This window comes from Vicia villosa, linkage group LG4, assembly GCF_029867415.1.
Source record: "Vicia villosa cultivar HV-30 ecotype Madison, WI linkage group LG4, Vvil1.0, whole genome shotgun sequence".
NCBI lineage: Eukaryota > Viridiplantae > Streptophyta > Magnoliopsida > Fabales > Fabaceae > Vicia > Vicia villosa.
In genome coordinates, this window is record NC_081183.1 from 11339575 (window position 1) to 11483699 (window position 144125).

A 144125-nucleotide genomic window follows, 5' to 3' on the forward strand; every position below is an offset into this window, starting at 1 on the left:
TAAAAGGCACTCGAAGACCCAGGATCGAGAGGATGCATTAATATAAAGGAATGACACAATCACCATACTCGCTACATATCTTTTCATTTCCTCTAGTGGTCAAGATACCCCAATCTGAAGATGGACAACCTCAAGATAGGCTCTATCAAACTTATCTTCTTTGGTAAAGACAAAATAGGTTGAAGAGTAAATAATGTCCACCCATGAAGATCGAGCATTCTTTTGTGATTTTTTACTCATGGTGGGTACTATATTTTTTCTCAAACACATGAAAGCAAAATATCAAAAAGAGAGAAGATAACAACAAAATGGAGAAATAACTTGAAGAAATGTGAATTTGACTCTTTAAGAATTATAGTCTAGCATGCAAAGAAGATAGACTCTACGGAGCTGCAAAGAATTGTAGTCTAGCATGCATATGCAATGGCTTAGCGGACAACTATTTTGGACCGATCACATTGGTCCTCGGCCGACCACACTAAAGGAGCTGCAATACTTCCATAACTTTCTCTTTGCGCAAGAACTACTCTATGGATAAGTACTTGAGGTCCAAACTCCAGATACATCCACGCTCTCCGCGATTCACGCTTACAAATAACATGTTATTATTTCCTCTCTATTATATATAAAGAGCGCGCCAATTCAGGTACTCAATTTCAAATTCAATTTCTATTCACTCCTCTTCCTCACATACTGACTTGAGCGTTGAAGTACTAACCTTACAGATAAACTCTCTCTCTGTCGCATCAGAAGCTCAGATCCACTATTATCACTGATCTTCTCTTCATTTATGGTTCTACAACGAAACAACTATGTAGATCATAATTTATATCATCATATTTTAGATAAATTTAAAGATGTTTTTAATATGGTACCACACTCCAATATTTAAATTAATATTTTAAAAATTAAAATAAACTCGTCTGAACACTAAATTGACTAATTTATTGATTTAATTTTAATTACATTTTATCTTAATTGAATGGAGTTCAACTACATTTAGTTAATCAGTTTTTATTTCTTATATTTATTTTAACCTTCTAATACTTTTCACAATTTTATTTAATATTTATTTGTCAATAATCTTGTTAAACTGTGGATGAGTTGATTAAACATACCAAATTATTAATCATTAACCAAAACAGGGCCACCACTAATGTTTGGGTATGTTCTAAGCACTCATTTTAACTTTTTTCTAAGCCCTCATTTTAACTTTTTTCTAATGATTTTTGTAAGCACTCATTTTTCTAAGCACTCATTTCTACTTAAGCTTAGTGTTAATGGTTGAAATTTTTCTAAGCACTCATTTTAACTTTTTTTTTTTAATGATTTTTGTCTTTTTTTCTTCTATTATCCATCTAAATTTTCCTAATATTACTAGCTTTTTATAAGTATTCTTTTAATCACTTTTAGTGGTTTCTAAACTTGTGAGATGTGACCAAATAGGTTCATGAATTTGTTGGATGTTGATAAAATTGATTTGAAAATACTAACAAATTGACAAAAACGTCTCTAAAGTTATAAATTATTAGTCATTTTAGTTCATATGTCACCTTCTGCTAGTAAAGCTTTCAGATTATTTCCTAAAAGTAATCCTAATTTTATGGCAAAAGTTTTTACAATATGCAATCATTCTTATTACAATATTTATCCTTCTTTCTTTTTTCTACATAGACAAATCATTTAAGTTTATTTATCCTCATTGCTTTTATAGAATATACCTCAACACTTCAGTCTTAAAATCCATCTAACATTATTATCTTGTTACACTTTATTTGTTTTCGTATTGATTCTTTACAGCCGAAATATTTTGTTTCGTACAACAAGTTTGTTTTACAATTGTTTGATACAAAAACTCCTTCACTTTAAGCGGTATCTTGTGTCACATTAAACATCTAAGGAACTTAACTATTTCAACTACTCGATTTGAATTCAATAATTGACATATTATTCTATTTCTCTATCGTTATATATTATGAACTTAAAATATTTAGTTAGATTAAGTAAATTGTAGTAATATGATATGATCTCTGACGTTAACATCTAAATTAAAAATATTTTATATTTGGTGAACTTACTCATATATTCTGATTTATTTCATTTTAAATATAGATTTCACCAAAGTTGTTAATCGTGGACGTTATGGCTGTTATCCCGGACGCTCTGGCCGAGACAGCAACCCACCGCACGAGAACAAGAGTGTGGTTGCGCCATCTAAATTGCGGTCACTTTTCCCGCTATACCTGGCCACTAGTCGCGGGTCAATCTTGAACTGAGCGGTTTTTGAATTTTATTTTTTTCTTCTTCTGTGCATTAACGATTTTGATAAGAAAGAGAAGAAGATATATAGTAACACAATTTTTGAAAAAGAAAGAAGACAAAGAGGTAGAGGATAAAAGCTAGTAAAACTGTAACGATTTTTTTCTTCTGTGCATTAACGATTTTGAAAGGCAAAAAATAATTAATTTATTCACAACAACTACGTACAGCTGTAAAAAAAGTTGAATATGCACTTTAATAGAAGGAATATTGGTAAAATGTATCCTTCTAATAAATTATCTAGTGAATAGGCACAACAGCTACGTCTAACCAGGCCCGGCCCTGTGCCTGTGCAGCCTGTGCCACAGCACAGAGCCTCACAACTCTAAGGGCCTCACCATTTTAAATACTAGCCTTAAAGTATTGCTTATGCAGATAATACATGCATATATCGTTTGACACAGTGATAGTCCAACAACAAGTATCTAATAAGCATTACGTTTATTCTTAATTGATTTTCCTTTTGTAAGACATCCTTCTCATAAAATATTACCACTTTAATCAATTGTAAAGATAAATATTACATTGATACGTGCTTCAAGTCAAATATACATAATTATAAAAATATTATTTTTTAATGTATTATTGTTTTTTTTATAGAATAACATAGTAAATTAGTTTATTTTTAATTAAATAGTTATGATTAAATTGATAATAAATTAAAAATTAAATTATTAAATACTTGTTTTGGTCTAATTTAATATAGTGTTTATTCTATTTTATATTTTTTCTTACTAATTAAATCTTTTTCATAGCTCCTAATAAAATCTTTAAGTATATTTCCATGTCTTTCTTATTAATTTATAATATTTCATGCATAGCTCCTCCTAAAATCTTTATGTATTTTCTTAAGAAAAACAATAATATATATTTTGTATAAAAAAAGTTATATTTCAAATTGTACATACAGTATATTTAAGTTGGTTTAGCATGTTGTATCTAAACTTTAATGATTTTATTAATGTAAAAATATTTTTAAAATTTGAATTTGTAAATGTTTAAATTTTTTGTATAAATTTGAATTGAAACATAATTACAATGATTTAAATTTGTAAATGATCTAGAAAAAAACTCTATAACTAGAAAAATTATACGGAAAAAAAAAACGTAACTCATATAAAATATGAATTAAATTTTACAAAAATTTTTTTAAATAAATTTTTTTAACTTTTAATTTTATTTACAATTAAATATATAATAATTTTATTATTAAGGGCCTATTTTAAAAATTAGAACCGGGTCTCTAAATTGATTGGACCGGCCCTGCGTCTAACTGCATACATATTGAATATTGTCACGTAACATACAATTGTAAAAACAAAATTAATAATAAAAATAATAATAATAACATATATCACTTTAATTTGTTATTATTTTATTAATTAGATTTTTATAAAATGTTTTATGGAGTTGTGTAATTTGTATAGATTATTCATATATTTAGTTAAAAAATAGTTAATTTTAAAAAATCAACAAAAAATATCCTGTCACCCGCTATTCCGTTATTCCATTTTTGGGTTGACCGCCCGCTCTGCTATTCGGGATTAATAACTCCAAATTTCACTCCATTCTCACATGATTTTTGTTGATGGACTTAAAGGCTTTAGTAGCCCTACCCTTAGGAAGGGTCCAATGTCCATTTTATTAGGGAAGTCGTTAGGTCTCAATTCTTGAGAAATAAGACCACAAAAGGAAAGTCTTCATAGAAACAAATCTAAAAGTGGATAGATTTGGAACCAATCAAGGGTATGGCAGGTCACCGTTACCCTTCAAGCTAACAATCCTAACAACTCATGTAATACTCCTTTGTAGCTGTTTTGGATTTTGCTTTTCAATAATATTCTTTCCATTTAATTATACAATACCTTTTTATCTACTCATTATTCTTCATTATAATTGTTTTTTATCCAAGATTAAGTGTATCTCAAAGTTATAAGTTAAGGACTAATTATTATCCAAATTTCTATTAGGCAAATCAATTTACTATTCAGATTTTGAATTGACTATAAAGGGTCCATCTCTCTTTTCCACTTACATATTTTGATGAGTTTCAAAATGAATTGAAATTTTATAAATATTACCTACCGTTATTAATCTAAGATGATAGAGAAAAAATAGACTGATATTGGATCACAGATAAATATATAAAGAAATGCTTTTTAATCAATATTTAAAAATTGATTCGACCATCTATCAAAAAAGTCACACAGTCAACAATTTGGTGTTCGAACCAAAGAATTAGGGGTTAAACTACATGAATAACTCAAACAAAATCCAATGACTCGATTTTAGTTACATTGTATGACTTGGTTAATGTCCAAGATAGGATAGTGGCGAGATATTATGATAAGAAGTTAGATCAAGATAAGATATGATAGTAATATGATATACATACATTAATTATGTTTGATGCGTACATAAAAAGATGATATAATTATGTTACATGTTTAATATACACTTACTAATGACTTTTAGGTCAATATATTTGGGGTTCAATAATATTTTTATATTTGAGCCTTTCTTTATGAATAATACAGAGAGACACACTTTATATACATTAAAAATTTAAGGTAATAAGTGTGTGGATTTTCTCACTTATAAATGCTAAAGTTTCCATTTTTCTAATCAATGTGAGACTTTTCCGCATTTGTTTCTCAACATTTTCACTTACACTTGTTATTCTCAACACACATCCTCAAGTGTGAGTCTATCCACAATGCTCCCCTCAAGCGTAAGCTCTTTCATCCACATACACTTGTGTTAGAACAAGAATTGTTCTGATCAATATTCTTAGTTTTGATGATAACATTATATATGAATTTTGTATAAGACAATGTGGTACTCTAATCCTATGCACTTTCCATTTCAGGAAATATATAAAGAGTATGCACAATTCAGCGCAAGAAGCACTGACTCAAAAGGTTCAAGTATGCAACATCAGAACATGCTCTCGCAAGACATCAGAAGATGGTCAAGCAGAATCAGAACATGGTCTATGAAGCATCAGAAGAACTTGAGTTCAGAAGCAGAAGCACTGAAGTTCTTATGGTATCACGCTAGAAGCACTTCAAAGTCAGAAGACAAGAAGATGCTTTGCACCAAGCTGAATGACTCTGATATTCAAATGTTGTATCTACAAAGATCAGATCAGAAACAAGTACAAGATGACAGGCTACGCTGACTGACAAAAGGAACGTTAGAAGCTATTAAAGGCAAAGTCAGTTAAAACAGGAAAAGCAAAGCTCGAGGTAGTTGACAAAAGAGTGAAACATTAAATGCAATGCTGTACGGATCACGCAGCGCATTAAATGCTCCCAACGGTCATCTTCTCATAACGCCTATAAATAGAAGTTCTGATGAGAAGCTGAATACATAACTCTTGCGCAAAAATACAAAAATGCTGTCAAATTCAAAAGCTCTCAAACTTCATCTTCAACCTCACTTCATTTGTAATATCTTAGTGAGATTTAAGCTTATAACTTAAGAGAAATATCACAGTTGTGATTATAGCTTATTAAGAAGCATTTCAATACTCTTGTAAGAATTTGTTTTACATTAATTTGTAAAAGGTTCCTAGAGTGATCAGGTTGTGATCAGAATACTCTAGAAGACTTAGAGGGTATCTAAGTGGAAAACCATTGTAATCAAGGTTGATTAGTGGATTAAATCCTCAGGTGAGGTAAATCACTCTAAGGGGGTGGACTGGAGTAGTTTCGTTAACAACGAACAAGGATAAAAATCATTGTGCAATTGTTTTTATCTTAAGAATTTTTAAAGTCACACTTATTCAAACTCCCCCCCCCCCCCATTTCTAAGTGTTTTTCTATCCTTCAACTTGTACCTCAATTGAGACTTTTTTAAAGGGACACCTCCTACCATCCATCATGTGGGAATTACTTTCGATACAGGTGAAACTGATCTTTCACTCGAACCAACAACTCATGCGACCACTATTGAGTCAATATATTCGAGGGTTCAACATGAGGGGGAATTTTTATGAGCAACATAACTTGTGAGAGACACACCACATACTCACTCAAAATCTTAAGGTAATAGGTGTGTGAGTTCTTTTACTTACAAATACTCAATTTTCCATTTTTCTAATTAATGTGGGACAAAAATTAAAGTAATTAAATAAAACTTAATATATTAAAGTGTAATGACGAACAATCTACACACATCTGTTGATTATCGGGTATTTCATATACATACAATATTGACATGGCAGCACCCAAGAGATTGAAGGTAATTTGCCCTATGACATATTATATGACGAAGAGACGTCTATGACGAGTTACCTTACCTTGATCAACATTGATTTTTCCTCCGGCCTAAACATGGTTTTTATAGGATGATGTATCTCTTTACCTGAACTTGTTTGTCCAAAAAAACAACTAGTAAATCTTAAAAAGCTCAAAGATAGTCTTGTCCCTTACCATACAAATCAAATAGATTCTATAAATATTAAATCGAGTTAAATGAGATAAATCGATGAGTCGGTCTCTAAATATTTTTAAAAAAACCTTAAAAAATTTAAAATGGCTTAAACTAACTTAACTTTTCGTGTTTATTAATTTTTTTTCATATTTCTTTTAAAATAGATACAAAAGAAATTTTGATTGGTGAGATTTTTATTTTCTACTAATTTTTTAATTAAAATTTTTCAAATCCATTTTTTATAAATCCCTTTGATTTCCAAACTCCAATTCATCGATTTTTTATTTTGATTTGGCCAACTCACACCGATTAACCTTCTGGTTCCCAATTTGACTAGTTCAACTAGTCGGCCCAAATCAAACCCGTTTTAAAACACTACTTTCAACTAGTCATGGCAAATAAATCTGGCCTCGTCCAGATCCGTCCACCATAGCTCCAAATTTAATAGAGAAAATATGATTTAATTAGGGGTGGGTGCGGGAATAACTCGATTTTAATTAGGGGGCGAGAGATGCTAGTACCGACCCTGTGCCCATCCCATCCCTCCTCCACCTATTAAATTTAATTTATTACCCTTATTTTTAATAATTCTATTACTCATTTATACTTTTTTAATGTTAAAATATCATGTTTATATGAATTAGTATTTATTTTTAAAAAATATAAATAAAATAAAAATAATCAAACATTATGATTATTTTTAAAATAATTAATTATTTAATTTAATAATTAAGTTTTATTGCTATTGAAAAAATATGTATTTTAAAAAAATTACAATCTATGCAGATGCAGGTAGAGCGAAAAAAATCCGTTTCTCTTTGGAGGCAGGGGTAGGAGACCAATTATTGACTCCGCTTGAGTTTTGAGGCAGGGCGGGTTGACTCTGAGAGACTGAGCAGATTTCACGGAGAAAATATGATTTAATTACAGACGGGTGCAGGAATAACCTGATTTTTAATTAGGGGGCGAGAGATGCTAGTACCGACCTCGTGCCCATCCCACCCCTCCTCCACCTATTAAATTTAATTTATCATCCTTATTTTTAATTATTCTATTACTCACTTATACTTTCTTAATGTTAAAATATCATGTTTATAAGAATTAGTATTTATTTTTATTGCTATCGGAAAAAATATGTATTTTAAAAAAATTACAATTTATGCAGGTGGGAGCAAAACCAAAAAAATCCGTTTCTCATTGGAAGCGGGGGCAAGGGACCAATTATTGACTCCGCTTGAGTTTGGAGGCGGGGCGGGTTGACTCTCACTAAGCGGAGTTGATAATGTTTAAATCCGCCTCCGCCACATTACCATACCTACTTTTAAAAGAGAGCTCTTTGTAGCAAATTTCACAAATACATTTAATTGCAATTTGATTTTATTATTAATTATTTGATATATGTGACTCAATTTCTGCTGATATTAAAAAGTATACACTTTTTCTCCTTCATGATAGTAAACAAATCAAAACATAATAAAGTAAAAATCAATAAAGAATAGCCTAAACCAGTATTACAATTAAAAATTGAAGGGAAATTCAAAAATGGTATTGTCAAATTGATACAACAATTTTGGTCCTCAATCAAAGACCATGTCTGCTGTTATCATTCATTTCAACTTCATGCTCATAGACATGTCTTGCTCATCGTGGTGGAGATTGCATGCATGGCTGCTATAAACATTTATCAATAATTAATCAAATCATCATCATTAAGCTTTCTACATTATTGCACATTTTGAATTCAATTTACAAATTTGAAACACATCTTGATGAGAATTCTTATATGATTGTTTTGTTGTTTCTATTTGTTTAGGACATGTTTGAATAGACTTATATGAGCTTATATGCTAAGATAAGCACTTGTGAGATTCTTTTACATGTTTATAACTTTATGATATTTTCTGAAAAATACTTATAATTTATATGAACATAATTTAACTTTTTATTATAGAACATAAGCACTTATCATAACTGATTATGCTACAAGCTACAAATTAATTTGTTTGTCCAAACAAGGCCTTATTTTCCTCCAAGTAGCTACTTCTTAGGAAAGAGAGAAAGAGACACAAACCTGAGAATTCTTGTTTCTAAAAATCATCTTCTATGCAACAACTTGATGTTTGAACTTATTTTCCAAGGCTTTCGATTTTTGATAACGATAATATAGAAACTGCATCAAAATCTAGAGTTCAAGTTAAGGTCAACATATTTCCTTGAGCACCTTTGATGTATAACATGTATTACTATTTATTTTGTAGTCAAAATGTTTCGTACGTGCGCAGAAACAAAAGTTTCTACTGCGAATGCACGAGTATCTTACTAGTAAATATGTAAAAAAAGGATACAAATGAATCAAGAAGAGAACATCCTCCAGATTCTACAAGCCATGGTAGATTCGGACCGATTTTTGACCATTCCAAGCTTCTAACTAGTATGCTGCATAAAAGCAAAATTTCATGTTTTCTCAATAATATTTTGACACATAGTTTCACACCATGTTTTTGTATTTTCAAATGTAAAAGTCCACATATTAGGACATAGTCTATGTTTGGCAACTCGGTGGGCCACCGCAGCCGCTCGTTTAAGACCTTTTTCACTGTGATTTTGAAAAGCTGGTATGTGTAGCTTCTGTTCTACCGTGATTTTCTAGTTTTCCAAACACACATAAAATGATAATAAAAAGTGGATACATACCTTGCTATATAAGTTGTATTCCCAATTAAAGCAAAAAGAAACAATAGAGGATTCACTCCCTACATGTTAACAAAAATGATTTTGATATTTAGTAATCATAACTCAAAAAAAATCTTGTTTGATGATAAATAAGAAGAAAAAAAGAATCATAAGTTTCAATGGTTGAAAATCCTCACCTCAAAGCTACCTCTTCTGAACTGCAAAATTGATGAAAATCATAGTCAAGTCAATATGAAGTTATGAATACAAATTTCAACAACATAATTTTCTAATATAGGTTATGTGAGACTCAAGAATGTATCATAAAAATTTCTTACATTTAAACAAATTTGAGGAAGTCTTCCCCCCATATATATAACAGCCATTCCCCAACCAAGGTAAGTTCCAATGCCATGGTGCATTTCCGCGCCATAACTTGACAGCCGATCGCCACTAGCCTGAAAATCAAGAAATAATAACGGCACGATGGTTAAACTTTACTTTCTGACGTGCCAACCCGCCTTTGTTCTTTTAATAGGTTATGTAAGACTGATCAAAACGGGTTGGACCGTTGGATTTTCATCTCGTCCTGCCAAAAGGACAGGCTACACGGGCCAATTCGACAGAACCAACCCTTTTTGCCATATTAGTGAGTAGAAAAGTTGTGACTTGTATTACAATACCTGCAAAAGCTTTCTCCCGACATGAATCACAAACTCGTTTCTTGGTTTTGAGACCTCGGAAAGATTTATAGTATCTTGAGAATGAAGTAGATTTAAGGCAACTAGAAAAGTTAATGTTGTCACCTGAAAAACAAGGTAAAGGTGATTAGATTTCAATGCTAGAAGTCTCACTAAGGCAGATCAGCTGGTAACTGCGCAGAGCCGTGGATTGGAATCCACAACATCTCACTTATTCATCTTTAAGAGGCGAAATTCCGGCCATTAGGCTATTAGACAAAAAATTCAATGCTAGAAGTTTCATTGTTGTAGAAAGAGTAGTGGCAATAGAAAAGTTTACCAAACATAGAGTATTCTTGATCTTCAAAGATGGAGCGGATTGCGTCAAGACAGATGAAACGAGTAAAGGCTCTTCGATAGGGTCTAAAGAAGAAGATGTAATTCTTTCTGCTAATTCTGATTTTTGAGTATAACTCTTTGATAGATATCTTGCTGACCTAATGGATTCAAAAGAAAAGAGTTGTAAGAATTTTTCAATGCTTCGAAAAACAAATCAAGTCAACTTTAGTTCTGCGATAGGCTTTTTAGTACAATGTTTTATCAAATAGTGGTAAATAATAGTGGCGCTATAGCGAGCGCTGTAGCATGGTAGAATTCGAATAAACCACTATTTTCTGAGATCCGCATTTGATAACATTGGATCTAACCCTAGTTGAACCGTATGAAAAATTAATATAAATAGTACAAAAACTAAGAACCGGTTGAATCGATTGAGGCTAACAGAACATGTAACATAAATTTGAACGAAAAAGATTACTTACTGGTAGTATGATTGTCCTCCAACATGGCTTTTTTGAGCAAGTGCTGGAAAAGAAATTGGTGAACTCATACCAAAGACTCTTCTTTGTTCAACTTCATTGCCATTTTCAGCTCCACCATTGCCTAGTCCATCATCTTTTGATGTTTCAATCTGATCATGGTCATAATGTTAGAAGTTAGAACACATCAGCAGTGTCAATTGCATACGGAAAATAAAACGTATCGCAAAACAATAGAGATATGCTCAAATTCCGCGTTATGTCATAGGCTATAGCGTTGTATAGACACTATTTAACAATATTGCATATCTTGTGATATCTTCTACAACTTTCTATCTTGAAATAGCTATAATCAGAGCAGCCTTAAATTTTTGGAGACTCTGTGTAAGTTAACTACGATTCAACCGTGACAAAACAACGGAGGACTCTATTTAGTTAAGGTTTAAGCGTGGAAAATCTATTATGAAACTTTATTTAACTAAAATTTAGCTGTGAAAATTTTGAGACGGCCCAGATTATATCCATCACCAAAGAATATGTCGAAAAAATTGCATGTGACATGAAATATAGACGAGATTTTACCTTGAATTGTTTCTTGTACTTAAGTCGGGGATATATGTGTCTATAGTAAATTGCTTGTGAACAAAGTATAAGTGTGATCATGGTATAGAACTGCATATCATTAAAAAAGGGAAAATGTCAATAACACGGTAGAAGTTAATGAAAAGATTTACAAGGTCTCAACCTATGAAAGCCCTGACACACACAGACACAGATACTAAATGAGACACTGACACGTCAACACTGATAATTGAATGTAATCATATGTGTCAGTGTCATGTCTTTGACACAGATACTAAATGAGACACTAACACATCGACGCTGATAATTAAATGTAATCATATGTGTCAGTGTCATGTCTAGTATCTATGTTTGTGCCGGCTTTTAGGTCAATCTTCGGCTAGAGTCTTACCACTGCAGTATATACTTGAGTCGGTAGCTGCATAAACACAAAATTTAGTCATTCAACTTAGCATAATCTTATGATTAACTCAAATTTCACAAATTCTAAAGGCCTGTTTGGATAAACGTCTTATTTGCAGCTTATCCCACAAGTGCTTAACAAAATAAGCGCTTATGAATAATGTTGCATAAACTATTCTTATAACACAGGTTAAAAACACTCACAGTTGCAGGTTCAAGTAAGCATCCAAACACATTAAACAGATCTCTGCAAAGTAAAAAAAAAATTGCATCAACATAGTTAAAAAATTCCATGCAATCATAACAAAATCACTTAAAAAAAAGCGCTTAATTTACCCGATTATCCATGTCAACATGAAAGTAGCAGAAAGACCATGAGCAGATTTTTCATTGTAATTAGTGATTAACTGAGGTATCTCAGCAATCATCCAAACAATGACACTAATTACACCTAATGTAACAGAAGCTGTTTCTCTCTGATTTCTCATAAACATTTGAAACAACTTCAAACAATGATGATTTCCAAGACACAGTGAAGTTGAAATAGCAATCATTTTCATTGTGTCAGATAATTAGTATCTGCAAAATCAGTTTCAGAATCTGTTATGAAAATGGCTTAAAGTACTAGAATAGCAAAGAATGTGTGATTCTTGAAACATTGCATAAAAAGACAAAAACATTATAAAAAGGAAAACTAGTATATCCTAATTTCAATAATGCTGAAAAGTAACATTATAATAACAAAGGGAATATTGAGTTTGAGTTTACCAACTTCACTTTTCATAAAGTTTGTACATAAAAATAAGTTTATGTTTATCTTCTTTCAATATAGTATCGATTGATATTTGTATCAAAAGTCTTTTTGACAAAGTTCGGTTTTAGATATTTTGATAAAATTATATTAAATGTTTGACTCACCAATTATACAGGTAACTTGATTGGTGAATCGAGAGACGTTTATCCCTCGAGTCACCAATACTTGATTAATGAGTAGACGAAAGATGTCTGACCTCTCGAGTCACCAATACTTGATTAATGAGGAGACAGATGCAATGCAAAAAGAATACTAGTTCAGTTTAGGGTTTAGGTGTTACAGGGAAGAGAAAAAGAAGAAAAAAAAATGAGAAATATATTTGACAAGAAAGAGGGAGAAAAATATTCACATTGAATATATAAAAATAACAAACTATAATGTGAATTGATTCCACGGCTTTAATTTCGCATGAAAGTTAGCATTTTTTGTTTATGTAACAAACTTAAATTCCATATATACATGAAGTGGTGTAAGTGTAACCAAAATAAAAGAATAAAAAAAATTAGAATTTTTTTTATCTATATAAGTTGTATTTGTTTATAAAAATGGAACATTTTAAAATTATTTTTATCAATAAAACTTGATGTATTTAGTAAAAATTGTATATGGGATACATCACTTATAAATGGTAACTAAATATTAAATATTAATTTTTATAAATATTCCACCATCACATAAAAACTTTATATAAGTTATGAAAATCATCTATATCATCATTTATCGATGCATATTTTAAAAAAAATTGTTATAGAAATTAGTTTATCAAAAATATATTTTTCTTAACTATTCGGACAGCTAATTATATTATAAGAGAAAGAAATGAATTTAAGTTTTTCAATTTGAATATTTAATAGAAGGATTTCTTTTTTACACCCAATAATAGGGGAATTTCTAAAAATATGTTATATGTTATTAATAAATATCGAATTTTGAAGAAAAAACTTTATATTAAATGGCACCTAAAATATGCCGTTTGCTTTAACTTTAAAAAAGTAATTTTTTTTATATTTCAAAACAATTTTTAAAAAAGATTTCTTTAAAATAGTAAAAGTTATTTTAAATTCAGTTTTCTAAAATTAAAAGATTAATTTTGATATCCAGTAAAACAAATTTAAAATCATATAATTTTCTAAAATAATTATTTAGAATTTTAAATTTAAGCAAACTTAGATTTTCTAAAATTAAATGATTTTTAAAATTTTAATTTCTAGTAAAATGGTGAAATACCTGAAAAAATATTTTATAAAAAACTTATTTAAACTAATTTTTTATTAAAAGATTCTTTTAATAATTTTTTTATAGATGTTTTAAACAAAATATATAATATTATAAAAACATTTTTTTTAAAAAGACACAATATCTCTTCTAGCTTAAACACAAATCTTAGATTTTGATTCAGCTGGTCCTCCCACTAATCTTCAACAAAACTTTCTTTCATTGCAACAATACTTCAGTCAAACCTCAATAATTAAAATTTTGAATTTTACCTAAAAAAGAATTAGAACTTATAACATATTCAAAAATAATTTTTAAATTTTTTTTTTTTGAAATTATATCTATCTCTTACAATTTTTTTAAAAAAATATAGTACAACAACAACCGAGCTTTATCTTACTGAGTCGAGTCGATTATATGGATCAAATTCTTCCATAATGTTCTATCTAATATCATAGTTCTATCCAATTCATTAATTTAGAGATTTTTTTTTAATCGGGTCTCTTAGAGTTTTTGTATGTATTACCTCTATTTATTTATCTTCTCTTCATCTGATATACTTTTTTTACAACCTAGACTAGAATAACTTTGATTGGTTCTTAGAAAAAACGGATTCATAGCTCAAACATCCCAAGAACATTGTAAGAGGTAAAAGCATAAATCGGGCGAGTGTAACATAATGGGTCATGATATCGCCCGGCCTGATCCATCTCGCTTAAGACATGGGCACCCTACCTAAATTGATATTATTGAGTTACCATTGTATTAATATGTGTCAAGCTATGTTTTCTTAAAAGAGTTTGTATTGTCACTACTTTGAGGAAGAAATCACTTCTCCTATTAATAGAGAAGAACTAAGCCTTCAAATTCGCACCTTCTAGCCAAGAGTTGAGATAGAATTGATTCTTCATCCACAACTTGGTTCATGAGTTAAGTCTATAAATATCCTGACACTTAGGATTAGGAAGGACCATTCACTATATATATATATATATATATATATATATATATATATATATATATATTCAGTAACCCTAAAAACCCTTTTGCAATCCTCACGCGAGCATGCATCATCACATTGTATTAATCGCAAGTATATTTGGCGCCCATTGTGGGGCCTCGATAATACTGACATGGCCACATCTTCACTCAATATTCGACTGTCTTAACTTAATAACCTTTACTATGGTGAGACGAGTCACCACCGTCATTGGTAGTGCCAGGGGTAACGACAATGAGGTCAGTGCGAAGATGTGAACCACTATGGAGGAATTACGTTATTTTAACCAAACCTTGCAAGACAACATCTTAACCTTTTCGCAACGGCGTCAGGACGATAGCCCGCAAAAACACAATGAGGTCCCCTCTCCGACAAAATTCGAGGCACTCTAGTTCAACAAAACTTCAAACTCCCATCACAAGTGAAGTTTGATGGAAAAGCGACTCCCTTAAACATATTGCCAACACTAACACTTATATGGCGTTAATTGGTGTGTGGCTCCTTAAAATGAAGGTTCTTGTCCATTACTTTAAATGAGACATATCTGAAGTGGAACATATATGTGGTGGAACATGAGCCTTTCTTGCCTTTTGGTGACCACTTATTAAGACGTCTCGAGGAAACTGATCCATAATTTTACCACAAGTAAACACCAAAAAATTTCAACAACCAACATATTCAATGTCCGTCGGGGGAACTTTGAGTCCTTGAGGGAGGATCTCTCCTATTGCAATGAGGCAACCAAAAAGGTGATACCTCCAAACATGGAATGTTTGTGGGAGGGGTCAAAAATGATTTAATGGTCAGACACTTCAACGAGTCTCTTGCTAGTCGAAGTCTGAATGACTTGTTGTAGGAATTCTCGAATACTTTTCATATATATTTAAAATCACCAAGAAATGGCTCAATAAAGCATTCTCTCCATTTCAGCATCGCCTCAGTTATGGCATGGAGTTCTTTAATGTACACCGATACATCCTGCATCTTTGGCCTCAATTTCTTGCTGAAAAAGGAAATGAGGTGACCATCTTGCATAAGTACTACACCAATTTCGCAATTCAAAGCATCGGTCTCAATAATATCTTTGTCAAAATCTGGAAGTTTCAACACTGGTGCTTCCATAAAAGCTTGTTTCAATGTAATGAATTTTGAACTAACGATCACTCTACAGTTGTATCTTGTATGTGTGTGTTCCAGAGATCTTTATCACTTCATTTGCTTATTAGAACAAAAACTATATATTATAAACTAGCGATTGAAATAATTTATAACTATGAAATGAAAAAAATCTTTAACAAATTATTCTAATTCAGATTATGAAGGTTAATTTGAAAGGAAAAATAATAAAGTATAAATAACTTGAATTAGCTTATTAAAATAAGGTACCAAATAGAGCCATAAAAATTCTCTTATCAAATAAAGCCATAAAAAATATTTTAAAATTGTTTATATATAAAAATATTCATTTTTATTCATTTTTTTGTAAAATTAATAGAATAATTAAAAACAATTTAGAAAAAATATTCATAATTCAATTACACTGAAAAATTTGATGTATCGACACAAAGAATAATAAACACTAAAATAACTTCTTATGCTATAGAACATCAATTTAACTTGATAAAAAAGACAAGTAAAGACAATAAAGACGATAATTAATTTACCCGGTTCAAGTAAACGATCTACAGTATGAGAGAGAATAACTCTTCAATTAACTATACATCCAAAATTATTATAAAAGATTACAAATGAGTTACAAGGAAATAGTTACCCAAATTTTTAAGAACAAACCATATTTTTCTAGAAGTGTTTCTCAATCCCTTTCTAGAAGTGTAATCTTTCTACTTGGGTTCCCTTGGTCACCAGGTGTGTGACTATTTTATCACCGTGGTGATTGGAAGTAAGATGGCGATTTCTCAGGTCTAGATGTCGACTTCTAGGCAGAAGTAGCGCTGGGTAGTGATTAGGCGATAAGTTGTAAACCAAGGGTGTTTAGCTTTGAACAAATACTGTTGATAGTGAACTTCCTTCCTGACTTGTTAGCCTCCAAATTAGGTGTTGTTTGCGTTGAATTGAGTTAATAATTCATTGTGTTATTTATTATTCTTGTCATTTATTTTCGGTTTTGATATGTGTGTTATAAGTCAGCAGATGTTATAACATCTATTTTGATATTGTGTGTTGTTATGACATCTATCTTGACATCTGTTATAACTTATAAGTGCCAGAATTTCAGGGATGATCGGATGTACATCAGCTTTATCCTCTAATAATCAAATGCAAGGTGTTCACTTTGTTTTAGGTTGATTATTTGTCTTTCGTTTAAAATTTATTAACCAAAACTTAGATGAAAATAGTGAATGGATGTACACTCATCTTATCCCAAAATGCTCAGACGGAAGTTGTACATCTTTTTTAAGGTCGGGTATTTGTCATCCACAAAAACAATTTCAACTAATCAAACCTATTTTTCCACCTCAGCGTGACAAAATCTTTTTCATATACGAATTATGTTTTATCCATTTTGATGCGAAGCACGAACTAACGCTCCATTCCTTCCATGTGTGAGTAGCAAACAACGTTGTCTGCTCGAATGCGCTTAAAAGTAATCTGTGAAAATATGGATCATGCTTTACCCATTCCAACGCGATGGACACACAATGTTTCCTACTCCCATGTTTGGGTAGCAAGCAATATTTTACCGCTTGAATGCAACCTAAACATCTTTCGCTAGAATCGATCAACAAACAAATATTTGCTACCTAAAACTACATAGCTTTGAGTTCTTCATCGCACCTGGAGATACATATGAGTAAAATTTGCAATCTTGTCAAACACCATAATAAAAAATTTAAAAAATCTATTTGTTCTCACTCGAAACTAAGTAGCTTTCAATTCCCCATCGCATCTGGGGATACGTAGGAGCGAGAATCAACATCTCGTTAAACACCCTAATAAAAATCTTAAATTTCTTCCTTTATTTCTTTTTTTGTAAATACAACATAATAATTCAAAGAAACCAAAAAATAACTTACATTAACACTCTTATTCACAAAGTTCACTAAACGGTATCCGTTTAGTACAACAGATGTGTGGGGTACTAATATATTTCCCGCGCATAACCGATTCTCGAATCTAAATTTGTTTGTGATGCGATTCTAATTGATTTCGAGCGTTCATACTCTCGAATTTTTTTGCACTGCGACCCTGACTGTCTAACAAAACATAAAATTGATAATTATGTATCGATGGTTTGTAAACCATCTTATTTCTCTAAATAATGTTAGTAAAACTTTTTATTTTATAAATAGTTTTCTGTTTTTATTGTTTTCCTTTTCCTATAAAAAAAAAAGTATTACATTTCCCTAGTTATAGACTCTACATTTCGTCTTTTTTTTTCTACACTAAATTCTACTATGTTGACAAAGAAAAAGCTATATTCTTTTATTAATGTTTCAAGAATTTTACTTAGCTTATAAAAAAATAAATAATAAATTTAAGGAAATAGATAAGGGTACCATATGTTTGGGAATATTCGTGAGTTTTCAGAAGCTAGTTGGCTCCAAATCGATTTTTGATATGATAATATATGTACGATTGATAGTGAAAATAGTAGAACCATTAGTTAATATGTAAAGCATATGCCATTGGCAATGGTGGAAGTTTGGGTTTGTGAAAACCAGACATGGTCATGAGACATATATATGTCATCACCAACTTTACTGTCCCCTCTAATATAAAAGAAGAATAAATTAACTACATGAAAGGAGCACCAATGCTAAAATAGAAAACAAAAATCACATGTTCAATATAAACTTTATTTTATTCTATTTTGATGAGAGAAGAAAAAAAAAGTTAAAAGATGAAAGACTTGTGATTTTAAAATTTTTGATATTGTAGTTTGATAGACCTCAAAATAATAATGACAAAATTTGAATCGAAAAATGCTCTTCTCGAATTCTCTGATTTTAATTCAGATGCATCAATGCAAAAATAAACTTTAGGGTTTCTGACGCGTCTCAAATGAATTTGAGTTCTCTGGAATATAGAATGCATTTGGATTTTGAAATTTGAATGCGTTAGGATTTTAAAATTCAAATTCATTCGTACTTTATACCTCGGACAGAGTTATATGTGCATTTCGGATGAACTTGAACTCTTTGATTGTAATATGTAGTGCGACGTGATTTTAGAATTCAGACTCGATTTAAATTTTTCATTAAGGCTATGTTTGGATTGATGGAATATAATGGAGTGGAGCGGAATGGAAAAGGTGGAAGGGAGTGGAGCGGAGCGGAACGGAACATAGATTTCATTCTATTGTTTGTGTATTTTTTATAATTTGATGGAATGGAACAAAATGGGTGTAGTTACCGTGCATAGATAAAAATCTATGCACCATGCATAGATTATTATGGACCCTTGGATCAAATTCTAGACATCAATTGTTATTACTCAATACTCAATACTGGATTAAAAACATGATTCAATGACTTATGTAGGCTTATGCATGGTGCATAAGTAAATCCTTATGCATATTAGCCAAAACCGGATGAAATGCATTCCATCATGTTCCGCTCCATTCCATCCTTCTTTTACAAATCCAAACAATGAAATTTAATATTATTACATTTCATTCCGCTCCGTTCCGTCACATTCCATCAATCCAAACATAATTTAAGTGTGCACCAAATAGAATTTCAATAAAGTAAGTGAGAGCATTCTGCCGTATACATAAGGGAACAAATTTGAGTATAGATTCTCCTAAGTACTTATAAGTCCTAACAATATATTCTTGTGATTCCAAAATCTACTTCTTTTTTTTTTAATTAATTAGTAATACAATTACACACAAGCATATAAGATAATTGATTATTGGTTATATCTACAACAATAGGTGCGGCATCTATCTGGTTGGAGATTACATTTTAATTTAACTTTAAGGATAAAGTCTTGAAAGTACAATGTTGTTTGAGATATCATATAAATAGGGATATTGAGACAAGCATTCCTTGTATTCCCAACAAAATGTATAACATGTTAGGGTGGAGACCTGGGAAAACAAAAACTCCTAGTACTTTGTCTGTAAGTCTCACTTCCTTTATTAATTCATATTTTAATGCACTTAGTATGTATTTTTTTATTTAATTTATGAGTTTAATGATAATGCACTGTCAGAATTATTACACATTTATCTAATTAGAATATTTCAAAGTACCAAATTATATAAGTGTTTTAAAATTTACAGTCTGATTTGACAGGATACATAGTTTTCATTGGTTGACAGTGTAAAAATAAGTGCACCATCTCTTCTCTGTTAATTTATGACTATATGATATTCATTTTGATTTAAACATCAACTTAAAATCAAATGTGGCTTCATATAACTTTATTTTTTTTTCTATGTTGGTGTAGATTGTGGAACTTAAGGTGCATATGGATTGCCAAGGATGTGAAGAAAGAATAACAAGGGCCATCTCTAAATTAAATGGCAAGAAACCATTTCCCTCATCATATTATTTTTTAGTAAATAAACTAAACCAAATCGAAACTGAAAAATGAAAATTAGTAAAAACAATTTAAAATATTTTACTAAAAAATTCAAAAAAAAAAAAAAAAAAAACAATAATGTTCAATTCTTTCTTAAACATATGATTTGGTTCGAAAAAAACTGTCTTCTAACAGTTTGGTACGGTTTAGAATTCTGGACTAATATACTAAACCAACAATTTCAGACAAGTTTGACCTTTTAATACGATGCAGTTTAGTTTTCGGACTGATCTATCATAAACCCTGACATATTTTATAATTAATATATTAGTTGATGTATTTATACAACTTTGTGGCATCAAAAGAACATTGAAAACTATGCATGCAGGTGTTGATAGTTTGGAGATAGATATGGAAAACCAGAAGGTAACAGTAACAGGATACATAGACAAAAGTAAGGTACTGAAAACTGTGAGAAGAACAGGAAGAAAAGCTGAATATTGGCCATTTCCTTATGACAGTGAATATTATCCATATGCTTCACAATATTTGGATGAATCTACATTCACATCTTCTTACAACTATTACAGACATGGTTTCAATGAAACTGTTCATGGATATTTTCCTGATCAGGTTTACTCAACTGTTCCTGATGAAACTGTTTTTCTCTTCAGTGATGATAATGTTCATGCACCCTGCGCCATCATGTAATGTAATGTATATCGAAATATTATAATAATAATTTCAATTTTGATATAAAAAAATTGATAGTAATCAAATCAAAATCGATATATAACATGATTTGAAATTTGAATCCATATATACATATTTTTTGGGGGACCAGACCAATACGCAACCTATGACTCTGCCTCGTTAAAAACCTTACCAAGGAAAACCCATCGGGATAAAACCTTGATGAAGGGAAAAAGAGTGCAGAGATAAATATCTAAATCAACAAAACCTATACAAAGGTATAATGAAGTGAACGATTTCTCCACTTGTTATGACGAGTCCAAAGAGTATCGTGAGGTTGCTTGGAAGCCAAGGAAACGAGCTGTGAAATAGTTTCTAACCATAGATGATGTCGAGCTTTATCAAAAGCAATTTCAATGGCCGAAATAGTTGGAAGTTGTTTCAATTTGCATCGCCAAAAGGAGAAGTGATTTGTAATATTATATTATATCAACCGGTGCTGCCGGATAAATCACCAGAGAGTGCACTTCCATATGAAACTGATCCGGTCTGTGATGTACTGTTTGCTCGAGCTTTCTGGAACTGTCTTATACGAAAAGCGTCACGAGGAGGTGGTTGGCTTTGAACAGATGTAGTATCATCATCTTCTTGTCCTAAACATTATAATAACAAGTGTCAATCAAGTTAAAATTTGAAATTGCTTAGAGTGCTTATATAAATAAGCCAAAAAATGGATTATTTTATAAATGTAAACGTGAAGTATCGTCGAAATGGATTATGCACATACTGTCTAATTCTTTTCTTTTCCCATAATGCTTTCGACCGATTGGTTTATGCGACAAACCACTCTGAACAGGGTGAGACTTGCTTGAACCGGAAAGTTCACTTGTAGCAGGAGCAGGACCCCCGGTTTTACCACTTTGTCCGATTGGAAGGTCGTTCTGCAAACAAATCGATAGCACGATATCCACATTTGGAGTTGGACCTGCATATTTCAAAACACAGTTATCGACAACATTTAGATATATATACTTCAAACATAGAAGAGTATCTATACGTGTCTGATACATATCCGATACTGATACTTCTCGATACGTATCCAAAAAGTATCTGATAATAATTTCAGTTATTTTAAAAAATACTTTCGTCGATACTTCTCAGATACATCTTTGATAAATATTGCATATAAAATTGCGAAAAGAATGTATTGTGTGATTGATGTGAAATCGAAGTTAACAGAAATATTGAAAGTTACCGTCGACTGTGGGTAGGTTTGCTAAAAATGCAACCAAAGCAGGCGGCGTAGCTTTAAGAATTTCATCGAATGCATTTGTGCTAGCACCTGTACTCGGATTCTGCTTTGGATCGTATATCAACATCTTCGAAGTATCGGGATAGACAACCTTTGACGATGTATTCGAAATGTTTGCAATAGATCCCTTATCTGCATTAATAGTATATTATCATTAACCGCATCATGAGAAATATTGAGAAACCGAATGTGAGAATGAGTATAATACCTGTAAGAGTCGAGCCATTCAGAACAATAGACTTCTCGTCTTTCTTATTGAGATTTTTGGCAAGCCACTAAAAAAGTCGAAATTAAAATGAATTACTATATACGACACAAATATAACAGAAAAATTCGTGAAAGACGGGAAAATTCTACCTCTTGTCTGGATAAATGGTCAAGATCATTAGAAGAGCACGGCCATAGATCCATGAAACTATAACGTGATACAACATCTTGCAGAGAACTCTCTGATGCTGTCGTTGCATCTTCGCCAAACGCTTCTTTTCTTCTTTGCTCAACCTACATATGATACAACGATATAAATAAATTATCAAAACACGTTACAGTTGAGTTACGTGAAGTTTATTCAACCGGCATAAGCATCGGTTTAATCGAATCTATAGAGTGCTCTACCTTGAGCATGCTGGAAAGATCACCGTAAGTTTGCTCAAATTGAACGAACCTTTTCCAAACCTGCAAGCGAGATTAGTTACGAGCAAATTCAACGTAAAAATACAACTACTAAATATTATTCTCGAACTGAATATACCTCAACCGATTTCTCTGGAGGAAGTGAACTCAATGCCCTCTCAAATAAAGCACGTATATTTTGGTCATCATTCAAACGTGTCAAGAAATCGGCGTATCTTAAACATCAAGTTAAAAACAACAATCAGTATAAGATTTAAAAACGAATACTATATTTTGGAGAAGTTAAAAATGACAAGATTAATCACAGATGGGAGAAAGTAGAACTCACTCGAGAATATAGACCGGCTCATGCATAAAGCGTTTTAATCCGGCTTCAAAGACGTTATGAGCCATCTACAAGAATAATCCGAATTAATTTTCTAGAAGTTAAAAAGTACAAGGCTCCAAGGATAGAACGGGTAAGAAAGGTAAGACCTTAGGATCCTTGTCAAGACAGAAAGCCACGGACGCATAAGCAACGTAAACATGATATGAACAAGTCGGGGATTTGCGAGCATCCAGAAAGTATTTCCTTGCAGCTTCAACACCTTCAGTTCTTCTTAGAAAACGAATGAACTGTAGCATGAAACCGATATCATGAAAATATATTAAAAAAATTATTACAACAAACTGCGTAAATTACTTAACATTCTCAATAAACTAGACTAGGAACTTGAACTGGAAAAACATTCAAATTTCTGATCATGACATATGACTCATTAACTGATTTTCAAAAAAATCGCATATTAAACAAAACAAATATCGCATACTTGAATATGTGCAAGTGCCGTTGCATTTTCACCATCTCCCAAAAGGTTTTCGTGTATTTTCTTTGCAGCCTGAAATAAAACAATACATTAAAAATCCCACAATTCTCAATAACCGTAATCACTATTGTTTCCGTCACATTTGTCCAACCAGTAATAATACCTGGATTGCTCCACGGGATTCTTCTAGCTCTGCGTAAGCATATCGTAGCATTTCCGAATCTGTTCACAAATGAAAAGACAAAAAGAGGAATTGAGAGTCGAGAAACTGTTGTGGATGAAAACGATAAGCAGACAATATTAAAAAATCTGAAAATTAAGCGGAATTAACAAAAGAAAAGTGCCACGAACCAGGAAGAGCCTTCAGAGATCTTTGAAACACTTTAATTGCAGCATCTATCGAGCCACATTTAGCGTGCCATGTAGCATAGTCGTACCATATATCAGGATAATGGTACATATACATCAGACACTGAATACCGGTAAAATACAGTGAGACATTCCATAGATAATATAGTAAATAAATGCCGCCAAAGTAAAACACTGGGAAGCGGTGTTTTACTTTTAAGTTTAAAGGGATAAAAAGAGAGAAAAATATATTTCCTAGTACCTGCTCGTAAGTAAATACAATTCGTTTGTTGGAGGAAGCGGCGTCTATTCTTTGTGGATTTCCTCTGACACGAATAACGGTTTGATACAAAATGTTAACAAACATCATCAAATAAATCAATGAGATGAAAGTAATTAGATTCATCAAGCAATCACTTCAAGACGATACGTTTGTTAGAATTAGCACGGCTTAAATGGATGCATGATTCTTACTTTTCAAAAGATAGAAGTCTTTTCCATGCCATCCACTGCATTTCTTCCTGTCAGAAGCAACAAACACATAAAAAAAATCATAACGATGTAAGAGATATAAAAACTACTAATCCGTTCAATTTTTTTCGTCGAACATCTTAAGCTTTTAGAATATTTGGTTCATAATACGATATTAGACTAGAGCATCTTTGTAAAAAACATTTTCAAACAGAAATTTACCTTTGAGGATCCAGTGGGTGGTACGGCAAGCATATTCCAATCAATTTCATCAAAATACTTTTTCCGTTCCCGGTAAACTGCCCTCGCACTATTATACCTTGGTTGAAACTCGGATATCAGTCCTTTAGCCTGCAAAACACCTTATCATCAGAATGTACGCCTTTTGATTTTGAATTATAATTTTCTTATATAAAAAAAAACATAATCGTGAATTCATATAAATAAATCGAGCATGAAATATAGACCGGTATATTACCAACTGACGACTGACAGAATTTTCAAAATTTTCATAGTCTTTCCAAAGTTGTTCAATTTGATGAGTCGGATTAATAATAGCCCTCTGATAGACTCTTCGAATAACAGTCATCCGATGTGTTTCTTCTTGTGGGTGCACAGACTGCAATTGAATTTGACCCCAAAAAAAGTTTAAAAGTGATACCAAATTATGCACCGAAAATTGCGACGGGAAAAAAAACACAAGATTAACTAACCGGCAATGATCTTAGAAAGGATATGTATTCCATCCATACAGGGCCAGATGATATGTCTGCTCCTGTTAGCACATCATTAGAAAGATGTATCAATATAGAATATAAATACATATATAGATACATGCATACAAACACAATTTTCCGTCTTTTTGTCACTTTTCTCGATGAGTCTCCAATAAATATTCCTCTCACTAGAGCTTATATCATAATTTTTTCTCATATGACCGAACCGAACCACCTTAGGTGAATTTTCATCATCATCATCTTCCTAAATAGTTGCTACAATAGTCGAAATAAAACCGAAATACAAAACTAACGGGACAAGGAGAAGCAACTTACCGACATAGTTGAGCATAAAGTCAAAAGCTTTTTTAGTCTCTTCTTGACCTTCTGTCCCCTTCTTGTCATTAACCTTTCTAATGAAACGAATGTAACATCGCCTGTACGCAAGGATAAGAAACAAGGTAAAATCAAGTAACAACACAAGGGTTACCGGGAATACGAAAGAAACAACAAAAGTACGATAATTTCGGATAAGAATAAGCAAATGACATACCAGAGAGGAACTTGAAGACAGTTCAACAAACATCGACTAAAAATCTGTTTGATAGCGTCATCATTATTTACAGCCATGTGTGCCTCCACATACTGCTTCCAAAACTTGGCCTGCACACAAATCAAAATAAGCATCATCAAAAACTAGTCCTCCTTTAATAGTAGAAATTTTCAAAACACTCAAAGAGAACAATTACAGCTGTTGGAAATAACTGCAGAAGCTGCTCGTATATAGGCGTGGCTTCCGCAATAGGCAAACCCTAAACAACAACACAGAAACAACATCATCAACAAAAAGTTGGAAACAAACGAAAACAGAAGCTGCTCATATACACTAGTAGATAAAAATGCAATCTTTACTATAAACAAAACCTAAACAACATGAATAAACAATAAGAAAACATAAGGTAAAAGAATTGCAAGAGAAAAACAAGAAAAGATTAAAACCTGAGCTTGGTTTGCCAAAGTTTCAGCGGATTCAATGCTGTATTTATCAGTGAGTGTGGTTTTTTCCTGAAAAACAAAAAGCATTGTTAATTTGAGAAATGAAACACAACAAGTAAAGACGAAGAAGATGAGAAATGAATACCATTGTTGAATTGAGTTGATTGATTTGAAGAAGGAAATAGAGATTTGAGAAGTAGCATGAAAGTAGAGAGTTTGTGATTCGATTTTGGATTCAAGATTCTTAAATACTAAGGTTGTTATAATCCCTAGTTTTAAGGTTTTTTTATTTGATTGAAGATTTGATTTTATTTGATTCTTACTTGTTTTAAGGTTTTTTATTTCAACAAACTATCATTGAATTTTTTTTAATCTATTCAATAAATAATTTTTTTGGGTATTTATATTATTTAACTAATTTTTATTTTTACTTTTTATTGAATTTTAAAATTTACTTTAACATCATTTTTTACAAAAAAAAAAGTTAATTATAATAATTTTTTGTTTATTATGCACATCTTTTATAAAGATAATATTTTTATCTAAAGTATGTATTTTAATAAAGTACTCATATCTTACTCTCGTTTTGCTCATCAAATATTTCATTTATTTAGTTTTATTGATTCATATTTTAATGAGTAGTAAAATGTTTATTTTATTTTAACATAAATATATTTGTTTTTTAATTTACAAAAATTATGTCCAAGTGTCACTTCCAAATTATTAGATTTTATCTAATCATAAAAATCTCAACAGACAATACAGATACACTGAAACTTTTATATTTGACTCAAATTTTTAATTAGAAAACCTTATCTCTAAATCCTAATTTTTAAAAAGGCTTAAATATTTTTTTTAACAATAGTTTCCGATTTAAACTCTAACTAAAATTAAAATGATTATTTAACTATAGAAAAATGAAGTATGGTGGGCTGAACATATAATTGATTTACAAGTTTGTAATAACATTGTCATGATGAAGTTGCTGTGCAACATAAACAGGAAGAAGGATAATCTTTGTAGGTGGAGGAGAAAATTCAACACTCCTGGATCTTTAAAGGTATTTTGAGGCAAAGAGAAGAAGCTATTGGTATGCAGGGTTGGAACACTATGCTGAAGTTTAAAACTAGGCTAGTGTACAAACAATTGAGGTTCAGGTGCCTTGGTATAGACTGTTTTGTGGCAACAGTGCTAGACCTAGAGCTCTCATCATTCTTTGGCAAGCATGTCATGGAAAATGGCAACCTGAAGTAAATTGTACCGTTTTGGCATTGTGGGATTCCATACTTGCTGTTTTTGTTTGCAGGAGGAGACTCAGGATCACCTTCTCTTTGAGTGTGGTGAGATAAGTCGAATTTGGAAACAGGTATTGCAATGGATTGGTATCAGTTATGAACCAAAAATGTGGGCTGAGGAGATACAGTGGTTGATCCATAATTGTAAAGGAAAGTCTATTAGAGCTAGCATTCTGAAGATGGCTCTTGCAGAATCGGTTTATGGGATTTGGAAATATAGAAATGCTGTTAGTTTTGGAAATATGATTGATAAAAATAGAATTGTATTGGATATTATTGATATGGTAGTGTATAGGGGTTGGGCCAAGGTGAATCTTAGATCTCACTTGGCTTCTTTGATGCTATAGTTGTTTTAGCCTAGCTGAACCCTTTGTAGTCGCTTTGAATTAATCGATTTTTTGAATTAATATATAAGTAATTTGATTTTAAAAAATGAAGTTGTAATAATCAATTACACATATTGGCCGAAAAGAAAGTGAGATTATTATTGTTTGAAATTAACATTGCACAAAAATTAGATTCGATTACATTTAACTTGTAGTTATAGAATCATTTAACATGTCTTTTTATAAATTGAATATCTTTTTTGTGCGATTTTAGAGACTAACCGGATCATAATACAATAAGCCGCAAAACACTCTTTCTCGAAAAATTTAATTTACTTTAACATTTATTTTCTATTTTTTATGTTTAGAATTAACTTTTTTATTTAATATATTAGATTAATTGATATGTGGCAGAAATATCTAAAAAAAAGGAAAGTATAGAAATTTTTTTTAACCTTTGTGCTATGGTCATAAGTAGGAGTTGGATAAACTTACCAAATCTAGTCAAATTGATTCAAGCCATTTTAATAAAATACGTTTGAACAAATAAGTGGGTCAATATGGTTTTCAAAAACTAAACAATTTAAAATAAAATTGAATTTCAGATAAATTAACCTAACTTATAAAACTTAATCACCCCATTCAATCCATATATTTGACTAGGTCTCTTGATAAATTGATTTATGAACTAATATTTATATTTTTATCATTGGAATTTGGTTGAAAAAATTAATGTCGAAGCCAAGACTTCTTTTTGAATCGAAGATTAGACAATTTTAGGCTCTTAAATATTTTTTATTTTGAGTATCATGATTTTAAATTATTTAGGATGTTGCACTTTGGTAGAAGTGTTACATTGGACAATATATGGCATAAACACGTGCTTATAAATGGAGGCAATCTTCACCATACTAACCGATTTTATAGGATTGAGTTAGCCCCAACCACATTACTTAACACACTTAATTATTTTGATGTTAATACTACTAAGAACTTATGAGTAATTTATAAAATTTTAGGTATTATCGTAATACAATTTAAAATTATACATATATTTTTATTTAAAATTTATAGTGTATTTAGACATTTGATGATATTGATAATAAAAGAATAGCGCTAACCAGATTAAATTATTTTTTAACGAAAAAAATTGCTTGAAATATTTTTTGACATAGAAGCATTTAGCCTATATGCACATCATGACATAAGACTGGGTTTTAAAATTTGAAGTAGAGAAGGAACAAACATTCAGACAATGAAATACAAAGTAGGATTGTAATCAATTTACATATTGAATTTCTGTTACATGTACAACAAGTATATATGTTCTGCATTGGACTCAAACTCTCTACAGTAGAAAAAGCACATAATCTTGCCGTTAATAACTCTTGACTAATGCATCACAATCAAATGATTCTTATTCCAACTTCGACAAATCTGACTTAAGATACAACTTACAATATCAGCCATCAGATTTTCATCAAACCTCCTAACTCTGCGACCACGTGACTGCAGAGAATCCAGTATCCCGCACGTTGAATACATACATACTAACATTGCAAATCGCAGCACACCTATGAATACAGTATACACTTGCAATCGATCACCAAAAATGAAAGCTTACATCATTCATTATTTATTAAACGTGAAGAAGCATTTGAGTGGCAAGTGAAGTCGAGAGCAGAGAATTAAATCAAGGACGTTCATTCGTGTTATTTTCTTTATACGTTTTTGCTTTGTCAATGGTGTTCATGGCTTCTTCAAAAGATTTCTGAGTGCAAAATAATTTTACAAAAGTGCAAAGGAACAGGTCAGTTTTGTTGCACATAAAGTTAACAAACGAAGCTTAAATCACACAAAAAATTCAAAGAATAAATGAGTAAACACTTTTTATACACAAAAAGACAAGATGTCAATATAGTAATTGAAATCAATACTGAAAGATGCATGATCATCTGCTGTCATGCTATCAGTGGCATACAAATTAGCAGCACGTACAAAATCTGCTACAAAAATGCTATTGAGCCGCTATAAGCGATATTTTGCAGTTAGTTTAAATTCCACCATGTTATAACGCTATAGCGCTGCTAAAGCTGTTATTTAACAACACTAATACTACCCGCAAACAAAAGGATGGTCATAGTAAAGGTGGACTATGACCTCGGAAACATTATCAGCCTGTAAAATTTTCCATTTTTATTTTTTGGGTTAATGCAAGGTTTACACTTTACAGACATATCAGAGTGGGTTTCTTTCTATTAGGCAGTAAATGTTCATATAATAGGTTGGTTGCATTGCAGCCTTGCAGGAATGCTAGCTTGGAAGGAAATGCTAAGTTTGTTTCCAACTTCATTTCCTATCTTTTAAGGCAGTAAAATTTCACTCGACTTACAAAAATTAAATCACTGAGAACGAACAAAAGGTCATTCATATGAACCAACTAGCTTTCAAAACTGATATGGAGATGAAGATTAAAAAAGGAATCATTATGCTGGTAAGTGGTATTCGGAGAATACAAAACACAATACTAATAAAAAAGAGAGAGAAAACCAAAAGCTTACCCCAGAATTTTGCATTTTCCATAAGGATTCTCCACTTGTATCAACAACAATCATCACACCTAATATAGCCCTGGACAAGAATCTTCCATCAGATTATCAGATTTTTTTTTTTTTTAAAAAAATCAGCAGCTAAATACTTGATAGTTATTTGTAGATACAGACTAATGATCCGAGTATCAATAATTTAAGGAGTTCGTCAAAGCCAGTGATGGGTATGATAAATGTGAAACTTGAGTTCAATGTGCCTTTTACCTTCTTTCTTTTCTTGAACAAAAATAAGTTACACTGTTGCAAGGTGTTTTGAAGCGTAACATAAACAACATCATTACGAGACTCTCTATCATGATTGGCTAGTTTTCAAGAATTACATGTTCTGAATATGATAGAATGGAACACAATCTTTATGGTTTTGTCTTCAGTTAAAAGACGATTTAGAGATTGAGAGTGAGTGTTTATAAACTACTCTTAGTCTAGATTAGTCGTGAGCGACTCTAGATTCTCAAGAAAATGTGAGAATATACCGGAATAGTAGCCCCCAATGGAGGCTGATGAGCCAAGAGCTTGTGCGCGCCCTTTTGCATGAATCTGTGAAGCACAAACTCCGACACAGACACTCCGACTCCTAGATGTTGTGTTTGTGCTTCGTAGGTATGGATAACCAACACTCCTAAAACTCAGTATGACATTTTAAAACTTTTAACCGTTTTTGGATCTTTCATAATCCCTCACAATTTTGTCCTTAATGATTGTTTCTAAACGACCTCAAACTCATTCTCAAACAATGTCAGATTTTTGGTTAACCCAAGCAAAAATCCAAAATTCAAACTCCAACAATCACAATCAACAGAAAAACAACAAGAAAAAAAAAAACAAACTTGACACTTACGCTGCAAATCCAAGATTGAGAAGAGAAGACCTCGCCGTCAAAATCCTAATAGCAAGCTCAAACTTAGATGCAAAACCACCACCCCCATTAAACCCAGACCCACTTTTATACTCATAGCTCTTCCCACTTCTACCATATCCATAACCATACTGAGAATAATAATAATTGCTATTACCACCACCATAACCACTTCTTCCACCGGCACCGGAACGCCACCGGTAATTATACTCAGCTCGTTTCCGATCATCCATGAGAATCTCATACGCTTCAGAAACCTGTTTGAATCGAACAGTTGCGTTCTCTTTCACAGCTTTCGGTGATTGAGAATGCTTATCGGGATGAAATTGAAACGCGAGTTTTTTGAATGCTGATTTGATTTCTTCCTTGGATGCTGTTTTGTGTAAACCTAGAACCTTGTAATGATCCATTTATGGAGTGTGGTTATGGAGATTGGATTGGATTTGGGAATGGGGTTTTGGTTTTAGGGTTTGGTGATGTTTGATTTTTTTTCGAGTGAATTTTCGCAGGAAAGTGTGGAAATGGAAGGGAATGTTGTTTGCGTCGGAAGAAGGAAAGAGGGTTTTCATGGCGCGCAGTCGTGGAAGTTTTGTGACCGCTTCTCTTTGTGACAGTTTTTTAGAGGGAAATTTCATGAAACTCTTGAGAAATTAGGGACCAATGTGCAAATTTAAAAAGTATGGAAATCAAATTTGGGGAAAATATTGTGTGGGTTAACTTCGTGAAATATAAAATTGAGAGATCATAATTGTGATTATGAAAAAATAGTGAGATGAATTGAAAAATATAACTAAGAGTGAGTTTGTTTTCAAGGATTAAAAAGGCAATCTCAAAAATATTAGATTTTTTCTTTACCCACCTCCTTATGGGGTCACCCTCAGCGAAAAACCCATTTTACCCCGCTTCGGAAATGCATTTCTGAAATATTTTTTTTTTCTAAATTTTTCCAGACTTCGGAACTGCATTTTCGAAAAAATCCCAAAAATTGGGATTTTGATTAATTCGGAGATGAAAAAATTTAAATAACAATGTTTATAAAAAAAATTACATAAAAAACAAGGTTTTCAGAAAATTTACCAAAATGTCTAGGTTTTGCGGGACCCCCTAGAATATGCGCCAAACCATTTGGCGCATTAATATAAAATTTTCTGAATTAGCCAATTCATTTGGCGTATATGTGTTGTGAAAAGTAAAAAAAAAAAAAAAATCCACATTTGCGCCAAACCGTATGGCGCATACTCCTAATTTTTGTACTAATGCGCCAATTCATTTGGCGTATACTCCAGGGGGTCTTCAAAACCTAGACACTTTGATAAATTTTTTGAAAAACTTGTTTTTTTGGTAATTTTTTTTTTAAACCTTAAAACAAAAAAAATCTAAAAATTCCAAAAATTAATTTTAGGATATGAATTAATTTATATATTATAAATTTGATATAATTTATGATTAATAAATAATAATAATTATATATTTTGATATAATTTATTAGTTATGAATAATAATTATTATATATTTTTATTCTGATTCATATTTTAAAATTTAAAATCATTTTAATTAAAAAATTAAAATAATTTCACTTACAAAATGAGTTATAATTTTTTATTTATATATTTATAATAATCATTATGTATTTACAAAAAAAATTAAAAAAATGAGTGTTTTAATTTATATATTTATATAATAATTATAATAATTATTATATATTTATAAAAATTATTATATATTTATATATTTATATAATAATTATTATATATTAATTATAAATATATTTATATATTTATATAATAATTATAAAAATTAAAAAAATGAGTGTTTTAATTTATAATAATTATTATATATTTATATATTAATTATTATATATTTATATATTATATATTTATATATTTCACTTACAAAATTAATAATTATTATTATATATTAATATATTTCTATTCTGATTCATAATTAAAAAGGAGATAATTTTTTATTTAGTTTAAAAAAATTAAAAAAAGATTTTGTCTTAATTTTATTTAATGAATAAATTTTATATTTAATTCTATATAATTCAAAATTTACTTATGGAATTAAAATGTTTTTGATTTATATAAGTTAGTAAAATAATTTTTAACTTTCAAATAGTTTTGGATGTTTTGATTCACCTTGATTTTATTGATTCACCTTAATTTTATTGATTCACCTTGATTTTATACCTATTAATTGTATTGATTCACCTTGATTTTAATTTTTTTAATAATTATTAATTATTTCGGAAGTGTATATCCGAAACATTCCAAGACCAATTTGGTCTTGGAATATTTCGGAAGTTCATTTCCGAATTCCTCCAAGGGAAGGGGGGTGCGTTCGGAGATGAACTTCCGAAACACCACATTTTCTGAAAATGTAACTTTATTTCGGAGATGCATCTCCGAAATCAATATTTTATATTAAAAAAAACACGTTTTCGGAAGTTCATTTCCGAAAACATCTTTTTTAACAAAAAAAAAAAAGTACCTTTTCGGAAATGAACTTCCGAAACAAGGGGTAGTGTGGTAAATTCACCGGAGGTGGGCAAGAAGGTTAGGAGGTGGGTGAAGAAATTTTCAAATATTAACATCAATATCAACAATAAAACACACATGTGTTTTGTTGAGAGAATTAAAATTTCATTTTAGAAGAGATCAAGAAATAAAAACAATTTTTAAAATATATATACACATTTATCTCACTAAGCTATCTGGATTAAGTTTTGTCATAATTCTTTTCAGAAACATATTACTATCTAATTCAATCTTAAGATTTCTTAATAATTTTACTTATAATTTTTTAAGTCCTCGTTTATCTCTAATTATTTGATTTCTCTTAATATGATCTATCCTCGTCACAGAATTTACGTGCGTTTTATTTATATGCTCAAACTACTTAATGATATTTTTCATCATATTTTCTAATGCAAGTGTTATTTCGATAATCTCAATAATATTGTCATTTCTAATTTTATTATGTCTAATTTTACCAAATTCAACACAACATTCTCTTTTCTGCTATATTTATTTTATTCTCGTATTGATTTTTAAATGCGCACAATATCACATGACTTAACACCTTCAACTTGAGAGTAACTTTGTGTAACATAAAACCCTTGAACTTGAACCATGTCTTAACACCTTCAACTTGAAAGTAACTTTGTGTGGCATAAAACCCCTGAACTTGAATTCGATGATTTACATATCCTTTTTTTCTCTATAATTTTGTATTATAGACACAATACTTAAACCGCCTCACATTTTCTAAATTAGAATCGATTATAACTCCGTAATTGATTCTACACAGACCTAATCAATTTTTAAATCAAAATTTGTTCAATTCATTTTTAAGAATGATTTTACCTCCAAGCTACTTTTAATTAAAATCAATTATACATAATCAAATTATCTTAAAATCAATTTTAATAATTTTAGTCTATGCACAAGTTCACGCTAAGTTTGACCAAAAGATACTAAAAGCAAAACAAATACTATATTCATTTTCTCATGTAACTTAGAAGTTAGGTGAGGAAATGTTGAGTCCGCAGTCACATAAATTTGATCAATTATGAGAGGCTTATGTACTTGAACAATTAGATTGGGCTACATTTTAGGGTACAATTCTCCCTGGATTACAAGAATATAATTTCTCAAATCAATATTTCACACAAACCTTTTCCTAAGTAACTACCCCATGGGGTAAGGTTCTATACATGATTTATCAAGAAATCACAAAATTTTAACACCACAGTATAACACAACACAACCTATACTATACAACAACACAATGGATTTCTATTTTGCTTACTCTTGTCATTCATTATGGCTTAATTTCAAATTATCTTCTTGACTCTGCTCAATTTGCTGAATTCTTTCTTCTAAAACAAGTCGACCAACTTTTGGATACTTTTCCATGAATTTATACTCCCAATCCTCTAAAATTGTGAGCTCTGATTCATCCAAACCTTCAAGATTTCCATTAATATCTCGAGGTTTAAACGACAATAGAGCAAGCGCTCGGCTACATTCTCTTCCAGCAAACATCGTATAAGATCCTCCCGGCCCATAAAAATTCCTGCATATACATAAACTTTTTACAGAAATCAATTTTTTACCTCAAAACCGGCTTTTGAGTTTAAACGTGATTTTTACTCGAAATTATACAAAATCAGTTATGTCATAATCAATTTTCTAAAATTAATTATACATCAACATACACAAAATTAAAAATAAAAAATGAAATTACCTTCCATCGGAGACATCATAGATCTGTCCTCTAACAGAAATCAAAATCGGTTGACTTTTATCCGATCCATTATACAACCGCAACTCCGTTTCAGTAATTTCGCCAACCTGAACCGGTTCTCTCCGCGGCTCAGCTACTTCAAACAGAGAACCGGACCGAGCCGAAACGACCGGTGGTTTGTTGAAATCTTGAGGGGAAACGAACATGGAAGTAACGGTTCGGTAGACGAAGAAGGTTAGGAATGAGATGGTGAAGAAAGCGGTTGGAGAAAGACCGGTGTAGAAGGATATTTGGTTTGTTATGGTTGTGTAGAATTCCATTTTTTGAATGGTTGTGAAGAAAATTGAGAAATTGAAGTGTTGAAAAGAGAAAGAAGAGAAGAGAAGGTAGGTGAGAGAGTAGTGGAGGCTACCAAAGCCAAATAGTTAACTCAGTTTTTGTTTTATACCACTTGAGATAATTTTATAAAAGAAAAAATATATATATAACGTGAGTGTAAAATATTTTTATACCGTCAATTAATAAGAAATATATATCAGAATAAATTTTATTTTTAATTTTAAAAATTTAAAATTATATAAAAAGTTAAAATATTTTGATTGGTTGTAGGTGTAAAACTGTTTTATAAACTCATTTATAAATATTTCTTTTAGTCATTAATTGATATGCTTCGAAGTGAAAAAAATTATATGATCCGGATATACAATTATATAAGTGATATTTTAAATAATTAAAAACATAAAATATTTATAAAAATTAAATTGTTACAATGTTGTAACAATTTGAAAAAAAAGCAGATCTTATCTTTCATGTAGGTTAAACCAATTGAAACTTTACAAAAGAATGAGAGATTTGAAAGAAAGAAATAATGATTTCACTTTTGGGTTTAAGTTTCCTTCTTTGGTAGAGAAAGACTTAAATAAAAATAATTTATTTGTCTCACTTAAGTGGAGAGAAATAATTTATGGTTGAAGGAGATAGTGAGAAAATAAGAATTCAAAAGAGATAAAATATGAGAGAAACCTATTTCTATTTTTTTGCAACCAACCTTACTAAATTGACAATCTCGGATTCGTTAATCGTCGGATCAATCTCAAATTTGGAGTGCAAGTTCACAACACATGTATCTAATTTTTGACCGTTCAAAACTTCAAAACAAGATCTAAACTGAGAAATATTTGCGTCGCACTAAAGTTGCAAATTTGAGTAATTTTCCAGCTTCTTGATTCTTATTTGTAAGCTAGTTTGCTTTGTGATTTGTGATTGTTAGAAGAAGTTTGTGAACCATTTAAGACTTTCTTGTACCCTTGTTTGATTATAGTAGAGCTATTTATTTGGTTTGGACTACTTGTGGTTTCTACTCTCGTATTGATGAGTTTTCTACTTTAAAATATCGATGTTCTTTTGTGCCTTTATTTGTTCGATTTGATGTTATATATTTGTCGTTGATCCTAATAAGTTCTTACAAGTTTGGAAAATCCATATCTATTGCATATTGGTTTGTTATTGTGTGTTGATTTCCCATCAGAGTGAAATCAGAGCTATTAGTTAAGGGTTATTTTACTTGTTTGAATAATGGAGTCAGATACAAATATAAAGATGGTATTGTTGAATGGTTCTAATTACCAATTATGGAAGGGTAAGATTAAAGAATTACTATTTGAGAAGAAATTGTATTTACCAATTTTTAGTTCCGCAAAGACGGATTTTGTGACAGGTGAAAAATGGGAGTTTAGACATCAACAAGTATGTGGTTTTATACGATAATATGTAGAAAATAATGTTTATAATCATTTGTTAATGAGGCACATGCAAAAACTTTGTGGGAGAAGATAGAGTCTCTACATGCCTCTAAATCAGGGAATATAAATTGTTCTTGTTAAATAGCTTCATAAGTTTGAAGTATAAGGAGATGACTTCTATTTCAGATCATTTGAGTGAATTTTAAGGGGTCCTTGATTAGATGTCTGGAATGAGTATCAAATTCGATGATGAACTTTTTAGACTATTTATATTGTTATCTTTACCACAATCTTGAGAGACCTTTTGGGTTTCTATCACAAGTTACGCTCTTTGAGGTGTTGTTTCTTTGGAAACGACTAACGGTTGTATTCTTAATGAGGAGACGAGAAGGAAGACACGAGATTCTTCATCTCAATCTGAGGTACTTGCCACTGAAAATAGAGGGAGAAGTCAGGAAAAGGAACCAAAGGGTGGTAAATAGAATAGAAGAAGCGAGTTGAAGCCTCGATACAAGAATATGAAGTGTCATTATTGTCATTAAACAGGACACGTGGAGAAGTATTGTTATCAGTGGAAAATGGATGACAAAGGCAAGAAAGGCAAGTCTAAACAAAGAGATCGCGAAGATCACAATGATTATCGTGTTACTACTGCTACGAGTGATAATCTTATTATTTTTAGTGATCATGAGTCTGTAAAGAGGAAGACAGACGAGAAGGTGAAATATGTTCGTTATGATAATGGAGGTGAGTATTATGGATTAATTTATGCCTATTGCAAGCAGCATGGTATTGCACATGAAAATATTCCTCCTAAAACTTCTCAATTGAATGGTTTAGCATAAATGATGAATTGAACACTGGTTTAATATCCAATGACAATTAAAGTTGTAGTTTTCATTTTTATTAATTGTTCTGGACTGGGCCAAGGCTAGGCCCAACACCGCTTTCGGCCCAATAAGCCTCAGAGGCCCATGTATAGTTCATGGCCTTCCGACACGCCTTGCTCGGCACCAACACCGCGCTCGGCGTTCATTCTCCCCCGGACATCATCCTTGCCGAGGACCCTGCTCCGCGCAGGGCTCCTTCATATCCAATCCTCCGAATAACTCGGATCCCACGTGGCTCCTAAAAGACCGCGTCTTCCCTTGGACTTCGGAGCGGTTAACCAGGACAGAGGGCATACACGCACCTCCGATATTTCCGCTCAGGAAACCTGGCAGTCTCCTAGTTGGGCTTGGGAATCCAACCCAATAGCGAGATCATGGCCCAGCGCTGGGGGCTATATATACCCTCTTCAACTAGAGGGTCAGGTATTCAATTCTTACTCACTTTTAGCTAGTACTTGCGCTCCTCTGCTCGTCAACTTACTTTGGCATTGGAGTACCTTGCAGGTACACCCCCCCTCCTCCTCCTTCCTAGAAGATCCAGTCCGAGCAGCCTACGACGATTCTTCTGATCAGGTACGATCAGTGGCGCCGTCTGTGGGAAACTTGCTTCCCCATCTTTAAAGAACAAAGATCAAAGCTAACCATCACCAATCGTCATGGCTGACAACAACAACATCCCAAGCTCTGACCCTTTCCTCCTTCAAGAACTGATCGAGGAATCCTCCCGCGAGCTAGCTAATCATCGTCGGGGGAGTCGTCGGCGACAAAGGTCCGGGCATGAAACCCAGGACACCCAGCTGCTGCAGGTCCTACAACAGGTCCAGAATGTTGACCATGTTCCTCCAGAAGGGCACGTTCAGAACGGCGAACCGATCCGAACGACCAACGTGCCGGAACATGCCCAGAATGTGAATGAAACCGACCCTCGCGACGGGCAACATGCTTCCTCATTCACCCACACCTCCGAGAGGCAGAGAGCCCGTCATGGAGAAGAAGAGGAGCCGCTCAACATTCCCGAAGGCACTGACCCCATTACCGTCCGCTTGCTCAAGGAAATACAACTGACCAACAGCCTCCTCAGAATTCAGGATGACCGAATTCACGAGCTGGAAAGACAGCGGCGACGTCGCCCTTCCCCACGGAGGCGCTACAGGTCACGCTCCTATTCCTCCTCGCGCTCACCGCCGAGAAGATACCGTCGGCGTTCCCCGTCCTCTTCAAGGTCTCCCCCGAGAAGACATCGCCGCCGGAGGACTCGTTCCCGTTCTCCACACAGAAAGAACAGGAAGAACCAGAAACCTGAAACCGCTGAACAAAGAAGCCCCTCCCCCGAACAGGGCCGTCGGGGTCCCTCCAAAGCAACGACGGGTAACAACCAAGAAGATCCCCGACGAAACAGGCACTACGATTCACCAGGGCCGAGCGACGAGGAGGACTTCCGCAGCCCCTTGTCCGCTAGTATACGGAGAGCCCGCCTCCCTCGGGGGATGGAAAAACCGCCAGCATTGGACCAATACGACGGAACCACTGACCCCGACGACCATATCCGGAGTATCGAAGCGGTCATGGACTATCACGTCGTCAGAGGCTCGATCAAGTGCCGCATTTTCCCGACCACCCTCAGGAAGGGAGCGATGAATTGGTACAGGAACCTCCCTTCGAACTCCATCCATTCTTGGACCGAGCTCAAAGAACTCTTCTTGAGCCACTTCACAGCCTCCCGACGGCAACCGAAATCGGAAGCCAATCTCGAGGCCGTAGTCCAAGGACCCAACGAGCCTCTCCGAGATTACCTTGAAAGATTCAACAAGGAGGCCGTCCAAGTGCAGACAAAAGACTACATGAAGAGGTACATCTTGGAACGAGGACTTCTCCCCGGCAGTGACTTCAAGAAAGCTATTAAGATCGAGAAGGTAAACTCGATGAATGACCTCCTCAGCAAAGCAAAGGTATTCATCGATTTTGAGGAAGGCGAGGCAGCCGCAATCAGAGCCCCGAGGGGCAGTGGCGCCGCTCGCAGCTCAAACCTCGAAGACTCGGGGTCGCGCCGAGGACAAGACAAAAGAAGGGACGACCGGGCCCGAGATGTCAAAGAACGGCGAGGACCAGCAGGGCGTTTCAACGACTACACTCCTTTGAACACCTCCCGGGAGAAAATCCTGTCCGACTGCCAGAACGCCGAGTTCAAGAAATCCAACATCAGGCCCCCGAAGTCAAATCCTACAAGACCGGGGACGGACAAGTCCAAATACTGCAAGTACCACAAGAGTCACGGGCATATGACCGACGAATGCGTACATCTCAAAGATGCCATAGAGACCCTGATCAAAGAGGGCCACCTGGCAAAATACACCAAGAAGGGAGAACCCTCCAGAAGAGACATCCCTCGAAACTCTGACGAGGGGAACTCACCAGACAGCAGACCGCTCCAAGTCGCGCTGTCCGTAACCCGACCGGAAGACTTCATCCCTTCAGTCGGCGTGACGACCGCCCTCAGCACCTGGGAACATTTCCCCACCGCAATGGTCATCTCCAACGGCGGCGACCCCGGCTCTCTCACCGTCAGTTCGGTCAAGAGAAAGTTCGACGAGCTACTCAGCGCCAATGCAGATCTCGGCCCTACTCTTCGGAAATTCCGAGGAAAGTCAGAGCCAATCACTTTCTATCTCGAAGAACTGCCCGGCGGAGCTCCAAATGCCACCATTCCCCTTCTCGTCCGAGCCAGAATGGCAAACTTCGATGTGCGACGGGTCCTGGTAGATGAAGGCAGTTCAGTCGACATTATGTACTCCCACCTCTTCCAAACACTGCAGCTGGACGACTCGCACCTCACTCCCTATGTGGGTTCCGACCTCCAAGGTTTTAACGGAGCCACCACCAAACCATGGGGCTACGTCGAGCTGATTGTCACCTTCGGGGAAGGGGAAGCGTCCAGACAAGTCAAAACCAGGTTTCTGGTAATCGACTGCAAAACATTGTACAACTGCATCATCGGACGCCCAACACTGGCCGAGCTAACTGCCGTGCCCTCCACAGTCCATCTGAAGATGAAGTTCTACACGAGGACAGGGAAAGTGGCCACCATCAACGCCGACATTGAAGCTGCGAGAAGGATCTTCGATGCATCCGTCAAAGGACTAGAGCTGATCGCTCCTCCGACCAGCTCCAACAAGAAACCAAGAGCCGAAGATAAGCGTCCTCGGGAAGATCAGGTTCCAACGGCCAACGTCAGCTCAGTCGACCTCGATGCAAGGTTCACACAAGAAGAACTGAAGACCGGGGAGGAAACACAATCGAATCCCGTCCGACCTGTTCCCGACGGAGACTTCGAGCTGATCCCCCTGGGAGACAACCCCAACAGAGCAGTGAAGATCGGCAAGGGTATCCCTGACCTGCCGAGGAAGCAACTCATAGCCTGCCTTCGAGCCAATGCCGACCTGTTCGCCTGGAGCGCCGCAGAGATGCCCGGACTCGACCCTGAGGTCGCCTGTCACCACCTCTCCATCAATCCAACCGCCAAGGCCGTAGTACAACGTAGGCGTCGGCAGTCTCCCGAGAAAGCAGAGGCTGCCGAGAAAGCTGTAAAAGACCTCCTAGAGGCAAGTTTTATTTCCGAGGCCAAGTACTCAACTTGGCTCTCAAATGTTGTACTTGTTAAAAAATCTAATGGAAAATGGAGAATGTGTGTTGATTATACTGATGTTAACCGGGCATGTCCAAAAGACGCCTACCCTTTACCTAATATTGATAGACTGGTCGACAACTCGGCCGGCTATAAACTGTTGTCCTTCATGGACGCTTATTCTGGTTACAACCAGATTCCCATGGCGAAATGCGACAAGCAATGCACGGCTTTCATGACCGAATCGGGCAATTATTACTACAACGTAATGCCCTTCGGACTCAAAAACGCCGGGGCAACCTACCAGCGGATGATGAACAAGGTCTTCCGAGGGGAAATCGGCGACACACTCGAGGTGTATATGGACGACATGATCGTCAAATCTCGAGAAGACTCCGACCACACACTACATCTCGAGCGGGTCTTCAAGCAGGCCAGGTCCTGCAGGATGCGCTTCAATCCGGAGAAGTGTACCTTCGGAGTACGGGCAGGCAAATTCCTCGGTTTCTACTTAACAGAACGAGGAATAGAAGCCAACCCTGATAAGTGCCGAGCATTCTCAGACCTCCCTACCCCCACCAATAAAAAATCCATCCAAGTACTAAACGGAATGCTCACAGCATTGTCCCGCTTCGTCGCGAAATCCGCCCAGCATGCACTTCCATTCTTTAAGCTTCTTCGGAAAGAAGCAGCTTTCGAGTGGTCCGAGGAATGCGAACAAGCATTATCCCACCTCAAACAAGTGCTCTCCAAACCCCCGGTGCTATCCCGACCAGACAGCAACGAGGTTCTCTATCTCTACTTGGCCGTCTCTGGCGAGGCAGCCAGCGCGGCCCTGATCCGAGAAACGGAAGACGGGCAGAAGCCAGTGTACTTCACTAGCAAAGCCTTACAAGGACCCGAGGTCCGCTATCAACAGATAGAAAAAATCGCGCTGGCCCTAATAACGGCCGCCAGAAGACTGAGGTACTACTTCCTTGCCCACACTATCGTCGTCCGGACAGACCAACCGATCAAACAGCTTCTCAGCCGACCAGACATGGCCGGAAGGATGCTGAAATGGTCCCTCGAACTGTCCGAGTTCGACATACAATACGAGGGCAGGAAAGCGCTAAAAGCCCAAGCACTCGCCGATTTCGTGGCCGAGATGACGACGATCTCCAACTCCCTAACACCCACCGTGAATAAGTGGACCATCTACGTAGACGGTGCCTCAAGCCACGCGGGCAGCGGAGCTGGGATCATCTTGGAGAACGACGAGGGACTCGTCATCGAAGTATCCTTAGTCCTCTCCTTCGCCACATCGAACAACCAGGCCGAGTACGAAGCCCTCCTAGCGGGCCTACGCCTTGCAGAGGACGTAGGCGCTCGGGAAGTCATGATTTATACCGATTCACAACTGGTCGCGTCGCAAGTTAGCGGCGATTACCAGGCCAAAAACGACACACTAGCCGAGTATCTGTCGCTCGTCAAAGAAAAGATGAAAGGGTTCGCGAAGGCAGACGTCGCACACATCCCTCGGGAACACAACTCGAGGGCCGACCTCTTATCCAAGCTCGCAAGCACGAGAAAGAAGGGAGGGAACAAGTCGGTGATACAGGAAGTCTTGTCCGATCCAAGCGTAGCCAAAAACGCGCCGGCCATACAAGTGTTTGCCATCGGAGACGACCATTGCTGGATGACTCCGGTATACAAATACCTCATGAACGACGAACTCCCCGATGATCCGAAGGAAGCTTCAGCTATTAAAAGGAGAGCCTGCTCGTACACAGTCATTGAAAATAAACTCTATCGGCGCGGCTTCTCCATTCCCCTTCTCAAATGCATCGACGACTCGCAGGCAATGGAAGTACTGCAGGAGATCCACGAAGGGATTAACGGCCAGCATCTCGGCGGCCGGTCGCTGGCAAGGAAAGCCCTCAGAGCCGGCTACTATTGGCCGACCATGCAGCAGGACGCCAAAGAGCACGTTCAAAAATGCGACAAATGTCAGCGGCATGCCGACATGCACCTAGCTCCCCCCACCGAGCTCAAATCCCTCTCCTCTCCTTGGCCTTTTTCCACCTGGGGAATGGACCTCCTCGGCCCTTTCCCGGTCGGCTCGTACCAGAATAAATATCTCGTGGTCGCCGTCGATTACTTCACGAAATGGATAGAAGCCGAGGCGCTTGCCAAGATCACATCTCAAAACGTGCTCCGTTTCTACAAACGAAACATACTTGCCCGGTTCGGGGTCCCTCAGGCCATAATCACCGACAATGGCACCCAGTTCACTGACAAAAAATTCCAAGAGTTTGTGGCCAAGCTTGGCACGAAGCAACACTTCACCTCAGTCGAGCACCCTCAGACGAACGGGCAGGCCGAGGCGGCCAACCGAGTCATCCTCCGAGGATTAAAGAGAAGACTCGGCGAAGCCAAAAAAGCCTGGGTCGAGGAACTACATAGTGTACTCTGGGCGTACAGGACGACGCCTCATTCGAGCACAGGCGAAACTCCTTTCCGACTAACTTACGGCACCGAAGCCGTAATTCCCGTAGAAATCCGAGAGCCTTCTCGGCGCACCGAATTCCCCCTCGAGGAAGAACTTAACGACGAGGCCATGAGGGAAGAACTCGATATGGTAGAAGAGATTCGAGCAGGGTCAGCCCTCCGAGAAGCTAAACTAAAACAGCAAATAGCTCTTCGCCATAACGCCAAAGTTATAAAGCGCGAATTTGAAATCGGCGCCCTAGTACTTCGCAGAAACATGAAAGACTCGCGCGAAGGCAAGCTAGCCCCAAACTGGGAAGGCCCGTACCGAGTTTATGACAAAACCGAGAACGGCGCCTACTACCTCGAGAATCTTCTCGGTGAAAAACTTGCTCGACCCTGGAATGCTGAAAAACTCAGACGTTATTACAGTTAAACATAAGCTAAAACGCCCGGCCCCCGACCAAACTCAGGTAACGGACGGGCACGGAGCCACGTCGTCGGTACGGACGTGAGTGTTCCACGACAGCAACGATCGGTTCCTCTCGTCGGATAGACGGACCGACCCCTCGGCGGATTCTACACCTAGACCCCCCGTGGAAGTACCTGCATGGCAGAACCCCAGCTCGCGATGGGATCGTTCACGCCGCGAACGCTTGGCCGCAACCGCGGTCTCGCGCTCGCTAAAAGCGCATACCTGCTCTGCGCACCCGGCCCGTACTCAACACGCCCGGGCAATCAATCTAGGTCGAGCATAGCCCACAAAACCAATAATATCACAAGTATACTGGTGACTCTCCGGCACGTCCGAGCATAAGTCATCGGTCACCTAGAACAACCGCAAAATACTTTAAGTTCAGAGGAAATACCTCGTCATACAAGCACGGCAGGAATGTTATCGAAAAGAACAAACATACAGTGATAACGCCGAAAGTAAAAATAAACAGTTATAAGCAAGAAGAATTGTAAGACATTAAAATTGCCGACCAACTTGGCCGGCGATGTCAAAGGTTACAATCATTACCGGGCACGCAGGCCCCAAAAATTATCCGGGCATAGCCCAACAAAAAGAATGGCACGCAGGCCGAGAAAAACGGACACGCAGGCCCGGAACTACACTTTCTACTCTTCACTCCCCGGGGACTCAGGCACCAACACGCCATCTACGATCCTCGAAGAGAGCCCGACATTATCCTCCTTCAAACCAGGGTTCAGAAGCCTCAGCTGGTTAAGAGCACGCTCGAAACCGACGTCGGCCATGTCGGCCAGGCTTATCTTCAGGCTTTCTATCTTCTCCGCAAACTCAGCCCTGGACTTCAGAGCTGCCACATCCGGCGACTCGTCAGCCGAGGGAGCCCATTCGAGTCGAAGGTCAGCCAGCTTCTTCTTCTCAGCCGCGACCTCCGCATCTTTCTGCTTCAGGGCCGCATCGACCTTCTTCCTCAACTCCTTGCGCTCGACCTCCATGGTCTTCACCTTGTCCTCGGCCACCTTCTTAGCCGCCTCGGCCTCCTTCAGGGCCTCGGTCGAGCCCGAACCTCCACTAGCCAACACTTGGGCCATCTCCAAGACCCTCACCACGGCGGCACTGTCGCACGCCAACTGTTTCTGAAGAGACGGGGGATCCATATCACTGATCCGACGAGCTTCATCCGGTGAGGTAGCCAAGGGGAACTTCTCAAAATAGCCTCCATCCTTGTAGCAAGAAGGCAACACGAAGGCGCGCCCGGGACCCAGGTTCGACTGATCCGGACGTCCCCCCTCGGAAGCACGAGGTCTCTTGGGTAACCTCTCGTCGACATGAATCTTGTGAGGGGAGCCTGCCGAGCCTGAGTTCTCTCCAGCTCCGGTACCCTGGTTCCTCTTCTTCTGATTCTTCCTCGCATCCAATGCTTGTTTCAGGATATTATCCTCCTTCTCCGGCATAGCCTCTGCAAAGAAAAAATAAACGAGTTAGCAAAATACCGGACAGAGATCACAAAGCAAGGGGAATAGACACAACCTAACAACGCCCAGGTCTCCTCGGGAGTCCGACAAGCTAGCAAAGCCTTGGTATTAATAGGCCGCTGCTCCGTGATCGGCACCCCGTCCTCGTTCAGTATGGGATCTCCATTCCTCGTCACCCAACGAGACAGGGTAAAGCTATCTACATATTTGCAGAGGACCGAGTACGACTCCCGGTCTTGCTCATCCAAGTCATCGTCCTCCCAAGCGTAGTATTTCGGAGGAGACGCAAAATGACCCTTCCACCAGAAAAACGGAAACGTCGTGCAGAACTCCTTTACTTCCTGCCCATGTTCATCCCTTACTATCTCCCCCTCGGCATCCCGCTCGGCCACCATATCCGACACCGAAGAATAGGCCGTTGGACTTAGGGGGCGGACAACGAAGTATCGATCCTTAAAACCCTTCACGGAGTCAGTATACATTCCGAAGAGTTTACGCTCGGCGTTCCTGAACGAAACCCAGCTATACCGCCCGTTTGACGCCTGCCGTTGAACACGAAAACACCTTCCGAACAACGCAGACGTCGCACCTATACCCAAATAATCACAAACAATCTCGAATGCCCGCATAAAGGCAAAGGCATTCGGATGAATTTGGGACGGTGCCAGAGATAGAAACGCCATGACCGAAACCTGAAAATCAGAGAAGGGTAACCGGAAGCCGAGCTCCCTAAACACGTAATCGTACATCGCAAATCCGTCCCCGGCAAACCGAGAACATATGCGTTCCTCTGGAGACGGGCAACCTATTTGATAATTGGGCGGATCACCTTCCCCCAGGACCTCAATTTCTGTAAACGCCCCATCCAGAGACGCGGTATACCGAGAAACAACAGACAGAGCCTCCTCGGCTATCCAATCGGGCGCAACGGTATGTTCATAACTGAATAACGGCATAGGGGAAACCCCTCCCTCGGCATTCGAACCAGGGGATCCCGTGTGAACGCCTTCGGCCGAGGGAGTGCCCTCTTCCTCAATAATTTCGACGTCGGAACTAGTTGCCGTCGAGCTGTCGGAATCACTGGTCGTCGAGTCGGTGTCCGAGCCAGTTCTTGAGGAAGCGCTCGAATCTGATTCACCTGCACGCAGAAGGGAGAAGTGAATTCGATAGTCTATCAAATCCACCCTTCCACCGCAAGACAAGCGAAAGGGTAGAGCAGGAGCAGCGGAGCCCCCGGCCAAACCCCATCGAGGAACAACGCTCGTCAGCCGAGGACTCACAGATGACACGACAATCGGAAAGCTTATCTTAACGCCAACGTACTACGGCCTGCCAACCCACACCGACCCCGGGCATCGCTTGGATAACCCGGGGAGGATGACGATGGCGAAGACCTCGAAAGCGAAACACAAGTTCTATGAAAAATAGTAAAGCAACGACAGGCTAAACGAACTTACTTGCAGACATGATGTAGATGGCCGGGGAGAATCCTTCGCTAAGCAACGATCTTGATATGACGAACGAGCTGAGAAATTATGCCTCCCGAGGAACCCTTGATCGAAGCCGAGCAGATAAATAGAGAAAGGAAAATTCCCTTATGAGAGAATTCGCCCCCTTTTATAGGGAAAAAGGCTCGGAAGGCGAAGCGTCACCTCTCCTGACAGGCGCTGCCTCCTAGACCCTAGGCCATCAATGCCTATGCCACGTCAGCGCGTGGTTCCCACGCGCGACGTTTCGCCCACCACTGGACTCTCCTCCGAGCGCGTATATGTAACGAGGACCGATCCACCGAGCAACCACGAGAAATGAGGGTCCGAGCGTAGAAGCAAAGTCACAGTTTCTTAACCGGAAAACTCCGACTTGGGGGGCTCCTGTTCTGGACTGGGCCAAGGCTAGGCCCAACACCGCTTTCGGCCCAATAAGCCTCAGAGGCCCATGTATAGTTCATGGCCTTCCGACACGCCTTGCTCGGCACCAACACCGCGCTCGGCGTTCATTCTCCCCCGGACATCATCCTTGCCGAGGACCCTGCTCCGCGCAGGGCTCCTTCATATCCAATCCTCCGAATAACTCGGATCCCACGTGGCTCCTAAAAGACCGCGTCTTCCCTTGGACTTCGGAGCGGTTAACCAGGACAGAGGGCATACACGCACCTCCGATATTTCCGCTCAGGAAACCTGGCAGTCTCCTAGTTGGGCTTGGGAATCCAACCCAATAGCGAGATCATGGCCCAGCGCTGGGGGCTATATATACCCTCTTCAACTAGAGGGTCAGGTATTCAATTCTTACTCACTTTTAGCTAGTACTTGCGCTCCTCTGCTCGTCAACTTACTTTGGCATTGGAGTACCTTGCAGGTACACCCCCCCTCCTCCTCCTTCCTAGAAGATCCAGTCCGAGCAGCCTACGACGATTCTTCTGATCAGGTACGATCATTAATATTATTGCAATTAAATTAATGTTCACAAAAAGAGCCAAATAAAAGACGATGACGTTACGTTAGTTTGAACTCGTTATATAATTGGAGAACAATTATAAATATAAAATATCCATTAAATTATAGCATAAAAATCAATTACATTTGCCACACTTATTTTAAAAACTGCATAACAACAACTAAAAATTAACAATAATATTCACGTTCTTTTGTCCTACAAAACATGTCATTAATTATATATATTTTTTGGTTATAAAAAATTTATGTTAGTTCTAGTATGAGAGCTCACCAAAATCAATTACCTACCAAAGATTTTAGTGGGAGAAGATGAAAAAATATTTTTGAAAAAGTTATAATTTATATTATAACAAGATATTTTGGAGTTATTACTATTTGTCCTAGTAAAAATCTTGACTCTTTTCTCTTTTTTGGTAAAAATATTTTTTCTCATTTTCAACTTAAAATAAACAAAAACACTCTAAAATATTGGGGATCATTTCTATTTTTCGTTCATGAGGGCGTTTTAGACCAATATTTGATTGACATGGATCTTTCATATGAATGGGTAGTGTTTCTTCCAAATGGAGATAAAAGTATGTGCAGTCAATATGGCGAACACACCATCCCAATTCATTAGTGCTTATTCTTTCTTATAGGCTTCTGCATACTTTTTAGTGAGTTTGAAGTTAGTGTTACGAGCCACTTACTAATTACTCATTTGCAGTTACATCTGGCTAGTTGGTGTTTGTCAATGTTTTCCAACATCAATGCTGAGTACAAAGGGAGTAAGCCGATAGTGACACTATTCCTCCACCTCTCTGAGACTCAAAACAGTTAAAACTATGCACACGATCCATACTTGTTTTCTTTGAGACAAAACACTAGATTCTTCGAGACCTATTCTAATAGTGTGAAAATTTTTAAGTATCATTTCATTTTTGTTACCCCTCTCATGGAAAGAGCACATGCAAAAATTTGCAAATTAGAACCTCATCCTCCACCTGTGTGCACATATTTATCCAGTTATTAATGGAGTTAGAGTCACTTCTTAACGAGGGCAAGATCATATGTCCATAAAGGGGAGTACCTGTTAGAAAATATGGTATGATAATCCTGGATATCTTCAAGAATCGTGTTTGTTCACTTTCCGAACAAAGTATTTCGACCCTATTCTTGTCTGGGTTCACGAAATCTTTGCGGGGATAATTCTTGAAGAACAATCTGTTTCTGACAATAGAAAACAGATCAGAATGTAGAGAGGAAGTATGTTTTTCGTATTCGAAACCGAGGCCAAATGACTCCTTATATAGGAGATCAACAATAGAAACCGAAATGACACACCTGTTCGGTAGAAACAGTTATGTCGGTTGGGAAACGACACACCTGTTCAGTAAAACGGTTATGTCGGTTGGGAAAGGGTGCAAGCCAGGGGGGCTGTCCCTTGGACCCCGGGAGGGCGCTGCCCCGCACCCCGCCAGGGGCTCCGCCCCTTGGACCCCGACGGGGCGCTGCCCCGCACCCCGCCAGGGGCTCCGCCCCTTGGAACCCCGTTTCTATTATTCGTATTCAATTGCACGTTTGGCTCTACGAGCGTGCACTCCGCACTACCCTAACTCGTTTCAAGCTTAACGCATAATTGCATCGGCCTACAGTAAATCACATTACTACCATAATACATTGATGATACTAAAATCACCAACAGTACCTGTGTCAAGAAGAGTTATACTTAAAAAACCACATAATGGCAAAGAAGACTTCCATCATTTTGCATAGAATTAGACCAAATATTATGTTGATTGAAGTTCATTGTCAAATGAATATATGCTCGAGAAAAAAAAATTAGATAAAATAAATAGTCGGCTAGATGAGATTTGAATGAATAAATGTGATGAGCCGAGTGACTTATTTATTCCATCACAATTAAAGTTGTAGTTTTCATTTTTATTAACATTATTGCAATTCAATTAATGTTCACAAAAAGACTCAAATAAAAGACGAGAACGACAACTTAGTTTGATCTCGTTATATGATTGGAGAACGATTATAAATATGAAATATCCATTAAATTATAGCATAAAAATCCATTATATTTTGCCACGATTATTTTAAAAACTACGTATCAACTAGGGGTGTTCAAAACCAAACTAGCCCAATAGAAAATCGCAAAACCAAACCAAACCAAACCGAAACCGCAAAAAATTGCATTTGGTTTAGATGTGTTTGAGCAATTTATTAACAAACCGCGCGGTTCGGTTGGGTTTACGGTTTGAATTTTACAAACCGAACCAAACCGCATTATGTTACAACTCCTAAACATCACTTGACCTATATCTAACCCAAACTCAAACCTATTATGCCTTAACCTTACGATTACAAATGATTTTCTCTTCCTACACTTAAGGTTTTAGTTTAAGTATACACTAATCTCTCATAACGGTATTGCATATTCATCTCATCTTCTTTTCCATGTACATATCACCTATTCTTTTCTAGTCTTTCATCACTTACGCTCTTTTTTTTTTATCTTATTATTTTTATTCTATTGTTCTCTCTTCCAATTACGTTTTTAATGTTCGCTTTCTCATATAATCTCTCATATCTTCTGCTATTTCTTTTTCATCTTCTCTAATCTTTCATTTTTTTATTTATTTCATTGTAATGTTTTTAATATTGTTTTATACTATTTTATGTTTTTTATTCCACTTTTATATAATCATATTTTTGTATATTAAATGAAAAGTTGTTATCTAAATATGATGAATTTTATTGTTAATTGATAACGCATAAATACAAATTTATGTTGTCATATATATATATATATATATATATATATATATATATATATATATATATGACTCAATAAATTTTTGTAAAAAAATCGAACCGATCGAACCAACCCAAACCGCATTAATTTGGTCTGGTTTGATTTTATTTCTAAAAGCCAACCGAACCAAACCGAATCGCAAACTTTTTTCTCTTGCGATTCGAATGATTTTTTACATCAAAATCGCCTAAACCGCACCGCAAACATCCCTAATTTCAGCAACTTCAAATTAACATTAATATTGAGACTCTATTGTCCTACCAAAGATGTCATTAATCATTTTTTTTTGTTTATTAAAAATTTATATTAGTGGTATGACTATGATGAGAGCTCACCAAAATCAATTACCTACCAAAGATTTTAGTGGGAGAAGATGAAAAATATTTTTGAAAAAGTTATATTCTTAAGATATATTTACATGTGACAAGATATTTTTGGAGTTATTACTTGTCCTAGTAAAAATCTTGACCCTTTTTCTCTTATTTGGTAAAAATATATATTTTCTCATTTTCAACCTAAAGTAAACAAAAACACCCTAAAATATTTCCTCCCCCATTTGAAACACACAAAAACACAAACATCACATTCATTTACACTATCTTTTCTTCCTTGTTCCACTTCCGCAGCAACGAACTAAACGACGTCGTCAAGACAATCTCACACAATCTTCGTAAGTCCCCTTCTAGATCTAAACCCTACATCACTTCCTCACAGCTTTTTCACTTTTCACTTTTCAATTTTCAATTCCAAACTCAATTTCACTTCCATGTCAATTTTCTCACCGTTTTGATAGTTTTTTTCCCCAATGAGCTCAAGAACTGTGTGAATAATGTTTATTTTAATGTTCTTAGTGTGAAATCTGAAATTTGAGGCTATAGAAACTCCATGGTTGCATAAAGATGTGTAAAGATCATTTGATTTTGTAGTTATAACCTTATAGGTTAGTGAAAATCAATGTAAAAGTATATGCACACACAAACACTCTAATTATATATGTAATCATTTTAAGTTTGGAATTAGTAAAAAAAACGATATAGTATTGTGCATCGTCTGCGCTATACCGCTATTATGCGTTGGAATTTAGGGTAGCTGATACGAAAGTCGATACAATATGTCAAGTCTGCTATTTGTAGTATATTGGCGCGTTTTTGATACAATATGTTAAGTCTGCTATTTGCTTAAGTATGCTATTTGCAGTGCATTGGCGCGTTTTTGATACAATATGTTAAGTTTGCTATTTGCAGTAAATTGATGCGTTTTTGAAACAATAGGTCGACTCTTCTATTTGCAATATATTGGAGTGTTTTTGATATAATATGTTAAGCCTGCTATTTGCAGTATATTGGCGCATTTTTGATAAAATACGTCAACTCTGCTATTTGCAGTGTTTTGGCGCGTTTTTGATACAATTTGTCAATTCTGCTATTTGCGTTATATTGGCACGTTTTTGAAACAATATGTTAAGTCTGCTATTTGTAGTATATTGGCGCGTTTTTGATACAATATGTCAACTCTGCTATTTGCAGTATATTGGCGCGTTTTTGAAACAATACGTCGACTCTGCTATTTGCAATATATTGACGTGTTTTTGATATAATATGTTTAGTCTGCTATTTGCAGTAAATTGGCGCGTTTAAATTGAAAAATTACTGCAAAATATGAAATGGTGAATCAGTTAGTCGTATTATATATAATACCTAGACCAATAAAACTTCAGTACTTGTAACTAGATAAAGACGCAACTCATCGCCTCACGTAAAGAAGAGAAGGTAACCGCTATGTTCTTCACTTCGTTCCTTTATCTCCTTTTCATTCAATGTATGCGACTATGTTTATTAGCTGTTTGAAATATTGAGATTTTGAATTTTTTGTCAGTTTTTATGTCCGCTATTTTTAAAATTTTTTGTTTGTGTAACTTTTATTTGTGTGCAACATGCTTTATTTTATATTTTAACCGTGCCGCGGCTTCCACTATTTACCTGCTACACCATTCTCTATTTCTCATATTGGATTTCTGAACATATGCTATTTTCCGCGATTTGCTATTAATAACACTAACTTTTTGAGTCTTAACTCTTAATCCTCCGGTTTCATGGAGAAATGTGCCCTAGTCATTTGGAATTCTGCTGGGAGGCCTGGCCAAGGAATTTTCCAGTCCGAGTTTGAACTCGGGTTCTTATGATTTTGAAGCTCAAGTCTGCAGTACTTACTCCCTCATGCGAAAGCCTCTCTTAATTTTACTGTTTTTTTGCTGTTGAATCTGACTCCTATAAAGAGTGCAACTAACTCTAGAATGTGAAGCGCATAATGTAAACAATTGGTGCCTGAATAAACAATTTATACTACTCAGACATGCATATCAAACATATTATGAGTTTATTGAATTACCAAACTTTGATTTTCTTACTAACATGGTAGTTAAAATCTTGATTTGAATCGTAAAATTCCACGATTTTGCTATCATGCTTGCCCTCAGCTATTAAGAGTATATGCATAATCGTATTTTGATGGAATCAGGTGGAATATACCCTGTTAATCGATGAATCGTATAATCTTATGATCTTTGAAACGTGTACGCGATTATGCTTTTGAGTAAATTTAAATTTATATAAGTATTTGAAATGTGATTTAAGGTTTTAATTATCTTATATGTGAGCTATGCTTATCAATTTAAATTTACAAAAGTATTTCAAGTGACTTAAGGTTTTCTTTGTCTTACTAATGCTATTTTATATTAATATCTATGAATTTATATCCATATACGAGTTTTAGATTTTTTTTTTAATGTTAGTAAGCATTGTGATTCCACAATTTACGATTTTACCTTGCTCATTAATAATCAAGATTTTTATGTATTTACTCTACTCATTTATTATGTATTTTATTGTATTTATTTTAAAAGCTATGATTACTAAATTTTTGACGACTCTTTTCTGGTACAGTATTTATCAAGATACCATAGCAACTCCCTTTTTAAGATGATTCCATACATATATGATTGGTATTAAAATGAATACACTGATTTTACGGTTTGCACCGCTTTTTTGATTTTTATTCTTTCGTCGGCGAATACTCAAATGTAATCTATGAAGCATTCACAAGTCACAGCATAACCTCTGAAAAGAGAGAGAGAGAGATAGAGTGCTCGGTGCTATGACAGTTCTTAATTCTAAATGCATCTTTTACTTCATAAGAAGAATTAGATGACATTTGATCGTGTGACACTAAATTTGTCCGCATTCAATCAATATCAGTTGTTGTTAGATGTCGCTTTGGACACTGTTTTCCTATTGTTTTCATTGATTAACAGCATGATACTATACGTTATACACTAGGAGCAGCTCATGGCGACCTTAACTAGTATTCTTAGAGTTGCATAATTAGTTTTTTTTTTCCACATCTTCTAATTAAGGAACAGTTTAATTATTTGTTAGTGATTTCTTGTTTTATAATATATTTTGTTTTTTTCCACTCATTATTAATTGGATAATAGATAGTAGAAGCTGATTTCCTTTTTCTTACAATGGATTTCCATGATATTTATTATGCCTTTTTATTTAGTTCTAGCATCAAATCTCTCATTGAGTTGATATTCATTTCCTGTGAATTATAGGAGGATCTCGGATGTGTAAAACTTGTCATAAAGCAGTATGGGAAACAGCGCGTTTGATGGGAAAGTTTTGACCGAGAAGTTGCGGAAACTCAACAATTCGCAACAAAGCATTGAATGTATCCAACACTTCTCTTAGTTTTGTCTGGGTTGTTTTAATGATGATATTTATTTTTGTTATCTCTGCTTTATTAAGCTCCGGTACATAAATTATGGCAATGAAACTGTTAAGAGTCCCACATTGGACAATATATGACCTGGACATTTGTTTATAAATAAAGGCAATTCTCACCTTATAAGTCAGTTTTGTAGGGATGAGTTAGGCTCAACCCATGTTATAAGAGAAACCTTCCATTGGAGCTATTGACTATGTTCTTTCTTGTCTTTGGGATTCAAGTCATGTTAGTTTTATTTTAGGATTTCGGTACTTTTAATTTCGATAAAAACTTTCCAAGGTGTACCTTGATTTGTCTAATGAAAGAATGTTTAGAGTTCCTTAATATCTTTCAAAGTTTCTCTAATAAATTTTGAACTTAGTTTGGGCATCCCATCTATTTCTCTCTCTTTGAATTTTCAATGTAATAACATTTTCATTTTCCACTGTCAATTCACTTGCCCACATATTCCTCACTAAAATGTTATTGCAGAAAGTAAATACCATCATTTGATTGAAACTACCTATGCCCTTTTAATTGACAATGCACAGTTTTTTTGATGACTTTGTGCTTACTGTTGGTTTTGATAAATGGAATGCCAACTTCTTCTTTGAACAATTAAGTGCCTCATTTCATCTCGTTTCCCTAGGATCAACTTTTAATTATTCCTCCAAGACTCTAAGTGTCATTGTTTTTACTTGTTTAGTCATCAATCTTATACCAAGTCTTGATAAGTTTTTGGCTTGTGCCATCAAGTGCATTTTTTGTAACTATATATGTTATTTCTCTTCAATTCATTGCTTCAACATATATGCTGATATCACATGTTTTGAGGATACCTCTGTATGTATTTTTTTTGGTGACATTAGAGGTTGTTACCTAAGAAATAGTTCCCTATTCAGTTGGTCAGAGTGATTTGTCAAAGTCGCCTATTTATTCCTTCCACTCCATGTCCTATTGTTATGTTTCAGCATCTTCGTATTATGCACGAATGAAGGATGTTACTGCGGGTGATAAGATTGTTTTGTCTTTTGCCTTAACCTACTCCAGATCCATCTGAATTGCCTGTTGACCCGTTTATACACTTTGCAAAGGCACACGCTTTCTGTAATCCTCATCCCATTTAGCATATATAGTTTCTTGACCTGTCAGCATTATCTTTTGTCTGCTGCTTCTGCAACCTCTCTAAAAAGCTCTTTCAAAAGCAGTTAGGCCCCAACTTTTGTCCATTTTTGCAATTTGGTCTTGACTTTTTTTATCTAAAATGCAGTTTGGCCCACATTTTATCTTTTCACGTCTTTTTCCTCCTTTATACCTTGAAATCTCAATAATTTCTCTTTTGTACCAAATTTATCAATATGCAGGCTGCATGCTGTAGTTTGGCAAATGGAAAGAGATATTGTCTATTTTTCCGTATTAATTAAATAACTTTCTGACTAATATTAGTTTTGATTTTGATGTGATTCAGTTTAGTTCATATATATTTTTCCCATGATTTGCTCCTTCCAGTTTGCTTTGTATTTGATTATTGTATTGGCAAAATGTATTTCTTAAACATCCAATCAGCTGTATCCCGATTGTGTGTTTCTCACCGGAATAGAGCAAAATATATTGTTGAAACATGGAATAAATTGTTCAGTTCTTCCCAGAAAGATCAGCGTGTCCCTTTTCTGAACTTGGCTAATGACATCATACAAACTAGTAAGCGCAAAGGCAACGAGTTCGTTAATGAATTCTGGAAAGTTCTTCCATCAGCTCTCAAGCGTGTTTATGCAAGTGATGAGTCAGGAAAGAATTCAGTAATCAGGCTTGTAAGTTCCATTCTCACTTGCCAGAAGTCCTGTTAATCAATTGCATTAAAATGCTCAGTACAGTAAATCTGTTTATATCTTGCTCAATTTTTTATTAACTCTGTAGATTTGTGAGTTGGGCTTGGGTATTTTTTACTGTTTGTTTTTTTGGGTTTTATTAGAATGAACATTGAACTGAACTGCTATGGTTGAAAGAATGATGGACTCTCAGATTGAAGAACCTACTTCTTAATATATGCTGTTCTAAATATACTCATTTTGGCAGCATGGCTATGGTTGAGTACCGGTATTGGTAAAAGTATGTGTATGTTTACATGTATGATTTTTTTTATAACTAATGTATGGGTAATAGGTATAGGACGATGTATATATAGAAGTAAGAAAAACATAGATACTAGAGTAATAAAATCATATTATAGATACAATTTCCATAATGGTTTCATGTAAGGAAAAATATTGATAAAGTACAATAACACATGCTGATTTGAAAAGAGTCAAGTAATATTTTATTTCATTTAGTAACACATGAAACAACTTTGCTTACCTTTAGATCCTCCTAACATTACTCAGTGTTCCCCTAGCTATGTTCTTCTGGTCATATTCAGCCTGTAATAAGTTTAGTAATTCATCTCATTTAAAAATAAGTACAACTGTGATGGTAAAAGGTTTTGGGGACATTTGATGTCTTGGGGCTGGTTCGAACTCACAAATGCAATAACCCTCTTCACACTTAGCATATGTGATTTTCTCCGCAATGTTGTTTAAAACCAAAACCGAAACTAAAATAAAATTGAATTTTCATTTGTCTTGTAAAATAACCATGACTTAACATGTAACGAGTTTTCTTGTTAGTTAGGTCTGTGTCTTTTTAAAATTTTACAATGCTACTGTCTTTGTTGTTCAGTTACATTTGGTCAGAGCCGTTAGAATGTTGAATATTAGCCAAGATTCTCTTGAAGTCTATGAGAATAAATCTGTATTTTATGAATGGATTTGATTACACTGAATTATATCTATTTATAATCTTTTTGATGACCTGCTATAGCAGGTAATGCCTAGGAGTGAATGACACGTGTCAGTCAGTTTGTTACAGTTTGTTATGGCTGTTACAGCTGCTTCTGTGTGAAACAGTTAGTTACTGTCAGTTACAGGGCTGGATATTATACCGTGCACCTACAAAAGCTCTTACAAGCTTACTTATTAAATACTGATTCTTTGACAGTCCCCTTCAAGCTGCACTGAGTTTGAGTTGATTAGAGTCACACAATGAGCTTGACTCTAAGGTCTTCAAATCTAGAGAGAGGTAGCACCTTGGTTAGGATATCAACACATTGGGAGTGCCCAAGTTCATGAGTGACCTTGAGATTCTTGCCAAGTACCTTTTCCCTGACAAAAAAATAGAATAAGTTCCATGTGCTATGTACGAGCATGGAAAACTGGGTTGTGAGCCAGGACAATAGTAATCATATTTTCACGCAGAGCAGTAGCAGTTGTGCAGAGAACACCCTCTTCAGTGAGCAGAGATTGAACCCATAGCATTTTTGAAGTTGCAAGAGCAAGACTTACGTATTCAGCTTCAGTGCTAGATTTGGAAATAACTGGTTGTTTCTTAGCTCACCAAGAGACAAAATTTGGGCCTATCAAGATGCAAGCACCAGAGGTTGACCTTTTGTCACCTAGATCAAATCCCCAGTCTGCATCACAGCAGGCCAGTAATGGGAAAGTAGAAGTGTTAATAGGTTTCAAATGAAGTCCCGAGGTGATGGTGCCTTTGAAGTACCTAAGAATACGCTTGACTGCAGTCCAGTGAGATTCAAGAAGTTGGGACATAAACTGACAATCTTTCCTCACAGCAAAGCATATGTCAATCCAATGATGCCCTTATGAGGCACCATAATGCATCAGACTTTTCCTTTAATAAATAGATCCAAGTGAATCTTGTAAAGGCATATACCAATTTAATATAATAGAAAAAACCAGTGGTTGATGTAAATGGAGTAGGACCCCGCAAATTACTCTATGAGTTCAAAAGGTGAAGTATGATTGTTAATAGATGAATGAGAAGGCAATCAATAAGATTTATTTAGACAACAAGAAGAACAAAACTCTATATTTTTATTAGAAATGAGAATATTACAAGACTTTAGGATCAAAGATCGAACTTCCACACTTGGTTATCCAAATATTAGATTGCCAAGTAGAAAAAGACATAGCATGTGCAATAGATGTGTTTGTAGAAGGATCTCTGAGGAATTGACTTAAGAGACACATTATTACGAGATAAAGCAGTAGAGGCAGAATGATTGACCATGCCAGAAAATTTGTGGAATCCATCCTTGTCAAGCAGACCTTTGAGAATGATCTCATTGGAGGCCTGGGATTTGACAAAACAAACATTAGGATGGAATTAGAAGAAGAGTTGATTATCTCTAATAAAACATGTTGGTTTTTGAGTGTTTTTTATTAAGTTTTGTATCAAAGAAGTACCTGTTGGTTTCTCTAATTTACAAAGGAAGGATCTCAAACTTTCTACTTCATATTGGATGAGTTGAACCTATCCTCCTTCCGACATATTGATGAATGTCATGCGAATGTGTTTCTCAATAGAATAAAAAAGGACCGCCAACACAACCTTCAATCAATTTTTTTTTCAAAAAAAAGTGAACAGTGCCTCTGCAATGAACTGTTTCTTGGGTGAACAGGGCCTCTGATGAACAGTGTCGCAGACGAACCATATTTTCTGGCACTAAAAAATCCCGCAATGAAGGCAGAGAGGTAGAATAAACCGCATTGAAGGCGGACAAATACAAGGTACCACAATGAAGGCGGACACAAATAAGAAACCGCCGTGACGGCGGCTAGGGTTTAAGCGGAAGCAAGACCCCTCAAAATAGGAAGCTAATGTGAAAACTAAATAATATATTTTAAGTGTATAAAAATTTACGAACTCTAATCTCTCTATATAGAATATTCTAATCTAATGGGCCTAACTAATGGACTAAAGGCCCTAATATAAAATACTACTAACAATAGTAAAAATAACTACAGTATAAGATAAATTATCTACAACACCTGTAGTTGATGGAGTTTGTGTAGGGGCATAAGTTCAGGAGGGTTTGTAGCAGTTACCTTGAGAACTAGGAGTCAAGGATGTGGGAGGCATATAATCTCTTTTGAAACGAGGAAAACAGATGGAACCATCATGGTCTAACTTTGCTGCTGCTTCTAACTGTGTGAAACAGTTAGTTACAGTCGGTTATAGGGCTAGGCTATTATACAGCGCACCTACAGTGAGCTCTCATGAGCTTACGAGCTAGATATCTATAAACGTGTTAGAAATAAGTGTTGTTCTCTAGTAGCCTTTATTATTAGGTTTTGTGTTTACTGTTTACTGGTACAATTCAGTTACTGTTGTTAGGATTGGTTACCGTTAGTTTTCATATAGTTAGAGTTTGTTACAAGCTGTTGTAACAGCTTGCACTTAGTCTAAGAGTGAGAGTTGAGAAACTACCTCTATAAATACTCATTTATAATCAAATCAATCAAGAGCTTACGAGCCAGATAACTATAAACTTGTTAGAAATAAGTGTTGTTCTCTAGTAGCCTTTATTATTAGGTTTTTTGTTTACTGTTTACTAGTACAATTCAGTTACTGTTGTTAGGATTGGTTACTGTTAGTTTTCGTATAGTTAGAGTTTGTTACAAGCTGATGTAACAGCTTGCATTTAGTCTAAGAGTAAGAGTTGAGAAGCTCACTCTAAAAATGCTCATGTATAATCAAATCAATCAAGAGATTCAAATAATTTTATCATAACTGATTCTAACAAACGGATCCTTTGATAGGAGCCCATATAAGTGTTACAAATATCCTAGAAACCTCCACTGCTGTAGGAAAAATTTCATTGCAAAGTTTTTTCATGCTTTTTAATATCTTAATTGTAATGAGTGATAATGGTGGTATATAAATCTATATTATTTCTTTTAAGGGCATGACCCATACCAGCATCTACCAGGGCATTATATTTTAATAGGCGCGTGGACTTTTACTTTGAACAAGTGCAATTTGATTTAACATCTTACCATTTCATTTTCTCATGTTTAGATTGACATTTGGGAGGAGAGAAAGATTTTTGGTTCGCGGTCTCAGGGTCTCAAGGGTGAAATAATGAGCAAGATTCCCCTTCCATCATCTGTAAGCAATGGAAAGAATTCAAATTCAAATCCTATCAAAATAGCTAAGAGGGACGCCCAATCATTGAGATTAGTAAGCAAGTTGCTGCTGCACTGTCTGATATATGATTTATTCACATATTATTATGTTTTGTCTTGGTATATTTGATCCTGAGGTAAATCTTGGTCATCTTCATTGCAGAAACTAGCTATCGGATCTTTGCCAGAAAAAATAATAACAGCACTGCATTCTGTAAATGAAGAACATCCTAATGAAGAAACTGCCCTGAGCAAGTGTAATGATGCTGTATGTCAAGTGGGTAAGCTTGTAGAAGATGTTGAAAATACACTGTCTCAAGGTAAGGGAGTTAATGAACTCAAGTTTCTTGCTTTGACATGAATTATCTGATGACAGATTTTTTTCTCAAGTGTTCTCCTTTTGAGCCATTTTTTATGGACATTCCCGATAATACATGATTATCATAATTGAAATATTGTTTGAAATATAAATGTTTACTTGCAATGTTGAGATCACTATTATTCCACCCGCTTCAGTTCACATGTCAGATTTCTAGATCTAAGTGCGGCATGGTTTGTTGAGAGTGCCACATCGACTACATGTATGACCTAAGTAGTGTTTATAAATCTTGGACAATCCTCACCTTACAAACTATTGAAATTTCAGAATATATTATTATGATTTCATTGTTACCGAGTATAATAGATTCAACTCTATTTATAGTTAAGCTAAACTACCTTAAATCAAGGAAAAAGTTCCAGAAATCAAGGAGCTGTTACAACACAAACTAATTGCCTACTGTTACAACATAAACTAAAACTGACAGCATGTCCGCTGGCACAGGCGCCTACTGTCATGCCTTAACCGAGTATCTCTAACACAAACCAGTTTTAGTTTCATTTCATGTAACATTAGAAACATAGGATGTTGGAATTGACACTTCATTTGGTAACTAGTTTCATGCAGCATTGAACCTTGACCTTCCAATTGCCAAAGGAATAAAAACGTACTAGATAACCGCCATATCTTCTATGCAACTATATATCTCAAATTCTGTTGCAAACAAACCTAAACACTTAATTAAGCCATACTATCCAAACACTCAATAACAATAAAGCCGTATCCCACTAAGTGAGGCCGGCATATAGCCAAACACTTATTGTAGAAAATAAATTTAAAAAGAGAAACAATGGAGAGAAAGTAAATAAAGAGAATGTATTGGTATGGGAAGGGGAGGGGGGGATTTTAATGGAGGGAAGGGGAGGGGAGGGAATGGGAGGGGAGGGGAGGGAATGAGAGGGATTTTTATTAATTATATGTATGTTTGGTTCAAACGAGGGGAGAGAAGGGGAGGGGAGGGAATGAGAGGGATTTTTATTAATTATATGTATGTTTGGTTCAAACGAGGGGAGAGAAGGGGAGGGAAGAGATTTTGGTTAAAAATATGTTTGGTTCACGAGGGGAGGAGAGATATTTTATTAATAATTTACATTTTTGTCCTTATGATTTTATATAACTGATATGATATTCAAAGGTGAAAATTTTATAAATAATTTTTTGAAAATAATATTTGTAATATTGAGTGATTAAAAATTTATAACTTACCACGTAATGTTAAGAAAATTGAATACACTTGAAACTTGATACATAGTATAACTTTCGACGCAAACTTTTTTTTTATTTTTATATATATATATATATATATATATATATATATATATAAATGAAGGTTTAAAATTTTATATAAATAATATATATAATAGAATACATAACAAAATTAGAAAAAAATTAATATAAATAAACATAAAAATAAAAAATTATAGTGATTATAATTTTTATTAAATAAAAATAATAATTTAAAGATAAAAAATAATTATAAAAATCGATATAAGTAATAGAGAAAAATCACAAAAAAAGAAGAAGCAGACGAAAGAAAATAATAATTTTGAAATAATAAAATAAAATTGAGGGTATTTTAGTAAATATATTAATTTATTAAATATTAATAGCCACATTCCCTCCCCTCCGAATCCCCCGATTCTGGGGGACGCAAAAAATGTGAATTGGAGGGATTTTGCTACCCTCCCCCCCTCCTAAAAATTGAACCAAACACATTTTATTATAAACATCCCCTCCCCTCCCCTCCATTTACCTCGAACCAAACACACCCTAGGGTATACTGTATGCAAACATTAGTTATGTAAGTTGCAATATTATTTTTTGTTGTTCAGCACGGTCCAAATAATTAGTAACATAAACTTGTAATACTACCTAAAATCTTTGCTGTAGTTAGTTATGTCCAGATTTTTAGTGCAGGAGCTTCTCTAATTAATCAATTTTACATGTAACTTCAGGAAATCAGCCTGGACCCACTTTGGTTCATGACTTGCAACAGCAGGAAAAGGAGCTTAAACAATATATGGTGCAACTAGAAAATGCGAAGGCTGCTAGGGCCACTTTGCTTTCCCAGCTAAAAGAAGCACTGCAGGAACAGGTGAAATTGTTTTTAAAATATGCTTATATTCAAAGAAACAATTGATGGCTGCTTTGCTAACCTCAAAATTTTCAGGAATCAAGTCAAGAAGTTGTGCATTCTCAATTGCTAGTAAGAATCTGTCTTCTATCTTTGTCTCTGTTCTTTTTCCATGTGTGAAATATTATCTTTCCCCTGGAATATGTTGTATTTTTCTAAGTGTTTGTTGAATCTTGATGTGCTACAATACTAATATATTACGATAATAAAGAATCAAACCAACTTTTTGTTAACTTTGACCTTATGATACATTGTATTACTTGAGGATTTTGAGATTTTAATTCATTAATTTTTAAAATAATAGAAAATATTTGTTTTAGTTGTATTAACTTTAAATAAATAGTTCATCAAATCAAAATAAACCGTTTCTTTTTGTTTTTCTCAAAGCTATTATTATATTTTCAGTTCTCGTGCTTTAAGATTGGTTTGTAGTAGTTAAATCCTAGAAATTGACCGTCCACCTGGAAAAGTTGGCCATGCTATGTATTTAACATATATCGTCATGTTATGTATCTGACTTTCCTCTCACATTGTTATACATGTTAAGTTTACGAAAATGACGTTGTCGGCAACATTTCTGTTCTGTTCCCACTCTTTTACTCAGAGTGGTTATTGTCCTTCCCTCTGTATCCTTGTTTTCTTGGCAGCAGTAGGCAGAGAATCAATTTTTTCCTCCATGGGCATGTTTTTCCTTTCAAAACTGTTCTGAAGCATGTCTAGAAGAGAGTTAATTAGTGGGTGAGTAATGGACGTAAATGTCTAGAAGAGAGTTAATTATTTGGGTCGAGCCTAAGTCAACCTCACTAACCCTGCTCTGCATCCCACTTGCAAAGACTTTTTTTTTCCATGTCATATCTCATCCAAAAGTGAGATTCTCAACATACCACTCATGTCTAGGACTAGACAAAGTAGAGTGTGACTTGATAATAAGTGGCCCAACAAATTTAGGATAGACTAATACTATCTTAGAAATTGAGGTGAGCCTAATTCAACCATTGTAAGGTGAGAGACGCCTACAACTTATAAATAAATTGAGATTTGTAGAGAAAGAAATGCTGTCATTTGACAAAATTAGGGCGGCTTTAGGTATTTGAGGTGTAGACCTCAAAGTTCTATAGTGATCTATCCTTCTAATTGGAATTTATCTCTGTTTTCTTTGTAATAAATTACCAGTTCCAATCAATTACTATCAAGGCTCAGATCTTGGAGCTGTGGGATGTTCTTGAAAATGATTCAAAAATTTGACTGCAAGGAGGTGCGTTGGCAACTGATAAAGACAGATTAGTATTTTAAGGCCACTGGAGTGCTGGAGGAGATGAAACTTTTATGGGTTGCTGTACTGGCATTGAGAGAGGACACTCTCAATTGGAGATTTGGTTTTAAAGGAAAGAGAACAACCACAATGTGACTTGGGAACAAAAAAATTGAAGGGAAAATTTGGTTGTAAAGTTCACGAACCATGGTGATAGAGAAGAGACACTAGTGGTAGAAATAGGGTAAACCAATAAATATCATTTAGAGCCCCTCAACTTTTTGGAGCAAGAACAAGAACCGCTTTCACGGGGAATACATCTCAATGTGATTCCAGAATAGAGTCCAAAGAGGACATTGACCCAACAAAGATGGAATTTGCAAAAAGGGAGGTACTAGGAGATGATAGAGTCAAGAAGGTTAATAATGTAAAGAGGAACATGGGAAAAAATTCCTACGACGGCCATGATAACTCCAACCCTGATGTGGCAGTTGCCTTCTGCAACAAGCAGAGGTAAGGCTCGAATTGCAGTTCATGACTTGAACTCAATCTGTAAAGTAACAGCGTTGTCTAGCTTGGGCCACACTGATATATTCAGTGATGTGTTGGCGTTGGAATTTTCCTCGAAGGCCCATTAGTGATGAAGTGTGTATAGTTAGCTAGCTAGTGGTCAAGTACAAGAGAGTGTATTGTCTAAAAGTTAGAACAAATTGGCCTCCAGCTCACTTTGCCTATATACAATTTGATTTCACTTTGTTAGACAAGGACTTTTTTTTAAAGAGAAGCGTTTCTATCTTAGACCTAATTCTAAAACCTTATACCAACTACCTAATTTTATCCCAGTTCTTGTGATATGCTAAATGAAAGTTCTATCTAACCAATTACATTTTAGTCTGGATGTACTTTTCGGCTGTTTTCAAGGTTTATGAACAAACCGTGTAGAAATCATGGTTAGCTGCTTCTTAGCACCCAATAAACAATTTTGAACATCCTCCTTACCATTAGACATAATAGATTTTGAGGCTCCCAAGTTGTGATTTTTGTTAGAATATAAGAAAATGTCTTAAAATATGTTTGAGCTCAAATCCCTATAGGAACAATCTTTAGCCAGACTTTACTTATCACCCGGTCAAACTCCAAATTGCCAGAGTCTCCTTCCTTTGGGAACCAGAGGGTTGAGACAAAAAAAGAGTATCTTAGTTTACTTTCTAGTGCCAGGTTATAATCTTTGAGTTTTAGATTATCTTTTAGAATTAGTTTTTATATTACTTAAATATTATTTTGATTTGTTTCTTGATTTCCCTTAGGAATCATAGTCTTGATTTCTCTGTATAGGAGTTAGTGTTTAGTCTTTTGTATGAGTCAAACGTTCTTATTAATTTCTCTCCTTTTATTTAAAATCCCACAACTTCAAATTTTTTTTCTTTCTGTTTGCAGGCTGCACAAGAGCAGATTGAGCGGCTAGCCAGTATCCGGGAGAGGTTTGTCCAACCACCAGAAACCCCATGGGTGCTGGAACAGAATATTCCACCCGTTCAACCGAACAGCATCCCTCTTCAGTCTTCTTTGACCCAACCTAGTATGTCATTTGCTCCTCTCCAAACTACCGAGGAAGATACCAAGGCTGCAGCAGCTGCTATTGCTGCTAGGCTTGCTGCCTCTACATCCTCTGCTCTCATGCTTACATCTGTTCTTTCTTCTCTTGTTGCTGAAGAAGCTGCCTCCATGAATGGTAGCTTAAACTCTCCCGGGTATCCTTCACCACCACCCGGTTTCTATCCAGAGAAAAGACCCAAACTTGAACATCAAACGCCTGTTTCTGATGTCAACAGTTCTGATACCAGGAACTCTTCTTTTTTCGCCACTTTGCAACAACCTTCTTCCACAAACGTGTCATCGACACCACCAACCATGCAGTCCATATCACAAACCAATCAATTACAATCTGCATTTGCTTCCACACTCCCTCCACCTCCTCATTCACAGATGAATCCACCAACAAATCAGTATGTTCAATCTACCGGAATGATGGTTGGAGGAATGACTTATGGATATGGATCAAACAACCTGCAACCTCCACCTCCACCTCCTTTGCCTCCGCATGTGGCAATGGGTTTAACTAGGCCCAATAATCAGCAATCACAATCACCTCAATCACAGGCTCAGCAAGCGCAGCAGCAGCAGCAGCAGCAGCAACAACAGTCTTCAACCGGAGGATTTTACAGGTCACCTGGTGTCGGGTTTTATGGGCAAAGCCATGCACCACCGCCACCAGCATCCAGGCAGTGAGTATTGCGAAAAGACAACACCTAAATTCGCCGCAACCTATGTTGTAAGTTCCTTTAGATAATTGGTGACACAGGATTTTCATGGAGGCTGTGTAATATAATGTATATTACTAGAGAATTAGAGAATTAGACGTCGCATAAATTCTGTAACATTGTCCTCTTCCACCGCACTCTTGAATGAGTTGTAGGTTTTGATGCCATTAGTCGACACTTTGACCAGTTCTTCAAAGGAAGGAGCCTGAATGACCTGTTGGGAACCTCACTAGCTTTTGGTTTTTTTAAGAGACGAGGAGCTTTCCTTCTCTCAAAAAATCAAGATTATGGTGGAAGAAAGAAGAGTTCAAATCTCAAATCTTAAGTCTGAATGAGTTGAACTCACATCATAGTGAGATATATAGCAAAGACGGATCATACATAGAAAAATTCCTTGAAAAGATCTATGATGGTTTGTTACCACAATCATCAATCATATAAAGAGAAGTTTAGTCACAAAATTTAAAATGAATTATTTTGATTCAATTCATCAGGTTAGAGAATAAACAAATTATTGGATTTTACAAACTAAAAGATTCTCTTTAGAGATAATGCCTATATCTCAGAACACTATTCTTCATTAGCTAAGAGATTTGTTCCACTGCAAAATTTAACTTGCCACCCCCAAAATTATACTCGGCATCTCTCTAAAAGCTATGCTTTTATCATTATACTCTTGCTGAAAAGTTATTAATTTTCAAAAATTATACGTTTCTATCGGAAATTTGGGGGGTGTACCAGAAATTTTGAAAAAATTACCGAATTTTTTGAAATTTCCGGTATTTTTTTGCAAAAAAAAAATTGTAATATCATAAATTTGAGATTTTCGTACAGGAAATTTCAAATTAACTAAAATTTCCGGTATGATGTATCGGAAATAAACCGTGATACTATAAATTTGAAATTTCTGGTATGTACCGAAAATTTGAAATTTTCGGTATACTGAAAATTTCAAATTAACTAAAATTTTTGGTATGATGTACTGGAAATTTCCTTATTACTGAAATTTTCGGTATTTTTTGCAAAAAAGAAAATTGTGATACCATAAATTTGAAATTGATATGTACCGAAAATTTGAAAATTTCGATATATTAGAAATTCTCTGTATCTGCTAGCCCATTTATTAATGTTTTTTTGGACTATCTCTACCTGTGAAATTTTAAATACATTTTTCTTAATAATCTTCAACTAAACAAGAAAAATTAAGAAAAATAGAGGGAAAATCTATTTCAAATTGATGAAATAGAGAATGCCAACATTATTAAAAAAAACACAACAGGCTAGTCAAATTACCCGCTTTTTCGAATTAGTTTTGCAAGTGATGATAATGAGCACTATGAGTTTGAACAAAAACTCTAAACAACATCCCGATCCAAATACCCTACATTAAAGAAGGGATAAAGGAGACATTATAAGTTTATTTATTAAAAATCTAAGGTACCCTACATTAAAGAAGGGATAAAGGAGACATTATAAGTTTATTTATTAAAAATCTAAGGTTATGTTTGAATTGATGGACTAGAATAGAGTGAAGCAGAATGAAACATAATAAAATAAAATTGAATGAAGAATGGAACATGATGGAATAAAGCTGAATGAAACATGATGGAATGAAGTGGAATGAAATAAAATGAAATATAGTGGAATAGAGAATGAAATATGATAGAATGGAACATGATGGAATAAAGCTAAATGAAACACGATGGAATGAAGTGGAATGGAATAAAATGGAATATAATGGAATGGAGAATGAAACATATGGAATGAAGCTAAATGAAACATGATAGAATGGAATGGAGTGAAACTGTGATATTTTAGATTTGAACCAGGACATAATTCCAATTTAACAATATCTTGTATTTGACAATTGAGTTAAAACTTGTGAAAAACGAAATTCTTTATTTATTTGTTCATAATATAACAATTATGATTGATTAACAATATATAAACTTTATAGAGAAGATCTAAACAAATTAAATTAAGAGATTGGACTTATAAAAAAAATAAAAATTAAGAGATTGGTTACCTTGACTTCATAATTAAAAATAATACCAATCACCACTCCAACAGAAATACCAATTACGTAATAACAATCGATATTTACATATGCCACAATGCTTTGCCATCCAGCTCCAACAGAAACTCCTATTATATGATTGTAATATATTTGTAAGTTTTCTTCAACAAAATAATATGAAAAATGAACAATTTTGAAATAATAAAAGAGTTTTATTTAGAGAATTATTGTGTCCAAAATATTAGTGAGTTGTGACTAATTTAGAACTAGGAATGAAAGTAAAGATTACCTGAGAGTACAGGTTGAATATTATTCAATAAGATTGAAAGTGTAAGCATAAATGATAAATCTCCAACAACATCAACCACAACAAGATCTGAAGTGAAAACATAAGCAAGCTTTTCCTTCAAGAATAGGAATACCAAGAAAAAAAATGAATCCAATGGCAAATGATGTGAGAGCAGTCACGACGATTGCAAATTTTGTAGCTCTTGAACTCCCTCTTCCAAGTTCATTTTCCACTCGAACCCTACAAGTTAATCAAAATAAATAAATATAGACACCAAATCATTCATTATGTTAGGATAACAATTAGTGACATAAGAGAAAAAAGATGATAAATTGCAAGACAATAAACACACTATTTAGAGTTAAATATACGACGGCCCCTGCCATTAGGGCGAAATTCGGTTTTGCCCCCCTGAAGCTTTTTTTTTTGTGATCCGCCAAACAAAGATTATATTTTCAGACCCCCATGTTCCTTGTTTGGCTGATTGGACTTTAGTGATAGCAAATTATTGATCCCACATTGGAAGATTCCTAAAGTCGAGTCAGCCAAATAAGAAACAGGGGGGGTCTGAAAACTGAATCTTTGTTTTATAGGGGGCAGATCACAAAAAAAAACTTCAGGGGGGGAAAACCGAATCTCGCCCTAATGACAGGGAGCATCGTATATTAAACCCCACTATTTATTTATGCAGTTTGACAAATGTATTTACGTTTACGGCCTATGATGTACTAACTCTAACACAAATATCTAACACGACATACTTATATCGACACTATTAATATAAACAATATAGAACACTGATAAATATATCTTAGAATTTTGGTTAAACATAACCCATCGTTACAAAATTGGTTTGGAATGTAAGAAATTTCCACTTATAAATATGCGATGAGACTATATCCTTTTCAATATGAGACTCTAACACACATCGTCACATCCAACTTCATTGAATTTAGTGCGTGAATATAAATGGTAGGTGACCTAATAGTAGAAACCCATATAAAATTTGAATAAACTATGATACCATCTTAAAATTGTGACTGGCTTTAGTTTATCTTTACACAGCCTAATAGTAAAGATTACCCATACTTATAAATATATGTTGAAACCATATTCTTTGCAATTAAAAAATATTTAACAATATATAATATTATTTGATATTTATTTATCCAATTACATATGAAAAAGTAAAAAATGTTCTCTCAAATTTAATATTTTTAATCTTTCATTGATCCATGTTAACCAGTGGCAGAAGTCAGGAATTTTAGACAGTCTGGGCAAAATAATTAATTGGGTTGAGACATTGGTTAAAAATAATTAATTGGGTTGGGACATTGGTTATTAATCTGTTTTAGTTTTTACACCTTGTTTTTACTAATTTTGCCTTGGTTTTATCTAAAAATCGACTATTAGATTGTGGGGGATACAAAAAAAGTAGGGGGTTGAACCCGGGCACGTGCCCAGGCTCGCTGGGCTATAAAACCGCCTCTGACGTTAACAATTTTTTGAAATATTTGTTTGAATTATTTGACACATATTGTATGAGTGTCATACGAGTGACAAACACCATTTTAAAAAATGGCGAAGTAAAATAATTTTTTTCTAAAATATTTGTTTGAGTTTTTAGACAAATATTATACTAGTGTCATACAAGTGTAAAACACCATACCATATCAGAAGACATCGTGAAGTGACTGTGCTTGATAAATATATCATAAATTACTAAAATAAATTAGAGTTTACATTGTTACAAATCAATATAAACATTACTACAGTCTAGCTTACAACAATATTTGAGAAGATTGATTCAATTGCTAATAAAAAAGAAAAAGAGACTATGATGTAAAACATGCTTACCCAGCTACAGCAAAAAAGCCAAGGGCAATCATTTCCCATCCATTGATGTTTAGCTGCAAAAATTTAACAATTGAAGCTCCAATGAGAAGATTAATTTTCAAATGAAATTCTCAAGAAAATATTATATCTCTTGAAATGAACTTATGAAACAAAGATGAATATAAAAATGAGAGAGAGAATTAATTACCATATGGATAGAGCACTAATGACAATCTTAACATCCTTAAAGTTGTTAAGAGAATCAATATTGTGCTGTACTCAAGGCTGTAAATGCTTATATGTTTATAATTAATCTTAAAGTTGTTTAATAATCACATAAAATGTTGGAATTTTTTTTATAAGTAACCGAGTTTTTCAATTTTTTTTTCTTTCATATAACCAAACTTTCGAAGTAATTACATAAATGATCATTTTTTCACTATTTTAACACATTCTCACCACTTGCATTAGTGAATTGTAAATTGGGGCCGTTTAAAACCCCCGCAAATATTTTTCTTAAGGCAAGTCGCCACTTGCATTGGCGACAACACTTAAAATATTATTTTTTTAAAAAAAATTGGCAGCGGTTTTGAACCCCATAGTTTACAATAAAACTTACAATTTAAGTATAGTCGCCAATGCAAGTGACAATTTGCCTTAAGAAAAAGATTTGCGGGGGTTTTAAACCGCCCCAATTTGCAATTCGCCAATGCAAGTGGCGACAATGTGTTAAAATAGTTAAAAAAATAGTCATTTATGTAATTACTTTGAAAGTTTGGTTATATGCGAAATTTTTTTGAAAATTTTGGTTATTTAAAAAATTTCAAAATGTTGAGTTCTTTCATTTACAAAGTATAAAAATGATGGAACTAATTAGTACGAAATAATAAAGTTATTATTTCATTTAGCTCATTAAACTTGATTACTAACTCATTAAACTCAACCTAAATTCGATTGGGAGCATCCACTATTTATACCTACGTGAAAGAATGTATTGGAAACCAAAAATCAAGATAAAGGCTGACTAAAGTTTATAAAAAAATGACACCCATTATTTTATAAGTTAGTTTTATAAAATCAAGTTCAACTTAACTCAAATTCTATTATGTTAGAAGATCCTATAAATTAAGACAATCCGTTAAATAATAACATATTGCACCTAATTGTGTTGTGTATGAAAGTGTGTATTGAAAAAACAAAACCCATAATAAAATCTAACTAGAGTTTGTACAAAGTTACATCCTCTCCTTATAAATCGATTTTGTCAAGTTGAATCAAATTTAACTTAAATTCTAATATATTGTCAGAAACTATCAATTCAACCTACTCACAATTTGTATCCACACATTAAACCTAATAGTATCTTACATAAGAATGTGCACTAAAATAAATCAAAATCAAAATAAGGTGTTTATAAAAAATGACATCACTCATCATATAAACCGATTTTTTAAGATTGAGCTAAATCTAATCTAAATTCTTACCACATCATGATTCCAGCTGAGAGAAAGCTTGACACTAGGCCAAAGATCTTTGAAAGCCAAAAGTGAGAAACCTTTTCAAGTATCATGACATTTTGTCATAATAAAAATGAGTTGATCAATATTTGGTAACCATGATGACAATAATAGTGATATCATTGCACCACTAAATCCAAACCCTAACTTAACAATCAAAAGCCAAGACAATAAAAGATGAAGAATAGAAAATGCAGCTAAATAAGCAATAATCACATTCTTGCTTTGTGCTTGCAAGAATGTTTGACAAGTGAATGATACAATCATAGCAAAAGCTAAACCTATTGACCAAAGTGAAATTTTTTCTACCATTTCAGCAATGCTCTTTTCTTGACCTAATGCCTCCAAAATTGGTGTGGTAAAAATGAAGAGAGGAAGAAGTAAGATTGTTGTAAAAAATAATACTATCCAAAATCTTTGTAGATATACTCCATGGATGTGATATTGTTTTGCTCCATATGCTTGTCCACATAGTGTCTCCAATGCACTAGCCATCCCTATCTGTATTTTTAATCTTTATAATATTATCTCGAATTTTTATTTAACTTCATTATATACTTTTTAGTCTTTACAAAATCATAGTACAAGATTACATGCATTATGACTTTTCTAAAAAAGTACTTTAGGCAAGAAAAACAAACCCAAAATATTAATCATTACAATTAGGTTGACACTACAAATCTAAAGCAAAAGACCTAAATAAATATTATTATTAAAAACTAAAAAATTTAGAAAACATAATTGTGACCTAAGAAAAAAAATAATTTTAATCGTAAAATAGATAGTCAAATCCAATTACAAAGAAGAAACACAACAAAGAATAAATATAATTTCATCAAAGCGTAACATTTAGACAAAACCCAAAAATATACTAAAAACGTACATTTTTGTAATTTGTTTAAAAAATAGTTACCAAATAATATTTTCAAAATTGTTTGGTTTGACCCGAATTTAACTCAATTTTTTTCGTCTTTGTTTTTTTTTTCCTTAAAAAAAAACTTTACTCTTTTTAAAATTTTGTTTATTTATAAATCACTCCGTTCAATTGCTCAATCAATTGAACCATAATCGAACCAATCTCCAAAGATCCCACCTCTTCAATCTTCAACTCCATTTTTAAAACATTAAAATCATGAGAAAAAAAAAAAGACTTGTCAATATTCTAGTTATGAATCTAAAGAGAACAGTGATCACTAGTGCATATCCAGCAAATTCAGTTTGAGTTGCAATAGTTATGCCAGAAAATGAAAATCTTGTGAATATTGTAAGCCCTGCTATCATCCAATTTTTCTTGCTTTCTTCCCATATCCTTTTCCTAAGTGATTCTTCATTTTCAATTATCTCAGAATCACTTTTCTTCTGAAAAAAACTCTCTCTTAACTCACCTTTTCCTGCCATTGAGCTGCACTAATTTTTTTATTTATTTTTATGTTTAGAAAAAGATCTAATACATAGATAGCAATAGCATAAAATATATATAATAATGAAAATAAAATTGTTTATGTATTAGAAAAGTTTATAATAATGATATTTTATACATAGGGTCAAATATATTTTACTCTGCCATTATTATTGTACTAGATTATTTGAATTTTATCACTAAGTATATCTAGAAATGTCAATTAGTTGAGACAAAGTTATAACTTTGTATTATTTTTTAAAATAATTGTACAAATATTTACATGGGGTAATGTAATTTGATATTTGGATCAACTTTTTTTTTAATTAAAAAAATCTAAATGAAAAAATATTATTAATATCAATAATATTAATGGTTTTTTAAATTGTTCTATGTATGAAATTTAAATTTTCTTCCTTAAAATTACATAGCCAACCTCTTTCCACCATATTGAAATTTTATGGACATATTAATTTATAGTGATTAAATTAAAATTTGATAGTTTATATGTTTTAGTTCAATGATAATTGTTAAAATCTACATTCACTATTATAAATAATATTTTTTAGCTTGACCCACCAAAAATTGAAGTATATGTCTTGGGAGGTTATGTTTAATTTTTTATATTTTTATAAAAAAGTTACAATTTACACCCTCGATTTTGCCAGAAGGTGAGAGAATATAACTACGAGGGACCTTACTTTGAATTCGAAATTCTACATTTTATATTTTTATTTTTCAATTGGTTTAGGGTCACTATTTCTCACATAACGCATTTCCCTTTTCTTTTTTATTCATTTTTATTTATAAAGTTAATATTGTCAAATGCTTTTTTTTTATTAATTTTATTTTCATTTTTTAATTTGTATTACCCTCAATTACTTGGCCCAACTAAAGGATAATATCTTTTACATCAATATTTTTAAATGAATATTTTCAAATATTTTATTTATTTTATATTATTTTTATTTATTAATCAATCTATTCTCTCGATTTTATTTAAAAACCGACATAATAGTTATTTTAAATGAATTCCTATTTTTAATTAATTTATTCCCTTAGTTTTGCCTTAAAACTGACGTGTATGTTCTTTTGCATGAACACTTCAGAGAACTAGACTCTAACTTTTCATTTACCTATCAACATTCTAACTTCATCGCCATTCTCTTCACAAAAATCTTAGAATTTTCATCAAAACTCTTCCAACATCAACTCAAACATCATCTCTTTTCAACGTCAACTCTTCCAACATCAACTTGAACTTAAACTCTTCCAACCTTACTCGTTGAAGCTTCATCATCCCGTTTGAGGTACGCAAGTCACCACTAACATGTTGTTTATCATTGAAATGATGTTAGTTTTAGTAAATATTCATAGAAATGATAATACCACTTAACTGTACTATCCATAATTCTTACAAAATAAAAATGATGCTATGTACTAACTAGAAATATTGTTTTTCCTGAAATGGTTCATCATAACTTGTTGTTTTGCTTAGTAAGAACTATATTTCTAGTTAGTATATTTCTTGGTCCGAATCATTTTGGATGAAGTGTTGTGTGATGTGGCTTTGACGTTCATGGTGGTGTCTCTGTTATATGTTGCTATTTTTTATAATTTACATAGACATGAGCGATACAACATCTACTGCAACCACTGTTAAAATATAATATTAAAGAAAAATTAGAGGTGCTACAATGTTGACCAAGGTGAAAAAAGTCCACGAAAGTCGTATTTGCTTCCTGGTTAGTTTTTATGTAAGAACCGATAAGGATTATGGTGAGCATGATGATGATTTTAGGGGTTACATTGCATTACAAGTTAGAAACTAAGTGAGTATTTGATAGATAACTGGCACGAAATTGACAGTAAATTGAAAGATAACATATGGATCGATATTACGATATTTATTATGAATTTTATGATTTGTTTTACAAGTATAGATGATCATTTATTTTTTTGGTTTAATACTAATATCAACTCTATTATGTACACTTATAAGACATGTTTATTATTCTAGAAAATAGTTGCTGAAAAAGAAATGACTTGCATATCCTGGTGAGCGTTGGAGGGGTTTTAAGACACAACTCACACATAATTATATTAAATATCAAAGTGATTTCAAGGAGCCTCCTTACGTGAAGTATCCATTTATAAATAAGAAACTTTAGGAGGATTTTTTAAAGTCTCGCACCACTCTTGATTTCTTTGCTAAGATTCAAAAAGGAAAGGAGAATAAAGCTAGAAAGGAAATGATTAATGAAAAAGAAAACAAAGGGAGCTAGAGCTAAGAGATCCGTCTAGAAGCCTTAATCGCTGTCCATCTCCACAATTACGCCATGAGAAATGGAAGAAGGCACACAGAAGACTAGGGGGCGAGTTCACGTCACAGGCTACACGCGAAGTGGCTAAAAAGATTGTAAGTATATACTTTTTCAACGTTACTTATTTTAGTTAATTCAATTTGGTAAAGAAGAAATTTTATACGTGTTGTAGGATGTACTGACTAAACAATCAAAAGTTGGTATCTTCATTCGACAAGATCATCATAACATCTTGGTAGAAGAGATTGGAATTGAGGAGCATGTTGGGCATGTCCGTGGTCTTGTAAGAGGCGTCAACTTGAAGTTATATTTTGGACTATCATAATCAATTAACGAAGTAAATCTGTAAGAGATAAATTAAAGAAATAGGTGCTGAAAAGTTGGGAGAGGTATTAGAACCTGAGTGGGAAAAATGGACTCAGGAGGCGATGAAGAAGTGGACTTAGGGGGTATGTGGGAGGGTACATCAGGAGGAGCGAGAAAGGTTGTTATAGGAGATGAGGGAGAGGGTCCAGGAGGAGCGAGAGAGGTTGGCTATGGCTGACCGAGAGAAGTCTACCCATAATGTGATTAAGGTATAAATATAAGTTTAAAAATTTGTGTTGTATGTTGTTGTTATTCTGTGTATTTTAATTTTTGTATTGAATTTCAGTTTTTTATGATGCAGAAGTTGAAATCAATGGGTGTACTTAACCACCCAATTTTAGATAAGTTGGACATACCTGGGAAAATAGTTGGGAAAATTGTTATGGAGGGTGCAAGCAAGAAAGATAGTTGTCCTGCCTCGCAACACAATATTGAGACTACACCACCTCAACTAGATAACAATAAGAGACTATCAATGATGATTAAGGATATTCTAGACATATGCGAGTTTATAACATTAAAACAAGAACCCGGTTTGAAGGCAGATGATTGACTGGACATATCTGTACTACAATTGTGTTGCTCGAAGGTATAATTTTTTCGGTGATTTTATATTTATTGTTCTCATACTTTAACATGAAAGTTTGATTTTTGCATTACCTTTTAATTAGGTTCATGCATGAGATGTGTGTTGAAAGAAAATTAAGAAAGCATTGTTTCTTAGATCTATTGAACATTAATTTTCATGATATGGTAGCAAACAATATCAAAATGTACATACAAAACAAGTTGATTGATGAGAACAAACAATATTACTTGATACCGTTTTACCATGCGTAAGTATATATTCATTTGTGTTTTCATTTATAAATCAATTTATACACATTATTAATTATTCTGAATGTTTATGCAGTTCGCATTGCCAACTAGTTATTATATGTCCGAAGCAAAATGTTGTAGTTATGTAATGCTCGTTATACTATGATTTTAATTCATCGATGCATGAAGTTTTGAGCGGGTAAGTGATATTATTTATAATAATCAAACTTTATCTTTAGTTTTGAATATTTTTTATTCATGTTTAATTTTAAACGACATGTAGAGCTATTGAGGGATACAATTTTGTGAAACATAATTAACTTGGTAGAAAGCCAAGGTTCATTTTTTTCAAAAGTAAGTATTACTTGTGCTTTTTGACATCCTTTTATTTTTGCTAATGTATTATTTGTGATTTGTGTGTATTAATTAGTAACTACTCCCTTCGTCTCATATTAGTTGTCATCTTTAAAATTTTGACACTTTTTAAGATAATGATTAATTATGTTGATTTCAATAATAAAAAGTGTCATTTACTAAAATAGCCTTATTAATAATAAATAATGGAGTAGTTACATGAATTAAAATACAATAAATAAGAGTATGTTATTGAAACTAAATAATAAATATCACATTGATATTATAAAGAGACAAATCATTTGGGACAAATAAAAATAGGAAAGATGACACCTATTATGAGACGAAGGGAGTATATGAAAATTATTTGTAGTCGCGAAAATAACCCGACTACTTTTCTTGTGGATACTATGTTATGAAACATATGTTAAATATTGTTTCCGGAGGCATTACCAATTCATGGCTTAAATTATTAACTTTATCCATATACATGTAATCTATTTGTATTTGTTAAGTTAATGTTGTCGTTATTAGCTTATCATAATTTAAATGTTGCTTAAATCATAGGGGTTTAGCAATAAAACATCATTCTCACAAGAGGATATAAATGACATCCGATCATGTTGGGCCGGTGCCTTCCTATCTTACTATGAATCTCAACAACACTATTTTTTCTTGATTGTTGTAAGCATTGTATAGAGGTTTTGTCATTATAGATGCAAATTTGTATAAGTTCAATTATGCACAGATTCTCTTGGTAGAGACTTTGTATATCTCAAATAATGTAAGCATAAAATGAATATTTGTATGGGTAAATAATGTAAATGTAGTATTATGTGTTTATGTTCTATATAAAATAAAATAAAATGATTTGACTTTGTCACATAATTTGTATGGGTAAAAAATAGTATAAACCCAGTCAAAATGGGATTTAAACAAATTATAAATGGCAAAAAATAGGTTATACCCTCGGTTATTATATCAAATCAATGTAACTTCTGTCATTTCTCCTCGGTTATTAACAAAAACCGTGAGGTATGTGACGTACGCTACATAGTTTTGAAAAAAATGATGCTGCTCGAGATCAAACCTATTACCATTTCAACTGTCTCATCGATTATTTAGAAACCGAAGAGTAAAGTGACAAGTTTTCATGTCGCCCGCCAGTACCTTCTTTGTGCAACTAAGGTAAAATCCCCTTCGCGTCCGAGATAAAATGTATTTTTTTGTAGTAATGATTATCGCAGATTCGAACTCCAAACAGTACAATTATGGATGAATTTATCGGTATTTCTTCAGATTATGATTACATTTTCCATATATATATATATATATATATATATATATATATATATATATATATATATATATATGTATCACTACAAGAATTTTATTGATTTGCGACACTTGGATTGCGATCTTTACATAAAAATTGTCCTAAGTTAATATCCGCGACAGTTGTCACGACAAGTATTGAAAACTTCCTCAAATATTTTTAAGAAACCAAAGAGAATCCCATTTAAAAAGTAGGCCCCGACGGTTTTGAAACGATCTTCTCATAACTTTCCCTAACACAACAAATCCCTCGACAATAACTAACCGCCCTCACACTCATTCCATATTCCCATCACTTCTAATGAAATTCTACGCCCTCACAGTAAACATAGTTTCAATTTGGCGCATTATTTTTCATAAAATTTTCATTTCCCTCGAATCTGGAAACCCTTTCCCTTATCCCTAAATATGAAATTGTATCATTCACCGAAATGTTGATTTTTTATTTATTTACATGGTACACAACTTCTTCCAAGGCTTCTTGGGATGTCTAAAATAGTTGAAATGATGTTGGTAAGGTGCAAATCATTTATTTTTAGTCGATTATCATACATGTGAATTTCTTTGTTATTTCTTTTGTTCTTTACCGTGGAATAATCATATTTTAAATTTGCATTCCTCATAGACATCTTCTTAGTCGTTAGTCAATGTATCTAGGTTATGGGCTCATGAAATTGTTTAGCACGAACTCTTGGTTCATTTACTTCATACGACAGACAAACTTGGTTCTGATGCACATGACATGTTGGTAACTGAAATACTAAGTTCAAGTAGATAGTATACACATTTCTTTAGTTCATTGGTTTAGCTTGGTCTACTATGTATAATGTATAACAATTGTGCCTAATCACACAAAATGGTGTCGTGTAGGGAAATGATAAAGCTAGAAAAGAAACTTGCGATTTGATTTTTTTCTCAAGAAGAAATAATTTGATAACATAACTTAGATGACTATGTTAATTTCATGCTAATTTTATAATACATGGATGAATGGTGTGCTCGAGTTAGAGACATATTTTGAAATAAATTTTAGTAATAGATTATTGATTATTTTCTGAGTTTAAAGCATCTTTATCTTATGCGAAAGATAAAGATAAATTAAATGTCTTATAAAATACAACAATGAGATTTTTTTTTCCGGTTGAAACTCCTAATTGAGAGAATAAATAAATTAAAAAAAGAAGAAAAAAACTTTTTTTGAAAAACTAAGTTCGTATTTTTTTGTTTGGAAGTCTCAACCGAGAGAACATACAAATTATAAATAAAAAATAAGAAAGGTGTCAAATACAAAAGATAAAAGTAAAAATGCAAGAGGTGGATTTTGAAACTTGGTCCATGATTCAAATTTCTTATCTCTAACTGAGAGAATATCTTATTTTGATTTACTTGAAAATAAAAAGTCAGAAATATGCTAATTGAAAAATTAACAAAAAGTAAAAACAACATGAGCTGAGATTTGGAGCGTGATCATTTATCCACTTTTCCTATCAATTTTTCCACAATTGAGAGAATAAGCACTACTACAGAAAACACGTATAATGACGGTTCTGAAACACATATAATGATGGTTGTATGTCCGTTGTTAGGTTAGATGTGATTGTATGTATTCTGGTTTTCACAACGGGCATGTAACCGTTGTTATAAGTTAAGTAGTGCGCTATGTATAACTACAATTGAATTTTTTAACCATTGTGAAATAATTCATAGGTCATTGGTTCGAATCATAGAGTCGTCATTATTGGTGTCCTGTCTCTCCGTGTCTTGACCTTTATATGAAGTAGTTATCCATAATATCCAAATAAACACCTAAAATTCCGAATAAAAATAGTTGTGAGTGAATAACCTTAGAAATTATAAATTGTAGTAAATTATGAAAGAAGAATATAAATACTCATTTGTTATTTTTCCCATATTCCTTCTTATTTTTCTTCATATGAAGTAGGTACAAGAATCTACACATAGAAGATAAAAAAAAAGATAAGAGATAATTTGAGTAAAAACATAAATAAACGTTTGTAGAAATAGAAACAGAGAGAATCTAAGCATAGTCTTCAAGATAGTCAAAATCAAATTCTTAATGCATAGTCTTCAAGGTAGATTTCTTCTTATAAAAATGGGTAAACATGAACATCCAGATCACATTACAGCTAAAATGAGTAAACGTAAACAATATAAGGTTGAAAAGGGATTTTAAGAAGGCCATTACCAAGTTGATGAAGAAACAAGTAAAGGAAGAGGAGCATAAGTCTGAGGAATCTTCAAAGGTTCAGAAGTTTGAAGGAGTAAACACATCTGTCGAGGCCTCCAAAGTGGAAGAAGAGAGATATGAAGAATAAAATTATCTAGTGTAGGCACATCTGATGAAGATCCAAAATGTAATACCTTCTTAATGAATAAAATAATTTCCTTTTATTAGTGTCTGTTGCCATTTACTTCCTTTAACAACATCAAAACCTAAAGCTTATCAATAACCCAATAATGAGTTTGTAACTACACAAAGTTATTGTCACAAAATCTGAATAAAACATGAACAATACACATCACAATGTCATTATGTTAAAAAAGAAACCCTAGCAAAGAACATAAACTTTCAGAAAGCAGTACCATTACCACAAACAAGAAATGAATAACAAACACAAAATGGCAATGTATCGTAAGTCGAAGATGGATAAAGATATTCGTTTCCAGAAATGAATGAAGATGGTAAAGATTTCACTATCGTTGTCATCTCGTTCTCTAGGGCACCCTTGTATGTTATGAACGAAATAAATTGGTTGTTATATTTTTATTAAGTGAAAAGAATTTCACAACGGTTGCAAGAAACAATTGTAGTGAAATATGGAACAAATAACCATAGTTGAATGAAACTACTATAGTTGTTATAATTTTAATTTTTAAAAAACAAAAAATATTGTGTCACGCGTTTATTTTTATTGAAAAAATGGGAAAATATTGATGTTGAGATTCGAAGCTTGTCACCCAATTTCTATGACCATGGTTGAATTTAAAAACCGTGATGAAATATTTCTTCATAAAGTTGAAAAATATTGCGCGTAAAAAATAAGATATTACTATGGTGAATAAATGGTCGTGGTAATATATCTTCACCGTAGGTATATTTTGTAGTAGTGAAGTGATATTTGAGGTATATATCTTTAATCATGGATTATACCTCAGATCTAGGTTGACTGAGATGAACACTTTGTCATAAAATATATCATTTGTAGTAGTGATGCTACTATGTGGATGGATGAACAAAAATCGAGTGGCCTTAGTTCATTAAGTTTACCTCTTCCTCAACCAAATATACTTACACGACTTGTTTAGAAGTACTTCCCACTTAATTTATACTTGTTAAACTCTATCTATATAGTGACAAAATAACTTCCACGCCAAAATTCACAACATCTAGTATGTTCTCTTGTTCATCTAAAAGTTCATTACTTCTTAAATATATCATAAATATCTCAATTTCATCACATCAAATTCACAATTTTGAAAACATCACTTTATATATATATATATATATATATATATATATATATATATATATATATATATATATATATATATATATATATATATATATATATATATATATATATATATATATATATATATATATCCATTTTAATCTAGCACACCAAACATTTACAAAAAATGAGACATAGACACGAAATCACCACTAGATTGAAAAATGTTTTGGGTAATCAATCCGCTTTCGTACCGGGGAGAAACATAGCCGACGGAATTTTAATGGTGAACAAAGTGTTGGATTTAGCTAAAAGAGGGAAGAGGAGTTGTGTTGTGTTGAAGGTGGACTTCGAAAAAGCCTATGATTGTGTAAGTTGGAATTTATTGAGATTCTTGTTTCCTAAAATTGGATTTGGAGGAAGGTGGATAAAATGGGTGGAAGGGTGTCTGTTCTTTAGTTTTATGTGTGTTATAGTAAATGGGAGTACGACTAAAGACTTTGAGGTGGAGAGAGGCCTTCTCCAAGGTGACCCTTTATCCTCTTTTTGTTTGTGTTAATCATGGAGGTGCTAACCGTTCTTGTGAATAAAGCGGTTGAGTAAGGAGATTTGAGAGGATTCAAGATTAATGAGGAAGTAGAAGTTAATATTTTGCAATTTGCAGATGATACTATTCTTTTGGCGGATGGGGGTAGTGAGAATCTTTGGAGTATGAAAGTTATTCTAAGGGGATTCGAGATGATGCCCGGTTTGAAGATTAGTTTTCATAAAAGTAAGATTTATGGAATCCATGTGAGTGTTTGGTTCTTGGAAGGGGCTTCGACTTTCTTGTCGTGTGATATTGATTTGCTTCCTTTTGAATTCCTTGGGGTAAAATTCGGGGATACCCCGAGGAAATTATTTATGTGGAAGGAGGTGATAAACAATTTGAGGAATAGATTGGTTATTTGGAGAGGCAAAAATCTCTCTTATATGGGGAGGGCGGTATTGATCAATCCAGTTTTGAATGCTTTACCAATTTATTCTCCATCCTTCTATATAGCTCATAGCAAAGTGTTAGCGGAAATTCGTCGTATTCAAAGTAATTTCTTATGGCACGGTTGTGAAAGTAGAAGGACTATACATTGGGTGAGTTGAAAAATCATTTGTAAACCTCATGAGAAGGTAAGTCTCAGGGTTAAGAACGTGGAGGCATTGAACATGGCGTTGTTAAATAAATGGAAATGGAGGATTTTAAAGGAGGAAGAAGCGGTGTGGTCGACTATTCCTATAAGTAGATATGAGAATATAAAAAACAAAGTGCTAATTGATGATAAAGGGGTTTTAAATAGAAAGGACTCCATTTGGAAGAGGGATTTGATATGGTCGAATAATATTTTGAAAGCTGCTCAGTATAGGTTTCCAGGAGGAGTTTTTAGCAAAATTGGTAATGGAAAAGGGACTGACTTTTGGCAGTCATCTTGGTTAGGAAATCAACCGCTGATGTTCGCTTTCCCTGAGGTTTTCCACCAGACCTATAACTGATACAACAGCGTCGTTGAATAAGGGAGTTGGAGCGGAGCAGTTTGGGCTTGGAATTTCGACGATATGGTTGAGAATAAAGAGGAAATCGAGTCTGACATTTGGGAGGAGTTTGTGCATTTATTGGTGGGTTATTCTTTGGTCAATACAGAACATGATGAGTATGTTTGGAATGTTGGGCAAGTGGACAAGTTCACAGTTAAACCCTGTTATGACAGGTGTATGCAGGGACTGCCAAAAATGATATTGTAGGTGACTTATTGAAGGCAATCAATTTCTTATGGGATATAAAAATGCCCTCGAATATCCTTTTTTTGGTTGGAAATTTATACTCAACCGACTTCCTACCAAAGACCAATTGACGAAAAGAGGTATTATGGTGGATACTATGTGTGTGCTTTGCAATAGGGCAGATGAAAATAAAGGCGATTTGTTTGGGTCTTGTAATATTGCGACCAATATTTGGAAGAAAGTGTACACTTGGATAGGCATTGGAATGGAGCTTTCTATGACAGAATGGTTGAATTTTTTTTCTTAATTGGAAAAAAGTAAAATGCATGACCAAGAGGACAATTGGCGCAGTCATATGGTTAGCAACGGTTTGGAACTTATGGTTGGTTCGCAATGCCATCATTTTCAAAGATTCAAAACTCAATCTTAATGAGTGTATGTCGAAGATTGTTCTTAGGTCGTGGTGTTGGCTAAGTTCCTCTTGCACTATTGAAGATGGTTGTAACTTCTTGATTTGGAATACTCTACCTATCCTATGTTTTAGAAAGTAGGAACTATCCGATTTGTATTTTAGGTGGATTGTCCCTTATACTCCCTTTTAATAGATCTTTGCATATTAAAAAAAAATCATTACCACACAAGTTATTACGCCAACTCATTCAACACATAGAATCGACTCACAAGTATATCAATTATTACAATTAGGATAATAAATAATTAAAAATTTAGACATCAATAAAATAAAACACAAATTTTACTGTAGCATCAATTACCATACATTTAACATAAATTAACTAAATCGAAACCTTAATAAAATTTATATATCACAGACTTAAAGGAATTGACTAGTAATATATCAATTAAATACTCTAATCAAATAATTGGTTAATTTGAATTTTAGAACACTATTCTTCATTAGCTAAGAGACTTTTTCCACTGGCATCATTTGATTCTAGAGTTTTGTTGGTAGCCCATTTAATAATGTTCTTTTTGGCTATCTCTACCTGTAAAAATCCAATATATATATTTTTAATAATCTTCAACTAAACAAGAAAAATCACTTGAACTAGCTAAATAACAAGAAAAATAAAGGGAAATCAAATTAAAATTGGTGAAGTAAAGAATGAAAACATTAAATAAAAAAAAAAGATTAATCAAATTACCTGATTTTTCCAATCAGTTTTACAAGTGATGATAATAAGCACTACAGTTTGAACAAAAGTTCCAAACAACATCCCAATCCAAATACCCTGCAAAAAAGTGTATAAAACCATTGAATATCACTTATTTTTATCATAATATAGAAATAATTCAGAGTGGACAAAATGAAGATTACAAGTTTATTTTTCATACAATTTAAGTGTAAAAATTTCATACTATTATCACAATCAATCATATATGCTACTTTAATCATATTTTTTTAAGGATATATATGATTGACTATATACAAAATTTATATAGAAAATGTATACAAGTTAACTTAAAAGACAAGTTACCTTGACTTTATAATCTAAAACAATACCAATCACCACTCCAACAGGAATACCAATTATGTAATAACATCCAATGTTTACATATGCAACAATGCTTTGCCATCCAGCTCCAACAGAAACCCCTATTATGATATTTTAATGTATATTTTAAATTAAAAAAGAAGAATATAAAAATTAACATTTTGAAATAATAATAAAGTTTTATAACTTAAACTTTAAACCCTAAACCCTAAATTCTATTCTATTTATCAAAATGAAATAAAAGTAAAAATTACCTGAGAGCACGGGTTGGATACTATTCAATAAGATTGAAAGTGCAAGCAAAAATGATAAATCTCCAACAGCTTTAACCACATCCGGATCTGGAGTGAAAACATAAGCAATTTTTTCCTTCAGGAATAGGAATACCAAGAAAAAAATGAATCCAATGACGAATGATGTGAGAACAGTCATGACGATTGAAAATTTTGTAGCTCTTGAACTCCCTCTTCCAAGTTCATTTGCCACTCGAACCCTACAAGTTGATCAAAATAAATAAACATGCAAGACATAAAATCGTTCGTTAGAATAACAACCAGGAATAAAAGACAAAATAGATGATATATCACAGAAAAATGAACATGAACTTTGTTTATGCAATTAGACTAAGTGTATATATGTCCTAAACTATAAATTAATAATTCCATATTATTTAATGAATGAAATAGAAATATATATTTATATAGGTAATGCTAACATGTGCCCTAAGGGCACATGTTAAGACCTAAATAAAAAAACTTTATCTTGGAACTTGTGTATTGAATTAATTACTAATATATAATTAATTTTATTTTTTATTTTATTTAAGACAAATTTTCTAAATGTAGGTTTCTTAACATGTGCCCATGTATATATATATATATATATATATATATATATATATATATATATATATATATAATAATAATAATAATAATAATAATAATAATAATAATACAATTCATATTACAACAATCACTTAAAAAAGAGATTATGATGGAAAAAAGAGAGCTTACCCAGCTGCTGCGAAAAAGCCAAGGGCAATCATCATTTCCCAACCATTGATGTTTAGGCTGCAAAAATATAACAATTTGATGTAATAATAATAATAATAATAATAATAATAAGATTAATTTTCAAATGAGTTTTTAAGTAAGGAATATCTCTTTATAAGTAATTGTAAAATAAAATATTATGGGAAATATAAAAATGAGATAGAGAATTACCATATGGATAGAGCACTAATGACAATCTTAGCATCTTTCATGTTGCCAGTTAAAAGAATCAAAATTGTGGTGTACCATGTCTCAAGGCTGTAAATGCATGTAACCATAGATAGGTTTATGTTAACCATTGCAAGAGTGTCAAATTCTAACATAGTATCAAACACTATTGATTTAGACCATCCATCAATCATATTCAAGCATTATACATAATAGTGTTGTGTGTGAAAAAGTGTATTGGAAAAACAAAAACTAAGATGAAATATAATTAAAGTTTATAAAAAGTGACACTCTTATATTATAAGCAGATTTTATAAGATTGAGTTATACTCAACTTAAATTTTAATATGTTTTTAGTGTATGTCTGATTCGAACAACCCATCATTTATATCCATGCATCACGTGTAAATAGTATTGTGCATGAAAGTGTATATTGGAAAAACAAAAATCAAGATTAAGCCTAACAAAAATTTATAAAGAGTTACACTCTTGTGTTATAAGATGATTTTGTTAGATCAAGTTAAATTCAACATAAATTCTAATATATTATCAGAGACTATCAATTAGGGCTATATCAATCATTTATTTTTATGCACCAAATTTAATAGTGTTTTGCATGAAGGGGTGAATGGGAAAAACCAAAATCAAGATAAAATTTGACTAAAGTTTATAAAGAGTGGTCCTTCTCACATTACATGACGGCTTTATAACACTGACTTAAACCAGCTCAAATTCTACTATGCTATCAAAGGCTATCAATTCCGATTGTTAACTATTTGTATTTGTACATCGAGTGATCGAGTCCACTAGTTTTGTGTGTGGCAAGATGTATTGGAAAGACAAAAACCGAGATAAGCCTAACTTGAGTAAGGTTGATTAAAGCTCAATCGATTTGGGAAATCCACCAATTATATCCACACATCAAACCTAATAATATTGTGCGTGAGAAGGTGCATTGGGAAAATCAAAAACAAGATTCAAATAGAATTTATAAAAAATGACACCCCTCAACGTATAAATCAATTTTTTAAGTTTGAGTTAAGCCTAATCCAACTAAAATTCTAATAGTCACACATAATCTTAATTAGAAATCAATAATTAAAAAAGTTCTTAAATTCTTACCACATCATGACTCCAGCTGAGACGGAAAGCTTAATACAAGGCCATAGATCTTTAAAAGCCAAAAGTGAGAAACCCTTCCAAGTATCAGGACATTTAGTCATTATAAAATAGAGTTGACCAACATTTGGTAACCACAAAGCCAATAATAGTGACAACATTGCACCAGTGAGTCCAAGTTCCAACTTAACAGTCAAAAGCCAAGACAAGAAAAGGTGAACAGTTATAGAAAATGCAGCCAAATAAGCAATAATGACATTCTTGCTTTGTGCTTGCAAGAATGTTTGACAAGAAAATGACACAATCATAGCAAAACCAGTTCCTATTGACCAGATTGAAATTTTTCCTGCCATTTCTGCAATGCTTTTTTCTTGACCTAATGCCTCTAAAATTGGCGCGGTGAATATGAAAAGAGGAAGGAGTAAGATTAATGTCAAACACAATATTATCCAAGATCTTTGTAGATATACTCCAAGCATGTGGTATTGTTTTGCTCCATATGCTTGTCCACAAAGTGTTTCCAATGCACTTGCCATCCCAATCTGCATGTGGTATAAAGGTTACACACTGACGGTATAAAATAATTCTACACTATCATGCAATAGAAATTTATTATTCTACAACTAATTTAAAAATATCAGTGTAATTTGACATAATACAGAATGATGATTAATTGACAGTGTTAACACATCCTTTTTTTTCTATTAAGTATGAGGAAAAATACTTACCAATATACCAGTAGCAAATCGGTTTAGAACAGTCATAACAAGTGCATATCCAGCAAGTTCAGTTGAACCAATATGCCCAACAAAAGCTTGAGTTACAACTGTTATGCCAAATGATGAAAATCTTGTGAATATTGCAGGCCCTGCTATCACCCAAATTTTCTTGCTTTCTTCCCATATCCTTTTCCTAAGTGATTCTTCATTTTTAATAATCTCTGAATCACTTTTCTTCTGAAAAAAACTCTCTCTTAACTCATCTTTTTCCGACATATTGATTGACTATTACTATTGAGTTGCAATGTTTTTTTTTGTTAGAAAAAGATAATACAAAGAATGCAATAGCACTGGATATATATATATATATATATATATATATATATATATATATATATATATATATATATATATATATATATATATATATATATATATATATATATATATATATATATATATATATATATATATATATATATATTATTGTTTATGGATTAGAAAGTTCAATAGATATTAATATTTTATGCAAATGGTCAAATATTTGATTGTGGTTTCTCTGGAGAATATTATTTGAATTTAAAAGTTACGTATCTAGACCTTTCAATTAATGGAAACAAAAATTATTACTTCATATTACTTTTAAAATAAATGTAAAATTATATATGGGAAATGCAATTTAATAATTGAGTCAAATTCCAAAATTAATTTATATATAAAATTAATTTTTTTTATATATATATATTGGGTAGGACATAACATTATATTTCCTCTAATCTTACTTTTAAAAACTAAATTACTTTTTAAATTTATTAAATAACCAATGAATATGGTATACGTAATTCATATACATTGTTTATTCAGTAAATTTAGAAAATCAATTTTTTTTATAAATAGAATCATATTGGATAATAACAAAATCTAACACAATTTCATGACAAAATTAAAAAAAAAATATTTTTTTAAATATTAACATGAAATATGTAAAGAGTAAAATATTTATACAATATTGTTATTAAATGAACCAAACTAATTTTAAAAATAAAAAATAAAATAAATTTTTTAATTTTCATTGACCAATATACATATGCATAGTACCAAGACATTATAAAAAGAATATAGTTTTAATAAAAATATTATTTTTACAAAATACATGTAGTTACCAAAAATTATAAAAAGTATTTAATTTTAATAAAATATTATTTTTAGAATTAGCATAATACATATGTATTATTGCATTAATTAATTTCATAAATGTGTAACATAAATTTATACTATCAAAGAAAAATATATTGGGCTTTTTGCCCTCTTTCTAATAAAAAAAAAAAGCAAAATATTAATTTTTAAAAAAAAAATATTATAGTTAAATTGCCATTTAAATTTTATCTGGACCTAATTGCAAAAATGACGTGTTTGCTAAAATCTTATAAATATTTACATTGTATTAAACTCTTTGTTTATAGTTGATCTATCTTTGTTTTCTTAGTTAGGTACTTATACACTTAATTAGGTCGTTTGTTAGTTTGTTATTGGATTATCATTGAGTTTTCAGTGTGGATAAGTTTGAATAAGACTTTGTTTAACACAAGAAAAAGAGGTTTTAGCTTTTAATTTTTAACTTTTCAGTTCATATTAACAAAAAAAACTTTGTTTGATGACTGTCATTTAGCTTTTAGCTGGTAGCTTTTTTATTAGTTTTTTAACTTTTTTTTCAAAAGTCATTTAAAGTAGCTTTTGAGCTTTTACCTTGTGAGTTTTTATTTCATTTATACCCTTATTATTTTAACAAAAATAAAATTTTACCCTTATATATATATATATATATATATATATATATATATATATATATATATATATATATAAATTATATATATATATATATATATATATATATATATATATATATATATAAATATAAATATATATATATATATATTTATATTTATATATATATATATATATATAAATTTATATATATATATATATATATATATATATATATATATATATATATAATTGTTTTTGCATTGTATAATTATATTCATGTCGATTAACAAAAAAAAAATCATTATTTAATATTTTTTAACAACATTAAAATAACATACTTTGTAATGAATTTAGAGAAAGTGTTGTTAATTTTTAAATTTGTGAAACATTAAGAGATTATTAAGACGATGAAAATTCGAAATAATATTTGAGTTTTAACGTAAAATAGACGATAAAATTGTTTTTATCAGTTACCAGTTACAAGTCATCAGTTATCAGCTACCAGCTACAAGTCATCAGCTACTAGCTAGTTTTACCAAAGAGAGCCTAAATATATATTTTTAATAAATATTCACGAGGAATTATTCAATTTATTTCATTTGTTTTATTTTTTTTCAATATCTTATATGGTATCATAATAAACATTTTCTTTTCTTTTTTTTATCAGAATTCTAATCTTGTTTGAGGTCAAATTTCAGCTCTTTTATATTTATCTCCTATTTCAAATTTCACAAAATATAGACTTTACATGAGGTTTGCAATGACTTCATACTCAATTGGCATCTTGATGAGGCAAGAATACTTATTTCTTCCATAGAATAGCCAAGATCAAAAGCTTTTGTAATTTGATAACTTTGCTAGAGGATGGAGACACTTTAATCTCCAAGTCTCAATAAATCGATATTCATGCAATCAACTATTCCACCAATACTATGAAGTCATTATTTCTATTCCACCGATTGAAAAAATGGTTGGACATACAATTTCGCCCACAAGAGGGGATGGTTTGTTTTAGAAAAATTTGAATATAAAAAAATTTGTAGATTAAAATTAGAGTTTGAAAATAATTTTGAAAAGGTTTATAAATACGCAATAGAAAATAAAATTGTAAAATATAAATTGCGGAAATAAAGAGTATAAGAGATAAGAAAAGAATATTAAAAATTATATTGCTTCAATCAAAAATGACTTGGTCATGTCCCAAAAAATTGATCTGGAGAGTACTTATAAGTAAAAAACGACTTAGTCATGTCTTCAAAAATTGATCTGGAGAGTATCCAATTAAACTTAAGAACTTTTAGTAGGTATAACTCATAAACCCTTTATTGATTTTTGCATTTTATAACTCGAACAAAAATGTTTTAAAGTTTTGAGTGAGAAAATTGTGAAATAAAAAGAGTTGCAAAATTAATAATAAGAATATGTTAGGGACACATTTAATTTTGGACTTTTCCTTATACTTCTTATTTGACCTTATCAAGTGAAATAGGTACTACATATTATTACACATTTCTTAGATTATTTCATCCTAAATCATCTCAAATTGTTGTACAAACAATAAAATTCACTAACAAAAATACTAGACAAACAACATGATAATAATTATTCAATTGGCTAATGTGAGCATTAAGGAGACAATGTTATTCCCTAAATCACTTGAAAAATATTATTCTTAAACAATAAGTGATAAAACATTAATAAGAGTTGCATTGAATTGTTACATCATCATAAGTGCATCTCTCACTTTAACAAGGGTAGTAGTCAAAAGGTTGTTGACATTTGATACAGCTTGTGTGCTCAACATCATACCTTCATTTGAAGTAGAAGCCAAAATTTGGTAAGCTAGAGTCAACAAAGAACCAACTTTGGAGTTTTCATCTTCTTTTTCACTTGAGCACACAACAAAACCAGAAGAGAGAATATGCATTCCTCTTGTGTCTTCACCCTTAATGGCAACTTGTAAAGATGCATCATCAGTTGGAGTAAATACAACATATGATCCCACAACTGATTTGAAGCTTTCTTGAAGAATCACAATCTGGTTGTCAATGCCCGGGATCGAAGGCTAATCCACGTGATAAAAAAATGAAATCAATTTACATTGTGTTTGATTCTAATGTGACAAAAATTCGTGTTAAATGAATTTATTTCGTAAAAATACCTTAATAATAGAAATGAAATTTCCTGGATGTCCATTAGACATATGCGCAATCTCTTGAACTGGATTTTCGTACGAAAGTACATCCCACTGTAAAATTAAATATAAATGAACATGTTATCGATAACAATTATTCAATAAAAAGTTAAAATCTTATATGTCAAATAAAAGGTTTATAGTGTAATATAAAACCATGATTATGATAAACAATAAAGAATGTTAAACTAGATATCAAACCTTAAATCTTTCGGTATGATCAGTGAGGAACTCAAAAACTTTATCAGCTTGTAGAGGAATGAGAAGTGTGGAAGTAGCACAAACAACAGTGCCATTTGGTTTTCCTTTACCAGTACTTGTATCAATAGATATGCTTATTCCTCCAACACTCTCTTCAATTAAACTTTGAAAGTTCAATTTACTTTCTAGGGCTAAAGTTTCACAAAACATCTTAACCATTCGGTGTGAAAGCTTCATCACGCTCTTCCTCCCTTCCAGTGTTTGGATCACTGAATAACAAGCAACATATAAATTAATTTACAGGTGTTAGCGTCCAATCTAACAATATCATATTTTTCCAATTGAACTAGAATTTACAGACATTTATAATATTTTACATTAAATATGTATCGGAAATAAACCTGGATTAAAAACTAGGGTTTATTTGTAGAGTAGAGTTGAGAAATTGTAACCTCCTTCAGATTCTTGATCAGGTATTCTTTGAACATAGAAACTGGCCGATTTTTCACACATTCTTTGAAGCTCTTTAATCCAACTTTTTGCTCCATATAAATTATTGATATCAATAAGATATTTGTATAGGTGATGTGTATGCATCTTATCATCCAATTCCACATGTTCAACCCAAGTAACCTAACACATAAAATATGTAATTATTGATAATATATTTGAACATTAGTAATTCTTGTAGTTGGCGAATTAATTTTTTTATAAGCAAACAACTTGATTTGTCTGACCAAGATCAGATGACTCGTATTTGAAACCTGTATTTTTACTAATTTTCCAATGTCGAAATATGAATTGTGTGGTCTAGATTAGAAAAGCCAAGTCATTTGAATTTGTCAACAAAAACTTATATTATATTTCACAAATATGTAATCAATATGTAATTATACTAACCGAACAAAAATCAACAGACAATTCACGAATCAAGCATCCAGACGGATGTTTCCAAGAGCGAGTAGGAGGACTAATTTCTCGTAGAGAAGAATCATATGACACATCTGTTATCACCCATGTCCTAACATCAATTTGTTTACAATAGCGAATGATGGTAAATTCACGAGGTTGCACAAGAGGTGAGAGAATATGCATTTGTTCATACATCTGCCATAAAATCCACATTAAAAAAATCCATAAGTGTTATAGTCAACACACTTTCAACATAAACCTAAATTTACACAAAAATTAAGTTACCAATTGCAATGCTCCATCTCGATTTCCCATCAATCCATTTTCAAACACTTTAATTGTTTCTGATTTCGAAACAATCGTTGGGAATAACTTCGCCCATTTCACCTATTTCAATTAAAATATTTTATAGAGATGATATATATCTATAAGAATAAATTTTTACAAATGAGTCAAAAGTGCATTCTTACCGGATCCAATAACATGTCAATTAATTCCATGCTATTGATGTTGACATGTGAAGTATACTTTGATGATTCTTTAACTACATTTTCACCTTTGAAGTGATTTGGTTTTGGAAAAGTCTGCTCATAAATTTCATGAGAAAGAGTTGATATCTCATCTTCCACACTAGAAGAGTCCACCCAAAAAGGTTCATTGATACGCACAAGTGTCACTAATTCATTCATTGCAACAGCTGCAATTTGAGATATTATTGATTTTTCCACATCACCACTTGATTTTGGTTCTTTCACTGGCATGGCATGATTGTGATTATGACTAGAACTTCCACCAGTTTCTTGTCTTAGTGGAATTTCAATATCTAAATTTCTTGCAAATGCTTTTGTTTGAGCAATAGATTGCTCAAACTCGAGTTGTGATATCTCTTTTCTTGTGTACCTTGCTAAAAGAGTGGAAGCTTTCTCAACCTAAAATAGTAAAATTTAAATTATAAATATATATTATATTTAATTAAAATAATTTATTTTATAACTAGTTAGCCCTTTTACACCAAAGTTGTTAAAAACATGACATTCGACCGAACCAATGAGACATATAGATCATATTTCAATATATTCAACCACAAATGAATTAAAATGTAAAATAAAATATATTGTTGGTTAGAGAAAGTAAAATTAATAATTAAATAAAAATGAAAAAAAGATATGAAATAATTAAACCAAGTGCGATTTAATTCTAATTCGATCTTATTAAGTAAAATAGAGGTGAAAAACAAGCATGTTAGTCTTGTTTAGAAACCCCCCATCCCCCACACGAAAATCTGCAATAAAATTGAGTGAATCTAATTGAAGGTGCAACGCTAAAATCTTGTCTCGCTCAAAAAGAAAATAAAGGTAGAGTGGATGGGCATGTGAGCATCGTCCCCATAAAAGTTAAGAGTTGTAAAAAAATTTTTTTTAATGTTTATGTCCACAAAAATTTAAAATAACAGGAAAGTGACAAACATATTATAGGGTGTTAATCTACAATCCGATTCTTTAAAAAGAAAATGCGACAAGACCCACCATTTTGTCACCCTAAAACAAACTGCACTATAATTGGGATCAAACCAGGGGATAATTGGTTAATTCTTAATTCAACCAATTAAACCACTTGGTTTTTGCGATATTTAAAACATATTTAATTTCAAAAAATGTAATAAAATATGTTATCAATATTTAGTAAAAATTAGAATATAATCAATAAAAAAAGTCACTAGCCTCCTCTTTAAGTCTGATGTTTTGCTCTTCCATCTTTTGGATAGAAAGTTCATGCTCTTTAGAAGCAATCGGAGGACCCCCACAAGTTATGCAAAGTTTGGCCTTCAATGCCTCCTTCATGCGCATATTTTCATGAAAAAGATCATCATTCTCAACACGTAGAGCATTATTATTTTCTCTACTATTTTGCTTCTAAATGTAACAAATATATAAAATGATTAGTACTAAATATATGAGAAACATGTGAAATAAATTTGGAATGAAATTAAGAAATTAGTGAAAATAAAAGACAATTTTTTTATCCACCTCCCAACCTTCTTAGAAACCACAGCGAAATTCTAAAAACGTCCCTATATTTCAAAAGTGGATCTCCGAAGTAAAAAAAAAAAAGTGATTTCGGAGATGCATCTTCAAAATCATTTTTTTTAAAGTAAAAAAAGTTTTTTTCGGAGATGCATCTCCGAAGTTAGGAGTATTTTGGGATTTTCAGCAGAATTTTCTCCGGAAAATCTATAAGGAAATTGTCAAATAAAATACCTTCATTAGAGTTCTTCTATTTTGAAACCAATATTTCACTTGTATGGGCTCAAGCCCAATCTCTTTAGCTAGTTCACTTCTTTGGGCCTTATCTGGGTGATAATTTTGTTCCATGTATCTTTATTAAAAAAAAAAAGAAAAGTATTCCAAGTTAAACAAGGTAGTGTTGAGAAATGAGTTAAATAACTATATAATTCAAGAAAAAATTCTTTAGTCAAAGTGAAATATACTTTTTTATAAGCAAGAAGAAAATATAGAAATAATATAATCATGGAGTTCATATTTGCTCATTATTCCTTTTAAGTCTCTATTTTCTATATAAAATTATACTAAAATTATTTACCATCTATATTATTTTATATTAAAATGGAGAAAATTTAGCAAATCCCTTACATATATTATTATAATATTAAAAAAATCAAATATAATTTTTGAACAAACAAAAGAATAGCATTTTGTTGTCAACTCAAGAATTAGTTTTATATCGGATCCAAAAATTTAAACTTTGAGAAAGCTTTAAGAATCTATTGAAAATCGAAAATCTTAATTATAATAGGTTAGTACAGAAAATGATTTGATCATGATAAATCTATTTACATATAAAGATCTCTAACAACAATTTTTTTAATATAATTTATTAATATAAACAAGTTATTGAAAATGGTGTATGTTCAAATAAAATAAATAAATTAAGAACATAAATAAATTCAAAAAGAAAATAAGAGAAGCATTCTTACTTTTCAAGTATGGCTATCTGATAGATTGTAAAACGCATGTTGGATGGTCTATTACCATTATTTGAGTTATCAATATCTTCTTCATCAGATCCACCAGTAGCTCTCGTTGAGTAATCCATTTATAACCTAGTTAGATAGTGAAATACGCTTGCAAAATATTGAAATTTGTTTCTTTTATTTTTATTTATGTCTGAGAAATGTGAGTTTTAGACCCTTTATATACACGGAATAAACGTTCGAGAAATTTCGGAATAACTTTAAATAAAGAAAAAAAATGACAAAAAATGATTTAGTAAAAAAAAAGGCAATAATTTTATTACTAGTCATGGATTTTCTTCTAAATTCGTGAATGTTGACAAATGGAAGGTTTAGTGATTATTTTATAAATAATTTTTTCTTAAATTTAAAATAGGAAGAGAGAATATGACTATTGTATCTTATTTTGTCACAAGTGTTTGGTAATACAATATAATATAATAAGTTAGTATTGAAATTTATAATATCATGTCTCTTTAGTTCAAATTAATATCTTAGAATTGAATTGCATTAAAAACCAAACGAATAGATAAGCGCATATTTTAATGATTTATCTTAATTATTAATTTAAAATAAAGTTTAATACTCTTTTTTGTGTGTATGTTAATTTCAAGGTTTATTTTGATTCTTTAATTTTAAAAAATTTATAAGTCTTATAACTCTTTAAAATATACCATGTTAGTAAATTTTATCTAATTAATGACGGATTTTAACGACCGATTTCTGAGTTTTTCTATCCATAATTAGAGAAAAAAGACTAACAAGGTAAATTTCAAAAAGTTAAAAGAGTAATATAAACTTTTTTTTTGAGTTAAAGGATCAAAACAAACTTCAAGATTAACTTACATGACCCAAAAAAAAATATTAAGTCTTAAAATAAATAATTAGTTTAATAAAATTAAAATATTAAAAAAATTAATATTTAAATTTTTTAAATATATATTGAGTGTATATTTAAAATATTAAGTGTATATCAAACACATTAACTACTAAATATCATAAGGAATATTTTGTAATTTGAATATAATAAAAATCGTATTATATCACTATCAAGTATATACCAAAAATATAAAATGATAAAATAATAATATCATATTTTTTAATTTTATGTATATAAGTGGATGAGATTGCTCAACTAATATGTTTTATTTGAGTTTTAACTTCAAATCACAACTTTTAAATTGAATCTAATATATATATATATATATATATATATATATATATATATATATATATATATATATATATATATATATATATATATATATATATATATATATATATATATATATATATATATATGACGTATCATATGAGATGACATTTTTATGCGAGAATATTAGAATGAAACTGGACCTTTAACTTTTAAAATAAATGACGGATATTATGTGTAATTCTTTTTTATCTCTCCACCGTTTATTTTAAAATTTAATGATTTAGATTCATTCTCATATTTTCACATGAATATATATATATATATATATATATATATATATATATATATATATATATATATATATATATATATATATATATATATATATATATATATATATATATATAAAAGATGCACTCTATAATAATTGTGAGTTTTCTAGCCAATATAAATTGAAAATATTATCTTTTTTGTTGAATATTCCATTTAAAATACTACATTTTAGTATATTAGTGCATTGTATTAGGAAGGAATTTAAAAAATATATATTATAGATCAATTGCTAAGTGTTATTATGAATTAATATTATAAATAATTATATGATCAGTATTAATAAAGAATAAATTATATTTTGTATGGATAATTTTCATGTAAGAAATAATATAGGCTCTTTGAAAATTGGAGAGATATCCGATTTTAGAAACATAAATTTGAACTCGCTATTTTATATTCATTCACTTTTAAGTAAAATTTTGCGTTCAAACCCAAATATACAATTTTTTATAATTACAAATATTTATTTGAGAATGTGTTAATCATTAATCTAAAAGAGCGAAGTAGAATAAAGAGTGGGTGAATGATTGATAATAATATGAAGTAATTGAATATTCATAAAATTTATACATATTATTTGAATGGACACATGATTTATATTAAACTAAATATATATTTAATTTTTTTGAACACTTGAGATTATTATTTTTATTAAAATTTAAAAAATATAATATGAAAGAAAATAATTTTTATTATGTATATCAAAATTTAATTTCACTGTAATATTTCTTAGAATATATATGAGAACTAATATATTTCCATGGATATGTGTATACAGTTGAAGAGGTGAAAAGTTCATGAATTAGGGTAAAATTTTGACTTTTTTATTTTAGTGGATATGATTATATATCACTTATATGAATAAAATAAGAAGTCAAAAGCATATTGAAAATATTAAAAAAAAATACTATAGAAAGGAAGTTAGAATTCAAACAGTAAAAGTTAAGGGACAAACAAATAAAAAATTGAAAAAATGGAATAAATGTTATTACTCGAGTCTTTTTTTATTGCTGCAAAAGTCTCTTTTATGGAAGGATAATGTTGAAGAAATAAAAATATTATCTAATAATTATTTTAATGCATGAAAAGTTAAATGCTATTTGAAATATTTTGGACAAAAAGTCTCTCGCACTTGTAAAGGGAGATTGAATTGTATAGATTTGAAAAAATAAAAAAGTCTTTAATAAATCATAGTTTAAAACAAATTTGAAAAACAAATAACACTACAAAAAATCGGGAAATGTTGTGAAAAACGATACCAATAACAAAGTATAATAGGGAATTAGGGAAGAGAATAAGAACACAAGAATTGGTTATAACTGCTATTCTTTTACTTTCTCTTAAAACAAGATTACAAGTTTACAAGAATAACAAATAACCTCTCTCACCCTAAATTAGGATTTGCAGCTTAGCAATGATGAGAGACTAGTATGCTATTTATAATAAAACCTAACATACTAACTAATGGGCTTTTTTCCACAAGACCCATTATACAAGCCAACTTAATAAACAAGCTAACTTAACAAATTAGGGTTTAAACACTAAAACCTAATTTAACATGCTAACAACCCTAGCATCTTCGACACAAGCATGTGAACAACCTTCGACTTCATGCTCAATCCTATCGAACCAAGAAGCTACCTTTCGACCATACTAGAGTTCGATCCAATATCTCACAAATCTCCACCTTGGACCTAACTCTACAACGTCAAAGAACAGACTAGCTTTCTTCATGCAGCTTTATCAACTGCATACAGTGGAAAAACTTGCAACTCGGCAATGTCTTGGTGATCATATCAGCAGCATTGTCTTCAGTCGAAACCTTCAACACTTGGACTTCTCCACGCTCGATTACTCCTCTGACGAAATGCAGCCTCACATCAATGTGCTTAGTTCGCTCATGATAGGCTGAATTCTTCGACAGGTGTATTGCACTTTGACTATCACATTTAACAGTGATACCTCGACCTTGAAGTTTCAGCTCCTTCGCAAAACCTTCAAGCCACAATGCTTCTTTCACAGCTTCAGTTAGGGCAATATACTCCGCTTCAGTGGTTGATAGAGCAACAACCTTCTGAAGTGTTGCTTTCCAACTAATTGCAGTGCCAAACATAGTGAAAACATATCCAGAAATAGATTTTCTGGAATCCATACAACCTGCATAATCAGAGTCGACATATCCTTCTATTACTGCATTACTATCTTCACCCAAGGCTCCACCATAAATTAGGACTCTATTCAGAGACCCATTTATGTACCTTAAAATCCACTTCAATGCTTGCCAGTGAGCCTTTCCAGGATTCGCCATGTACCTGCTTACAAGACTGACTGCGTAAGCTATGTCGGGTCTAGTACAGACCATATCATACATCAAAGAGCCGACTATATTAGCATATGGGATGCTATTCATATAGGCTCTTTCGACATCAGTACTGGGACACTGATCAATACTCAGCTTGAATTGAGGGTTTGTTGGAGTCACAACTGGCTTCGAATTCGACATACCATACTTTTCAAGAATCTTCCGTAGATATGCCTCTTGAGATAAGCATATCTTCGACTTCTTTCTATCTCTCCGAATGTCAATTCCAAGAATCCTGGAAGCAGCTCCCAGATCCTTCATATCGAACTCCTTATTGAGTTCAGCCTTCACCCTCATCACATCTTCAACACTGTTGCTTGCTATGAGAATATCATCCACATAAAGCAACAAAATAACAAATGAATTACCAGGTCGAAATCTGAAGTAAACGCAGTGGTCGAACTGACTTCTAATGAAACTTATGCGTGCCATGAACTTGTCGAATCTCCTATTCCACTGTCGAGGAGATTGTTTCAGCCCATACAAAGATCTCTTTAACTTGCACACATAATCTTCCTTCCCCTTTTCGACATACCCTTCAGGTTGCCTCATCAGGATCGTTTCATCTAGATCACCATACAAGAACGCAGTCTTCACATCCATCTGTTCCAGTTCAAGATCGAACTGTGCCACCATGGCAAGCAACATTCGAATGGACCTATGCTTCACAACAGGAGAAAACACATCATTGAAGTCGACACCTTCTTTCTGAGTGAAACCCCTTGCAACTAACCTTGCCTTGTATCTTTTCGACGTCACTCCTTCAATTCCTTCCTTAACTTTGAAAATCCATTTACAGCTGACTAACCTTGCCCCATCAGGTTTCTTGATCAGTTCCCAAGTATGATTATCATGAAGAGATTTCATCTCATCATCCATGGCCTTCAGCCATTCAGTCTTATTTCGACTCCTCATAACTTCCTTATAGTCTCTAGGTTCTTCGTCTAGAACCTCACTTGCATAGATTAAGGCATAAGCTATAAGATCTGCATATCCAAGTCTTTGAGGTGGCTTGATGACTCTTCTCGACCTATCTCTCGACAATAGGTAGTCATCGTCAGTTTCCTCAACTTCAGCATCTTCTGCTTCTTCTTCGACTTCATCTGGGATATGCAATTCAGCATCAACATGCTCCACCTCAACAGGAATCTCTACCTGTTCCAGCTCTTCGTCAGATGTTTCTGTACTTCGACCAACATCATCAGTTTTCTTAAAAGCCATTTCAGCTTCATTGAAAACTACATCTCGACTGGTGATACACCTCCTGTGACCTGGCTCTAGGCACCATAGCCTATAAGCTTTGACTCCTTCAGAGTATCCCATGAACATGCATTTCAGAGCTCTAGGTTCGACCTTGTCTTGCCTAATGTGAGCATAGGCTACGCAGCCAAATACTCTCAGTTTGTCGAGATCTGGTGGATGTCCCGACCAAACTTCTTCAGGTGTCTTCATATCTAACGCTGTCGAAGGACATCTGTTTATCAGATATGTTGCTGTCGAAACAGCCTCAGCCCAGAACACCTTTGTTAACCCCGCACTAGTCAACATGCATCTGACTCTCTCCAAAATAGTTCGATTAAACCTTTCAGCCAAACCATTTTGCTGTGGAGTACCTGCAGTAGTTCTATGCCTTGCAATACCAGAGGCAGCACAAAAACTGTCGAATGCCTCATTGCAAAATTCAAGGCCATTGTCGGTTCTCAACCTCTTGACCTTTCTGCCAGTCTGATTTTCAACCAGAGTCTTCCAACTTTTGAAATTCTCAAAAGTTTCATCCTTAGTCTTCTGGATGAATACCCATAATTTTCTGGAATAATCATCTACTATGGATAGAAAATACCTTGCTCCTGAATGTGATGGACACCTTGCAGGCCCCCAAAGATCAGCATGGATGTAATCAAGGGATCCATGTGTTCTTTGTTTGCCTTTGTTGAACTTCACTCTGCAAGATTTTCCAAGTACACAGGGTTCACAAAACTTCAGCTTTTCGATTTTGTCTCCACCAAGCAGATTTTGTTTCCCTAATTCGACCAGACCCCTTTCACTGACATGGCCCAATCTCATGTGCCAGATTTCTGTTTTCGACAAAGATTTCGTGGATGCAACATTTGTCGAACCACTTACAACTTCAGCCTCAAGGGTATACAAGCCTTGTTTCTTCACGCCTCTCAAGACTTCCTTCGAACCCTTCATGACTCTTAGGATACTTTTCTCTCCTTGGAAAACATATCCTTTCTTGTCGAATTCACCAAGAGAAAGCAGATTTCTCTTCAAATCAGGAACATACCTAACTTCAGTCAACAACCTTATTGACTCATCATGGAGCTTGAATCTCACAGATCCAACACCTGCAATCTTGCAAGCCTTGTTGTTTCCCAGCAATACTGATCCACCATCTTGATCACATAATTCCTCGAACAAGTCTTTGTTTGGAGTCATGTGCCAAGTGCAACCTAAATCCATAATCCACTCCTTCTTAGAGTCACTGCTTGAAACCACAAGAACATCAGATGATTCGAAATCATCTTGAACAATGGCAGCGTTGCCATTATCCTTACCTCCATGATATTTCAAGCGTTCAGGGCACACCTTTCTTGTGTGACCCTCCTTCTTACAATGGTAGCATCGAATGCCAGATGCTTCGCCACTGTAAGTCTTCGACTGACTTTTGCCTTTCTTCTTGTCGAACTTACCATCCTTTCGTAAGAGTTTTCCTTTAACGGCCAAACCTTCGCCAACAGTCGAAGGTTTATGCTCCTTTCGTTCATTCAAGTCCTTAGAGTACAAGGCTGATTGAACTTCTTCAAACGTCAGGGACTCCCTTCCATACAAGAGAGTTTCTTTGAAGTGAGCATGTGATCGAGGCAAAGAACACAATAGTAACAGCGCTTGATCTTCATCATCGATCTTCACATCAATATTTTCAAGATCAAGAATCAGCTTGTTGAACATATTCAACTGCTCAGCCAATACTTTGTCTTCAATCATCTTGAATGAATACAAAGCTTGCTTCAGGTAGAGTCGATTTACCAGCGATTTGGTCATATACAAACTTTCAAGTTTCACCCATAACCCTGATGCCGTCGTCTCCTTTGATACCTGCCGGAGAACCTTATCACCAAGGCTCAACAAAATTGCGCTGTGTGCTTTCTCGATCATATTTGTCTTCTCCGCTGCCGTCAATTCTGCATTCATGGCTGCCTCTCCCTTCAACGCTTCCAAACAACCCTGCTGAACCAGTAGGGCTTTCATCTTCAAGCGCCACAGACCGAAATCATTCACTCCGGTGAACTTTTCAATCTCATACTTTGTTGAAGGCATCTTCTCCACGCTCACCGCACCAATTTGTTGTGAAAAACGATACCAATAACAAAGTATAATAGGGAATTAGGGAAGAGAATAAGAACACAAGAATTGGTTATAACTGCTATTCTTTTACTTTCTCTTAAAACAAGATTACAAGTTTACAAGAATAACAAATAACCTCTCTCACCCTAAATTAGGATTTGCAGCTTAGCAATGATGAGAGACTAGTATGCTATTTATAATAAAACCTAACATACTAACTAATGGGCTTTTTTCCACAAGACCCATTATACAAGCCAACTTAATAAACAAGCTAACTTAACAAATTAGGGTTTAAACACTAAAACCTAATTTAACATGCTAACAACCCTAGCATCTTCGACACAAGCATGTGAACAACCTTCGACTTCATGCTCAATCCTATCGAACCAAGAAGCTACCTTTCGACCATACTAGAGTTCGATCCAATATCTCACAATTCACTTTTAAGTAAAATTTTGCGTTCAAACCCAAATATACAATTTTTTATAATTACAAATATTTATTTGAGAATGTGTTAATCATTAATCTAAAAGAGCGAAGTAGAATAAAGAGTGGGTGAATGATTGATAATAATATGAAGTAATTGAATATTCATAAAATTTATACATATTATTTGAATGGACACATGATTTATATTAAACTAAATATATATTTAATTTTTTTGAACACTTGAGATTATTATTTTTATTAAAATTTAAAAAATATAATATGAAAGAAAATAATTTTTATTATGTATATCAAAATTTAATTTCACTGTAATATTTCTTAGAATATATATGAGAACTAATATATTTCCATGGATATGTGTATACAGTTGAAGAGGTGAAAAGTTCATGAATTAGGGTAAAATTTTGACTTTTTTATTTTAGTGGATATGATTATATATCACTTATATGAATAAAATAAGAAGTCAAAAGCATATTGAAAATATTAAAAAAAAATACTATAGAAAGGAAGTTAGAATTCAAACAGTAAAAGTTAAGGGACAAACAAATAAAAAATTGAAAAAATGGAATAAATGTTATTACTCGAGTCTTTTTTTATTGCTGCAAAAGTCTCTTTTATGGAAGGATAATGTTGAAGAAATAAAAATATTATCTAATAATTATTTTAATGCATGAAAAGTTAAATGCTATTTGAAATATTTTGGACAAAAAGTCTCTCGCACTTGTAAAGGGAGATTGAATTGTATAGATTTGAAAAAATAAAAAAGTCTTTAATAAATCATAGTTTAAAACAAATTTGAAAAACAAATAACACTACAAAAAATCGGGAAAATTACGGAGATTTAATTAGGTCTGTTATTTTAAACCGACACAGTTTATGTGAAAAATGACGTTTTTATGAAATGCTAAAATTTTCTGAAAGAAATGGCGGTTAGAACCGCCTTAACACTACTAAAAAATATTCGAATTTCCTGCGGATTTTAGCTAAATTTTCGCAGGAAACACGTTACCTGCAGATTTTCGTCCCCAGCTAAAACCATCGTGGATAATAATTTTGACAGGAAATTCCGCAGTAGGTAGCAGTACACTATTTTGTTTGATTGAAGGAAGTACAGTACATAAATATTGTGGTTGTTGGCAACATAGTTAATTTGGGATCATGGGACACTATTAGTAAGCATTATGCTAAACATAACTTGTATTATGTGAATATTGTTTAAAAGTTAAACTTAATTTCTTGTGTAGTTAAAAGTGTGTTTAATACTTCATACTTATAAGTAATATAATTGTAACTTGGTACTGATATTTAGTATTTCATTTATGAAAGTCTTCGGTATTTCAATTTACATGGAGGATAATATTATTGGTTTTGCATTAATTTTTTTAGGAAATATATGATAATTACAGGGGTTTAACCCGACATCGTTTGCTTATAAAAACCGCCCCTTTCCTATTTAGTATATTATGGCGGTTTGTGTGGCGTTTAATGAAAAACCGTCATTATTTTCCTAACGACAACCAAATTTACGGCGTAATTTAGACACGCCATTTTTGTAAATTGTGGCCGTTGAAACCGCCATAATAATATATTTTTAACCGCCATAATTTACACATTTTTTTGTAGTGTAAGGAATAAGCAGCTGAATGAAGGAGATTAGAGTAGAAAGAGAAAAATACTTTAATAGGATTCAGCCAAAACCTCACAGATAATAATTCACTCTGAAGGCACTAAGTAAAAATGTGTGTGTGTGTGTGTGTGTATATATATATATATATATATATATATATATATATATATATATATATTATTTCGGACTGGCCCAATGGCTAGAAATGACCCAATCTACTTTTGCACCAAAAATGATCCAATAGCTTTGGCTCAACCAACAGAGGGCAAAGGGAAGCTCATTTCTCCCTGCCCCTCTGTCGAGGACGCGTCTTCTTCTAGCCCAAGGACAACAGACCTCTATTTGTGCCAACAGTAAAACATCCGCTCTACCCCTTGGTCGGGGATAAAGTGGCCTTATACTTGCTGGGCACCTTTGCCACCGAGAAGTACATCTCTGTCCGACCAATAGCTAGTTACAGACATCCATTCAGGATTCCTACTTTTACGTCTAGATTCATGGCAGTCACATATTTTGGGCATGAATCCCCGATCCAGCCCAAATATGGACCAATGGCCAAGCGCTGGGGGAAAATTATATAAACCCTCTCATTTGAGAGGGTCAGGTAATTCAAATCTTATCCTCAAAACACTCAAACATATTTGTGCTCCTACTTACTTTAGCATTAGAGTGCCTTGCAGGTACACCCCCTCCTCCTCATCACTAATATTGTGCTCAAAGTCGCTGGCCCACTTTCAAGTTCTGATATACCGGTAAGATCATATATATATATATATATATTACTGGACAAATGACTTCAAGTACAAGATGGGATAGAGAGAGAATATTGATAATAAGTATTTAAAATACAATTTTTGTGTGTGTATGAAACGATAAATGAGCCCTCAATTTATAAGATAAAGTTTGGCACGAAATTGAAAACAATACATGGGCTTTTTAATGCTTATAATCGATTACGCAGTTGAAATATGAAATATTTTTAAATGGCATTGTCACTAATCGGTTATGGCTTCCTCTAATCAAATATTAGGGTTACAAAAGTGATAACTGATTAACCCTAATGGATTAATCAATTATGCCATGTGAAATACAATTTTAATTGATTAGAATGAGTTTTTAATCCATTAGATAGGAAAAAAAATCGGTAGTTTTATAAAATTAGAGAGGCTTTTTTATTAGAGAGGCTCTTATACAAATTTGAAGATTCAAGACCTCTTGCTTGATTCACCATTTATTCAACACTCCATATGAGACTTGTCTTCTTCTCTCTGATTAGACTTGATAAGGCTTCTTGATAGCTACCATCATCAGAGAGTTTGCTTGATCAGAGATCTTCACCAAATCTACTAAACGTTGTTTGACATTGGTATTTTCCTTTATACATAGGCTTTGACATATTGATATCCAAGCATACCAACTTGATCATCTCATAAAATAAAGACTTCCCCAGAGTGTTTTCATCGTCAAAATGAAATAGGTCAACCGATTGTTGCAGTCATGATACCTACATGCACATAGGTTGAATTAATTGAGCTCTAAGATTTTTGTTATCAGTCCACCAAATAGAAACCACATATTCTTTCTTTTTTCCATCTGTAATATGGTGGATCATAGTATTGGCCCAATTTGTTTATACTTTGTTTGCAATTATCCAAATTGCAGCAATATTGGTTTTGGTTAGTTTCCCAAAGTTATGTTTTGGATGAGCACGACGTACGATGAGCATTCAAAGATCTATTTACAATCATACTTCAAAGACAAGCACTTTTTTCATCAAACAAGGTACATGCTAACATACTTCATTCCTTAGCTTATTCACAATATCATATGTGAATTCTACCTCTTATATGTTTTTGTTTGTCTTATATGATTTTATGATGCATATACATGTCCTCTCTATGTTAGATGTTTTTATTTTGATATTAAACTTGTACATAAGTGTGTTGCAAAGCCATTATTTTTTAAACTTTTTTTCAAATTTTTCCTGCATGTAACCGGTTACATGATTCTGGTAATCGGTTACCAATTAAAAAAATTTCTTCCAAGCTATTGGTTTTAGTCAAGCGCGTGGGTGTAATCAATTAAACTCTTTCTGATAACCGGTTAAACAGTTTGATGCTCCAAAACAACTTTTTTTCAGAATAACTTTTTTCTTTCTTTTTTGCTTTTAAATGCATTTTAATGTTTTGGTCAAATCTTCTTCCACTCACTCTCCTTGGTACAACACAATCTTAATTACCCACCCATCTCCTTCCAACTACCAACATAAATCCTTAATAATCCACTCACATAAACCCACTATAAAATATTTTCTCTTCTCAAACAAACCCACAACCCCCAATCAAGCTGTAATCCAAAAATCACTTCCCGAAACCCGAAGTCTCCTTTTTCCTCTCATTCCAAGCTCCATCAATGGCTCCTCCAAGGAAATATATAGGCAAGGCAAATATGGGAGAAAATTCTTCTGACCTAGCTCATAATTCTGGCATCGAAATAATGGAACCCTCTCTAAAGACAATGAGGTTACTCTTCAACATCAAACACCGTCCATTGACACCTTTAAAATATGGCAATCTTGTCTCTTTTCCATCTAGTAGCTTTAATTTTCATGGGTTGTTCAACTTTCAAGGAATAAGTGATTTTATTGGTGATTATGGATATATTTACCTGAATTTGGTTAAATATTTTATGCACATTTATCGATTAAGGCTGATTGTATTTTGTCTTCTTATGATAGAAAGAAATTATGTTGACATTGGAAGAATTTAGTACTTGTTTGGGTGTTACATCTGTCGGTGTGTGTATTCGTCATGGTTATACTTGTGAAGAGCCAAAATTTAAATATTATGATAAGTGGGTGTGGACCTCCGTTTTTTAATCCCGGGCCATACCTCTGTTCTGTAGAGATACGTGAACTGACTCTTTTTTATCGCTTAATGCTTTCGCATTTTTGAAAATTCACAGAGTCGCCACCGACCTTTTATTTTATCCAATTAAGGAAAGGTTTATAAAAGAAACAGAAAAAAGACCTTTAAGAAATTCTGGGTAAGGGGGTAGGTTATACAAAGGGAAGGTGTTAGCACCCTTTGTATCCATGGTTATCCATGGGCTCTTAAGTTTGCTTAGCTCACTTGTTTTTCGATCACTTTTCAATTGCTTTAGAATGCTCATATGTGGTTTCAAATACTTTTGTAAATTGAATTTTGTAATGATCCGTGTGTGGATGTATACAAAATGCTTGTTTATCTTTCGAAAGATGTTTTGAAAAGAACGTTAACTTTGTAATAATCCGTGCTTGGATGTATACAAAGTATTGTCTTTTTTGAAAGTTTTGTTTTGAAAAACAACAGTGTATGAGAATTTTGTTTGTTTTGATTTGAGCAAGCAAACTAGGAGGTCTACCCTGAGTTGTAAGGTCTTTATCCTTATTTCCTTTAAAAATCTATCCTTTCACCGGATATAAACGCAAGGTTCGATTTTGTACTCAAAATAGTAGAATTTTGACTTTGATTTTGAAAAGAATGAGAAGGGATTACCTTAAGAGGTGCAAGTGTGATTGTGTTTGGATTCAGATATTTTATCTTTGAAGTTAGTGATCTAACGGTTCAATTTTATCTTTGACATACACGCAGTTTATATTTGCTGGAAATTAAAATGCGGAAATGTAAAGTGCGGAAAGTAAATCTACGCTATTACATCGATTTTGCAGGAAACGTAAACTAGCCTACTTACATGAATTTGACATCCTATACATTTATCTAGGAATTTAAATTGCAAGAAAAATAAAAGGCATGTTTTTGGATTTTTTATGATTGATTTTAATTATAATTAATGCATGATTAATTAAATTAAAATGAAGAAAAAAGATGAAAATAGATTTAGACCTAGAAATTAAGTTTAAAATATGTACAAAATATTTGTCAATTAATTTTAAAACAAAACTAATTTTTTTGGAATTTTTGGAATGGATTTGAAATTGATTAAGTTAATTAATACATAATTATGCAAATAATTATACAAATAATTAAAACTTAGAGAGAAAATTATTCAAAATATGTACAAAATTAGTTTATAATATATAAACAATATTTAACATTAAGAACAATTTTTTTATGATTTTTTGATTGGTTAGAATAATTAAGAAGCAAATATATAAATATATACTAATTAATTATGCAAAATATTGAAATTATGAAGAAAAATAAAATATTTTTATTTCAGAAAATAATATATTATTTTAGAAGTCTAAAAATATTTTTTGTATATTTTCTGGATTTTTAAAACTATTTTTAATTAATTTTGCAAAGAAATTAAAATAGAAATAGAAAATATAAAAGGATACGATCAGGTGTGGTTGGATTGAGAGTCCATGGTAAGGACTGCTTTGTCTGGTGCGTTGGATGAATCAAAACCATGATCTAATGGCCCAGATTAGAGAGAACATGGTGTGCATGCATTAACTGATCACGTGGGATCACAAAGACTTTTAATAAGTCAGTTGGGCCCCACCATGCGCATGTGGATGGTAAGAATGGTTGACTGGCGAATGAGAAGCGCCAGAAGTGCCACGCGTGCTGGTCAAGATTTCCAACATACTATTCATCTTCTTCAACCTTTTACCTATGGAATTTGCTGCGGATTTACCTACAACATTACCTGCGGATTTTCTTTGCTTTTTCCATACTTTTAGAAACCTGCAAAAACGTTAGTTCCAAACAATAAAAGCAACCCAGATCCCCTAATTAGGATGCTCTGAGTTCATTGGTGGTATTAGTTTTTTTATTTGGAGCCTCTATCATGGAAAACGAAAGGTTTACATCTTTGAAGCTTAAAAATGGTAGAGCTTCAAAACCACGTTAGAACTTGCATGTAATCGTTCAAATCTACTCTATGTCATGCCATGAGTCCATTCAAATGATTAGTTTGTATTATAGTTAAGCATTCACACGAAAACGAAAGCTACATGGTTATGAACATGAAGATGATCGTGAGCATGTTTAAGGTTGTTTCATTCACATGTTATGAGTCAATCCTTACCTATGATGTTATACAAGAGTAATAGGATGATTATTTTGTATTGATAGTGGCTGGAAATATGAAAACGAAAATTACATAAGTTATGAGATTTTTTGAGAATTTTGTGAAGTTGATGGCTATGCTCTTGATATATTTTCGTGTGTGTTTGGCTCTCCTTTTGTTGCTGAAATATGCTTGCCTATTTATAAGCCATGAGGTGCTTAAAATTGAAGCTAAAAGCATTGATTGCTTTTGTTGAAATTTTGACCTTTTTAGCTTAAGAATCAAGCAACCCTTGCTTAATTTTTCCACACCTCTTGCCATAGACCTTCCTTGTATCTCATGCTGCAGAATTGGAGTGATTATTTGATGAGTCATGCTTGGAAAATAAGCTACCCATTATTCTTCCATTTTCCTTTTTAAATTTAATCTTATATGTGATAAAATTAAATCAAAAATGGATAAAAATGATGTGGGCTTTGTCTTGGTCGTGGGAGGCCCATTATATTATGGAAATGATGTTTGAACCATGAAAACTTGGCCCCATTTGGAAAAAATGCATTTTTGAGCAATGTTGATTTCATGCATTTTCCAAAATTTAGCCAACTTCAACAAGGTGTAAATCCCTCAATTTTTGTCATATGAAGGAGATCTTTCACTTTTTGGAAACCTCAAAGAGTCCTCTAACCAATGTCTTTGGTCTCATGTCAAAATGATTTTTGATGCTCCTTGTGTGTCCTTTTGAAAAAAGTGTCTTTTTGTTGACTTTGAAAATGACCTGTAATGTCTTTGGTCATATTTTTCAAATGGTGAATGCAATGACCATGGGATCAATTTCATTTGAAAGATAATTGAATTTCCTTCAAAATGAGCTTTGGTTTGAATTTTTTGGATGAAGGATGAGAGAGTTATGATCAGTCAAAGTTGAGTTGACTTTTCAGGCAAAAACCCTAATTTTGAATCTTAGGGTTTTGTTGATTTTTGATCTTTCCTTGATGAATTATGATCATCCAATGATCAAATGATGAATCCTTTGACAAAATATGGACTTTGACAAAAAAATTCATTTTTGACTGTCTGTTGACTTTTTTGGTCAAACGGGTCGTCTGTTGACTGTTCGAGCTGTTGACGGTGCGTCTGAGTGAATTGAAGTTTGAAAATTTGTATGATGGTACTTTGAGATATATGGATGTGTATGAAATCCATTTGAGCTCTCAAAACTTGTTTCTCCTGTAAAAACAAGAAAACCCTAGTCAGGGACTGTTTATGTAGGAGATAGTTAAGCGTACCTGATTTTTGTGCAGTGTTGAGTCTCTACTAATCGCGTGATATTCAGAAGACTTCTAGAACAAAAATCTTGGAATTTTGAATTGTGAAAGATTGATTTGATTGATGGTACAAAACACTGAGAATTGTACTGCCAGCAGTTTGGCTGTCGACTGACTATTCAGGTATTGACGTAGCAGTTAGAGTGAAAAATCAACAGTCAAAGTTAATTTTCTTTTTTGTTGTTTTTGTTTTTGTTTTATGTGAAAAATGAAAGTTTATTTACATGACTTGTTAGAAAAACACAGACATAATAAATAACTAATATTTACTGTATGCGGGCAAAATCACCGATAATAACCCTGAAAATCATTTAATGCACAGAAATAGGAATATTTGACTGGCAGAAAACACACAAAATATTATCTTAGTAATTAAGCAATATTATGACAAATAGTACAACATTTAATACTGACAGTACAAATATTACATACTATATTGAACAGTACGACGAATAAACGGTACATTTAAGAAATAAGAATCACGGCAGACTTCAGGAATGACGGTTAATGACCCATGCTATGAACAATAACATGTAGATGATTGGGAGTGCAACCATTGCAGGTCCACACTCTTCAGGACTATGCAGGCAGAAGAAAGTTATGATCACCGTAGCAATGGTGATGACTGTAAGAGACAGTGTCTCTATCCACTTTGCCATTCTTGTCAGGGAAGAAGAGAAAATAGATATGAGGTAGGAATTTGAAAGATGAGTTAGGATTTGATGTGAGATTTTATGGAAGAAAATGGGAGGTATTTATAGAATGGAAAGGAGGATAGAGACGTTGGGGAATGATGTGATTCCGTACAAAAGGAAAATTTGAGTGGAAGTAAGATTTGAAAGAAAGTGGAGATAGTGTTGGGAAAAAGAGAGATGTGATTTTTGAAAAAGAGATTTGAAAAGATTTTTGAAAATAATGGAATATAGTACAAAAATTAGTGGGAAACAAAAGATAATAATAATCTACTTGTTACCAGTACAGTCTGAGTTTCCTGATTCTGCGCCTGCAAAAAGATTTAACTCTGTACCAATTGTGTCAGTACTATTTATCTGTAAATAAATAAATAGCATGTGTGAAGTAATAAACAGTATTTGGCATTTGCGTAAGAATAAATTCAACTGCAAGCCAAATTACTGTATAAGAAAAGTTCTAAAAACTAAGTGTTTCATATGTTAGGATATTTGTTGAAATAAAAATCCATGATTATATGAGACTCTTAATTTTCAGATTGGAGTTTTCTTGAAAAAAGATGTGGGCAAATTTTGGGGTATAACAGTGGGCTTAATACTTTAGCATTCGTTGTGTCTTTGAACAAGATATTGTATGCAAATTGGCGGCCTCAAACCGGATCCATCTCTACTAGGAAAATTTATCGCTTAATGACCGTATTTTGCATTATTTTATTGCGTACATACTTATGCCTAAGCACTCAAATCACTTTCAGATTAGTGACATGGATTTGCAAATCATCTATGCCATAAAGAATCATGTCAAAGTTGTAACACCCCTCTAATAACCCGCGGCAAATAGACAATTATTAAATCAGAGTAACATGTAGAGAGGCATCATAATTTCATAAATAATAAAACACGCGTCAGTATAAGTCATGCATTCACTGAAAACACCTGAGATCATAACTCATTAATCAATTCATGTTTTACAGAACAAAGCGGAAATACTTCATCAAGTCAACATTCATCAACAATGTATCAGACTTCAAACATCATAAATAAATAGAGTTATAAACAAAACTCTAAAACAAAACAAAGCGTTCCCAGTGTTACATCTACCAGAGCATGACACCGACACAATACTAAAACCGACTTATGAGCTAATCCTCACCAAGTCACGCCTCTATCCTCAATCTGAAAATGACAACAAGTAAGGGTGAGTCTCATCACAGTTAACCAATGTTATTGCATCATAAATAATAACATATCATAGTTATATCATTCACCCAATTGTTTCATACTCAGACAATTTAATCATTCATACATCCACAGATAAACAAACAGTCAACGTGTAACATCTATCATCATGCTATAAACAAATCATGCACATGTATGAAACTGACACTATGCATGTGGTACCAATCATCACCAGTGGAAATCATCCACCGACCGATCCATCATCATCCAGATACGGCCCTGCCAGCACAAATTCCACACAATGGGAATTCTGCCCCTCGCTGAATCCTCTCATCATATAGGATTCAGCCCATGTTTATGAATGCATGCAACATATATATAACATACTTTCATCATCACCATTCTATGAGTAGCATCATCTATACTCATTTCATCATCATCATCATTAATACTAAGCATGTTCATATATACATTACATCATTCAATACAATCAATCATCAGTAAACCACAGAATCACATCACAAGGTTTACACAGTCTAAAACAGCATACAAACAGGCCTACAAATCGAAAGTTACACATCATCGAACTTTCCAGAAAAATCACAAAACAGAAATTTCACATACAAGAAGCCATACGCGTATCATAGGGTCCATACGCGTCCATACGCGTATCCCCTTGCCTCATACGCGTATTATACGCATTTCAACAGGATCAAATTTTGCCTACAATCAACCTCATACGCGTATCAGTATAGCCATACGCGTATCACCAGAATAATTTTCCTCTTTCCAAATTCCCATACGCGTATGAGCATCCTCATACGCTCTCATACGCAAAACACCAGTACATGGTGTTTGGGACAGGTCAACTGCGTATCATACGCGTATAGCCCATTGGGAGTGTCCCCCATACGCGTATGACCCCATCCCATACGCGTATGGCACTGTTTCATACGCAAAACACCAGAAAATGCCCAGAACCTGCAGAATTCGTAACAGTCCAAAACCCATTCGTTTTTACTCATACCAGTCCACGATTTTGAGTCCAAAAACCAGAGAAAAGCACATCTAAACAGCATACGAATTCATCCATAACCATAGTATATGATTCCCTACCAATTCTATTCATCATACCCTAAATCTATCAGTTATTAGGGATTAACAGTTCAATTTTAATGATGAACACAGATGAATATTCAGAATATAGAATCAATGGATCAAATCATACTCCTAATCCATACTATCACCTATAATACGATAAAAGAGATTAAACGGAGAGTCTCCCCTTACCTCAGATAGAATCTTGGTTCTTGGTCTCTCCCTCTACGGTTCTCCTTCACGTTCCTTGTTCCAACTTCTGTTCTCTCACGTTCTTTCTTTCCCAATTCTCCAATTCTAATTATTTTATGAAAAATAATATTAAATTAGTAAGGGCTTTACTGCACCACACCCCCCTCTTCTTACTAATCTCACACATGGCCCAAATGCCATTAACCATCATTTTCCCATTATTTTAATAAAATCCATAATAATAATAATTATTAATCTAATATTCAAATTAAATTAAAAAATTAAAATTATACGGGTGTTACAACTCTCCCCCACTAAAAGAGTTTTCGTCCTCGAAAACATACCTTAGGTAAAGAGCTCTGGATAAGAATCCTTCATCTGACTCTCTAGCTCCCAGGTAACATTTCCCCCAGCAGGTCCTCCCCAAGCTACTCTGACTAAAGCTATTTCCTTGCCACGCAATTGCTTCAGCCTTCGATCCTCAATCCTCACAGGTAAAGTCTCAACCGTCAAGTTATCTTTCACCTGTATATCATCTACTTGGATCACATGGGACGGATCTGAAATGTATTTCCTCAACTGAGACACATGAAATACATCATGTAAATTTGCAAGCATCGGCGGTAAAGCGATACGATAAGCCACTTCTCCCACTCTTTCAGAAATTTGGAATGGTCCGATAAAACGCGGAGTCAACTTCTTCGACTTCAATGCCCGACCAATCCCTGTCATAGGAGTAACTCTCATAAACACATGATCTCCCTCTTGAAACTCAAGTGTTTTCCTCCTCTTGTCATGATAACTCTTCTGACGACTCTGAGAAGCCTTCATCTTCTCTTGAATCATTTTAATCTTCTCTGTAGTCTGTTGTACAATTTCTGGACCAATCACAGCACTCTCACCAGATTCGTACCAACACAACGGCGTCCTACACCTCCTACCATACAAAGCCTCAAACGGAGCCATACCGATACTCGAATGATAACTGTTGTTGTAGGTAAACTCAATCAAAGGCAGATAACTATCCCAAGTACCTCCTTTTTCCAACACACAAGCACGCAACAAATCCTCTAACGACTGAATCGTTCTCTCAGTCTGTCCATCAGTCTGCGGATGGTAAGCAGAACTCAATCTCAGCTTAGTACCCAAAGCTTTCTGCAAACCTTCCCAGAACTTAGATGTAAACCTCAGATCTCTGTCTGACACGATACTTGAAGGAATACCATGCAAACTCACTATCTTCTCAATATACAATTGAGCCAGCTTCTCCATCGGATAATCCATTCTCACCGGTATAAAATGTGCAGACTTCGTCAACCTGTCCACCACGACCCAGATAGCTTCACAATTTCTGACAGTTCTCGGCAAACCCGACACAAAATCCATTGAGATGTTGTCCCACTTCCACTCAGGAATAAACATCGGTTGCATCAACCCAGACGGTTTCTGATGCTCGATCTTTGACTTCTGGCAAGTCAAACAAGAATACACAAACTCAGCAATTTCCTTCTTCATTCCAGGCCACCAAAACAACTTTTTCAAATCATGATACATCTTGGTAGCACCAGGATGAATACTCAATCCACTACGGTGTCCCTCTTCCAAAATACGCTTTCGGAGATCATCAATATCAGGAACACAAACTCAGTCACCAAACCTCAGTATACCATTCTCGTCGACTCTGAATTCACTACTCTTGCCTTGATTAATCAAAGTCAACTTATCAATCAATTCAACATCGGCTTTCTGACCTTCTCTGATCTCTTCAAGAATACCACTAGTCAGCTTCAGCATACCCAATTTGACACTAATAGGAGTACCTTCACACACTAAACTCAAGTCTCTGAATTGCTCAATCAAATCCAATTCCTTCACCATTAGCATAGACATATGCAAGTGTTGAAAGTTTTTGTGGGTAAATATTTTCGGTAATATATCGTATCCACAGGGATTGGTTAATATCACTGCCGTTCTATAGTTGTTTATTTTGAGTGAGAAAAAGTAATTGGATTTGTTTTATGATTCTAATATTGTCAAATCTAAATAATAATAAGAATGCAAATAATGAGAATTTGTTAACGAATAAGGAAATATGTTGAGCTTTTAGGGTTCATCAACCTATTCCTATACAACTTATGGATTAATTCACAATTGAACAATCATTTGAACTATTATCTTCACTTATCCTCAAATATGATTCCATGTCTGCAAACCAAATTAGATAACTTTTACCGGTATGAGATTCGATCTCTCCAAATATCAATAACGATAATAGTAATTAGGAACGATAATTATGAAAACCCAATCACAATTCCATCTCTGCAAATTGCAATTGAATCAATATAGTAACCTAGGGCAAAAGTAAAAATCCTCTCTTTCGATCAAGGATTCAACAATGATGTAAATTAAAAGCAAGGTTTCTTATTGATAATAAAATTCAAACAATTGTTCATAGGAAAGAATCAATGGTATTGTATATTCATAGGTTAACTACTACCTTAAACTCAACAAGAGGACTTTAGCTCTCCATAGACATGAAGAACGCACAAGAATCAATGGAGGGATTCATCTTCTTCAACGGAATTTCTTCAATTGGTAAAGAATTGGCCTTCAATTGTTGTTCTTGACTGCAAACTTAGAATGCTCTCCTAATTTCGCTCACCAAAGATCTCTCTTTCACTTGGAAGCTAGGGCTTCTATTTATAAGTTTTGGGCTTTTAACGCCGAGGCCGCGGCGCGGCAACGGATGCGCGCGGCGCGATCAAAAACAGAAACTTTGGCGCGGCGCTGGCTAGAACTCCCGCGGAGCGCCCTTGTCAAACTTCATCTTTTTGCTTTGCCTTTGAGACTTCCAGCTTCCTTTCCTCTTCATGTTTTCCTAAAGCTCCAGTTCAGCTCTAAACCTGCATCAATAATACCCACAAGTGATTCGATTTGCTTTACACATGAACTGAACCTTTTCAGTTCAATTCTCACTAAAAACCTATGGATCTATCACAATTTGCATTAGTTTAGAGAATAAATCACTTATATTAACACATGAATTTACCATTAATTTACTCCTAACAAACTCTCCCCAACTTAGAGCTTTGTTTGTCCCTAAACAATTTAACTTACCTCCAACAAAACATACCAACAGTCATGCAACAAGTTTTTCAAAAAGTTTTCTCAAGTGGTTCAATTTAGTAACCAAAGCAAAATACTCCTTCTCTTCCTGCAAACTCAGAACATACACACGAAACAAATTTTGAAAGCAAATTACCTCCAGAAGTTCAAAACACTACACAATTGTAATTGAATCAGCACTAATCACTCTCATCAAAAAGTATGATGAATAAAAGAGGGGTTAAACACTCATCCAAACAATTAAATCAACAAAGATCCATATCATACGTTCACCAAATTGTTAGCATCAAGTCGTGTGGAATCTGAGAATCAGAAGGTCTTTCTAGGGTTGTAATGCGGTTTAGATTCAAAGAAAAGAAGATAATCAAGGGTTGTTCCTAAACTAGGGAAGCATCCAAATCATAACTCATTCCTTCTTCTCTATACTTTAATTCTCACCCATTCATCTTTTTTCATTCGTAGCTCAGTGTTTCTTTTTCTTTGCTTTTTCTTTTTTTTTCAACAACTGTTTAGATTCAAACGTTGTTCTTTTTCAACAAATTTTTTTTCAAGCTACGAATTTCTTTTATCCTTCACAGATTACTACATGTACTTACTCTTCTTTTGATTGTGACTCTCCCCAACTTGGAGATCAACCCGTATCTAGATTATATGAATGCTCCCCTACTTTCTAAAAAGGTCAAAGAGAAAACACATCACCAAATTTTATGGTTGATGGTCCAAAACAAAACTTTTTATTGAGATCAAAACTCACCAGGTATTTTCCTCGGTGCATATTATGATGCTTATCTTGACCTCAGGCTCAAAGAATGGTTAGCAAAAAGATCACACTCTCACAGAAGAAAATAAGTTTTACGTTAAAATAGGCTAAAAGAACTCTCAGATTCAAACAAGCGCCTAAATCACTTTCACAGATTTCCACAAACGATGCAACAACCGGTTTAGCATGATACAAACAAGTCAAAACAATTGATGGTCTCCTGCATATAGTAAACAATGGAAGGCTTTCCTCACAATGGTTAAGGCTAAACCGATCCAATAAAATAGTGTACCATAAAGAACTTCTGTTAAGTATTTACTAACAACCTAAATTTCATGCACACATTAGGAGTTTGAGTTCGAAATTCATACCTGCTTTGTCACTTATTGAAAAAGAAAGTGAAAACTTAAATTTTTTTTTTCAAAAAATTTCACTCACTCACTACCACTTTCATGCATGTTGCTTCATTGTTGGTGCTTTGCTTGAGATTTTCATTATGCTGTGGGACTACTCATTCTAAACTGGGGACAAATAACAAACATAAAAGCATAAAATTGAAAAATGCAAAAGAGTAAATCCACCCCCAAACTTGAACCAAACATTGACCTCAATGTTTCAGAACAAGCCCGAGAGGGTTGACTCACAAGGGGTATTGCCATATCAATTGATTCTTCCTAGCTTTCACCAGAAAGGTCCCCTTATTATTTCCTGAAATAAAAATAAACAAAACAAAATAAAACATTAGAAGTGTGGGTTACCTCCCACGAAGTGCCTCGTTTAACGTCACATGGCTTGACGGTTCATGGTTTCAAGGTTTTAGGAATGGTGCATGTTGCTCCACTCCCCCGAAGTAATCTTTTAACCGTTTTCCATTAACGGTTCTCCTCTCTTTTGTCAGCGGATTCTCTACCATAATGGCACCGTGGTCGCATATATCTTTTACTATCAGTGGTCCAGACCATTTTGTTGTTGCTTTACCCGAGAGACATCTTAGTTTTGAGTTGCACAGGAGTACCTCTTGTCCAACTTGGAAGTAGCTCGGAGTTTGAGTTTTGTCTTCCTTGGTTGCTCCCTTAGTTGTATCGATTTGGAAGATATCACTCTTGTTCTTAAGATGCTTCTTGGCCTTGAACAGCGTAAATTTTACCTCTTCATCTTGCACCCTTATTTTCATGATCCCTTCATCCAGATCAATCATCATTCGAGCGGTTTTCATGAATGGCCTTCCTAGAATCACAGGTACCTCATGATCTTCTTCCATGTCAACAACCACAAAGTCTACCGGGAAAAAGAATTTGTCTACTTTAATTAGCAGATCCTGAATCACTCCATAGGGTGAAGTGATAGACTTGTCGGCCAATTGTAATGTCATACTAGTAGGTTTCATCACAACATTCCCTAGCTTCTTGACAATGGATAAAGGGATTAAGTTGATGCTCGACCCCAGATCAATTAACCCATCACCAGTGAAATTACCTCCAATTTTTAATGGTAAAGTTACTCGCCCCGGATCGGATTCCTTTCTTGGAGTAGTTCTTTGGATTATAGCACTACATTGAGCATCAAGCACCACAGTTTCTTCATCTGTGCATCCCTTTTTCTTTGTGAGCATGTTCTTCATAAATTTAGCATATTTGGGCATTTGCTCTAATGCTTCGGCAAATGGTATGTTTATGTGGAGTTGTTTGAAGATGCTCATAAACCTGGTATATTGCCTGGCATTGTCCTTCTTTGACGGAGCGTGGGGGTATGGTAGATGTTGGCTTGGTATCACATGATCTACCTTCTTTTTCTTAGAACTTTTTCTTTTCTCTGTCATCCCTCTTTCTTTCTTGGTCTCATCTATTTCTCTTTCAGCATCTTTGCTCATGGTGCTCACTATGATTTCATTCTCCTCATCCTCCGCAGCCTGATTATTATCCTCTTTCTCGGTATCATTTATTTCAACTTCTTTCTCAGCGCCTTTCTGACCGGTTCTAGTCACCACTGCGTTACAATGCTCTTTAGGATTATCTTGAGTGTTGGCGGAGAATGTTGCATTTGACTGAGTAGCTGCAATTTGTTTAGCCAGTTGCCCTACTTGAGTTTCCAGATTTTTAATTGCAGCTTCCTGGTTCTTCTGATTTGTCATTGACATTTGCATGAACTAATTCATGGTCTCCTCCAACTTAGATTGTCCTCCTTGTTGTTGTGGCGGCGGTTGATTGTATGGTTGAAAAGTTTGTTGCTGATACCCTTGATTGTTGGGTCTTTGTTGATACCCTTGGTTGTTATTCCTCGGAGGATAATTCTGTTGATATGGTGGAGGATTTGGATGTTGATTTTGCCTTGGTCCTTGGTTGTTATTCATATAGTTCACTTCTTCTGCCAAGACTGGTGGGCAGAATCCAGTTTGATGATCTCCCTTGCACAATTCACACTTAGCAACCTGATAAGAATTTGAAACTCCATTCAGCTCTTTGATTTGTTGTGGAAGTTTGGACATTTGTTGTGTTAAAAGCTCCACTTGTGAGGTTAGCAATTTATTCTGAGCAAGTAGAGCATCACTATTGTTCAACTCCAATACTCCGGGTTTCCTATCTCTGACCGTTCGATCATGGTTGCCCTGACGATCATTTAGAGCCATTCGCTCTATTATCTGAGTAGCTTCAGCAGGTGTCTTGGACATGAGTGAACCACCAGCTGTGGCATCTAAGAGTGTCTTGTTTGTAGTTGTGAGACCGTTACGGAACATGTGGATTTGATCAACTTCCGCAAAACCGTGTCCTTTGCACTTTCTCAACATAGCTTTATACCTTTCCCATGCTTCATTCAATGATTCATTACTACCTTGAGAAAATACTGCTATCGCTGTTTTTGCTTCAAAGAATCGGTTTTGAGAGTAAAACCTTTCTAGAAATTTTTCTTCTAAGGTGTTCTAATCAGTCATCACTGTTTCGGGTTGATCCAGATACCAATCTTTTGCCTTAGATAACAAAGAGTGTGGGAACAACCTCTTGAACAGTGCTTCTTCATCAGCTTGAGCTACACCAGTGGTACCTGCTAACTCATAGAATTTAGTAAGATGTGTATACGGATCTTCGTGATCCAATCCTGCGAAAGGGCTTGCACACACTAACTGTATGATACCGGTCTTCAATTCTGAAATCCGCCCGTTGGCGGCAGTCCTAGCGAACTCTGGGTTGAGCCTTGGGCTATTAGCACATGGACCAGTAGCATCCATGTTGACAACAGTAGGTTGTATAATAACTTCCGGTTCTTCTTCCGTGAATAGTTCGTGAAAGAAGAGTCCTTCTTGCGACTCGTCAATAGTTTCAAGTTGTTGTGACGATGTCGCGGTTGCGTTGTCTCTTGTTCTTGCTATGTTTGCTCTTCTTCGTGCTTTGCTATTTAACCTCCTAGCGGTCCTTTCGATCTCGGGATCAAAAAGAAGTTGATCACTGGGAACTTTGCTGCGCATACACGAATTTCTGCACAAACTAACAAACGAGTGAAACAACCAAATCACGAAAATAAAAATCAAAACTCAAAATAAGAACTATTGCAATGCGTGCAATATTGACACCAATCCCCGGCAACGGCGCCAATTTGTTGAAAGTTTTTGTGGGTAAATATTTTCGGTAATATATCGTATCCACAGGGATTGGTTAATATCACTGCCGTTCTATAGTTGTTTATTTTGAGTGAGAAAAAGTAATTGGATTTGTTTTATGATTCTAATATTGTCAAATCTAAATAATAATAAGAATGCAAATAATGAGAATTTGTTAACGATTAAGGAAATATGTTGAGCTTTTAGGGTTCATCAACCTATTCCTATACAACTTATGGATTAATTCACAATTGAACAATCATTTGAACTATTATCTTCACTTATCCTCAAATATGATTCCATGTCTGCAAACCAAATTAGATAACTTTTACCGGTATGAGATTCGATCTCTCCAAATATCAATAATGATAATAGTAATTAGGAACGATAATTATGAAAACCCAATCACAATTCCATCTCTGCAAATTGCAATTGAATCAATATAGTAACCTAGGGCAAAAGTAAAAATCCTCTCTTTCGATCAAGGATTCAACAATGATGTAAATTAAAAGCAAGGTTTCTTATTGATAATAAAATTCAAACAATTGTTCATAGGAAAGAATCAATGGTATTGTATATTCATAGGTTAACTACTACCTTAAACTCAACAAGAGGAATTTAGCTCTCCATAGACATGAAGAACACACAAGAATCAATGGAGGGATTCATCTTCTTCAACGAAATTTCTTCAATTGGTAAAGAATTGGCCTTCAATTGTTGTTCTTGACTGCAAACTCAGAATGCTCTCCTAATTCCGCTCACCAAAGATATCTCTTTCACTTGGAAGCTAGGGCTTCTATTTATAAGTTTTGGGCTTTTAACGCCGAGGCCGCGGCGCGGCAACGGATGCGCGCGGCGCGATCAAAAACAGAAACTTTGGCGCGGCGCTGGCTAGAACTCCCGCGGCGCGCCCTTGTCAAACTTCATCTTTTTGCTTTGCCTTTGAGACTTCCAGCTTCCTTTCCTCTTCATGTTTTCCTAAAGCTCCAGTTCAGCTCTAAACCTGCATCAATAATACCCACAAGTGATTCGATTTGCTTTACACATGAACTGAACCTTTTCAGTTCAATTCTCACTAAAAACCTATGGATCTATCACAATTTGCATTAGTTTAGAGAATAAATCACTTATATTAACACATGAATTTACCATTAATTTACTCCTAACAGCAAGGTCTTCCTACTCAATGCATCAGCAACAACGTTTGCCTTACCCGGATGGTAATTCAAACCAAAATCATAATCCTTCAGAAATTCTAACCACCTTCTCTGCCTCATGTTCAACTCTTTCTGATCAAAGAGATACTTCAGGCTTTTATGATCACTGAATACCTCAAATCTCGAACCATACAAATAGTGTCGCCACAACTTCAAAACAAACACCACAGCTGCCAATTCCAAATCATGAGTCGGATAATTCCTCTCATGCACTTTGAGTTGTCTCGACGCATAAGCGACCACTTGTTGATTCTGCATCAATACACCACCTAAACCCATCAGTGATGCGTCACAATAAATCACAAATGATTCTGTCGGATTCGGCAAAATCAAAATAGGAGCACTAGTCAATCTCCTCTTCAGCTCTTGGAATCCTTCTTCACACTTTGCATCCCAAATAAAGGTTTGTCCCTTCCTGGTTAGTTTAGTTAACGGCAATGCTAACTTTGAAAATCCTTCAATGAACTTTCGGTAGTAACCTGCAAGACCAAGAAAACTACGAATCTCTGACACTGACTTCGGAGCTTCCCACTGAGACACAACTTCTATCTTTGTAGGATCAACAGCAATACCATTCTTAGAAATCACATGTCCAAGAAAACTGACTTCCTCTAACCAGAATTCACACTTCGACAGTTTGGCAAAAAGTTGCTTCTCTTTCAACAGCTCTAACACAGTTCTGAGATGTTCCGCATGTTCTTCTTCATTCTTAGAATATATCAGGATATCATCTATAAATACCACCACAAACTTGTCAAGATACGGATGAAAAATCCTGTTCATATATTCCATAAAAACACCAGGTGCATTAGTAACTCCAAACGGCATCACAGAATACTCATAATGTCCATACCTCGTTCTAAAAGCAGTCTTCTGAATATCTTCATCCTTCACACGTATCTGATGATACCCAGACCTCAGATTAATTTTACTAAACACACGTGCTCCAACCAACTGATCCATCAAATCATCAATCCTCGACAATGGATACCGATTCTTGATAGTGACCTTGTTCAATTGTCTGTAATCTACACACAGCCTCATTGAACCCTCTTTCTTCTTTACCAGCAACACAGGCGCACCCCACGGCGAAACACTAGGACGAATAAACTTCTTCTCAAGCAATTCCTCTAACTGCTTCTTCAGTTCAGCCAATTCAGACGGCGACATACGATACGACGCCATTGACACTGGACTAGTTCCCGGAACCAAATCAATAGAAAACTCCACTTCTCTTTCCGGTGGCAATTCATTCACATCTTCTGGAAAAACTTCTGGAAATTCACACACCACAGGCAATTCGCCACTCGCCACTTTCTCCTTCGTATTCATCAATGCGAACAACATAAACACTGTTGCACCATCTCCGATAGCTTCATTCACCTGTCTAGCTGTCATTTCCAGACTATCAGAACTAACCTCTTCAGGAAAAATCACCGTCTTCGCAAAACATTTGATATGAACACGGTTGAATTCCAACCAGTTCATTCCCAGGATTACATCAAGTTGTTTCAACAGAAGGCACACTAAGTCCATCCTAAATTCTCTACCAAAAATGTCAACCGGACAATTCAAGCATGCAGACGAAGTAGTTACTGAATCCGACGCAGGAGTGTCAATAACCATACTTCCATTTATATCAGATATCTCAAGATTTAACCTCTCAGCACAATCCAAAGAAATAAAAGAGTGAGTTGCTCCAGTATCAATAATTGCAACTAAAGGTGTGCCATGAATGAAACACGTACCTTTAATCAACCTGTCTTCTGGAGTAGTCTCAGACCCAGTCAAAGCAAAAACCTTTCCTCCCGATTGGTTCTTCTTTGGCTTAGGACAATTAGGACTGATGTGACCCTCTTCACCACAGTTGTAGCAAGTCACAACCCTCTTCTTACAGTCAGCAGCAATATGACCCACTTGGTCACACTTGTAACACTTCTTCTGATCAACCTTGCATTCATTCCTACGATGTCCCATCTCACCACAATTGTAACATCTGATACGAGCACTGGAATCTCCCCCACTGGGTTTCTTCCAATCAACAGGTTTACCTCTACCATATGGCTTACCTCGATCCATATGTTTCTTTCCTTTTCTGTCAACCAAATCGCGAGAGTGAGATGACCTCAGCTTGATGTTATCTTCCTCAAAAATCCTGCTACAATCTACCAGATCAACAAACCTCCGGATTCTCTGGTACCTGATACCCTGCTTGATCTCATCACGAAGACCATTCTCAAATTTGACACATTTTGAGAACTCACTGGCTTCATCATCATTGTAATGCACATAGTACCTTGCCAGTTCCACAAACTTAGCAGCATACTCCGGTACTGACATATTACCTTGAACCAGCGCCAGAAATTCAACTTCCTTTCTTCCCCTGACATCTTCAGGAAAATACCTCCTCAGAAATTCCCTCCTGAATACAGTCCAGGTAATTGTTGTACCACTAGCATCCAACTCAGTTCTGGTTGACATCCACCAATCATCAGCTTCCTCTGATAACATGTGAGTGCCATATCTCACTTTGAGATCCTCAGCACAGTCAATGACTCTGAAAATCCTCTCGATCTCCTTAAGCCATTTCTGAGCACCTTCAGGATCATGCGTGCCCTTGAACAATGGAGGATTGTTCCTCTGGAAACTGTTCAGTTGTCTGTCAGCACCAATCGCAGCTCCATTGGCATTCCCTCCCAGCACACCAGCTATCATGCCCAGAGCCTCAGCGATAGCATCGTCGTTTCTTCCTCCTCTTCCAGCCATTGTTATGCTTAACACAAACAATCCGGTCAGAACAAAAGTATCGACAAATAACTCGTATTAGTCGCATACACAGAAAACTGACACTAAGACTCTGGTCACAACGACCGACTATGCTCTGATACCACTATTGTAACACCCCTCTAATAACCCGCGGCAAATAGACAATTATTAAATCAGAGTAACATGTAGAGAGGCATCATAATTTCATAAATAATAAAACACGCGTCAGTATAAGTCATGCATTCACTGAAAACACCTGAGATCATAACTCATTAATCAATTCATGTTTTACACAGTGGAAATACTTCATCAAGTCAACATTCATCAACAATGTATCAGACTTCAAACATCATAAATAAATAGAGTTATAAACAAAACTCTAAAACAAAACAAAGCGTTCCCAGTGTTACATCTACCAGAGCATGACACCGACACAATACTAAAACCGACTTATGAGCTAATCCTCACCAAGTCACGCCGCTATCCTCAATCTGAAAATGACAACAAGTAAGGGTGAGTCTCATCACAGTTAACCAATGTTATTGCATCATAAATAATAACATATCATAGTTATATCATTCACCCAATTGTTTCATACTCATACAATTTAATCATTCATACATCCACAGATAAACAAACAGTCAACGTGTAACATCTATTATCATGCTATAAACAAATCATGCACATGTATGAAACTGACACTATGCATGTGGTACCAATCATCACCAGTGGAAATCATCCACCGACCGATCTATCATCATCCAATACGGCCCTGCCAGCACAAATTCCACACAATGGGAATTCTGCCCCTCGCTGAATCCTCTCATCATATAGGATTCAGCCCATGTTTATGAATGCATGCAACATATATATAACATACTTTCATCATCACCATTCTATGAGTAGCATCATCTATACTCATTTCATCATCATCATCAATACTAAGCATGTTCATATATAAATTACATCATTCAATACAATCAATCATCAGTAAACCACAGAATCACATCACAAGGTTTACACAGTCTAAAACAGCATACAAACAGGCCTACAAATCGAAAGTTACACATCATCGAACTTTCCAGAAAAATCACAAAACAGAAATTTCACATACAGGAAGCCATACGCGTATCATAGGGTCCATACGCGTCCATACGCGTATCCCCTTACCTCATACGCGTATCATACGCATTTCAACAGGATCAGATTTTGCCTACAATCAACCTCATACGCGTATCAGTATAGCCATACGCGTATCACCAGAATAATTTTCCTCTTTCCAAATTTCCTTACGCGTATGAGCATCCTCATACGCTCTCATACGCAAAACACCAGTACATGGTGTTTGGGACAGGGCAACTGCGTATCTGTTGAAGCGGTAAAGCGGCAAGCAACAAAAGTTTTGGAAATATTTATCCGGGAAATTATCGTGTCCACAGAGATCGGTGCTACTGAACTGCCGTTCGACGGATTCTTAGTTCTTGAGTTTGGGTTAAAATGGGTTTTAAGCAAACAAGTAAAAATATAACATTTGAACATAAACTAAATTCATTCTTGATAGAGAATAGCTTATCTGGCTTGAATCTAAACTACTCCTCACAAACTTAGATTTATCACTCCGCCGTACTCAATCTACAATACTCATCAGAATCACCACATATCCCTCACATCAATGTCCATTTCTGCAACACCGACAGATTTCAACTATATTGCTCTTTCGACGATGTCTCCACCGATCGAACAACACAGAGGCATTAAACTCAGATATTATGTGGATGTTAACCCCAATCCTATGTCTAGAATCAAAAGCTAACAGGTTTTCCCCTAATCAAGATTTATGATGTCTATTTCTACAACAACACAAATCCAAAACATTCAAGCAAAAAGATCAAGAAAACACCCATTAAGATTTGTAAAGCAAATATATTATACAACTAGTACAAAGAGTAACAAACATCCATGGGTTTAGAGTATTTACATACAAACTCACCAAAAGAGAAATACAAAGAGAAGAGAAGAAGAAGAAAACCAAATCTTTCGCGGTGTCAATCACGAGCAAAGAAGCTTCGACTCCGGATCATCCGATTGCAAGCTCCAATGGTGTTTCCAAGCTAAATCTACCCAAAAATGACCTAGGATGAGTTGGGGTTCAAAAATACCCAAAACATAACCTAAAAAATCTGATTTTCGCCTATTTATGCAATTTTGGATCTGGTACAGCGCGCGTCGCGCGCAGGAGCGCGCATCGCGCCCAACTCGCTGAGTTGAAAAATCAGCTTTTAGTAAAAATGGCGTAACTTGAGAACCGTAACTCCGATTTGCGCCCGGTTCGAAGCGTTGGAAAGCTTATTCAATTTCCTAGCTAACAATGACAACATATCAACCAAATTGGTGATTTATTATTCTTTGATTTTGAGCTTTATTCTCCGAATGAATTGATTCCGCCGCTCAAAATCGCGCGTTTGAAGCCGTGTCTTCGACACGTTATTGCTCATGCTCCAAATACGCAAGAATACCTACAAAAGAGTAGAAAACTATCAAAAAGTATAAAAGTGTATGAAAATATATCTATTCACAAAGTATACGTATTTATGCACAAAACGGGGAATTATTCAACGGTATTAACAAAAAGTATCGATAAGTGCCACTATTTACAAACACAAAATAACTACATTTTGGCACTTAACAACTGGCAACGGCGCCATTTTGTTGAAGCGGTAAAGCGGCAAGCAACAAAAGTTTTGGAAATATTTATCCGGGAAATTATCGTGTCCACAGAGATCGGTGCTACTGAACTGCCGTTCGACGGATTCTTAGTTCTTGAGTTTGGGTTAAAATGGGTTTTAAGCAAACAAGTAAAAATATAACATTTGAACATAAACTAAATTCATTCTTGATAGAGAATAGCTTATCTGGCTTGAATCTAAACTACTCCTCACAAACTTAGATTTATCACTCCGCCGTACTCAATCTACAATACTCATCAGAATCACCACATATCCCTCACATCAATGTCCATTTCTGCAACACCGACAGATTTCAACTATATTGCTCTTTCGACGATGTCTCCACCGATCGAACAACACAGAGGCATTAAACTCAGATATTATGTGGATGTTAACCCCAATCCTATGTCTAGAATCAAAAGCTAACAGGTTTTCCCCTAATCAAGATTTATGATGTCTATTTCTACAACAACACAAATCCAAAACATTCAAGCAAAAAGATCAAGAAAACACCCATTAAGATTTGTAAAGCAAATATATTATACAACTAGTACAAAGAGTAACAAACATCCATGGGTTTAGAGTATTTACATACAAACTCACCAAAAGAGAAATACAAAGAGAAGAGAAGAAGAAGAAAACCAAATCTTTCGCGGTGTCAATCACGAGCAAAGAAGCTTCGACTCCGGATCATCCGATTGCAAGCTCCAATGGTGTTTCCAAGCTAAATCTACCCAAAAATGACCTAGGATGAGTTGGGGTTCAAAAATACCCAAAACATAACCTAAAAAATCTGATTTTCGCCTATTTATGCAATTTTGGATCTGGTACAGCGCGCGTCGCGCGCAGGAGCGCGCATCGCGCCCAACTCGCTGAGTTGAAAAATCAGCTTTTAGTAAAAATGGCGTAACTTGAGAACCGTAACTCCGATTTGCGCCCGGTTCGAAGCGTTGGAAAGCTTATTCAATTTCCTAGCTAACAATGACAACATATCAACCAAATTGGTGATTTATTATTCTTTGATTTTGAGCTTTATTCTCCGAATGAATTGATTCCGCCGCTCAAAATCGCGCGTTTGAAGCCGTGTCTTCGACACGTTATTGCTCATGCTCCAAATACGCAAGAATACCTACAAAAGAGTAGAAAACTATCAAAAAGTATAAAAGTGTATGAAAATATATCTATTCACAAAGTATACGTATTTATGCACAAAACGGGGAATTATTCAACGGTATTAACAAAAAGTATCGATAAGTGCCACTATTTACAAACACAAAATAACTACATTTTGGCACTTAACAACTGGCAACGGCGCCATTTTGTTGAAGCGGTAAAGCGGCAAGCAACAAAAGTTTTGGAAATATTTATCCGGGAAATTATCGTGTCCACAGAGATCGGTGCTACTGAACTGCCGTTCGACGGATTCTTAGTTCTTGAGTTTGGGTTAAAATGGGTTTTAAGCAAACAAGTAAAAATATAACATTTGAACATAAACTAAATTCATTCTTGATAGAGAATAGCTTATCTGGCTTGAATCTAAACTACTCCTCACAAACTTAGATTTATCACTCCGCCGTACTCAATCTACAATACTCATCAGAATCACCACATATCCCTCACATCAATGTCCATTTCTGCAACACCGACAGATTTCAACTATATTGCTCTTTCGACGATGTCTCCACCGATCGAACAACACAGAGGCATTAAACTCAGATATTATGTGGATGTTAACCCCAATCCTATGTCTAGAATCAAAAGCTAACAGGTTTTCCCCTAATCAAGATTTATGATGTCTATTTCTACAACAACACAAATCCAAAACATTCAAGCAAAAAGATCAAGAAAACACCCATTAAGATTTGTAAAGCAAATATATTATACAACTAGTACAAAGAGTAACAAACATCCATGGGTTTAGAGTATTTACATACAAACTCACCAAAAGAGAAATACAAAGAGAAGAGAAGAAGAAGAAAACCAAATCTTTCGCGGTGTCAATCACGAGCAAAGAAGCTTCGACTCCGGATCATCCGATTGCAAGCTCCAATGGTGTTTCCAAGCTAAATCTACCCAAAAATGACCTAGGATGAGTTGGGGTTCAAAAATACCCAAAACATAACCTAAAAAATCTGATTTTCGCCTATTTATGCAATTTTGGATCTGGTACAGCGCGCGTCGCGCGCAGGAGCGCGCATCGCGCCCAACTCGCTGAGTTGAAAAATCAGCTTTTAGTAAAAATGGCGTAACTTGAGAACCGTAACTCCGATTTGCGCCCGGTTCGAAGCGTTGGAAAGCTTATTCAATTTCCTAGCTAACAATGACAACATATCAACCAAATTGGTGATTTATTATTCTTTGATTTTGAGCTTTATTCTCCGAATGAATTGATTCCGCCGCTCAAAATCGCGCGTTTGAAGCCGTGTCTTCGACACGTTATTGCTCATGCTCCAAATACGCAAGAATACCTACAAAAAGAGTAGAAAACTATCAAAAAGTATAAAAGTGTATGAAAATATATCTATTCACAAAGTATACGTATTTATGCACAAAACGGGGAATTATTCAACGGTATTAACAAAAAGTATCGATAAGTGCCACTATTTACAAACACAAAATAACTACATTTTGGCACTTAACAGTATCATACGCGTATAGCCCATTGGGAGGGTCCCCCATACGCGTATGACCTCATCCCATACGCGTATGGCACTGTTTCATACGCGAAACACCAGAAAATGCCCAGAACCTGCAGAATTCGTAACAGTCCAAAACCCATTCGTTTTTACTCATACCAGTCCACGATTTTGAGTCCAAAAACCAGAGAAAAACACATCTAAACAGCATACGAATTCATCCATAACCATAGTATATGATTCCCTACCAATTCTATTCATCATACCCTAAATCTATCAGTTATTAGGGATTAACAGTTCAATTTTAATGATGAACACAGATGAATATTCAGAATATAGAATCAATGGATCAAATCATACTCCTAATCCATACTATCACCTATAATACGATAAAAGAGATTAAACGGAGAGTCTCCCCTTACCTCAGATAGAATCTTGGTTCTTGGTCTCTCCCTCTACGGTTCTCCTTCACGTTCCTTGTTCCAACTTCTGTTCTCTCACGTTCTTTCTTTCCCAATTCTCCAATTCTAATTATTTTATGAAAAATAATATTAAATTAGTAAGGGCTTTACTGCACCACACCCCCTCTTCTTACTAATCTCACACATGGCCCAAATGCCATTAACCATCATTTTCCTCTTATTTTAATAAAATCCATAATAATAATAATAATTATTAATCTAATATTCAAATTAAATTAAAAAATTAAAATTATACGGGTGTTACAAAAGTGAATTGGGCATATGTGATTATGTTTAATATGTTGCATCAAAAGGGGCTTTGTAGTGGACTTCCCTATGGTCGGTTAATTACAAAATTTCTAGAATTTTGTGATATTGAGTTGAAACGAGAACCAAAGATGGAAATGACTACAAGGCTTGTGAAATCATTGTGAATGTGGCTAGCAAAAACATGCGCATTTTCAAAGATGTGGATGGTATCTACAAGCATCTCAATCTAGGTCCATCTTCTTCAAATGTGGCTCCCGCTCCAGTTCCGACTCCGAAAGGTGAATACACAAATGAATTTCTATACCTTAAGATGTGTTCACTTGAGAATCTTGTGACTATCGGTTTCGAAAACCTCCACATAAAGCTCCTTGCCGAGATTAGAAAATCCAACCAAAACCATGAAGCAAGTAATGAGAAAGACATGGAAGAATATGAGGATTAAAGATATTATGTATTGCTTGTTGCTTTTTATATTATTATGTATTTATGTCATATCGGTTTTCATTTCCGTACTATTTTAATTATGTTCAAGACTATGTTATTGTTATGTTGCAATGCTTAGACAATATCCTATTTTATGTTTTGCATGTTATTTTGTTTCAATCTTTGAATACTAATGTTCTTGTACTATTTTCCCCCTTATTTTCTCCATCCTTTTTTATAATTCCAAAGGGGGAGAAGAGACATGTGTTTGTGCTTGCTTTTGTCCAAACTTGTGCAACCACAAGAGTATCAAGTATGTCTAAATCACTCCATGAATCAAGAAAAGCATTGATTAATGGGGAGCTATCAAGATATGGGGAGCATACACATTATGACAAGTCAAGCAATCCAAAGAAACTCACGCACTTCAAATTTCAAAGGTTGTCATCATTAAAAAGGGGGAGAATGTCAAGTCAAAATTCTCCAAATTCCACGTTTTGAAGAAGACAGCTATTATGCATTTGTATCAAGAAAGGATGTGCAAAAGATCAAAGGGCTATGGATCAAGACTAGATAAATAAGCAACTTCATGAATATTAGCCTTGGAGAATTGATCTTCAAAATTAATTGGTACAAGTTACAATCCAAGTCTTGATATATATTATGTGCTAAAAAATACTTAATATTTGCATACATATTCATTACCATCATAAAAATTTATTGCCACTAGTTTCATACAATTTTCAAAATATTTTTTTTCACTTTTGTATCGTGGTAACTGGTTACATCAATTATGGTAACCAGCTATATTAACCTAGCATGAACTCTATTTTAAATTCTGTGGCATTTTTTGAAAGGTATAACCGGTTACACTATTCCTGGTAACCGGTTACACACCCAAAATTTTAAATATTTTATATCACTTCAGGTGTAACCGGTTACTACTGAAGCAGTGACATTGTTTTATTCAAAATTTGATTCTAACGAAATTGTTTTTTCATCCCTCAAACATGATATCTTTTCATGAATTCATGCACATTCAAAAAGGTATTGATGTGCTACAAATACTCTACTTATCAGATTTTGAAATCTCACCTATTTCAAATCAATTCAAACAATTTCTTCATCTTATTTTTTCAAACACAAGTGCATTGCTTTGAACTTTCATTTGAACATCAAGTAGTTTTGACCCCTCTCGATCAGAGTTGCAGAGAGTCAAACAATGGTCATTCTTACCAAGTCCATCGTTAATTACCACTGAATCAACTAACGATTGATTCCAATTAACATACATTAAAATGATTTGATATAATATTATATGATTTTAAAAACTCTATAAATTAATCATTTTGTACATACCATTTTACAAATATCATGCACAATTTTTTTTTTTTTTTTTAAATTCCAACTCCTTATATTTTTAAATTTATGTTATATTATGTATCCTTTATGTTACAGGTTTAATAAAGATGCACTCACAATTTCATTATTATTCATTGAGACTATATTAATTTAATAATTTAAAATTTATACTTTGACATACCAAAATATATTGTTATCATTAATTGACAATATAAAATTAATTTTAATGATAATGCATTATTCTTTTTCTCTTATGTTATAGATGTATTTTTTTGTCGTGTTTTTAAATTTTCTTTTAATAAAATAAAAACTGATTTTCAAATGAAGCAATTAATGAACATAATTGCCGACAAAAAAAAATTAATATTCAAATTACCACTGAATCAACTAACAATTGATTCAAATTAACATATTATATATATTAAAATGATTTGATATGATATTATATGATTTTAAAATTTTATAAATTGATCACTTTGTACATACCACTCAGACCCTACTTTCCACCGGCGCAGCAAGCTCCATAGCACTGGGCCCCATGTTTTTGGGGCCCCATTTTTTTAGTGGTTAACTATAATTATATATTAAAATAAAATGATAAAATATTATTTTAACCTCGTTCCAAACGTACTGAAAAAGGAAACGACGACACAATAAAAAAAGCGAAACGAAACGGTATACCAAAACAAAATCGAAAAGAAACGACATCAGGAATTACAAACAAAAGAAAATCAAAACGAAACAATACGAAAAAATAACAAACAAAACTGCTACGGTTCAAAGGCAGGCGGTATATTGCAATTGGTAAGTTTATTCAAATAATAATTGTTCATCTTTTGTGAGTGGTTTGATTGTTCTTTGATTCTAAAATTAAAGAAAGAACATAGATAGAAAAGTGATGAATTAAAATCATTGCAATTGCAAGAATAATGAAAGTGGTGTATGTTTCTTTGACTCTTTGTTTGTGTTTCCTTTTTATTCTTTCTCCCATGGCTCTATGATTTCTTCTCCTTTTGTGTATGTTTGTTTTTTGTTTGTGGATGTGGTTTTTTATTTTTTGACTGTAAGAAATTGTATGTGAGAGTCAAAGAAAGAAAAGTGAATTGGTTGAGTTAATTTCATTGAAGAAAGAATAGAAGAGTTATGCTAAAGTAATTGTTAAAGAAGAGATCAGAAATAAAGAGTAAGAGCAAGTAGAAATGTAGAATGGGTAGCTTTCAAAGACAAGGAAGAGTAGAAAGGTAAGGTAGCTACCTATCAAAAAAAAGAAAAAGTTGGAAACCAAGTGTAAGGACTAAGGATTACACTTGATTTTGATTAATATATTAAAAAAATAATTGGTGTTTCTTTTTTACTATTTTGTTAGGATATGTCATTTTTGTTTATGTTTGTGTTAGAGATTCAATAATTTCAATAGTTTAGAAAAATCAAACAAGCTAAGTATTTCTCAGTAATACTTGATTGTACTCCGGATGTTAGTCACCAAGAGTAAATGTCTTTGATAATTAGATATGTGGATGTTTCTTCAACTTCTATTAGCATTGAGGAATCATTTTTAGAATTTTTGAATGTGAATGATAAAATTGGCCAAGGGCTTTTTGATGTTTTACAAAATGAATTGAAAGAACTTGGTCTCGACCTATTTGATGTGAGAGGACAAGGTTATGATAATGGGTCAAATATGAAAGAAAAGCATCAAGGTGTACAAAAGAGATTTTTAGTCATAAATCCAAGAGCCTCTTATACTCCTTGTGGTTGTCATAGTCTTAATTTGACATTATGTGATATGACTAACTCTTGTAATAAAGCTAGGAATTTTTTTGGAGTTGTTCAAAGTATTTATACAATTTTTGCCAATTCAACTAAGAGATGGAAAATTTTGAAAATAAAGTAAAAGGGTTGACTCCAAAAGCATTGTCATCCACTCGTTGGGAGAGTCGTGTAGAAAGTGTCAAAGCTATAAGAACTCAAATGTCAGATTTTACAGAAGCTTTACTTGAAGTGTCAGAAAATGATCTCGATCCTAAAATACAAAATGAAGCTAAATCCTTAGCAACAAATGAGCTTGGTGATTTTGAGTTTTTTATGGCTATAATTATTTGGTTTGAAATATTATCTGCAATTGATTTTGTTAGCAAGCTTTTAAAGGTGAAGGATATGCTTATTGATGTTGCTATGAAAAAAAATAAAGTAGTTGATTTTATTTTTTGAAGGATATAGAGAAACAAGTTTTAATAAGGCATTAATTAATGCTAAGGAAGTTGCGATTGAATTGAATATCGCTCCAATATTTCTTCAAAGACGTATAATTAAATGAAAAAGACAGTTTGATGAGAATTTGAATTCTCCAGCAGTCGAGTTATCTGAAGAGAAATCTTTCAGGGTTAATTATTTTCTTTACCTTGTTGATCAAGCTCTTGTTTCTCTTACTAAGAGATTTGAGCAATACCAAGAGTATGAAAGTATTTTTGGTTTCTTGTTTACCTCTCACAAGTTACAATCATTGGATGATTGTTAGAATCCCATTTGTGTATATTTTGTATATGAATTTTGTGGTATTTCTTAAACTCTTGTGCCAAGTTTGATTCCCTTTTTATATAATAGTATGTAAATAAACAACTTTTTATTTATTTTGTGTATAAGCTAGCTTAGTAACTTTTGTTAATGTATTTTTTAGGTATTAGCAATTTTTGGCAAGTTGGAATGAAGAGAAATCATAAGAACAAGCTTGCAAGGAGGATGGAAGACCAAAAGAAGAAGATTTGCACAAGAAGGTCCGCTCAGCGGAGCTTAAGCGGAGGCAGGCAGAAACTTTTGGTCACCAAGCCCGCTCAACGGACCTCTAGCGGAGCTGGACAGAGGCGAGCAACAAATTTGGTTCCGCTTAGCGGACCCCCTCTGCTCAGCGGACCTTGAAGACAAATCAGATATTTTGGATAGTCTGCTTAGCGGACCTGTCCCGCTCAGCGGACCTACTTTTTCATCTTTTGTTCTTAATCACTTAAACTTGATAATTTTGGGGGGTTAACATAACTTTACCATAATACAACTTTAGAGAAAAAGCTAAGGCAAGAGAAGAGGAGAGAAAAACCATATCATAAGTGTAAAATCAAGATTTCCAAGCATCTTTCTTCATTCTTCTTAAGTTTGATGTTACTAAATCTTGGTTTGTTGCTTGTTGTTGAAGCTTCCATGGCTATGGAGAGCTAAGTTTCATCTTGTGTCAAGATTAGAGGTAGTTAGTTTGTAAATATGTATTTTCTTTGATCTTTTATGTATGAACTTGGTTGATGATTAATATATGGTGAATATCTTGTTATTTATGTTTCATTTGTTGTTTTGGATCACTATTGGGAGATATGCTTCAAAGTTAGACCTAAAAGATATTCATCTATCAATAAACAAACTCTAGAGTTAGATTTGTGAGTTGATAATCACATGTATCAAGCTTTTAAGATTATCACGTTGATTGTCGGCATGAGAGATAATCTGACGGTTAATATGATAATTATCACGATATTGCTTTAGAGATAAACGGTATCGAGAGGATACGTGGTTGTATTAATCATTAATAGGTTCATATATATGATCAGTAGAGTACATATGAAGCAAACTAACGAATACTAATCTTGACACAGTTTTCTCAAATTGTTTTCAAACCCTATTTTATCGTCTTTACTTACTTTGCATGCTATTTACATTTCATGTCACCAAACTTTCACCCAAACTTAACTCAAAATACACTAAGCTGTAGAACGGCGGTAATATCACATCAATCCCTGAGGAGACGATAAAAGAAATACTCATCCTATGCTTTCTAACAAAATGGCGTCGTTGCCGGGGATTGGCATTAAGATATTACAAGCATCGCAATAATTTTTGTGTGTTTTGAGTATAATAATTATTATTATTATTACCTAGTCTTGGCTCACTTTTTGGTTAGTGTTTCAGCTTTGTTTATGCGAGGAAGTGTACCGGCAGATCAACTTCTTTTTGATCCAGAAATTGAAAGAACTGCACGGAGACTGAACAGCAAAACAAGGAGAAGAAGGAAACTAGCCAAAGAACGAAGACTAGCCCAAGAAGCAACTATTTCATCAACATCACAAGTTATAGAAGAAGAGATGGCGGGGAATGGTGATCCACCACCACCACCCGATCCGAGACCACCATGTGCTAACAGTCCAAGAAGAACAGCCCAGTTTGCAAGAAACGACAACAACGCCAAAAATTCTGAAATGAAGACTGGCATTCTTCAGTTACTGTATGCTAGTCCCTTTGCAGGACTGGATCATGAGGACCCATACACACACTGGACAAAGTTTTATGAAATTATCGGAGCAGTCGGAGCCCCTAAAAGAGAGGAAAAGCAAGCTTTTAAGAGATTATTTCCTCATTCATTGATTGGCAAAGCAAAGGATTGGTATCTAAACCAACCCACTCAAACCATGACAAATTGGAATGAGTTAGAGGAAAAGTTTCTTGATAGGTTTTTCCCACAGTCACGGTTGCTTGAAGCAAAAACATCTATTTCAGTGTTCTCTCAAGGTGTGAATGAAACTCTCAATGAAGCATGGGAAAGGTATAAGTCAATGTTGAGAAAATGTCCTAGTCATGGATTTGATGAACTCACTCAGATTCACATTTTTCGTAATGGCTTACAACCACAACCCAAGCTTTTGTTGGATGCTATTGCTGGAGGTTCCTTGATGGCAAAGACAGCCGAGGAGGCAATTGAAATAATTGAGAAAATGTCCAGAAATGATCATCAGGTTCAACACAACCGAGGAGTTGTTCAAAAGAAACCCGAGCTTATTCAATTAGGGACCAATAATGGGATTCTTGCTCAAAATAAGCTTCTTTCTCAACAAGTGGAGGAGCTTACTAAGAAAATGTCAAGGTTACCTCAACAACTCAAAGAGCTACAAGATCCTAACAAGAATAAACAAGTTGCTTTGTGTGAGCTTTGTAGTGGAGACCACCCTACCAGATATTGTCCACCGGTGAATGAAGTGAATTATATGGCGAATCAAAATCAAGGAGGCTATCAACAAAGACAAGCTCCTTACCAAAATCAAGGTGGATACCAACAAAGGCCAAATGCACAATAATATGGCCAAGGGTGGAGACAAGATAATTATCAACAAAGACAAAATCCTTTTCAACAACCACCACCTCAAGACAAGCCTTGAAAGTTGGAGGAGACTCTAAATCAATTCATGCAAGCATCAATGGCGAATCAAAAGATTAATGAAGCGGCAATAGAGAATTTAGAGACTCAAGTCGGCCAACTAGCTAAACAACTATCCGAGAAACAAACCGGACTATCATTCACGACAAACACTCAAACCAATCCCAAGGAGCATTGCAAAGCGGTTGTAAATAGGAGTGGAAGAGTGCTTGAAAGTGAAGTGGAGAAGGAGGTTGATGAGGAGGAAGTTAGGATAGAAAAGGAGAAAGAGGTAGAAAGTGAAGTAGAACCAAAGAAAGATAAGGGAGTTTTAGTTTAAAATGAGAGTGAAGAAAAAAGTGAGGTAGAAAAAGAAAAAAATAGAGAGAAAAAGAAAAAGATTCAAGAAGGAAAGAAGAAAATTATGAGTCCTCCTGATCACAATCTACCTTACCCTCATGCTCCCACGAAGAAAGATAATGAGAGGCACTATGCTCGATTTATGGACATATTTCGGCAATTGCAAATTAATATCCCATTTTCGGAAGCTTTAGAGCAAATGCCAAAATATGCCAAGTTTATGAAGGATGTCCTCACGAAGAAAAGAAGTTACACTGAGCCCGAGACAGTTGTTCTTGACGCTAAGTTTAGCGCAATCATTCAATGTACTTTACCGAGGAAGGAAAGAGATCCTGGAAGAGTCACTTTGCCGGTTACTATTGGTGATATTCATGTTGTAAGAGGTTTAGTTGATTTGGGTTCAAGTATCAATTTGATTCCGTTGTCCATGGTCAAGAGGTTAGGCATTGTTGATATGAAAGATACAAGAATGACACTTCAATTAGTGGATAAGTCTACAACTCTCCCTTTTGGGATAGCGGAGGACTTGCTTGTGAAAGTTGATAAATTCTTGTTTCTGGTTGATTTTGTTGTCATTGATATGGAGGAAGATGTTGATACCCCATTGATTCTAGAAAGACCTTTTATAAAGACGACAAGGATGATGATAGATATTGATGATGGTTTAATGAAGGTGAGGTTTCAAGATGAGGAAGTGTGCTTTGATCTCTTTGAAGCAATGAAACATCCAAGTGATAAAGGTGATTGTTTTAGAATTGATGCTATGGAGGAAGTTGTCATGCAAGTTGAAAGTAAAGTTCATGTATTTAATCCTCTTGAGAAAACATTGACAAAAGCTCTTGATGTTCTCAATGAAGACGAAGAAAAAGAGATTGAAGAGTGTTTGCGAGATCTTGATGTATTTGAAGAGATAAGTCCTTTTAAAGCAAAGATGGAAGAGTTGAAATATGAGCCAAAGGTGGAAGAAGCCAAGTTAGAATTGAAAATGTTACCATCCCATTTGAAATATGTCTTTCTTAAAGAAGGTGGTAAGAAGCCAGTGATAATTAGTGGTTCATTGTCAAACAAGGAGGAAGAGAAATTAATTCATGTGTTGAAAGCTAACAAGGAAGCAATAGGATGGGTTTTTTCCGATTTAAAAGGGATTAGTCCGGCCTATTGTATGCATAAAATTATGATGGAGGAGGATTTTAAACTGGTCGATCAACCTCAACACCGGTTGAGTCCTACAATGAAAGAATTTGTAAGGAAGGAAGTGGTAAAGTTATTGGAAGCCGAAATGATTTATCCTATCTCCGATAGTGCTTGGGTGAATCCAGTCCAAGTGGTACCGAAGAAAGGAGGAATGACCGTGATCACAAATGACAAGAATGAATTGATTCCGACAATGACCGTTACAGGATGGAGGATGTGCATTGATTACCGAAAGCTTAACCAAGCTACTAGGAAATATCACTTCCCTTTACCTTTTATGGACCAAATGTTGGAAAGGTTATCGGTTCAAGAGTTTTATTGTTTCTTGGATGGCTATTCCGGGTACAACAAAATTTCGGTCAATCCGGAAGATCAAGAGAAAACGGCGTCCACTTGTCCTTTTGGAATTTTTGCTTATAGGCAAATGCCATTTGGATTGTGTAATGCACCAGCCACTTTCCAAAGATGTATGCAAGCTATTTTCTCGGACTTCATAGAAAAGACAATGGAAGTTTTCATGGATGACTTCTCCGTCTTTGGAGCTTCATTCGATCTTTGTTTGAAGAATTTGGATGCCGTGTTGAAAAGATGTGTTGAAACTAACTTGATCCTCAATTGGGAAAAATTCAATTTCATGGTTACCGAAGGCATAGTTCTTGGTCATAAAATCTCTTCCAAAGGCATTGAAGTTGATCGAGTAAAAGTGGAAGTTATTGAGAAGTTACCACCACCAACAAATGTCAAAGGAATTCGAAGCTTTTTAGGCCATGCGGGATTCTATAAGAGGTTTATCAAGGACTTCTCAAAGATTGCAAAGCCTTTGAGAAACTTTCTCAACAAAGATAAGCCTTTTGTTTTTGATAATGCATGTCTTTTAGCTTTTAATGAATTGAAACAAAGATTGACTACCGCACCCATAATCATAGCGCCCGATTGGAAACTTGATTTTGAACTAATGTGTGATGCTAGTGATTATGCGGTAGGAGCGGTATTGGGTCAAAGAAAAGGAAAAATTTTTCATGCTATACATTATGCTAGTAAGGTTCTTAATGAAGCACAAATTAATTATGCAACAACTGAAAAAGAACTACTAGCTATTGTATATGCATTAGAAAAATTTAGGTCCTATTTAATTGGTTCGAAGGTTGTTGTTTACACTGACCATGCAGCTATAAAATATTTGCTTACCAAACCGGATTAAAAGCAAAGGCTCATTAGGTGGATATTGTTGTTACAAGAATTCCACTTAGAGATTAGAGACAAGAAAGGAGCGGAAAACTTGGTAGCGGATCATTTGTCAAGGTTAGTGAATGAGGAAGTAACCAACAAAGAAGAAGAGGTTTTAGAATCATTCTCGGATGAAAAGTTATTCATGGTGCAAGAAAGACCGTGTTTTGCGGACATGGCCAATCACAAGGCATCGAGATGGATATCAGAAGATTTGAGTAAAAGTGCAAGAAAGAAGTTCCTTCATGATGCCAAATTCTATGTGTGGGATGATCCTTACTTGTTCAAAATTGGTGTGGATGGTGTGTTGAGGAGATGTGTGACAAGGGAAGAAGCAAAGAGAATCTTGTGGCATTGTCATAA

At 34.1% G+C, this 144125-nt stretch overlaps 10 protein-coding genes and 1 pseudogene across 13 annotated transcripts; 3 read left to right on the forward strand and 8 right to left on the reverse strand.

Annotated features, from left to right (window-relative positions):
* Positions 1-7891: 7891 nt before the first annotated feature.
* LOC131598812 (uncharacterized) lies at positions 7892-12572 on the reverse strand. 2 transcript variants are annotated; one of them, XM_058871374.1, is made up of 13 exons: positions 12248-12572; positions 12116-12158; positions 11901-11927; positions 11510-11599; positions 10931-11079; positions 10450-10606; positions 10113-10235; positions 9768-9887; positions 9627-9647; positions 9451-9509; positions 9102-9192; positions 8828-8938; positions 7892-8427 (listed from the first exon to the last, which is right to left on the reverse strand). In XM_058871374.1, the coding sequence occupies exons 1-12, from the start codon at positions 12469-12471 to the stop codon at positions 8858-8860; spliced, it is 1185 nt and encodes a 394-aa protein (XP_058727357.1). In that variant the 5' UTR covers positions 12472-12572; the 3' UTR covers positions 7892-8427; positions 8828-8857. The 2 variants fall into 2 exon arrangements, with proteins under 2 accessions (XP_058727357.1, XP_058727355.1); XM_058871372.1 differs by having other exon boundaries at positions 7893-8424.
* A 7789-nt stretch (positions 12573-20361) lies between these two features.
* On the forward strand, positions 20362-21141 carry LOC131598814 (heavy metal-associated isoprenylated plant protein 45). Its single transcript, XM_058871376.1, has 2 exons — positions 20362-20431; positions 20819-21141. The coding sequence occupies exons 1-2, from the start codon at positions 20377-20379 to the stop codon at positions 21139-21141; spliced, it is 378 nt and encodes a 125-aa protein (XP_058727359.1). The 5' UTR covers positions 20362-20376.
* Positions 21142-21194: 53 nt separating this feature from the next.
* LOC131598813 (cleavage stimulation factor subunit 77) lies at positions 21195-26685 on the reverse strand. The gene is made up of 22 exons (XM_058871375.1): positions 26551-26685; positions 26409-26474; positions 26159-26221; positions 25963-26072; positions 25746-25846; positions 25407-25468; positions 25172-25312; positions 24916-25044; positions 24697-24743; positions 24485-24548; positions 24226-24346; positions 24038-24096; positions 23878-23946; positions 23543-23683; positions 23397-23461; positions 23187-23283; positions 23051-23110; positions 22793-22936; positions 22644-22710; positions 22379-22567; positions 21911-22108; positions 21195-21776 (listed from the first exon to the last, which is right to left on the reverse strand). Exons 1-22 carry the CDS (start codon positions 26551-26553, stop codon positions 21613-21615), a joined length of 2160 nt encoding a protein of 719 aa, XP_058727358.1. The 5' UTR covers positions 26554-26685; the 3' UTR covers positions 21195-21612.
* A 2578-nt stretch (positions 26686-29263) lies between these two features.
* LOC131598815 (chaperone protein dnaJ 72) lies at positions 29264-32095 on the reverse strand. Its single transcript, XM_058871377.1, has 3 exons — positions 31474-32095; positions 30588-30657; positions 29264-29797 (listed from the first exon to the last, which is right to left on the reverse strand). The coding sequence occupies exons 1-3, from the start codon at positions 31899-31901 to the stop codon at positions 29720-29722; spliced, it is 576 nt and encodes a 191-aa protein (XP_058727360.1). The 5' UTR covers positions 31902-32095; the 3' UTR covers positions 29264-29719.
* A 2946-nt stretch (positions 32096-35041) lies between these two features.
* Positions 35042-36162, reverse strand: LOC131598816 (probable steroid-binding protein 3). Of its 2 annotated transcripts, none has more exons than XM_058871379.1 (2): positions 35740-36162; positions 35042-35568 (listed from the first exon to the last, which is right to left on the reverse strand). In XM_058871379.1, exons 1-2 carry the CDS (start codon positions 36057-36059, stop codon positions 35307-35309), a joined length of 582 nt encoding a protein of 193 aa, XP_058727362.1. In that variant the 5' UTR covers positions 36060-36162; the 3' UTR covers positions 35042-35306. The 2 variants fall into 2 exon arrangements, with proteins under 2 accessions (XP_058727362.1, XP_058727361.1); XM_058871378.1 differs by having other exon boundaries at positions 35042-35583.
* A 16018-nt stretch (positions 36163-52180) lies between these two features.
* Positions 52181-67754, forward strand: LOC131594493 (uncharacterized). Of its 2 annotated transcripts, XM_058866643.1 has the most exons (9): positions 52198-52338; positions 53289-53437; positions 55282-55397; positions 57000-57244; positions 61347-61508; positions 61617-61773; positions 63788-63927; positions 64003-64038; positions 66656-67754. In XM_058866643.1, exons 3-9 carry the CDS (start codon positions 55319-55321, stop codon positions 67505-67507), a joined length of 1671 nt encoding a protein of 556 aa, XP_058722626.1. In that variant the 5' UTR covers positions 52198-52338; positions 53289-53437; positions 55282-55318; the 3' UTR covers positions 67508-67754. The 2 variants fall into 2 exon arrangements, with proteins under 2 accessions (XP_058722625.1, XP_058722626.1); XM_058866642.1 differs by lacking the exon at positions 53289-53437 and having other exon boundaries at positions 52181-52338.
* Positions 67755-68730: 976 nt separating this feature from the next.
* Positions 68731-74494, reverse strand: LOC131598817 (protein DETOXIFICATION 21-like; annotated as a pseudogene).
* An 11431-nt stretch (positions 74495-85925) lies between these two features.
* Positions 85926-89868, reverse strand: LOC131596777 (protein DETOXIFICATION 21-like). The gene is made up of 8 exons (XM_058869518.1): positions 89602-89868; positions 88877-89415; positions 87758-87844; positions 87548-87604; positions 86789-87027; positions 86517-86635; positions 86184-86270; positions 85926-86024 (listed from the first exon to the last, which is right to left on the reverse strand). Exons 1-8 carry the CDS (start codon positions 89866-89868, stop codon positions 85926-85928), a joined length of 1494 nt encoding a protein of 497 aa, XP_058725501.1.
* A 3071-nt stretch (positions 89869-92939) lies between these two features.
* LOC131598818 (homeobox-leucine zipper protein HDG11-like) lies at positions 92940-94018 on the reverse strand. Its single transcript, XM_058871380.1, has 3 exons — positions 93755-94018; positions 93521-93607; positions 92940-93424 (listed from the first exon to the last, which is right to left on the reverse strand). Exons 1-3 carry the CDS (start codon positions 93989-93991, stop codon positions 93077-93079), a joined length of 672 nt encoding a protein of 223 aa, XP_058727363.1. The 5' UTR covers positions 93992-94018; the 3' UTR covers positions 92940-93076.
* A 156-nt stretch (positions 94019-94174) lies between these two features.
* Positions 94175-96513, reverse strand: LOC131596778 (homeobox-leucine zipper protein HDG11-like). Its single transcript, XM_058869519.1, has 5 exons — positions 96388-96513; positions 95137-95595; positions 94952-95053; positions 94655-94861; positions 94175-94387 (listed from the first exon to the last, which is right to left on the reverse strand). The coding sequence occupies exons 1-5, from the start codon at positions 96511-96513 to the stop codon at positions 94175-94177; spliced, it is 1107 nt and encodes a 368-aa protein (XP_058725502.1).
* A 41167-nt stretch (positions 96514-137680) lies between these two features.
* LOC131596779 (uncharacterized) lies at positions 137681-138727 on the forward strand. The gene is made up of 3 exons (XM_058869520.1): positions 137681-138001; positions 138138-138273; positions 138489-138727. Exons 1-3 carry the CDS (start codon positions 137681-137683, stop codon positions 138725-138727), a joined length of 696 nt encoding a protein of 231 aa, XP_058725503.1.
* Positions 138728-144125: the final 5398 nt, after the last annotated feature.

Coding starts and splice junctions, on each gene's coding strand:
- LOC131598812 (XM_058871374.1), bottom strand. CDS start 12,471: ATGAAAATGATTGCTATTTCAACTTCACTGTGTCTTGGAAATCATCAT. Junction 10,607..10,930: donor GGAGGACAATCATACTACCA/GTAAGTAATCTT, acceptor TGAATCCATTAG/GTCAGCAAGATATCTATCAA. Junction 9,510..9,626: donor TCAGAAGAGGTAGCTTTGAG/GTGAGGATTTTC, acceptor GTTAACATGTAG/GGAGTGAATCCTCTATTGTT.
- LOC131598814 (XM_058871376.1), top strand. CDS start 20,377: ATGGATTGCCAAGGATGTGAAGAAAGAATAACAAGGGCCATCTCTAAA. Junction 20,432..20,818: donor GGCCATCTCTAAATTAAATG/GCAAGAAACCAT, acceptor CTATGCATGCAG/GTGTTGATAGTTTGGAGATA.
- LOC131598813 (XM_058871375.1), bottom strand. Junction 24,549..24,696: donor AGACTTCTATCTTTTGAAAA/GTAAGAATCATG, acceptor TATTCGTGTCAG/AGGAAATCCACAAAGAATAG. Junction 22,568..22,643: donor GAATGGCTCGACTCTTACAG/GTATTATACTCA, acceptor CTATTAATGCAG/ATAAGGGATCTATTGCAAAC.
- LOC131598815 (XM_058871377.1), bottom strand. CDS start 31,901: ATGGATCATTACAAGGTTCTAGGTTTACACAAAACAGCATCCAAGGAA. Junction 30,658..31,473: donor CTCAATCTTGGATTTGCAGC/GTAAGTGTCAAG, acceptor ATTCTTGTCCAG/GGCTATATTAGGTGTGATGA. Junction 29,798..30,587: donor GGAAAATGCAAAATTCTGGG/GTAAGCTTTTGG, acceptor TTTTGCACTCAG/AAATCTTTTGAAGAAGCCAT.
- LOC131598816 (XM_058871378.1), bottom strand. CDS start 36,059: ATGGAATTCTACACAACCATAACAAACCAAATATCCTTCTACACCGGT. Junction 35,584..35,739: donor TATGATGTCTCCGATGGAAG/GTAATTTCATTT, acceptor TTCTGTAAAAAG/TTTATGTATATGCAGGAATT.
- LOC131594493 (XM_058866642.1), top strand. CDS start 55,319: ATGGGAAACAGCGCGTTTGATGGGAAAGTTTTGACCGAGAAGTTGCGG. Junction 61,774..63,787: donor TGAAAATACACTGTCTCAAG/GTAAGGGAGTTA, acceptor ATGTAACTTCAG/GAAATCAGCCTGGACCCACT. Junction 63,928..64,002: donor AAGAAGCACTGCAGGAACAG/GTGAAATTGTTT, acceptor CAAAATTTTCAG/GAATCAAGTCAAGAAGTTGT.
- LOC131596777 (XM_058869518.1), bottom strand. CDS start 89,868: ATGTCGGAAAAAGATGAGTTAAGAGAGAGTTTTTTTCAGAAGAAAAGT. Junction 89,416..89,601: donor GATTTGCTACTGGTATATTG/GTAAGTATTTTT, acceptor TACCACATGCAG/ATTGGGATGGCAAGTGCATT. Junction 86,271..86,516: donor TTTTAGATTATAAAGTCAAG/GTAACTTGTCTT, acceptor ACTTTTTTGCAG/GGTATTTGGATTGGGATGTT.
- LOC131598818 (XM_058871380.1), bottom strand. CDS start 93,991: ATGAAGCTTTCACACCGAATGGTTAAGATGTTTTGTGAAACTTTAGCC. Junction 93,608..93,754: donor ATCATACCGAAAGATTTAAG/GTTTGATATCTA, acceptor TTAATTTTACAG/TGGGATGTACTTTCGTACGA. Junction 93,425..93,520: donor ATTTCATTTCTATTATTAAG/GTATTTTTACGA, acceptor CACGTGGATTAG/CCTTCGATCCCGGGCATTGA.
- LOC131596778 (XM_058869519.1), bottom strand. CDS start 96,513: ATGCGCATGAAGGAGGCATTGAAGGCCAAACTTTGCATAACTTGTGGG. Junction 95,596..96,387: donor ACATCAGACTTAAAGAGGAG/GCTAGTGACTTT, acceptor TTACTATTTTAG/GTTGAGAAAGCTTCCACTCT. Junction 95,054..95,136: donor TTGACATGTTATTGGATCCG/GTAAGAATGCAC, acceptor TAATTGAAATAG/GTGAAATGGGCGAAGTTATT.
- LOC131596779 (XM_058869520.1), top strand. CDS start 137,681: ATGGAAAATTTTGAAAATAAAGTAAAAGGGTTGACTCCAAAAGCATTG. Junction 138,002..138,137: donor TTGCTATGAAAAAAAATAAA/GTAGTTGATTTT, acceptor TGAAAAAGACAG/TTTGATGAGAATTTGAATTC. Junction 138,274..138,488: donor GCAATACCAAGAGTATGAAA/GTATTTTTGGTT, acceptor TGTATTTTTTAG/GTATTAGCAATTTTTGGCAA.